Here is a 144,179-nt window from a genome sequence, read left to right on the forward strand (position 1 = left end):
ATGTGTGAAATATCATTGATTGTGAAAAAATTTATGATATTTTGTGCTAGAAATACTGTCACTCATATTCTTAACAACTTAAGAATAAAATTTCTAACAAAATATCAATAAACCTTTTCTATTACACATAAATATTTTATGTAAACGGAAAAATGAAAATGTCTTTTATTAATAAAATATGTACAAGATACATACTAAATGATATGCTCTAGGGTATACTACTAACAAATTATTAATAAAAATTTTTTTATATAAAATTTTTATTAAAATATATAAAATTAAACAAAATTAAGTATTTTTTAAGTAATAATAATTAAATTTAAAATAAATTTAGATAATCAAAAATAAATTTTAATTAAATTCAGAATAAATTTAAATTTTAAAAATATTAATCAGGTTCAGATTCTATAATTACCATTCCTAAATTACAAGTTAAAGTATTTACGTACTTTTGAAGAAAATTTTCTAATACTAACAATTGACAATCAAGTAGCTAACGGTAAAAGTCAAACTCTAAATATGTTATATTTCTTTTATCTTATTATATACAAAACAATTAAAAATATATTAAAAAAAGATAATTATTAAGTTATTAATAATTTATGTTTATGGATGATCTTAATCCAATTAAATATGTATGGCTATCTATATCATATGGGTATTATATAAATATATTAATGAAAGACATGCTTTGAAATCCTCATTAGCACAAAAACAATTGTTCCAAAGGTGACAACATAGCTTTCAACAACAAAAATATTTATAAATTGATTCTTTTTGTCCCATTTTGGTTATAATCCACTGCAAAAATGTTCCCATGTCTTTATCTTTGCCAAAAAGAGAGAAACAAATCATATAAATAAATAAATAAGTACAAGATCCAAACAGAGCACATAGAAATATGCATGTTCCCTACGGTTTGTTTGGGTTATGTTTGGTTGTTAATAAAAAAAAAAAAAAAGAATAATAAATTGGAGAGTTTCAATAAAGGTTATCCGAGCAAAGTTGTATTCCTTAAACCCCGAAACAATCTTCACTGCTACACTCCCTTTGTCACACCAAACTTGAACAACCTTGAGTTGCCACCACGCCAACATCACGTGATTCCTTTTTCCCTCCCGGCAACCCCACGAGAGCCGGTGTTTCCAATTGGTGCCACCCACGTTTGAACATTAGGGTTTGTTTGTCCACCATTTTCTTTAATTACAATTAATTTTCTAATAAATTCCCCTCTTCATTATAATATTGTCATTATTGAATTTCAGTTTACATCATAAAATTATCTTAATTAAATTTTATTTGATTTAATTATTAAATACAATGGATAACTAGTGATTAATTATAGTTGATATAATCTAAGCGTTTGATAAAATATTTTTTAACTATTGTAGTTAATATATATGATATAATTATTAATTTATTATATTATATATATAAAAATTAAGAATATGATATTTAATATATATAAAAGAATGAAAAAGATAACAATTTTAATTATTATTTATATTATTTTTATATTTAATGATTATTTCATATATTTGTAAATAATTTTGTTGGAAATTTACATTAAAAAAATATGATGTAAAATAACAATATTTAAGTGGTTTGATTGAAATGTTAAATTTGCTAATCATTTTAATATTTAAAGTAATTTAATTATTTATATAAATTATAATCAATAATGAATTAATATATAATTTGATATCACTTCCTTTAAATTTAGCAAAATCTTTGATATAAAAATTAATTTAAATACACAAACATTTATAATTAATAAATTAAAAAAAATAATATTATTTAAATATTTAAAAAAATTAGATTAACTTTTCACCTTATGAATAATTATTCTCTTTAAAAGTTAAAACTTTAAAAAGTAACATTTAACTCTTAATTTTTTTAACTTTTTATCAAACACATTTTTAATATAATAAAAAATAATTAAATTATTATGTGATGAATAATATTTTCTCCCTAATTTTCTCTCTCATCAAGAGTCGTGCTTTTTCTTTTCCTTCTATAAAATAAAAAATTTAAAAAAGAAAGAAAGAAAGAAAATCTCCCTTGAGCTGCTGATTGTTGACGTTATTGGTGGCAGTTTCACACCCCATGTTGCCAAGAAGTCAGCAAATGGGAGATGAGGTTTCAACCATTCGAATAGAGAATTTTGTAAATACTTATTTATTAGTTAGTTTGTTGATTATGTAGTTAGCAGCTGAGTTTGTAATTAAAAGAGAAATTAGCTCATTTAATCACGTCGGTGATCATGTATTTCACAAAACTAAAAGAAATTATGGGATGAATTGTCTTGTTTGAAGCCTTTTCTTACTTGTATTTTCATATCCCCTTGCTGAGATAGACACTAATGATAAGTTAAGAAGGGTGGAGAAATAAATTAACTCTAATTGCCTGTTTATTTTACAGAAATTATTTGTTTGAAATATATATATATATATATATATATATATATATATATATATATATATATATATATATTATTCCTTAACATTTGAGATATTTAAGAAATTGGTCAATATAAAATAATTTCTTAATTAAATGAAAAATTAAACAATTTTAAAAAAAAATAAAATTGGCACTTAATTAGATATGAAAAACCACACAAGCACTACATTATTAGATTAGGATCCAAATTTTTGACAATTGAAAAATTATGAAATTTGTGGCATTCAAATTGAAGCTCTAATGGGTTGAGCACACGTGTAATATGGTCCCTAACTCTTAATTAATTGCTTTTATGAAGCATGCTAAGGATATAGCCAAGAGGGAGGGGACCTTTGTATATGAAACATTCTTATTAAGTTGTATTTGTTTTAGTGAATTGATAGTACATAGATAGATAGGGTCAAATTGATGCTTGCTTGTTAATGGTAAAGAATCAAATGAAGATCTAAACCACTTACTTTGAGTGGCTATTCTTTTTGTGCTAGAATGTTTTCAATGGGTCCAAAATCTATAGGAAGGGGAAGCTCTAGTGTGTGTAGGGTATTAAAAGTCCTTGTCTATCTCTCTTACAAATTAAGAGGTCCTCCCTTACAATAGGGTTCATCTTTATTCCCCATCAGAAAATTTTCAAAGATGCTGTTTCCCCAATCAACCAAAAATATCTATGTTTTGATGCGTCAATAACAAATTTTCCTCTTCCAAAAACAATTTTTAAATGCTGACAGAATATTTTGATATCCTAGTATAATCAACTTTGCCTTAATAGTCCATAAAAAGAAATTGTACAACAAATATTAAAATTAACCGTAAAAATTTTACAATAATAATAATTTTATTATCTATAAAATTAATATAAAATAATAATATAAATAATTATTACTTATGATACATAAAAGATATATGACAATAATTATTATTACCATTAAAAATTTTTAGCAATAATTTTTTCTATCAATAGCAATTATTTTTGCCACAATGACTATTTTGTCATAAAATATCTACGATAATAATTTTATAGCAGCAAACATGCTGGTAACATATATATATATATCGAAAGTATTAAAAAATAATATTCTCTTAAAAAATTTAATTTTCCTTAATTTTAAAGATATGAGAATTTTAAAGATATGAGACCTATTTATTTACCGAAAGAAATAAATATTGATTAATAAAAGTGATTACTGATTAAATTAACCATATTGAGTTATTGCTTTACATTGTTTTTATAAATTAACCTATAATACATAAATATTTGATTAATTTTAAATTAAGATAAATAATTTAAATTTATTGATCATTTGAATTCTAGGGATTAGTATGACTCATAAATGGATTTACTTTAAACTTTATTAGTAAAATATAATTCTGAGTAAGGATGAAAATTGGCGACGCACCTAAAAATATTATATTTGGATTCGATTAATACTTTTAATATTTAAATTTATCTCAAATTTATTAAAATTTATTTTAAATTATATGAATTTATTTTAAATTTAATTTTTATTACTTAAAAAAAAATTCAAACTCTTTTAATTTTATATATTTTAATTAATAATCTACGTAAAATAAAATTTTGTTTAATAATTTATATTTTAAAATTTTAATAATTTTATAAAAATTTTAAATTCTATTTATTGAAGGTATAATATATGAAAAACTATAAATATTATTATAAAAATATATTTTACATTAAATTATTTATATAAATGAATTTAATATCAAGTACTTAGGACATAAAATTTGAATATAATCTAGACTCACTAAGAGTATTATTTTCTAAATTTAAACTCACTTTAAATTTGATTATATATTACTTAAATCCATCACATTTAGTTGGATTTGATGCCTAAAATAATTAACATATTGTTATTCCTAATTTTGAAGTAAATGGTAAAAATAATCATTTTCTTATTTACAAATTTTTTAATTTAAATATAAATAGTATATTAAATAATTGTTTAATTGATAATAATAATAATAATAATAATAATAATAATAATAATAATAATAATAATAATAATAATAATAATAATAATAATAATGCATTAGTTTTTAATTTCTCGCCACTCCTCTCTTTTAACGTTTTCTTGAATGTAATAAAAAAAATGAAAATTTCTAAACAATCAAAATTTATTAATCAAACAGAACTTTTAGCTATGACATTAGCAACAGATTTTGATTCTACCAGTAAAATTAGCAATATTTTTTTTTATTAATTTCATTTTTAAATTGTAGAGACGTTTTTCAATTATCAATGAATTTTGAATATATTTCTAAATTTAGTAATGAATTTTTAATTTTTTTATTAAATTATAGAGATTTTTAATTTTTATATTTGTCCTATAAGAGAAGAAACCCAGTTCACTTTCCAACATTGATAAGTGGTGTAGGGTACGCTTGACACTTGGATGAAACTCTACATAACTAGTTACATAAGACAGACAAGAGCTGATCTAAGGACCTTAGTGATGACACAAAAGAGATTGAAAATTTCAAATATCATGGGAGTGAGAAGATTTGAAGTATCATGGGAGTGAAAAGATTTATAGGTATTGACCATTGAGGTCATAGGACAAGTAAAGGTTTCGAATGAGATGTATATGATAGGTGCTACAGGAAAGCATTTTATAGGATACTATAGGGTAAGGAACATAAGTCATGTTTTTAGAAAACAGAGATTATTGAAACAAAGGAATGAGGACTGAAGTCACCAAGAGACACGTTAGGGCGTAATAAAAGTGAGGTAAGTGCCAAAGTTGATTGAAGTTATCAGATATCAAGTTAAGAGTAGTGGAGTTATAATGAGTAATAGAGATGACAAAAAAAAAGGGGGGTAAACGAGTAGTTAGATGTGATGGTTTAGACTCAGAAAGAGGATGGTAGCTGGAATACTACGACAAGGGCAGATAGACATAAAAATTTTTAACCATCCATGCAGATCCAAGGGGGAAAGATATAAAATTTGCAATGGAAAATCGTGTTCTTGAAGGTTTCTCCTATGAAAAGGGTTATGAGATTTGGAAAGAAAAGGCAAATTGGCACTCCGTTATATAGGACCTTTTAAGATCATGGACAAAGTGGGAGCAGTTGCCTATCAGTTAGAGTTGTCACCAAACCTTTCTCATGTCCACCTAGTATTCCATATTTTTATACTTAGAAAGTATGCTCCCGATCCTTCTCATGTGCTGCGACCAGACGCAGTGGAGTTAAATGAGAATTTGATCTTTGAGGAGCAACTAGTAGCCATAGTAGACTATTAGATGAGACAACTTTGGTCAAGGTAAATCCCTATGGTTAGTCTTGTGGAGGAGTTAATCTATGGAGGAATGCACTTGGAAGTTGGTTGCGAACTCCGCAAGTATACGGGTCGTTCAAGTAGTAAAGAAAAGATATCGTCCCACAGAGATTTGTTGTTTGAGTACCAAACAATAAAAGTTATAATTATTTGGGCTATCGATAATTTATGCCCAAAATAGAATAAGAGATGCAGTAATTTAAATTGGAAAATAAGGAAATTATAATGAATTAAGCAATTAAAATTCTAAGCACTATACTAATTTACTAAAATTTCAGCAAGTAACAAAAGATTTAATTAATTAATGGTAAAAATTGATTCCAGAGTTGAGGTTCATGAAGTAAATTTCATTGGGATTTGGATAGGCAAAGTCAAGATTAAGGGAAATACAAGTTTGAAGAAAGTTGATTCTGATTTTCTTTAATTTCTCTTTCAAGCAAATTAAATAGTATTTTAAAGGAAACTAAACCCTATTCTCATGTGATGTTTAATTATCCAAAACCCTTTAAGCATTTTAATCAACTTGAAATTCCTCTTAACCCACTAGTTTATTTCTAACACTAGGTGATTAAGTTCATTATCTTGATTATTTATCATAAATTTTCACCTCTCGGTCCTTCAATCTAAGATTAAGATTAAAGGGTACCAACAATGAGTATGTAAATAAGTACACAAGATAAGAATCAATGCTTATATATACTAAAATCTGGTTAAAACCAGTCCAAATCCACAAATAAAACTCAAATCATTACACCCAACTCTGAAATCTTAAGTATCTACTCACTCATGCTTGTATTTACAAGTAGAAAATATGAAATAGAGCAAGAAAACATAAAAATAAGACTAAAAATAAAAGAACCCAGAAGAAAAAGATCCAAATTTCTGAAAATGAAAGCTGGAAAACGTCATTCTGCAGGTGTTCTTCCTCTAAAAATGGCGTGATTCCCTCTTCCTCTCTCTTTAGATTTTTCTCTCTCTTTCTCCTTATGGTAAAAATGAGAATATGATGCTTTTATATCCCCTCAAGGGTTGCCCTAAAAATAGTCTCTAAAGGGATAAGGACAAAAGGTGTCAAAGGTGTGAAAAGAGAAAATTTTTCCATGTCAGCAAATCTACCAGCGCCATTCCATATGCCTCATGTTGATTTAGGTTGTTTTCCACATATCTCATGTTGATTCAGAGAAGGAGCCTTTAGATTCTGCATGACCAGCTACACGGGGCATGTGGGGGTCCCTGAAAGTCTCGGCGTGTTTTCTCTAAAATCTCTGTTTACACGACCCGCCACACGGGGCATGTGGAGGCCCATGAAACTTTCGGCGTGTTTTGCTCTAAAATCTCTATTTACACGACTTGCCACACGGGGCATGTAGAAGACCATGAAACTTTCGGCGTGTTTTGTTTCGAAATCTCTATTTACACTACTCAGTGTGAATTTACATGCCTCATGTTGATTAATGCTGGGTAACTCTTATCTTCACATGACCTTCAACACGGGGCATGTGGAGGTCCTTGAAAGTCTCGGCTGGTCTTCTCCTTTAAGCAAATTTTTTTCACTTTTCACTCTACTTTAAGCTTCCAAATCACTTTGAATTTCTTCTATATGGACCTTTTTGCCTTTAAACCTTGTTAAAACCTATCAAAAACATTAAAATTCTGAAAATCAAATATAATGAAACTAAAATTAATAAATTAACTAAAATAAGCATTAAAAGCATAAAATTACTAAACTAAAAAGGCAAAATGGATGCAAAACTACCCTAAAATATCTATATAAAATGGGTTTATCAAATTTCTCCAAACTTAAATCTTTGCTTGTCCTCAAGCAAATTAAAAACGATTATATGCAATTGGGGTGCCTATTCTTAAATTCATGAGAATCACTCATTCAAGCTTTCAAACTTACCTCTAGCCACCAATAAACCATACACCCACCTTCAAGATATAAGGAATTAAATTCTCACCAAAGTTATCACCACTTAGCCTTGGGTCAATTATTCATTCCGTCAAACCCCAAACCAATCAATTACATAGAGAAATTATGCTCAAATAGGCTATAGAACAATCCATAAACTAAAGTGTCTCAAATGATGATGGAAATAGTTTAAATGGATGAATAATGTGCCAATCCCATAGGCAAACCAACTAATCCAATCTCCACTAATGTAGCAAAACACAATCAAGAGATCAAAAGGACTTTTAATGATTATAATGGGCCTATGGGGTAATAATGTGGCTAACAAAGAAAAGGCAAAAAGGAAGCAAAATGAGAATAATTAAATTGTTAAAAAGATCAAGATACACTTTTCTTTTATTTTTTTTTATTATATATATATATATATATTTTATAATAATAATAATCAAATGGGAGGAAGAACTTTACAAATAATCACCAATGCTAGCATACATTTTTTTTTTAGGGACTACATAAATAATATTGAATTTTATATTGCGATTGTTCCTTTTTAATCCACCCCCAAACTCATTTCTTTATATACTTGGGTGGTAAATAATTTGTTTTTCGCAACATGATATGATTGCTAGCCAATTTTACGTTATTACTTCTCCCATTTAATTATTATACTTTTTCTCCTCTTTTTATTATTATTATTATTATTTTATATCTATCACTTAAACAAATTATTCTGATAAAGGGTAGGTAAGCGTTTAGGTTTATGGTTAGGTAGATTATGGGTACCAAGGAAATAAGGGGTATAAATGAAGGCTCAAATTGGTTTTAAAGGAAAATTTAAAATGAGGTTGGTTAAGGTTAAATATGTGGGTTTAAAATTCGAAGAATGCCTTAATCATTTCTCTTTTCAAGTGAATGCTAAAATCTCGCCTCGAAAGGTCTAGAAGGCTTGTTCTAGGATTGATGAGACACAATTAGTTATTTCTTACTCTAGAGTTTTCTTTAAGCACTCAAAACTCAATGTAATTAATTGGGTGGCCTTGGCTAAGAAGATATAAACCTAGATAAGAATCTCATAACCTCATATCAATACAGAACTTTCAATCCATCAAACCCATTTAGAGGCAAGCTCAATTTTTTTTTTTAAAATGATTCTCAATCTTCTAAGAATTAGGTAAAAATTTATTTATTTATATTTTTTTTATGTATGCATGATTCCTAAAATGAATGCAAAAATTAAATAAAAAATAAAAATAAAAAATGAAATAAAAACTATACGTAATCTATATGATATCTATATGCAAGTGTATATATTTATATGGTATAGGTGTAAGGTGTATGTGAACTAAGTAACTAAATATAAATGAAATGCAATTTAAGTAATGTAAATAAAAAGGATTAAAAATTTTGCCCTCCCCCAAACTCAAATTAGACAATGTCCTCATTGGCTTAAATGAATGCAAAGATGGATAAATAGTAAATAAACTAATCAACTCATACAATATGTACAATTGAGAATTAAAGCTAAATAAGAACAATTAATTCAAAATTAAGCTCAAAATAATATGAACAATATAGCTTGAAGAAAATATGTGCAAAAGTATCCCAATTATATCAAATTAAATGGAAGTGAGTGAGGTGAAAAAGGGAAAAGTGAATTGGAAAATTTTAGAGTTCAGGTTTTTAGGTGAACATGTGTGCTGATTAAGTAACATGAGGCATGTTGAAGTAAAGGTAAATTGGCATGCCCTGTGTGATTTGGTGTTAGATGAATAACATGAGGCATGTTAGAATAAAAGGGAAAAATGACATGCCCTGTGAGATTTTACATGAAGTGCTACATGAGGCATGTTGGACCCCTTGAAACTCTCGGCAGGTTTTACATTTTCAGCAGTTTAAAGTGTCCAGAACAGGTTCTGGTGGTGACATTACCCCCAGCATACATCATGTTGAACCTAGTGTTAAATGATCTGATGAAAATCCCAAAAATGTGACCCGAAACACACTAAAACCAAACCCAAAACACAATTTGCACAGAAATTTCACTCAAAATTCAATTGAAACCCAATTAATTGCTAAGAACAATTAAAATCTATCAATCCACCAAACACAAACTAAAACATTATTCAAGTAATATTCACATTAACAATTACACCACCAGTAATAACACCCAAATTCAACCCCAAACTCATCATTAGAAATTCATGAACAAGGAATAAAATTCTGCTGCAGACACTGTTCACATGAAAAAATATGCAGCAAACTCAATCTTTAATGCATGCTTGACACTCAAAATAACAAAAATCAATACCTTGACACTTTATATTAAATTTCCACCAAATTAACACTTCAAAACACATATATCAACCAAACTTCCTTATTTCATCAAAGTATATTCAACCTAATAGCAATTTGGTATTAAAAAAAAATACTATTCATAATGAGATAAAAGTGCAGAATACTTCCCAAAACAGCAGTTACCCTTTCTTTTTGCAGCATATTACTAACTGCAAATTATAGCAATCATCCCTTCAAGATTAACAAATTTAAAATAAGCTGAATTGGGCAAACTAACACATATAAATATAGATAAAACACTGAAATAAGCCAAAATTAAATATAAACATGTTAAGCATCATTGCACAATCCTAGAGCAAAATTTAATCCTTATAATCGATTTCTCTCAACTAAATTTTCTGATTTCATTCTAGCTCAAGCAACACATCATCATGGCAAAAAATTTACTGTTTACCAACAAATTAAAAGAAACACAAAAAACTTCTGCTAAATCAGCAACATGGTTTTCTTTGCTGCAATTTCCAAAACATCCAATCATTGCATTTTGCCTATAAATAAAAAATTAGACAAATATCAAAATTTGAGTTATAAGGGATGAAATAAGAAAAAGAAAATTAACAAACTACTAAAAATAAACTTGGGTTGCCTCCCAAGAAGTGCTAATTTAAGGTCATTAGCTTGACTCATTTTCAGTTTATGGTGGTTGGAATTGGAAAGTGTTGCCTCCCTTCTCAACAGGTAATGTAATAAATTTGTACTTCAACTTTTTCCCATTGACTATGAAAGCACCTATTGCTTTGTTTAGAATTCTAACCACACCTTGCAAATTACTCTTACAAACTTGATATGAACCTTTTGCTTTGAGTTGTTTAGATGGAGCCCTAAGTTTTACTCTTGGAGTTTCATTCTTATAAAAAGGAAGTGGCAAAGGAGGCTTTTTCTTTTGCACTGTATGCTAATTACACTGAGAATGAAGAGTAATTTGACTTCCCTCCAACTTAATATCTTCCATTCTAGTATTATTTTCTATAACATCCACCTTATAGCAAGAATTTACCACAGCTGATTCCTTGGAATCTTGGAATAGATTGAATTCTATTTCCTCTTCTCCTACCTTCAACTTTAATTTCCCATTCTTCACATCTATATTAGCTCCTGCAATAGCTAAAAATGGTCTTCCAAGTATAATGGGTGTTCTTACATCCTCCTCCATCTCTAGAACCACAAAATCCACAGGAATAAAAAATTTTCCAACCTTCAATGGCACATTCTCCAAAATTCCCACTAGATATTTAATAGATCTATCAGCTAGTTGCAAAGAAATGGTGGTGGGCTTCAAATCTCCTACCTTCAACTTTTCATAAATGGAGAGTGGCATCAAACTTACACTAGCTCCAAGATCACACAATGCATTTTCAATACTTGTCTCTCCAATGTGACATGAAATAGAGAAACTTCCTGGATCTTTAAGCTTAGGGGGAAGCTTATTCTGCAATATAGCACTGCATTCTTCAGTAAGTGCAACAGTTTCATAATCCTTCAATTTTTTCTTGTTTGACAAGATTTCCTTTAGGAACTTAGCATATGAGGGCATTTGAGAAATTGCATCTGTGAATAGAATATTGATGTATAACTTCTTTAAAACTTTCAAAAATTTCCCAAACTGCTTATCTAGCTTTGCTTTCTGAAACCTTAGAGGATATGGCAATGGTGGCTTGTATGGTGGTGGAGGCACATACTTTTCCTCTTCTTCTTTTTCAACTTCCTTCTTCTTGTTTGCTTCCTCATTAACTTCATCATGATTCGAAGAGAATTCATTCTTGTCTTCATCTTCTTTCTTCTTTTCCTCTTCTACCTCATCTTTCTTTTCTTCTCCCACAATTTTCCCACTCCTTAGGATCACTGCCTTGCAATGTTCTCTAGGATTCTCTGGTTGACTTGGAAGTTTTCCTTATGCTTTGCTGGAAGAGCTTGCTTGTTAAGCTATTTAGTTTTCCAACATCCTGTTATGAGTGGCAAGCTGGTCTATCCTTGAAGTTAATTGTTGAATCATTTCTCCTTGTTTTTGTTGAACAGTTAAGAAATTCTCCATTATAGACTTAAAAATTGAATCTTGGTCTGAAGACTAAACTGGTGGTTGTGGAATAGGTGCATTTTGATTCCTTTGTTGTGGAAATCCAAGTAGTACTCTGTTTTGCTGAAAATTCTGCTGTTGTTGCTGGAAATTAGGAGGTTGTTGATAATTCTGTTGCTGCCCTTGTAGACCTCCCCAAGAAAAGTTAGGATAGTTCTTCCATGCTGGATTATATGTAGCAGAAAAATGATTACCAACTGGTTTCTGATTGTAGTTCCCAACAAATCAACTTGCTGATTTCCAAACTCTTGCCCATAGGAAGGAAAATCATTGATACAATGTATATTTCCCGTACCAACATCTTCTGTATGACTAGATCCTCCAATTGATGAGTCAACCTTCATGCTTAACTTATCCATTTTTCTCATCAAAGCATCAAATTTGGCATTGAACATACTCATGGCATCTAATTCATATACAACAGCTAGTGGCTTTTTCATTTCATTTCTTTCATAGCTCCATTGATAATTGTTGTAAGCAATTTTATCCAATGCTGAATAAGCTTCATCTTCTGACTTTTCCATAAGATCACCTCCTGAGGATGCATCAATTATACTTCTAATTGCTAGAGAAACACTATTATAGAAATGTTGAACTAGCATCCATCTAGGGATTCCATGATGTGGACATCTCCTTTGAAGATCCTTATATCTCTCCTAAGCTTCATAGAGACTCTCATCATCTCTTGGTCTAAAAGAAGTTAATTCATTTCTCAATTTTGCAATCTTGTTAGGAGGAAAGTATTGAGCCAAGAAAGCTTGTGACAACTCATCCCAAGTAGTTATTGAACCCAGAGGTAATGAATGCAACCACTCCCTAGCACAATCCTTCAAAGAAAAAGAAAATAATCTCAGCCGGATGGCATCATCTGACACTCCATTTATCTTCAGCATGTCACTAATTTCAAGAAAATGTGTAAGATGCACATGTGGATTCTCAGTAGGACCTCCCCTAAACTGTGATTGTTGAACCATTTGACAAAGTGAGGGCTTCAACTCAAAGTTGTTTGCTTCCACTCTAGGCCTCATAATACTCGGTCTAAAATCTCCAAAATTAGGAAAAGCATGATCCTTAATTGATCGATTGTTGTTTGCCATAGCTTCTATCACTTGTTGCTCTTGATGTTGCTCTTGCTATCTTTGAATTCTGAGTTCAGCTTTTCTTCTTTTAGATTCTGCTCTTAAAGCTTTTGCTGTCTTTTCAATCTCAGGATCAAAAATTAAATCAATTTCTGCACTTTTTGTTCTTCTCATATAAAAGATATGTACCTAAAAAACCAAAATAAGAAAAATCTCAAAGTAAAATGATAAAGAAGAGAAATTAAAATAAGAAATAAAATGCCCAAATTAACCAAATAATCAATCGTCTAATATCAAACAAAACAAATCCCCGGTAACGGTGCCAAAAACTTGGTTGCGAACTCCGCAAGTATACGGGTCGTTCAAGTAGTAAAGAAAAGATATCGTCCCACAGAGATTTGTTGTTTGAGTACCAAACTATAAAAGTTATGATTATTTGGGCTATCGATAATTTGTGCCAAAAATAGAGTAAGAGATGCAGCAAATTAAATTGAAAAATAAGGAAATTATAATGAATTAAGCAATTAAAATTCTAAGCACTATACTAATTTACTAAAATTTCAGCAAGTAACAAAAGATTTAATTAATTAATGGTAAAAATTGATTCCAGAGTTGAGGTTCATGAAGTAAATTTCATTGGAATTTGGATAGACAAAGCAAAGATTAAGGGAAATACAAGTTTGAAGGAAGTTGATTATGATTTTCTTTAATTTCTCTTTCAAACAAACTAAAGAGTGTTTTAAAGGAAACTAAACCCCATTCTCATGTGATGTTTAATTACTCAAAACCCTTTAAGCATTTTAACCAACTTGAAATTTCTCTTAACCCACTAGTTTATTTCTAACACTAGGTGATTAAGTTCATTATCTTGATTATCTATCATAGATTTTCACCTCTCGGTCCTTCAATCTAAGATTAAGAATAAAACCCAAATGGTACCAACAATAAGTATGTAAATAAGCACACAAGATAAGAATCAATGCTTATATATACTAAAATATGGTTAAAACCAGTCCAAATCCACAAATAAAACTCATATCATTACACCAAACTCTAAAATCTTAAGTATCTACTCACTCATGCTTGTATTTACAAGTAGAAAATATGAAATAGAGCAAGAAAATGTGAAAATAAGACTAAAAATTAAAGAACCCAAAAGAAGAAAATCCAAATCTCTGAAAATGAAAGCTGAAAAACGTCACTCTGCAGGTGTTTTTCCTCCAAAAATGGCGTTATTCCCTCTTCCTCTCTCTTTAGATTTTTCTCTCTCTTTCTCCTTATGGTAAAAATGAGAATATGATGCTTTTATATCCCCTCAAGGGTTGCCCTAAAAATAGTCTCTAAAGGGATAAGGACAAAAGGTGTAAAAGGTGTGAAAAGAGAAAATTTTTTCATGTCAGCAAATCTGCCAGCGCCATCCCACATGCCTCATGTTGATTTAGGCTGTTTTCCACATGCCTCAAGTTGATTCAGAGGAGGAGCCTTTAGATTCTGCATTACCAGCTACACGGGGCATGTGTGAGTCCCTGAAAGTCTCGGCGTGTTTTCTCCAAAATCTCTGTTTACACGACTCGCCACATGGGGCATGTGTGATTCTGCATGACCAGCTACACGGGACATGTGTGAGTCTTTGAAAGTCTCGGCGTATTTTCTCCAAAATCTCTGTTTACACGACCCGCCACACGGGGCATGTGGAGGCCCATGAAACTTTCAGCGTGTTTTACTCCAAAATCTCTATTTACACGACCTGCCACACGGGGCATGTGGAAGCCCATGAAACTTTCAGTGTGTTTTGTTTCGAAGTTTCTATTTACACGACCCAGTGTGAATTTACATGCCTCATATTGATTTCTGCTGGGTAACTCTTATCTTCACATGACCTTCAACACGGGGCATGTGGAGGTCCTTGAAAGTCTCAGCTGGTCTTCTCCTTTAAGCAAATTTTCTTCACTTTTCACTCTACTTTAAGCTTCCAAATCACTTTGAATTTCTTCTATATGGACCTTTTTGCCTTTAAACCTTGTTAAAATCTATCAAAAACATTAAAATTCCGAAAATCAAATATAATGAAACTAAAATTAACAAATTAACTAAAATAAGCATTAAAAGCATAAAATTACTAAACTAAAAAGGTAAAATGGATGCAAAACTACCCTAAAATATCTATATAAAATGGGTTTATCAGAAGTTAGAGCGGGATATGCACAGCAAGTACTCATAAGTTTGATATGCAACTATGTGTCATTGTTCTGCCTTGTGTAAAATTCGAGAATGAATTTTCTATAATGGGGGAAGAATGTAACATCTCTAATTTTCAAATAATTATTATATATATATTTTTATTCTAACCCTGGTATTGTGGACTTCGCGTATATACTTTCATTTCGTGAAAATTCGATCGTCGCCCGAATCTGCAATTTCGGGCCAAGCAGATAAGCTGTTGGAATCATTTCAGAACCGGGTCAATATTATAGGCTACCCCACCATTTTCGGACGTTCTAGATGCGTTCCAGTTGTCAGATTTGGCATAGATAAACTCGAACTCTATATTACTCAATTTTTGCCTTGTACTGAGTTAGAATAAAATTTATAAAATATTCGTGGATGATAAGAAAATTACGATTCCTATTACAATAGCCTTATAATATTGTTAAGGACCGCGGGGCAGATTTATAAAATTTTTAAAGTTAGTTTGGATAGTTTTTGAAAAATATTAGTTTTGAAGACTTATAATTGAGTTGTCTGATGTTGTGATTATTGCTTGGTTTGGAGGGCCCAGGAGAGGCCATATAATGATGATGAGATATGGGTTGAGTTTAGAAGTGTTATTTGAACAATTTTGCAGGTTGGGTAGGTCCTAGGTATAGGGGAGACTCTGCCGAATTTTTAGCACGACTTAGGACATCTTTGGCCTTTTCCAAGCTTGTATCGAGTCAAATATATTAAATAATTGCTATAAAATTGTCAGGTGAGCCGAGAGAGCCTTCCTCCTCTGGCCAGCTGCCGCAGTGACTTCGGTTAAGTCTGTGAGTAAATTATTAATTTTAATTGTAATTTCGATATTATTATATGTTCAAGCATGCTCATGCATCACTTATAAATATGTATCTATGTAGTTAAACACTAGGCATGTTTTATATTGTATTCATAATTATTGAAGTACCATGGATGTTGTTTGTGGTAATTTGAAGCAGTGTGTATGCGTGGCGTGCGTGTGGTATGGTATTGGATATGGACAGGACAGGTAGACACGGCTTGAGAGACACTCGCTGGGACCCGGTCCTTTGGGATAGACACGGCTTGAGAGACACTCGCTGGGACTCCATATTTGGTTTATTAAGCGAAAGTCTGGCTTGAGAGACACTCGCTGGCAGAGGTTGGATTAAGAGGGTTGTATAGGGGATCAGCTCCCATATATGTATTGTTTGACAGTGTTGGGTGTGTGAGTGCTCCAAATTGCATTTTTGCTGTTATGATATGAAAATTATGACGATATTGCATTTCACTCCACAAGGTGCATTAGCTTTAGATAGCTATAGAGATTATGGTTAAAATTGATAATTTACTCTCTGAGTTGAACGCTCACTCATGTTCATATATTTTTTCAGGCTACAGGGGGATTATTTGTTGTGGCTAACCTGCTCTTCTTCTTCGCAGGTCCATTAATAGTATTTAATGTATTTTATACAATTGAGTTAAATTTTAGACTCCGCATGTGTTAGAAGCACTTATTTATTATTTTGGGCATGTATTATAAAAGTTATGTTGGACCTATAAAATTATTAACTGTATACATGATGGGATTGGATGAGGGAGCTGAGCTCCCATTTGAGTTATGACATTTTGATAATGTGGAGGGTAAGTTGAGCTCCCCAATTTATTATATATTGTGTTTACAGGTCGGGCGAGTTAAAAACTCTCCGTTAAATGATCCATTTTATGGCAGGACTCTGTCCAGTTGAATTTTTGAAATTGGGCCCAAATAGGCCTTAGAGTTGAGTTGAGGAATAGTTAGGCTTACTACGGGCCTCGGGGGGTTTATGCTGGCCCAGGTCCTAGTGCCGATCCGGCCTATAGGTTGGGTCATGACAAATCATTTGAATTCTAGGGATTAGTATGACTAATAAATGGATTTACTTTAAATTTTATTAGTAAAATATAATTCTTGAGTAAGGATGAAAATGGGCGACGCACCTAAAAATATTATATTGAATTGGATTAATACTTTTAATATTTAAATCCATCTCAAATTTATTAAAATTTATTTTAAATTATTTAAATTTATTTTAAATTTAATTTTTATTACTTAAAAAAATTCAAAATTTTTTAATTTTATATATTTTAATTAATAATCTACTTAAAATAAAATTTTTGTTTAATAATTTATATTTTAAAAATTTAATAATTCTATAAAAATTTTAAATTCTATTTATTGAAGGTATAATATATGAAAAACTATAAATATTATTATAAAAATATATTTTGCATTAAATCATTTATATAAATGGATTTAAAATCAGTATTTAGGACATAAAATTTGAATATAATCTAGACTCACTAAGAGTATTATTTTTTAAATTTAAACTCACTTTAAATTTGATTATATATTACTTGAATCCATCAAATTTAGTTGAATTTGATGCCTAAAATAATTGACATGTTGTTATTCCTAATTTTGAAGGAAAAGGTAAAAATAATAATTTTTTTATTTATAAATTTTTTAATTTAAATATAAATAGTATATTAAATAATTGTTTAATTGATAATAATAATAATAATAATAATAATAATAATAATAATAATAATAATAATAATAATAATAATAATAATAATAATAATGCATTAGTTTTTAATTTCTCGCCACTCCTCTCTTTTAACGTTTTCTTGAATGTAATAAAAAAAAAAAGAAAATTTCTAAACAATCAAAATTTATTAATGAAACAGAACTTTTAGCTATGACATTAGCAACAGATTTTGATTCTACCCGTAAAATTAGCAATATTTTTTTTATTAATATCATTTTTAAATTGTAGAGAGTTTTTCAATTATCAATAAATTTTGAATATATTTCTAAATTTAGTAATGAATTTTTAATTTTTTATTAAATTATAGAGATTCTTTTAATTATCAATGAAATTAGAATTTATTATTAAATTTAACCATGAATTTTAATTCAGTTAATAAATTAATAATGAATTTTCAATTCTGTTATTAAATTTTTTTACGGAATTTGATTATGTTATTAATCCGTTACTAAATTGTCAATGAAAAAAGCTTTTTTTTTTCTACTTTAAAAGATTTTGCAATTTATTGCTAATTTATATAGAGAAAAAAATATGTTTTTTCTAATTCACATATTAACCTCTTTTCTTTCCCCGTATTACTCATTTTTTTTTTATTACATTCTTTTCTTTAATTTTTTTTTCTTTTTCATTTTTTCCTTTTATATTTTTTTTTAATCTTATCATTTTCTTTTTCATTAATATATATATATTTTTAATTTTTATTCTCTCATTTCACTCTTTTTTTCTTTTTTCTCTTCTTTTCTTTATTTTTTTTTATTTTTTTTCATTAGAATATTTCTTTTTTTATTTTCTTTTTATCTCATTTCACTCTTTCTTATTTTTTTTCTCATATTATTTATTTTTAATTTATTAATAAATAATAATTTTTAGTAATAATTTATTATATTAATAATAATGGAATGACAATACTTTTATTACTTATAAATAATAATTTTTTATTAATTTATTTTTTTATTATTGTTTTAATAATTTTTTAGACTAATGTAATTAAAAATAAATAAATAAAAGACCAAAAAAATCATTAATTCACGTGCAACCCATGTAAGTTTATAAATTAAGGAAGGAAAGAGTCCTGTCCATCTAAAAATCTGCTGTTGCTTCCAAATATGGCAACATAGAGAGAAGTTCAATCTGGCCTTGTTTTGTAATTGGACTTCAATCATCATGTATCAATTATTTAAGAGATCGTTATATATATAATAATTTAATTATAATTATTAATTTTATTGAATATTTTTTTTTTAAGAAAAAAAAATAAAAATCAATCCAAAACTTAATAAGATTAAATATTTTGTTTTATTTATAATATAACAATTAAAAATTTAAATTTTAATAATATTATATTTATAAAAACAAATTAAAATAAAAAATACATAAATTTTAAAATTTCAATAAAGCATATTCTGAAACAGAACTTGTTGGTGGTTTTGCCCTTAAAAAATCTCATTGTCGGATTTGGATTTTACTACACAATTTGCCTTGAAAACAAGCAATCTTAATTAATAATTATGACTATGAGATTGAGACCTTTCATATCATCTTTTATAAAAGTAGTTAAAATTTCATAGACTCGCACTTGCTTTCTCTGTTTTGTTTTGATTCTTGCAATATAAGGAAAATAAAAGCTTAATTTTATCCCACTATTTTTTTTTTTTTGCTGATTTCTAAATAAAAAATATAAAAAGTAAATTTGTGCTTTATTCTTTCAATCTACTCCTTCGATCCATTCACCATCACACGGGGATCCCTTTTTTATTCCTCCATGAAATACAAATTTAATTATGTTGTTTTTTCAAGGGACAGTTATCATCATTGATGCGAGAATGTTAGGTTAGTGTCCGTAAAAATCGCTTTGCTTAAATATGATTAATATTTTTTAATTTTTAACTCATATTAAATTTAATTATTATTATATAAAAAATACTTATATTCATTTAATTTTATATATTTAATAAATAATTTATATTTTAAAATTTAATAATTATATAAAAATATTTAAATTTTATTTATTATTTAAAATATAATATATAAAAGTTTATAAATATTATTATAAAAATTATATATTTTATATTTAATTAATTATTAATAGAAACGTTTTAACTAAATATAAAATTTAAACTTAACTTGACCCGAATTTACGTGAGTATTATTTTTTAAATCTAAATCTGATTATATATTACTTAAACTCATTTTATAAAGGTTCGATTAAATTGTATACCTATAAATAACTGGCTAGTTGTATGTTAACATTTTTTACAAGCAGAGGAGATAAAATTTGATTTAATTCATTTAATTAATTAAAATTTATCCAAGTTAAATTATTTATAATTTATTCAAAACTTAAAATCATCTAAACTTAAAAGAGGATTCAAAAAGTTGATGGTTAGCTTAAATTAATCTGATTAATTTATATTTTAATTTAAAAATTAAATTAATAATTTTTTTAAACATAGCATTTCAATTTAAAGTGACACAATTTATAAATTGACTGAAAATCTTTTTTAATAGTGACTTAATAAATAACATAAATTAACACGTACAACTTAAAAAAGTTCAATTTGAATTCATTTAAAATATAATTCAAAAAAATTCCAACATATTGTCATAAATTTATAAATTGAAGTATTCATATTTTTAGTTTGATTTAATTTAATAGTTAAAATTATATCATTCACTTAGTTGATATAGTAAGCGTGAAATTCTTAATCCCCAATCTCTAAAAAAAAAAAAAAGTAAAAATAATTTCCCACTCAAAAACTTTCTATTCTTGTGGCAACCAAGCTATTAACCATAGACTATACTTTCTAGCCCAAGGATAATTGGCAGTGAATGCCAAATCAACCTAAACCAAATTTAATTACATGGAATGGTCTAACTTTTCTTGGCACAAGCATCAATTAATGCAACAGTTTGGTGATATCTGGCCTAAAGTCAGAGGATGATATAAACCCTGTCTCACGCATTTTGAGAGAAGTAGTTGGGACAGCACAGGGAAGATATGCCCATAAATTAAATATGATAGCTCCAAAGTCGATTCATGGATTTTGCTTGAAAAAAAAAAAAAAAGACTTGTGGGTGTTTTTAAGAGCAGAAGATGAATGAGCTAAAGGCAAGTGGAGCATGTTAATGGCTGTACGTGTCAGAAATGGTCGCAAAGTGTCCACCACATGACAATGGGAAGACCACTGAGGTCTTAATCAGTGGGCCTTTGCCTGTTTGGGGTTTGGTTCGGTCCAAGCAAACTACCCCGGCAGGCTATGCATGCAGGATTTGTTTTGCCTACATGATCTATATGCTTAGCCACATATACAAGCACATACTAAACTTTCCAAAAATTAAAAAAAATAAAAAAAAAATAAAAAAAAATAAAAATACATACTAAGCTATGATCTAAGGTCGACTTCCTTTTTTTTTTTTTTTTTGCCTTCAGATTATGGATATTTTTATATGTATTAAAATTAAATATTGTTTTAGCATAATTTTAAAAAATATATTCTTTAAATAAATTAATTAATATATTTAAAATTACGCATATGACATTTCTTTAAATTTCTTAATATTTTTTATTCTGTGGATCTCTCTTTATTTTGAATTTTATTTTATTCTTTCAATAGTCTTCAAATTTATATATATTTTAAATAAAATTTAGGCATGCAGGTGATTTTCTTTGTTGTAGAGCTTATCTGCATAATTTTGATTGTTTTATTTTCTTAATTGAACAAAATTGCAATAAAAAATGTACATATTTTCTCAAATATTAAGTGTAGCACAGAGACTTGCCATCAAATGGGGCACATTTCTCACCGTTAGGTTAAGTGTAAGTTTTATACTTTGTTATATTAGACTGTCTACTCAATTGAATTATTAAATTATTTTTTATATTATTTTTTTACAAATAATTAATATAATATATTATTTTACATAATTTATTTGTTATTTTCTATAATATTTTATTTTGTAAGAAAATTTATAATTATATATTTTTGTATTAAAGTGCATGCTTGACTTCTTAGCCATATAAGTTTAGGAGTTTTTAATTTTTATTTTTTTAATTATTTGAGAAGGATGAAAATTTTTTTAAAATATTTAGATATTTTAAGAAGATAATTTTCTCAACAAATTAATTAATAAGTTGAAAAATTAAGGTTTTTTTAAAAATTTCTAAATTTATGAGTTTGCTTTCTCAAGATTTTAAAACTATTAAAAATCTCTTTATTATTTTATAAAAATCCTCTCCAACTGAGGCTTATTCATTCAAAATTATTTCATGGGGGAAGGGAAGTCCACACAAAATCATTTCCCCATACAATAGTCAGGTTTAAGCCTCATCACGGGCTTAATGCTCACCCGGCCCGTAACACTTAAGTTGGGGTTGTACATTAAATATTAAATATTTTATAATTTTCATATATATATAATTAATTAAACTACAGTTAAAATTACAAATTAGTCTAAAACTAAATAATTTAGTTTCTAACATTTTAATAGCCTATAAGTTAATTCAAATAGTTAAAATTTCAGTTAAATTACTACTAATTTTTTAAATAAATTATCATTAATTTTAACAAAAAGTATCAAAATATCTTTGATTTTATTCTCAATTTGAAAATAATTTAATTTCTGAGATTTTATTTGATTAATAATTTAGTTCTTAAAGTTTTATTTTATTAACAATTTAATTCATGTATTTTTGAAATGTGAGTCCCATTAATATAAAAAATTTTAAATATATATTTTAATTATTAGAAAAATAGATTAATTACTTTAAAGTATTTAAAAATTTTGATTAATTACAAAATTATCCATATATTTTATAAATTGATATTTAAATATTATAACTATTTACAAATAAGATGTTATAATTTTGTAAAAAATTCTATTTGTCATTATTATTTTAATATTATATAAATAACTATATATACATACACATTATTTTGTTATTTATTGAAAAAGAAAAATAAAATATGAATCTGAATGCAAAATGTTAATAAAATAAAATATAAAGGACTTAATTGCTTTTGAATTGAAAATAGAGTTAAGAGTATTTTAATCATTTTTATTAAATTTAATCAAGAATTAATGATAATTTTAACTGCAATATCTAACTTGTAAGTTTATTAAAACGTCAAGGACTAAATTGTTTGATTTTAAAACTGTTAGAATTAAGTTATAAGTTTAACCAAGTACTATAAAATAGAATCTCAAATACTAAATTACTTTCATTTTAACTCAGTCATTAAATCAAATTGGACTAGGCATTTTCAGATTATTTTAATTAACTTATACAAGTCTTATAAATGTGACAAAATTTACCATTCAAAGCATATAATTAAATATCTTTAAATTAATTAAAAATTTTATATTATTAAAAATGTTAATTGTGCAAGAAGTAATTAATTTAAATAATTAAGAAGAAATTAGAAAAAAAAAACACATTACTGAATGTTAAAACAACCAAAAAGAAAAATTATAATTTGTTTTTTTTATTACACTCTTATCCTAATTTAATAGTATTTTAACTTAATAAATAATATAAAATATTTTCAAATTATATTTTTGATTTTTATTTGCTATTATATTTTCAAATTTCTAATAACATTGGAAACATCTTTATCTATTCATACTTTATTATAATTAAATAATTAAATGATTTTAATTATATATGTATTAATTTAATATTTTTTATATGAACTATTTTTCATGAAATAATAATTAATTTCATTCTATAATTTCCACTAGCGAGGGGTGAGAGTTTAAATAAAATGATGCATGGGGAACGTGGAGTTTGATATCAGAGGATGATTGAAGACGTGAGGTGGAGCGGATGCTTTCACTTTCAAGTAGGAAGATTCGTGGGTGTGATTTTCCTAGAAAAAACAAAATAAAGAGAAACGACCCGAAAGTTGTAACATCATTGTGGAAATTATGCAGAAACGAACGAATAATACTCTTTGGAAAAAAAAAAAAAAAAAAGGCTAGCCAACTTTAAAGTAACTTAGCTCTTCCTTTTGCGTGCAAATTTTTTATATCGTGGATCACATTGATAGGAGGAATCATTGAGTGCACTGATATTTATACACCCTCTTTCACCCTCATATTCACATAATATATGAGATTCACGTTTTAAAATAAAAAAAAAAAACTTTTTATTTTTGTAGATAACACTATTTTTAATAGTGCTCTTATTATATTCTAGAATTTTTTTTATTAATAATACACGTAAAAAATTAAAATTAAGCTAATCTCAGTTGTTAGTTACATGATTTTAAAATTAATAAAATCATTCAATATACATTCTATTATCTATACATTTAAGATTGGTTGTATATATATAATCTTGAAAAAATGTAAATGGAAGGCTCAAACTTGAAATTTCTTTACTCTCTATACTTGTATGGTGTGAAAAAAGCAAACAAGCTACCCCTGATTAACATGTTAATACTAAGCTTCAATTTGTATTCATCAAATTTTTGTTTTGAAATTTCTCTTAATATATTATCAATATTATAAAAATTAATTTAGGGTAAATAAATATTTATAAATGTTCGAATGCTTACTTTACGATTATTTAAAGGCAAACTGTTCAATTTAGCTTTTGTATTGATTGAAAAAGTTTAATTTAGCATATTTTTAATTTTTTTATCAAATTAATTTAGATGTTTCAATTTAAGCTCAATTTAATATAAAAATTAAAATTTATGAGCTAAATTTCTTCATTTCTTGACTTAAATAAAAAAATTAAGAAGTTTAATTTCTTAACTTTGAGATTAAATTTCTTTAATTTTTTATTTAAACTCAAAAATTAAGCAGCTTAATTTTTTAGTTTTTTTTTTAATTTTTGAGATAAATTGAAACTTTTGAATTAAATTAGACAAAACATTAAAAAGAACTAAATTAAACTTTCTCAATAAATACAAGAGTGTAATAATTCATTATTCAAATATTAACGCTCTTTTCTTGTAAATATTTATAGTATAACATTTTCAGTTTCAATTGTTTATAAAATTTAAAGTTGACAATGTATTGGAACATTTTAAAGCATGAGATTTGGTTTGTAAGAACCTTTAATAACTCAAATTACATCAAATAATTATCCCCCATATATATATTTATGTAAGAAATTAATAAATTAAAACAAGGCCTCATTCTTTACAACTTTGCATAAATAAAGGCATATAGCAGTAACACATTATTTATACATTTATACCGCACAATGTTGTTTGGGTAGACAGAAAGAGAAAGAGGAAGAGGAAGAGATTATACGCAGCTTTAATGGATAGAATATCCGTAAAAGCAAAAATCCCACTAAAAATAAAGTGGAATTAAGGATTGTAGTCCACCAAATGTTTGTCATTTTGCAAAGGGAACACAAGAGCACATACACCGAGAGAAGTCGAACAACTTTACATTGTGATAATGGCTGGAAAAAAGCAACCCAATTGTACAAACAGAGAATATATACTGCGCAAGTATTTTCTGCCAAATCTTTGTATTGGGGAAATTCAAATTCATCCCAACTTTAATTCTTATTTATTAGGGTTTACATGACTATTGTAAATTCTTCTTGTTTATATATAGTTGATTTCCTTTTCTTATAATTATATATGTGAGATTGGATTTAATGGAGAACATATCATATATATCTTCAGATTGATGCAAAGGTGGCTTGAAAAAGAGGGAGAAAAGAAGAAGAAGAATTTAATTGGTTGATTTTGGAGAAAATAATATGATTTTAGAGAATGGCATGGTTTTTACATATATAAATGACTGACAAGTGGATTTACATATTTAGGTGCTTCAGATTGATGCAAAGGTGGCTTGAAAAAGAGGGAGAAAAAAGAAGAAGAATTCAATTGACTGATTTTGGAGAAAATAAACTGATTTTAGAGAATGGAATGGTTTTTACATAGATAAATGAATAACAAGGGGATTTATATATTTAGGTGCACAAATGGAATTGAAGGAGTGTTTTGAATGGTTGGTGTGTGTTAGTTTATTTCACCTTGTAATTTAAAAAAAAAAAAAATGATGGCAGATGAGTAGCAAAATGGCTAAGCTTTTTTTTTTTTTTTTTTTAATTTTTTTAAAAATAAAATGGTTAAGCTTTTAAACTAAAAGCCAATTGAAAAAAAAAATATTCAAAGCTTTAGATGTAATCATACATCAAAACTTTTAATTTTGTGTATTATGGTCGAATCTTAATTAGTTATTAAATTTGAGAAAATTAATGACAAATTATAATATAATTCTTAAAATTTCATTTGATTAATCAAATAATTCATTAACTTAAATTTTATATTTAAGTAATTTTATTTATTATATGAAATATAAAATATATTTATTTTTAATTAAAATTTTATATTAAAAAATTATTTTTATTGATTAAAATATATTTTAATATAATAAATAATTCAAAAATTACAATTCCATTTACACACTATTAATAACATTTAATAGATCTTATTATAATTTTTAATAATATATTGCCAATTCTTTAAAATTTCGATAAGTGATTAATTAAAATTATAATAAAAAACTTATAAAATCTCCTTTTTGTTATTTTATTTTTGCCTGCAACTAATATTAATGCAAGGGATGATTTTTTTTTTAGTATCATGAAGAGTTTTAAAGGAAAACAGGACATGAAACTTTATTTAATATAAAAAAAATGATTTTTAATCGATTTTTATAACCGATTAAAATTGATTGTTATTAGCAATTAATTTTGTAATTAATTTGTGATATCAATTTTTTTTAATAAAATAGTTAATTTTTAAAATTTTAATAACCGATTCAAGAATTGATTATTATTAGCAACCGATTTATAATGAGTTGTTGAAATTAATTGCAATTAGCAAACCGATTTATAATTAATTGCTAAATCGGTTGTTAATCAATATTAAAACAAATCTTAAATAAACAATTAGCAATCGATTAAGAAATCGATTGCTAAAATCTGTTACTAATAGTAATTGGTTTTAGAATTAGTTGCTAATAGTAAATGACTTAGGAAATTGATTGCTAAATTAAATAATTATTTTAATTGATTCCAAAGTTAACAATCAATTTGCAAAAATCAATTATTAAAATTTAGCAACTGATTTTTACAATCAATTATAAATTGATTGCTAAATTTTTCCTCCCAAAATTTTCACTCAATTTTTTATTTTATTCTTTATTTTTTTATTTACAACTAATTTATAAATCGATTGCTAATTGCAACCCATTTTTGCAACCAACTAAAATCGATTGCTAATAGCAATTAATTTTGTAACCAATTTTTCCCTCCAAAAAATTTTTGTCCAATTATTTTATTCTTTATTTGCAACCGATTTGCGAATCATTTGCTAACAACAACCGATTTTTACAATTAATTTTGCAACTGATTTTTCCTCTAATTTTTTTTTTAAATATTTTGTTTTGCAACCAATTTACTTATCAATTGCTAACAGTAACCAATTTTTACAACCGATTGTGAATTGATTGCAAAATTTTCACAAAAAATTTTTTGCCCAATTTTTAAAAGAAATTAACAATTGATAATCGATTACTAATTTGTTTATGTAACACCCCACATTTTTAAATTTATTATTTTGTGAGTAAATATTAATATTTTATTTTATTTAAATTTTAGGAAATTATTTGAAATTTTTTAGATTTTAGAAATCGGTTCGATTTTCCGAAAATATAAACTTTGATAATTTTTAAAAATTAATTTAAAGACTACATGCAAAACTAAAAATATATTTGGACTCTACGAATTTTTCTGAGTTTTCTAGAATTTTTTCAGAATTTTTGGGCTTCATTTTCGGTCCCAAGGCAGAGTAAAAAAAAATTCAAAATTTTATATCTTGAATCGGACCGGCCTAATCGAACCGGACCGGTCGAATCGAACCGGCCAACTCCTTTTCTTCTTCCTCCGCGCGCGTCCCCGACCCCTCTTCCTCTCTCTCCCGTTTTCTCTCTCCTCTCTCCTCCTCACGCTGCGCTGTTGCCACCCAGCCCTCCCCACCTCGCCGACGCGCTCCCCCAGCCTTTCCCCACCGCCGGCTAGCCTTTCAGGCAGCCGAAAACGACGCGTGAAGCTCCCCCTGCGCGTGGGTGCCGTTTTGGTTTCCCGGCCAAAATCTGGCCGATCTGGCCGCCGTTTTGGCCGGTTCTTGTGTCAAATATCATATACACCTCGAGAGCTTTCCATAGACACTAAGAACACCAAAATCCATTGAGCGGTTTGCCCAATTTTTGTCTGGGAAGTTTTAGTCTATTTCCTAGATTTCTCACAAACCGTGAACCCCACGAGAAAACCGAGAGTACTATAGCGCTCCACTCGTTGAGAGCTTCGCGGCAATATAAATTTTAAAATTTTTCGACACCGTTTTTCGGTGGGTCCCATGAAATTTCATAGTATTTTTCCGAGCACTAAATGAGCTTAGAAAATTCTTTAAAAATTACATACTAACCCTCGTGTTGTGGGCTTCGTGTAGGTACCTTCAATTCGTAGAAATTCGACAGTTGTCCTAGTCTGTGAATTTTCAACCAGACAGACAAGTTACCGAAAAAGTCTCCGAATTGGGTCAAAATTTTGGCTACCCCACTATTGTCAAATGTTCCGAGCGCATTCCCAAGATCGGAATAGGCATAGGTAAACCCAAACCTTACTTTTTCTTAATTTTCTAGTGCTTGAATGGGATTAAAAATCCATAAAATATTCGTGGTAGCTCAGAAAATTATGATTCTTTTTTCATTAGCTTAGTAATAATGCTAAGGACCACGGGGAAAAGTTTTATAATTTTTAGAACTCATTTGGGTAGTTTTTGCAAAAGAGTTAAATTATGAGGACTAAATTGTAATTTTACATATTGTAATTGATGACTATTTGGATGGGCTCAGGAGGGGCTGTGTGATGTGATTGAGTTGTGGGTATATGGTTTGTAGATATATAAGTGCATTTTAAGCCCTTTTGCAGGTTGGGTTGGTCCTAGGTATAGGGGAGACTCTGCCAGATTTTCGGCATGACTTAGGACATCTTTGATCGTTTTTTTAGTTTGTATTGAGTCAAATGTACTAAATAATTGTAATAAAATTATCAGGTGAGCCGGGACAGCCTTCCTTCTCCGCCCAGCCGCTATAGTGACTTTGGTTGAGTCTGTGAATAAAATATCAATTTTAATTGTAATTTCGATATTATCATATGTTCAAGCATGCCCATGTATTACTTATATATATATATATATATATATATATATATATATATATATATATATATATATATATATATTTATGTAGTTAAACTCTAGGCACGTTTTATGTTGCATTCACAACTGTTAAAGTACCATGAATGTGTTTGTGATAATTTGGAGCAGTGTGCATGCGTTGGCGTGTGTGTGATATAGTGTTGGATATGGACAGGACGGGTAGACGCGGCTTGAGATCTTCACTGGGACCCGGTCCTTCGGGGTAGATACGGCCTGAGTTCTTTGCTGGGACCTCGTATTGGTCTATTAAGCAAAAGTCCGGCTTAAGTTCTTCGCTGGCAGAGGTTGAATTAAGAGGGCTGTGTAGGGGATCATCTCCCATATATGTATAGTTTGACATTATCGAGTGTGTGAGTGCTCCAAATTACCTTTTTGCTGTTATGATGTGAAAATATTGACGATGTTGCATTTCACTCTACAGGGTGCATTAGCTTTAGTTAGTTATAGAGATTATGGTTAAAATTGATATTTTACTCTCTGAGTCAAACGCTCACTCCTGTTCATTATTTTTCCAGGCTACAGGAGGATTATTGTTGTGGTTAACTTGCTTTTCTTCTTTGCAGGTTATCTATTAATGTTTGTATAATTCTGTTAACTCCTAGAATTCTGCATGTGTAAGAAATATTCATTTGAGTTGGGTCTGTAGTATAATTGCCATGTTGGACCTATAAACTTATTATATGCATGTATGTTGGACTGGATGAGGAAGCTGAGCTCCCATTTATTTTTATGACATTTGAGTATGAGGAGGGTGAGCTGAGCTCCCCAATTGATTACATATTGTGTTTACAGGTCGGGTAAGTCAAAAACTCTCCGTTAAAAGGTCCATTTTATGGCCGGACTCTGTTCGGTTGAATTCTTGAAATTGGGCCCAAATGGGCCTTAGAGTTGGGTTGAGAAATAGTTAGACTTACTACAGGCCTCGGGGGCTTTAGGTTGGCCCAGGTCCTAGTGCCGGTCCGGCCCATAGGTTGGGTCGTGATAGTTTATATAAATCACAGCTTATTTTCTTTCTCTACTATTTTTTTTTCTCTCTTTCTTCTCTTTTCTTTCATTTTTTTTATTGTATCTATTTTATTCATCATCTTTTCCTTTTTAACATATTTTCTTCATCATCTCTTTTTTTTCATCTATTTTCTTCATTTTTTTCTAATTTATTTTCTTCATCAACTTTTTCTTCCTTATTTATTTTTTTTTTCATCATTTTTTTCTTTCTCATCTATTTTCTTTACAATCTTTTTTATTTAATTTATTTTTTTGGCACAAAATAAAATTTTGTATAAATATATTTATTTATTAGTAATATTATTTGTAATATTAATTTTTGGTAATTTTTGTTTTTTATATATACATATATATATGGGGTAATTTTTTTAGTAATTTGTCTCATAAATATCTTTTTATATTAATTTTTAGTACTAATTTTTCATTAATAATTTATTACTTTAGTAATTTTTAAAAATTTATTTATTTGAATTTTTATTTATTATTTGAAAATCTATTTTTTTTTTGAATTAGCAACAACATTTTTTATTGTTAAATTAGTTGCAAATAGCAATCGATTTATAAAATAATTGTAAAATTATAAAATTAAAGACAATAAATTTTTTACAATCAATTTTAGTTGCTAAATCGATTGCTACTAGCAACCGATAATTTCTTACCAAAAGTTTTTTTTTTTAATTTTAATTAATTTAGCAACCGATTTAATTGTTAGTTGCTATTTGTAGATAGACTCATTGCAACTGACTGAATCGGTTGCTAATCAATTACTAAATTGATTAATAACTGATTTTAATGGATTAGTAAATGATTCGGTTAGTTACTAATTTAATTTTTTTAGTTTTATTTAAAATTTAACTATTAAATTTTAAAATTTCATTTTTTTTTGTGAAAAATAACTTATTTACAATAAAAATAAAAGAAAATTATTTTTTTCTGCAATTTAGACTATAAAAACTTTATTTTTGTTTATTATTTATTATTAAATTTGAGAAAATATATTAAAGTGATCAATTATGGCGATTCTTATCTAAATGATGATCAATAAATTAATGAATATGTATTTGTTGATGTATTTACGTTTCTTCACTTTTTAATAACTTTGTTAAAATATAAAAAAAAACCTTAAATTTTTTTATTTTAATATCAAAACATTATATTAAAATATATTTTGATATTTTAGATTTTGATATTGGGTAATTAATTGGTTTCTCTTTTATCTAAAATCTAAAACCCACTAGAATATACAATGATTATAACTTTAGGAGTTTCTCCTTCTCCTAGGGTTACTATGATATGTTTATATGGTTTTAGATGGGTATTTATAATGACTTCAATCACCATTATGGAAGGAGATTGTGAAAATGTTACCTCCACTGTGGTTGGACAATATATTTTAGTGATTTTTTAAAGTATTTTTTTATTGTCTTACTCTATTTCTATATTAAATTTTCATTTTATTCGTAGATATTATAATGGTGTTGCTCATTCTATGGCAAAAAAAAAAAAAGTCATGATTATTCTTTTGTTTATAATTTATTGGAGCAATCTAATTATGTAATTTCTTACTTTGGCTCGCTAGAGGTCTAATATATGAATGCAAAATTGTGTTATTCGAGTATAACTAATTCTAATAGCCAACCAATTATTCGAATAATAATGAATATTATTTGTAGTGGTGAAACAACGTGCTAGATTCGATATTTGAATAATGACGAATATTATTCAAAATACAATTACCAACAAGTACCTAACAACTTTTGTTAAAAACAAGACTTACTTTTTAACAATTTCTATTATGAGTTAAATATTAGATCATTAAATTATAAAAATTGATAATATATATATATATATATATATATATATATATATATATATATATATATATATATATATATATATATATATATATATATATATATGTAATACCTTTGTACTATAAAATTTAGAACAATTTAAATCGATAATTAACTCAATAATGTTTATTTTATAGCACAAAAGGTTAAATTTTTAATTTTTAACAATTTTTTATAAGAATTATCGATATATTTATCGATAATTCTTATATAAAAAATCTTGATTTTTAAAGTTTTTAACAATTTTATTTCAAATATTTTTTTAATAAATATACTTTAAATTTTAAATTTTTTATAATTCTACTATACTGTCTTCCCCTGTTAATTTTAATGGTAAAAATGTCTAAAAAAACCCTAAACTTTAAACTTTGATGCAATGTCCTTTAATAATAATAAAAAAATTTAATTAAAGTGCTATTTAATATTAACTTATACAGTAAAATTTTTTTTTTCAAGAATTGTTTTATCGCCCGTTGAAGCATATATTTCTAGGGATTTTCAATTTAGAAATTCAAATGTTCGTGAATTTGGATTCTCAATCCACTTCCCTAATTTGATTTACAAGAAGACCATATAAAAGAAGAATGTTGAAGACCAGGCTGTGGATTGCTAATTGAAGACAAAATTATATCCATATATTTGTACTTCTAAACTTTTGTTTTGTTTATGCTACATATGTTGGCTTTTTTAATGCTTTTTAGAGAAGGTACTCAAATGCCACTTATTACTAATGAGAGGCAACGGCAAGAAGCTTTTGGTGAAATAATGATACTAACATGATTGGATTGGCCCAAGTATATAGATTAGACAATTTAGTGGCTGAAGAGGACGGAATTAAATAAAAAAAAAGCAAATACGCATAAAGAGGTGATTGTAATGCCTAATATAAAACGGTAGGTTTTGGCTTGATCCAAGATCAATTATCTCACTCTGTGGGTGTGCTTTCAATGGGACACCAAGTAGATGCTTGATTTGTACGACCAAATATAATTGAAGTGTAGGAAATGAGGCGCAAGAGAGTGCTAGATACTGCTTTAGATGTGGTAGGGCTCAGCACGAAAGCTGCATATTTTTTAGTGGTGGTATCAGAGTCCTTTCATCATACTTGTACTAGCTAAGTTCTCACAACTTCATGCTACCATATTTTTATGCAACAAGAAGCTACCCATTTCATGATTTCCGCTAAATTCACTTGCATTTAATATCCCCCAAAAGGTTCATATGAGTTTTCATTTTATTATTTCAACTCATCACAAATCAAAATAAAATTCTATGATTTTCAAGTTATGAATACGAATACGAATCCTCTAGTTCCATGCTGAAATCTCCAAGGGAACATGCAAATGAAGATGGATTCTGTGAATGCATGTTCTTTCATAGTATTTGAATTAATACTCATCCTTTTTTCTTGCCTTAAAAGAGATTTTTTGCTATCAGATCACTAAAAGTTAATAATCAAAACCATTGTTCAAACCTCTAGAATTTGCATAGCAAACGGTCAAACAGGTTAAAAAAATTTCTTGGAGCTGTTTGTTGGTTTGGTGAGGCTGAGGTTTTAACTGGAAATGCACACATGCCTTATCGTTTGGATGGGTCATCCCAAGTCCTTACTGGCCTATCGCTATCATGAATCCAATCAAGCTAAGAGGCTGAGTAATGAAAGAACTGAGATTTCCTTTGCTTCATTTTTTTTTACAGCGAGGTCATGCCATGAAAAGCTGAAGCGAAGGCAGAAGAGGGCCCTCGTTTTCAAATCGTTTTGGGATTATAATGGCACTAAGATTGGCTCCCATGCACGAGTTAATGCTATTTACAAAGAGTTCTGCACTACCCACACATGGCAACTCTCCTTTCTATATAAACCTTTCAAATTAACAATTCTTTGTCATACCAATCTTTTTAAAAGATCATACAGAGAGAGAGAGAGAGAGAGAGAGAGAGAGAGAGAGAGAGAAATAGATGGAAAATAAACAAGTGAAGCCACTGATCAAGAAAGGTTTATGGAAACCGGAGGAGGACTTGATCCTCAAGACTTACGTAGAGGCTCATGGAGAAGGCAACTGGACTACTGTGTCTGAAAAATCAGGTATTGGCTGGCTTTGTCTTAGCATCAGAAGTCTGTTTCTCATTAGAATCTTCGTGAATACTTGTATGGTTCTCATTATATGATCGCACCAAAAAGGACTCCTATTTCCAACTTCTAGCTTAAAGAATGTAGATATGCTTATATTTCTAATGGTTATTGCAGGTTTGATGAGGGGTGGGAAGAGTTGCAGACTGAGATGGAAGAATTACTTAAGACCCAATATTAAACGAGGTGGTATGACTCAAGAGGAAGAAGACCTTATCATTAGGATGCATAAGCTTCTTGGCAATCGGTAAGTGCTTCCCTTATTCTAACAATTAACATAGATTCCGCAATATTTTCAACTACTATCACACCTGCATATCCATTATTATTCTTACATGTAGATGGTCACTTATTGCCGGCCGACTGCCTGGTCGAACGGATAATGAGGTGAAAAACTATTGGAATACCCATTTGAACAAGAGATGCCGCACTGGCAAAAGAAGAACCGCTGATCCCAGCAACCACCAGAATGGCAACGATGACAAGTACAAGAACAAGAGCCAACGAGATTCTCAGACCACTTGCAGCACTAGTCAAAAAAGCAACCCAGAAGAATCGGATGGAAAGAAAGAACAGAAAGAAGAGAATACTGTTACCGATACCTGGATGCAGGATGCACAGAGCATGAACTATTACATTGAATCTCCAATGGTGCCACCATGCAGTGATGCATTTTTGTTCAACGAGAAGCCTTTCATTGCTCACTGTGATTCCCTTGTTTTGTTTGAATCATTCGGCTATAATGGTGAGGAGATGTATTCACAGGTGGACCTGCAATCATTCATGCTATAGTTTCTGATATTCTCACACATTACCTTCCTCCATGTCCCGTAGTCAGAGTGAGTTTTCCAAGGCTTCCGTGCAAAAAATGTTGTGTCCAGCCTGCACTGTTGAGGATTGTATTATGATAAAACTACTAGTGCCGTATGTACTAAACAGGAAAAGAATGTGCAATAGCTATCATCATGCTTCTTTCCCCGTCTCTCTTCACAAAAAGAATTAGATTGCTTAATTAGTAAAAAAACAACGCAGATTGAAGTTGAAAATGTCTCCCATTTTGAATTACATTTCTCATCACAAAGAAATAACATTAAAAAAAAAAATACAGGTACATCCCCCAGCTGAATAACAGTGCGAGAAATGGATTTTACCTGCCAATTCCACAGAAACACCCTCAGGATGAAGCTGTAAGTCTGAAAAAAATGGTAATGACGCATCAAGAAAAAAACTTCAATCAAAACCATTACCATTTGACATGGCCAGATACTTGGATACGTGCACTTAAAATTAAAGAAGGCTCCACTGACGTGATCTCACCAGTCATCCCCAAGCTCCTTTCTCTCTCAGTGAAATACAAATGAAAATTGAATAAATCAATTATATGTAGCAGAAGCCCATTGCATCACTACAGCTTGAAGAAACCCGCATCCATAAAACATATACAGATTCCATTTAATGGCAAGACATGGTAACACGAGCCAATCAATGAATATGATTACCAACATTGTATTGAAAGATCAACCAATTATACAAAGCTTGAATGTATCCTTGGAAAATTTAGAAAATAAACATGATAAGTCGTGCCAATAAATGGCATTGCATTTACAATACTTCATCGTGTTGAGACTTGAGAATATAACAAACTATTCTCATTCTCAACAGGTAATGACGGTGGAGTTCCGGGTGGGATAGAAGCTGCACCATTCTCACCAGCAAATATACACAAAGCCTCTGCATCCCTGAGGACTGCATCAAGATCAATATGGCCACTCAGTTCATTGATGAATTTCAAGAGCGTGTCAAAGTCCATCTGCTCTCCCATTATCTCATTGTGATATCGCTTCAAGATTGCAACACATGCATAAAGGTGCATGTGCTCAGACAAATAGTGTGTCCATAATACCTCCCACAGACGCATTAATTTCTCATATTCAAATTCTCTGGAAAACATGATAAAATTTATAGTATCAAATATAAAACTAAAGGAAAATGGTCATTTTTTGCTTCTGTTCACATCAAGCGAAAGGTGTAACAAATTCAATAGAAAAGAAATAACATAAAATTTAGAAGATTATGATGAGCGGTGTAGGTACATCAGAATCAACAAATTGAGAAGTAGAATTTATATTAAATGGCAATTTTTCGGCATCAAAATGGCTACTGAATATTTTGCCTAAAATAATGATAGAATAAAAGGCATTTGTCATAAGTTTCTTCTCCATGATAAAATGAAATGAAGAAGAAAAGGGAATTAGGATTTGACATGACCATGTGATGCAAGACCTTCAACTACTGATTTTAGAAGGAAATTTTGGAAGTAGAATTTACTTTTGAAGTTGGTTTAGCATTCCTAGAACTAGTGCTAGTAGGATTAACAATTATACTATAAATACCTATGACCTCTATGTATTCTAGTAAAGCTTTTATTATTGATAATTGAATTTTGAAAATTAATAGAAAATTGAGAATTGTTTCTCTTCTCCTTTTGAGAAATTGAGAATTGTTTCTCTTCTTCTTTTGAGTGTTCTTTGTGGTTCTACATCACCGTGCTTCAACCAAGTAAATCCAAGATTCTTAGAGAATCTTGGATTTACCTAAAATAATATAAAATTTAGAAGATTAAAATGAGCAGTGTAGGTACATCAGAATCCACAAATTGAGAAGTAGAGTTTATATTAAATGGCAATTTTTGGCATCAAAATGACTGCTGAATATTTTACCTAAAATAATGATAGAATAATAACTTTCTTCATGTTAAAATGAAATGAAGAAGAAAAGGGAATTAGGATTTCTACATTACTGTGTGATGCAAGACCTTCAATTCAACTACTGATTTTAGAAGGAAATTTAGGAAGTAAAATTTACCTGGAAGTTGGTTTAGCATTCCTAATTTGTTTTGGTTTATTATTTTATTGCTTCAGGATTCCTAATACTAGTGCTAGCAGGATTAACAATTATACTATAAATACCTATGTCCTCTAGGTATTCTAGTAGAGCATTTACCATTGACATTTGAATTTTGAAAAATAACAGAAAGTTGAGAATTGTTCCTCTTCTCCTTTTGAGTGTTCTTTGTGGTTTACATCATCGTGCTTCAACCAAATAAATCCAAGATTCTTAGATTGTTTGGCGAGCGTAATGGAATAAATTTCTTATTCATCATTGTGCATTTTGATTCCACTAGATTCCATTTCACTTCATTATGTTGAAGCGAACATTTTACTTCTCTTTCTTTTTTACTTGCATCTCAGAGATCAATGAGAGCAGGAGATAAACCTTATTTCAATTATGGGTATAGCATAATGAAATTTCATATATGGACGTGAAGCAAGGCATATATTTAATGCAGAATGCCTACATTGCTTTTTCATAGTTACTCCCTTTTGAACCTTTCCTGCATGTACTTCTAAAAAATTGAACTCGTGTCAATAATAATAATAATAATAATAATAATATACAAAAAAAAAAAGAGAACCCATAAGATGTCCAGTTATCATAGATCAGAGATTAAAAGTGTACCATTTTATAAGTAATGTCATGAAATTACAGCCTTCTTGTCCAACTTTTTCTCAAGTATCAAGTCATTAATAGATGAGACATCTGAGATATTGTACTGGATTATAATTATTCCCTTCATGATTTGAAGAAAAATATATTCAATTTGTGTTGCAGATGGGTAATCTTATCTTACCATTCACCACTTAATTCTCAGGCCCTCAACTACGTCATTTTTATTCTTCTAATTCAATGATTAAAGAAAGTGTGCAATGATCCTCATCCAGTGAACAATAATAGGAACTTCTTTATCTTACATAATTGTCTAAGATTAAGCTAATTGAACTTATGGCATTTACAGCCCAGTACTTCAAATATCAACTATTGTTTCATATGCAGCATAACATATTTTAACTGGACAGGGAGGGTACTTTAAATAAATCAACGACTGTGAAGTAATATGAATAAACCAGCAATCATACCTTTTAAATTGTATTAGAATCCAGCGGAAACAAAAGAAGTAATTCAAGCAATCATTCTGCTTGAAATAGTTGTGCAATGGACTGTCTAGCAACTCCACCAGCTGCCACGACAATAGCGAAAATTATGACACAGAGTCTCACACTTACCATTCTCATTAAAAACAATTTAATCAACATAGAATTGAGACAACCTCTTACAGGCACAACAAAATAAAAATGATAAGTTACCATCCATAACTGCATTACATTATAAAACAGAGGCAGGTACAAAATCATAATCAATTAAGCCAAAAATACAGCCAAATGATGATAAAAAAAGAAAAAACCCAACTTTTGGCACATTTCAATTTTAGCCAATCTTTTTTATCTTGCCAATTTTACGCTAACCTTTCATGTCAGTAACAATTTCAGCAATTGCACCCAAATTGATCCAAAAAAAAAAAAAAGGAAAGCTATCAAGTCAAATAAAAAGGAGGAGGATGAGATGAGGGAGCTAAATTGCCATTTTGAATTAAAAATTAATATTTTATGGATTTATTAATAAAACAATAACATTTCTTTTGTCAATATGAATTTGATCGCTAAAATTTAGGGTAGAATTAATAAAAATCAAATGTTTGGCTAAAATTGATATTTTGTGAAAGGGTTATGGTTTTATTGGTCATTAAGCCGCCAAAAGCCCTTCTAATTTTTTAAAATAGAGGAGGAGGAGCTAAATTGTCATTTGAATTAAAACTAATATTTATTTGACTTATTAATGAAATAATATATTTTCTTTTGTCAATTTGAAATTGACTGCTAAAACTTAGACACAAAATTAAAATGTTCGGCTAAATTTGATATTTTGTGAAACGGTTATGGTCTTTTGGTCATTAAGCTGCCAAAAGCCCTTCTAATTTTTGAAGGAAAAGAAACAGAATCTAAATATCAAGGTGAAGAATCAGTAAGAGATGAGATATTCATAATATGGCTTTCATAACGTTAAAACACACACACACACACACACATAAATAGACTACCTTAGATAATGCAAAAAGTTGAGAGCGCATGCCACTTTGGTCACGATTGAAGTTGGGTCCAAGACGTTTCATCAAAGCCACAAAACACCAAAATGATTCTGATTCATCCTCCATCACAAACAAAATTGGAGACAACAAATCACTCATACCCTGTGAAACAAGGCCAAAAACATGTAAGCAAGCAAAGGAAGAGAGCAACCAGACTATCTCCCAAACAGGTATGAAATTTAAAAAAAAAAAAAAAATCCACACATGCATTCAGCACATGATATAACAATAATTAAAATGCTAAAACTGTTTACTATCCTCAGAGGGAATATGGGATGGCATTAAAGTGACCGACAGCTAAGACCAAATGAACTTCAACCATGATATGAAAAAATTATTTACTGCTTTCAACATGATACAAGGAGACAAAAGATACTACTGAGAAAATGATCTATAATGCAGAGCAGACAGATTAGACACTACAATATGAAGGGAAAGGACTAAAAAGCTCTAGCAGTTACCATTGCATGAAAATTTTCTAAATGCATTAATATATGGGCCATATGGCCTCTCCTGAGTGTAATTATTGACACTGATCAAAATGCAATGAGTACATCATACAATACTTGCAAGTCTGTAAGAATGAAGTTGCTCTAGCAGTTACCATTGCATGAAAATTTTCTAAATGCATTAATATATGGGCCATATGGCCTCTCCTGAGTGTAATTATTGACATTGATCAAAATGCAATGAGTACATCATACAATACTTGCAAGTCTGTATGAATGAAATTCTGAAAAATAACCATCAAAGCCAAAATAATGAGACTTCAAAATTGTAAAAAGTAAAACAAATGGTATCTATCTCCAATGAAAACACAATAAATGAGAAAAGTAATCACCTGACAGTAGCCGAGATCAAAGTTATAAAAGCAGTATGTCGATAGAATATCACACAAGACATTCAAATTTGGATTGTCATCCCCATCATAGAAAGAAAGTGATCTATCCGTCCTCACCTTGAGACACATAAGAAAATTAACAAAATTAACTCAAAATTGAATTCATAAGTAAAATCAACTAGAATAAATATTTGGAATTTCCAAGTTAACTGCACTAGCTTTTTGCATACCACATCTTTGTCTATAAGGCCTTTCATTTCCCTAAAATTTGGAAATATCTTTGCCTGTTCAGGAGATATACCCTGCTAAAGAGGGGAAAAAAAAAGTAAAATAAGCTTCTTCATTGGAGAAACAAGAATGTCATACCAAAACGCATTTGTCATGCCTGAACAGGATAATGCTATCCCTATGCACTTGTATAAAGTGATGCATTTATCAGATTATATCAATATACTAATCAGCCTAACAAACAAAAGATGCTTAGTATATTGAATATAAAATGTCAATTTGCCTTTAGTACTTGTAGAAGTAATTTACGTGAGAAGTGCACATATAACAAAAAACATTGAATTCAACTTGTAGTTACTTTCCCACTCTTAGCAATAAAGTTTCTATTATAGCCCTCAGATATCTGCATAGGGCTCCAATTATCCTGGATCAGTAATGTTTAATTAAATATATTGCTCTTACTCTTAGTATACAGTTCACTTACGATATTTATATTTGTAGATGGATCATGATGAAGAAAAGCACATTAATAGCAGAGGCAAATTCAAAACACATGAGATGTCTCATGGCATCTGAAATCTCCCCATCCCAGCAAGGAAAGAAGAAAAAGCAACCATTCAAATCTTCAGATACATTAGGCAGTAACATATGAAGGAAGAGATCTATGATTAAATAAACCAAGAATTATACCAAACCTGCCATTTTCTTTTTATGGTTTCGTACTCCAACTTTTTATGGTACCGAAGGCATTCCCTTTCTGCATATGTTGAATCATATGCATGATATCCCAACAGAAGTGCCCAGACCTACAGTCATTATCAAGAGTTTGAAGAATGAGAATGATATTAAGCCAAAAATAGGATCTCTTTTCTTCAAACACCACAAAGTACAAACCTCTCTCCTAAATACGTGCTCAACTCCTCCATAGAATATTCTCTTTCTTAAAGCTTTAGAATCCATAACCCGTCCTTCAGAATCCAAGAAAGTGGCCCACTGCAGATAATAATATTAGAATAATGACGGAAACAACATATAAAGATCCATTACAAAAAAGAAAAATTCCTCCTCCATAGTAAATTGAATAAAAATGTAACACCCCAAAATTTTAAATTTTATTATTTTATGAGCATTTTTGGTATTTTAATTTTATTTAAATTTTAGGAATTTTTTTGAGATTTTTCGGATTTTAAAAATCGGGTTCGATTTTCCGAAAATATAAACTTTGATGATTTTTAAAAATTAATTTAAAGACCACGTGGCAAAACTAAAAATATATTTGGAGTCTACGAATTTTTCTGAGTTTTCTGAAATTTTTTTGAAATTTTTGGACCTCGTTTTCGGTCCCGAGGCAGAGTAAAAATTCAAAATTTTGTATTCCGAATCGAACCGGCCGAATCGAACCGGACCGGATCGGACCGGTCGAATCGGACCGGCTCCTTTTTCTTCTTCTCTTTTCTTCCGCGCGTCCCGACCTCCTCCCCTTCTCTCTCTCTTTTCTCTCTCCTCCCTCCTCCCCTTGCCGCGCCGCCACCTCCCCTGCCTCCCCACCTCGCCGGCGCCCCACTTCAGCCCTCCCCCACGGCCGGCCGCCGCCTGGAACGCCGGAAAACGGCCCCAGAAACAACGCGCAGCGCGCGCGCGACTCCTTGGCTTCCCGGCCAAAATCCGGCCACCAATTGGACCGGGTCTTGTGTCAAAAATCATCTACTCGTCGAGAGCTTTCCATAGACACCAAGAACACCGAAATCCATCGAGCGGTTTGTCCAATTTTTGCCCGGGAAGTTTTAGCCCATTTTGACTTTCGGGCTAGATTTCTCGCAAACCGTGAATCCCACGAGAAAACCGAGAGTACCAGAGCGCTCCACTCGTCGAGAGCTTCGCGGCGAAATAAATTTCGAATTTTTCCGACACCGTTTTTCGGTGGGTCCCATGGAACTTCGCAGTGTCTTTTCGAGCATTAAATGAGCTTAGAAAATTCTGAAAAAATATATGTACTAACCACCGTGTCGTGGGCTTCGTGTAGATATCTTCAATTCGCGGAAATTCGACAGTTGCCCGGGTCTGTGAATTTTCGGCTAGACAGACCCGTTACTGGAAAAGTCTCCGAATTGGACCGAGGTTTTGGCTACCCCCCATTGTCAGACGTCCCGAGCGCGTCCCCGGAGTCAGAATCGGCAAAGGTAAACCCGAACCTTACTTTTTCGTAATTTTCTAGTGCTTAAATAGGATTAAAAATTCATAAAATATTAGTGGTAGCTCAGAAAATTATGATTCTTTTTGCAATAGCCTAGTAATATTGCTAAGGACCGCGGGGAAAAATTTTAGAACTTTTAGAGCTTATTTGGGTAGTTTTTGAAAAAATGATCAATTATAAGGACTAAATTAAAATTTTACATATTGTGATGGATGACTGATTTGATGGGCCCAAGAGGGGCTGTGTGATGTGATTGAGTTGTGGATATATGGGTTGTGAATATAGAAGTGTGTTTTGAGCCCTTTTGCAGGTTGGGTAGGTCCTAGGTATAGGGGAGACTCTGCCGGATTTTCGGCACGACTTAGGACGTACTTGGTCTTTTCTTGATTTGTATTGAGTCATTTGTATTAAATAATTGTAATGTAATTGTCAGGTGAGCCGGGACAGCCTTCTTCCTCCGCCCAGCCGCCACAGTGACCGTTGTCAAGTCTGTGAGTAAAATATTAATTTTAATTATAATTTCACTATTATTATATGTTCAAGCATGCCCATGCATCACTTATATGTATATATCTATGTAGATAAACTTTAGGCACGATTTATATTGCATTCATAACTATGAAAGTGCCATGTATGTTGTTGTGGTAATTTGGAGCAGTGTGATGTGGTGTGGACTATGGATAGGATGGGTAGACACGGCTTGAGATCTTAACTGGGACCCGGTCCTTCGGGGTAGACACGGCTTGAGTTCTTCGCTGGGACCCCGATTTGGTTATTAAGTGGAAGTCCGAGCTGAGTTCTTCGCTGGCACAGTTGGAATTAAGAGAGTTTGTATAGGGGATCAGCTCCCATATATATATGATTGATATTGCTGGGTGTGTGAGTGCTCCAAATTACCTTTTTGATGTTATAATATGAAATTATTGCTGGTGTTGCATTTCACTCTACAGGGTGCATTAGTTTTAGATAGTTATAGAGATTATGGTTAAAATTGATATTTTACTCTCTGAGTCGAACGCTCACTCCTGTTCAATATTTTTTTCAGGCTACAGGAGGATTTTATTGTGGTTAACCTGCTTTTCTCCTTCGCAGGTTGTTTATCAATATTTGTGTAATTTTATTTACTCCTAGAATTTCCGCATGTGTTAGAAGTATTTATTTGATTTTGGTCTGTAATATTATTACCATGTTGGACCTGTAAACGTATAATGATATGCATATTTGATGGACTGGATGAGGGAGCTGAGCTCCTATATGTTTTTATGACGATATGAGTATGTGGAGGGTGAGCTGAGCTCCCCAATTGAGTATTTACTGTGTTTACAGGTCGGGTGAGTCAAAAACTCCCCGTTGAAAGGTCCATTTTATGGCCGGACTCTGTCCGGTTGATTTCTTGAAATTGGGCCCAAAAGGGCCTTAGAGTTGGGGTAAGTGAATAGTTAGGCTTACTACGGGCCTCAGGGGCTTTAGGCTGGCCCAGGTCCTAGTGCCGGTCCGGCCCATAGATTGGGTCGTGACAAATGTGGTATCAGAGCCTAGGCTCCAGATTCATAGGGAAAAATTGTCTAAGTGTTGGGAATAGTCTACTAGGAGTCACATGCGGAAAAATAGGGTCCACATTCGTCTTGCATTGTCATATTTGCTTCTAGTTTCTACTTTATATATTGTGTGTAAATATGAGTCTATAGAGCTGTGTAATGAGTAATTTTGAATTTTGTGGGCTAATGCTGCTGAATTTCAGGAAAATGCGTAGAAGCAGGAGAGCTGCCACTGCAGCAGAACCAGATGTGCCTGACGAGGTGTCAGCACAGGATGAGGCGCCTGCCCCGAGGAGGCGGGGTAGGAGGCCTAGAGCTGTTCAAGTAGAAGAGCAGCTGCCACCAGTTCAGGATCAGTCGTTTATGGCACAGGGTCCCATGGCAGCTACTCTAGCAGGGTTGCAGAGAACCATCGATATGATGGCGCAATATATGGTCCACCCTCCACAGCAGCAGCAGTCCACCGCACCAAGAGGGAAACCTTACAAACAGATAATAAATTTCAAGAAGTTAGTGCCTGGTACTTATGATGTGTCAGATGATGCATATCGGTTTTTAGATTCCTGCAGACAGCGAGAGCAGTGCGATTGGTGATAGAAGACTTATAGAGTGTATGCAGCATGTCATGGGGCCTATGCCCAGACAATGGATGAATAAATACATATTACCTCGGATGGAGGGTTTGTCGTGGACTCAGTTTATGGAATTGTTCATCAACCGGTTTGTACCAGAAAGCTTCAGGGATCAAAAGCAGTGGGCCTTTGAGGCCTTAAGACAGAATGGCAGGTCTGTAGATGAGTATGCTACGGAATTTCTGAAACTGAGCAGGTATGCCCCCACAGCAGTATCTACAGAGACTATGAAGGTGAAAAGATTCCTAAAGGGGCTTGACAGGAGGTATGCAAACCTGGCCATGATGTCTGATCAGTCGTTTGATGTGGTAGTTGATTGAGCCAGACAGATAGAGATTAGCTATGCTGCGGATGACAGCGGAAGAGCAAAGAAAAACAGAGCAGAGGGTTCTTCAGGTGTTCCCCACATGGGTACTACGGATAGTGGTGGCCAAACTACTTACAGAGGAAGAAGCAGGAATAAGAGGAGTGGTTTTAGACACAAATCTCGAGGGTTCAGACCAGGGTAAGGATCCAGCAGTGGTCACGATTCGAATACAGCGATTACGAGTGCAGTTCAGATCCTCCTTGGCACCTTGTGCACAGTGTGGAAGAGGACATTCAGAACCTTGTTTGATGGGTTCAGGAGTATGCTTCAGGTGTGGCCAACCAGGTCACTTTGCTTGGGAATGCCCCGTATTCAGTGAGCCACAGATGGGGTCACAGGGTTCTGTTGCAAATGTTCCTCGCCAGTTGTATCCGGGTGCTTCCAGCATGGCAGGCAGTTAGTTTAGTGGCAAACATTGCCGAGGATAAGGGGGACGTGGATTTAGGGGTAGATCAGGAGGGAGAAGTCAGTATCAAGGTTCTGCCACTCAGGGTAGGGGTCAAGCTTGGGTTTTCACCCTGACCCATCAGGATGCTCAGGCTTCAAATGCAGTTGTGGCAGGTATTTTTCTGGTCTGTTCCTATGAGGCTCGTGTTTTGATAGATCCGGGTGCTACGCACTCATTTGTCTCCTCTGTGTTTGCCATGAGATTGGGTAGAAACCCTACAACTCTAGAATGCCCTTTGTCGGTAGCTACCCCACTTAGTGACACCATAGATGTAGATATGGTTTTTCCGGGTAGCCCAGTAGTAGTGAATGGAAAGATCCTCCCAGCAGACTTGGTTCCTCTACCAGTAATGGATTTTGATGTAATTTTGGGGATGGATTGGTTGGCAACTCATTATGCCACCTTAGACTGCAGGAACAAAAGGTGCATTTCCACATACCTGGTGTGGAAGAGTTTAGCTTTGATGGTGACAGGAGCGTGGCTCCATATAACTTGGTGTCAGCAATTAGTGCTAGAAAAATGTTGAGGCATGGATGCCAAGGGTATTTGGCATTGGTGAGAGATACATCTGTAGAAGGTGTCAACATGGAGAATGTTCCTGTTGTCAGAGAATTTATGGATGTCTTCCCTGAGGAGCTTCCAGGGTTGCCACCAGAAAGGAAAATAGAGTTCTGCATTGATGTTGTTCGGGGTACAACTCCCATATCCATGCCACCCTACAGGATGGCACCAGCAGAATTGAAAGAGTTAAAGGAGCAATTACAGGAGCTTTTGGACAAGGGTTTTATACGTCCGAGCACTTCACCCTGAGGTGCTCCGGTGCTATTTGTAAGAAAGAAAGATGGGTCATTGAGGTTGTGTATTGACTATAGACAGCTGAACAAGGTGACTGTGAAGAACAAGTATCCACTTCCTCGGATCGATGATCTGTTTGATCAGCTCCAAGGAGCTAGATTCTTTTCCAAGATAGACCTGCGATCAGGCTACCATCAATTGAGAATCAGGAATGAGGACGTGTCGAAAATGGCATTCAGAACAAGATATGGTCATTATGAGTTCTTGGTGATGTCTTTTGGACTCACTAATGCACCAGCAGCCTTCATGGACTTGATGAATAGGGTGTTCAAGCCGTTTTTGGACCGTTTTGTCATCGTATTCATAGATGACATTTTGGTATACTCTCGGACCGAGGAAGAACACGTGTGGCACTTGAGGATGGTGTTGTAGACTTTGAGGGAGCAGCAGCTATATGCCAAATTTTCAAAATGTGAATTTTGGCTAGAAAGCATCTCATTCTTGGGACACGTGGTTTCTAGTGATGGTATTCAAGTGGATCCCAAGAAAATTGAAGCTGTAACTGATTGGCTTAGGCCAACAACAGTCACTGAGGTGCGAAGTTTTCTGGGTCTAGCTGGCTACTATAGGCGATTTGTGTAAGATTTTTCCAGGATAGCGGCTCCCTTAACTAAGTTAACCCGAAAGAATGTTCCATTCATTTGGACAGATGACTGTGAGAAGAGTTTCCAGACACTTAAGGAGTGTCTAACCACCGCCCCTGTGTTGACACTACCTATGAGTGGTGAAGGATACACCGTGTACTGTGACGCCTCCAGAGTTGGCTTAGGGTGTGTTTTGATGCAGAATGGAAAAGTAGTGGCTTATGCTTCAAGACAGCTGAAGAGGCATGAACAGAACTACCCCACCCATGATTTGGAAATGGCGGCTGTAGTCTTTGCACTAAAAATCTGGAGACACTACCTGTATGGTGAAGTGTGCGAGATATACACCGACCACAAGAGTTTGAAGTACATCTTCCAACAGAGGGATTTAAACTTGAGACAGAGGAGATGGATGGAGCTTCTGAAAGACTATGATTGCACCATCCAGTACCACCCTGGGAAAGCCAATGTAGTAGCAGATGCTTTGAGCAGAAAATCTTCTGGCAGTTTGGCGCACATTTCAGCAGAGAAGAGACCGTTAATTCAGGAGGTACATGAGTTGATGGATCAAGGTTTAATCCTAGATCTTTCAGATGAGGGGGTATTGCTGGCTCATTTTTCAGTGAGGCCAGACTTGAGAGACAGAGTTAGAGTTTCCCAGCACAGAGACCAACAATTGATGAAGATCATAGAAAGAGTACAGCAAGGTGAAGGTGGTGAGTTTGGATTTGCCAATGATGGCGCCTTAGTGCAAGGTTCTAGGATATGTGTGCCCGATGTGGACAATCTCAGAAATGAAATCATGCGGGAGGCACACTATACATCGCATGCTGTCCACCTGTGCTCCACCAAAATTTACAATGATGTTAATAATAGCTATTGGTGTAATGTCATGAAGAGAGACATAGTAGAGTTTGTGTCCAAGAGTTATACTTGTCAGTAGGTGAAGTTTGAACACGAGACCGTGCAGGGAAGCTGCGCAGAGCTCCTATCCCAGAATGGAAGTGGGAAATGATCACTATGGATTTTGTGACTGGGTTGCCTCGTACCATGCGAGGATATGATTCCATATGGGTAATTGTAGACCGCTTAACCAAATTAGCTCACTTCTTGCCTGTGAAGACTACATATTCTGTGGCACAGTATGCCCGGCTCTACATCCGAGAAATAGTCAGATTGCATGGAGTTCCGGCTTCCATAATATCTGACAGAGGGCCCCAGTTCACTTCTCAATTTTGGAGAAAGTTGCAGGAGGCACTTGACACACAGTTGAACTTCAGTACGGCTTTCCACCCTCAGACAGACGGACAGTCCGAAAGGACAATCCAAACACTGGAAGACATGCTTCGCATGAGTGTCTTGGATTTTGGAGGTCAATGGGATGATCAGCAAGCTTTGGTGGAGTTTGCCTACAACAACAGTTATCACTCCAGCATAGGGATGGCACCCTATGAGGCACTATATGGAAGAAAGTGTAGGTCTCCTCTGTCTTGGACAGAAATGGGGGAAGCGAAGGTGCATGACGTAGATCTAGTGCAGTACACTTCAGAGATAGTTCCTTTAATCAGGGAACGATTGAAAACAGCTTTCAGTAGGCAGAAGAGTTATGCAGACCCCAGACGGAGGAATGTGGAGTTTGCAGTAGGCGATTATGTATTCCTGAAGGTTTCTCCGATGAAGGGAGTGATGAGATTTGGAAAGAAGGGCAAGTTGGCACCTCGGTATATCGGACCTTTTGAGGTTACTGATAGAGTTGGAGCAGTTGCCTACCGGTTGGAGCTACCACCCAACCTTTCTCATGTTCATCCCATATTTCACATCTCCATGCTCGGGAAATACATTCCAGATCCTTCTCATGTACTATAACCAGATGTAATAGAGCTAAAAGAGAACTTGACATTTGAGGAGCAACCTGTAGCCATAATGGACTACCAAGTGAGACAGCTGATATCAAAACAGATCCCTATGGTTAAGGTCTTGTGGAGGAGCCAGTCAGTGGAAGAGTGCACCTGGGAGTCAGAACGGGACATGCGCAGCAAGTACCCTTATCTGTTCAATGTATAATCATGTGCTTTATTCTGCCTTGTGTAAAATTCGAGGACGAATTTTCTGTAAGGGGGGAAGAATGTAACACCCCAAAATTTTAAATTTTATTATTTTATGAGCATTTTTGGTATTTTAATTTTATTTAAATTTTAGAAATTTTTTTGAGATTTTTCGGATTTTAAAAATCGGGTTCGATTTTCCGAAAATATAAACTTTGATGATTTTTAAAAATTAATTTAAAGACCATGTGGCAAAATTAAAAATATATTTAGAGTCTACGAATTTTTCTAAGTTTTCTGGAATTTTTTCGGAATTTTTGGACCTCGTTTTCGGTCCCGAGGCAGAGTAAAAATTTAAAATTTTGTATTCCGAATCGAACCGGCCGAATCGAACCGGACCGGATCGGACCGGCTCCCTTTTCTTTTTGTCTTTTCTTCCGCGCGTCCCGACCTCCTCCCCTTCTCTCTCTCTTTTCTCTCTCCTCCCTCCTCCCCTTGCTGCGCCGCCACCTCCCCTGCCTCCCCACCTCGCCGGCGCCCCACTTCAGCCCTCCCCCACGGCCGGCCGCCGCCTGGAACGCCGGAAAACGGCCCCAGAAACAACGCGCAGCGCGCGCACGACTCCTCGGCTTCCCGGCCAAAATCCGGCCGATCCGGCCACCAATTGGACCGATTCCTATGTCAAAATCATCTACTCGTTGAGAGCTTTCCATAGACACCAAGAACACCGAAATCCATCGAGCGGTTTGTCCAATTTTTGCCCAGGAAGTTTTAGCCCATTTTGACTTTCGGGCTAGATTTCTCGCAAACCGTGAATCCCACGAGAAAACCGAGAGTACCAGAGCGCTCCACTCGTCGAGAGCTTCGCGGCGACATAAATTTCGAATTTTTCCGACACCGTTTTTCGGTGGGTCCCACGGAACTTCGCAGTGTCTTTTCGAGCATTAAATGAGCTTAGAAAATTCTGAAAAATTTATGTACTAACCCCCGTGTCGTGGGCTTCGTGTAGGTATCTTCAATTCGCGGAAATTCGGCTGTTGCGAGTTTGTGAATTTCCGCCGCATGCACTGCTACACGGAAAAGTCTCCGAATTGGACCAAGGTTTTGGCTACCCCCCATTGTCAGACGTCCCGAGCGCGTCACCGGAGTCGGAATCGGCAAAGGTAAACCCGAACCTTACTTTTTCGTAATTTTCTAGTGCTTAAATAGGATTAAAAATTCATAAAATATTCGTGGTAGCTCAGAAAATTATGATTCTTTTTGCAATAGCCTAGTAATATTGCTAAGGACCGCGGGGCAAAATTTTAGAATTTTTAGAGCTTATTTGGGTAGTTTTTGCAAAAATGATCAATTATAAGGACTAAAAATAAATTTTACATATTGTGATGGATGACTGATTTGATGGGCCCATGAGGGGCTGTGTGATGTGATTGAGTTGTGGATATATGGGTTGTGAATATAGAAGTGTGTTTTGAGCCCTTTTGCAGGTTGGGTAGGTCCTAGGTATAGGGGAGACTCTGCCGGATTTTCGGCACGACTTAGGACGTACTTGGTCTTTTCTTGATTTGTATTGAGTCATTTGTATTAAATAATTGTAATGTAATTGTCAGGTGAGCTGGGACAGCCTTCTTCCTCCGCCCAGCCGCCACAGTGACCGTTGTCAAGTCTGTGAGTAAAATATTAATTTTAATTGTAATTTCACTATTATTATATGTTCAAGCATGCCCATGCATCACTTATATGCATATATCTATGTAGATAAACTTTAGGCACGATTTATGTTGCATTCATAACTGTGAAAGTGCCATGTATGTTGTTGTGGTAATTTGGAGCAGTGTGCGTGCGTTGGCGTGCGTGTGATGTGGTGTGGACTATGGATAGGACGGGTAGACACGGCTTGAGATCTTCGCTGGGACCCGGTCCTTCGGGGTAGACACGGCTTGAGTTCTTCGCTGGGACCCCGATTTGGTTATTAAGTGGAAGTCTGAGCTGAGTTCTTCGCTGGCACAGTTGGAATTAAGAGAGCTGTATAGGGGATCAGCTCCCATATATATATGATTGATATTGCTGGGTGCGTGAGTGCTCCAAATTACCTTTTTGATGTTATGATGTGAAATTATTGCTGGTGTTGCATTTCACTCTACAGGGTGCATTAGTTTTAGATAGTTATAGAGATTATGGTTAAAATTGATATTTTACTCTCTGAGTCGAACGCTCACTCCTGTTCAATATTTTTTCAGGCTACAGGAGGATTTTATTGTGGTTAACCTGCTTTTCTCCTTCGCAGGTTGTTTATCAATATTTGTGTAATTTTATTTACTCCTAGAATTTTCGCATGTGTTAGAAGTATTTATTTGATTTTGGTCTGTAATATTATTACCATGTTGGACCTGTAAACGTATAATGATATGCATATTTGACGGACTGGATGAGGGAGCTGAGCTCCCATATGTTTTTTTGATGATATGAGTATGTGGAGGGTGAGCTGAGCTCCCCAATTGAGTATTTACTGTGTTTACAGGTCGGGTGAGTCAAAAACTCCCCGTTGAAAGGTCCATTTTATGGCCGGACTCTGTCCGGTTGATTTCTTGAAATTGGGCCCAAAAGGGCTTTAGAGTTGGGGTAAGTGAATAGTTAGGCTTACTACGGGCCTCGGGGGCTTTAGGCTCGCCCAGGTCCTAGTGCCGGTCCGGCCCATAGATTGGGTCGTGACAAAAAATCTATCATGGAATGGAATATATAAGCAGTTTCTCAGGCAAGTTCTGCAACGCATAAACACAAAAATTGATCTATGATCCTAAGAAGACTCAATAATGGCAATAACCAGAGTTAAGAGCAATCACTGCAGGCTGTAGGCAACAACATGGTGATATGGTGCATATTCCTGATCAAGTTTTACATTTCTAATTGCCTGTGATGTGAAAGCATATCCCATCAAGAGCTGTGTAAGGACCTTGGTGTCAAATCAAAGAAATGATGAAAATAGACCAAGATAAAACCATAAGGACACCTCCTCATTCTCATAACTTGCTCCAAAGAAAATAGAGATTTGTGAAAGAACAATGTTCAACACAATACACCCTTATGAAATCTGCTAGCACATAAATATGCACAACCCCTATGTTTTGCAGAAAACATAGTGAAAAGAACAAGCTGCAAGCATAAGGAACACGTGCATATAATAGCTACATGCATACCCTGAGACTCAACAAAATTAAAATCAATATGGAAGGTGGTGAACACGATCTCAGAACCAGAACAAAATCCATCAGCATAAAGACCCAAATAAACAAGAGCTGCGGTTAGTTCCAGGAAATGACTGAGAAATAAATTAAAAGCCCAAAGCAGAATGACAATGAAGTGCCAGAAATAATATTCTTTCAATAGAACTGACAGTAATTGCGCTGATAAAGCGTTGATATATGCAAGACCCATCATTGAATAGTTGATAGAGAAATTGTCTTTAGGAAAGAGAGCACCTACCTCCTCAGAACCCAGGGGCGGCTGTCGTGCCTTTCCCCATACAAGTGTCAGTTTGTCAAACTGCCAAGAGATCAAGAGGAAGAATCAATTCCACATCCAAAAGAAGAAATAAATGTGTTTATTTATAAACAAAGAAAGGAAGAATTTAAAAGAAGTATGAAAGGATTCAAATTTCAAGAAATATGGTCTAAATTAAATCTTTATTGCCATTATATATAAAATTTTCCAACTAGAAAATATGAAAATTGTATAGCTCACACATTCATATGTGAGACCCAAGATGAAAACAGAGGACTATTTTTGCAAAGAAATGCAGTCATCACGTTCTAATACCCACTCATACAAGCCCCTTTGTTGTTATTTCAACTTGATGTCAAAAAGGTCAAAAGTAAATAATAAGCATCATAACATGATGGACTTACTTGATGATGTTAATTTGATAAACAAGCCCAGATAAAGCAAAATGAAAGACACATATATTTGAAATATTCTACTAAATACCTAATGGACAAAATATGAAAAAGCACCAAATATCAGTTACAAACAGATAACAACATTGGCAAAAGAATAGAAGAACAAGGAAAGAAATGAACAAAGAACTAAAGTAAGCTACAAGGCTCCACTTTATACCTCCTTAAAATTGATCAGCTCAAAGAAGTGCCACATTGGTGCCAGCTTCTTCATCGTCGTCGTGTTTACTAAATAGTTATTTCTGTTTAAAAGGAATGGAGGTCTACATCAGATTGCCCTGGAATAGAAGGTTTTTTCCCCAACTAAAATAACTTAAGTAACCCAAGGTGGACTAAATTTTTTAGCTATACTTCTACTGATAACAAAAAATTGATATCCCTAAGTTATGTGGAAAGAAATTGAAGCAATATCAACCATCCCTGTCAAAGTTTTAAGAATGGATTATGTTACTAATAATCCAAAAGCTGATTTGAAACATTTCAAATGTCATCACAAGACATGAGAAATGCCAGCCATCCCCGTAAGGCTGAAAAGATAAAATGTAAGCTAATTAACAACTTGATTCTAAGAATCTAAAGATTTCCACAAGAAAACCAACTCAACACTAACAGCTTCAAATCTAACATACACTTTTTTGTCAGTTATCAAATTTTATCACAAAAACAAATTAGTGTCCACATTTCTTCCTTGCTAACTGAATAAAAAAATTACCATAGCCCTGAAAGAAATTTTATAATCCCCAAAAGAATCTAAATAAGGGAAAATATCAATATCAGAAATTCTTGAAAGATGGAGGTAAGCCATATGTGTGTGCGTAACAGTTGAATTTACCAGTTTTTTACATGGTCCCACAACTTTTATTTTTTTCCATTCATATTTTTGCAAGTTGACCATTGGATTTACTATATTAGTCATTTAGATCATGCATGCCACATTTCAAGTCCAATCAGTCTGCAAAAATACAAATCACAAAAAAAAATTATGGGACTGCATAACAAACTGTTAAAGTTACATTTGTAGGTTGTTGTATAACAAACTGTTATATAATAATTATAATCTTTAACTATGAATAAAGTCTAACTAAAGATAATTCCAATTTAATTGAGTCAATAAATTTATAAATTATTAAGAAAAATTAAAGAGCATAAGAAATGGTATAGTTTTATCATAAATTATAGTAGAATTATTATGTGTGCCTGTGCGTTTAATATATATATATATAAAGATATTGAAAAACATATGTATAAAATTGGTTATGATTTCTATTCTTCAATTCGGTATGGATTCAATGATAGCCAGAACCGTACCAAACCCGTAAAAAAGTTTCATTGGGCAGGATTCATTTTCCACAATGTCAGTTCTTGTTAGGTTTCAGCTCTTTTCAATTTGGTTTGGGACAATCGGTAACCTTCCACATTTCAGTCATGTGCACATCAAGAGATATGAATCAATTGAAAAGTAACTACATCTGTATCATAAAGCCCATGTATTCTAAATAAGAGTACATTCACTTTTAGAGTAAGATGCACCAAGAAAGATAATTTAATAATTACCAGGATAATTTCCCTAAAATACTTATGAGTGTAAAATTTCCTAAAGATACAAAACGTTACCTCTAGAGGATCTGAGGGTACAAGACTTCCAATAGGAACTTCTCTAGTTCCTTTGGTGTCCTTTGATGGATATCAAGAATGGCTATAGTTTTTCCTCTCAACAGTACCAAATCTGTTGCTTTTATTTTCCAGAATAGTTGTGAAGTTGCTTCTCGAGCAAATTTGGTTACAAGAGAATATTTTTCCAACACTTGGATTGAAGGATCTCGAGCAGTATCATTACTCTTTTGCCTCCGCCTCCTAACATTTTGAGAAATGTTGGAACTTTCATTGTGGGCATCCCCATCAGCCCTCTCATGGTTTTCATAAGATGAAGAATCACCAGCTGAAAAAAATGTAGATGCCCCACTTGCAATAGGAATGACCTCAGCTCCAAAGAGGACAAAGTTCTCTATAGAAAGCAATTAAATCATGAACATAAGAACCAAAACAAGTAAGGTTAAACAAAATAAAAGTTGTTGACTAAACATGATAAGGTCAGCTTTAAATATTGATATTGCTCGCCCCAAAATCCGAATTAAGTAGACTGGATTCATGGATACCAAACCCAAGTTAAACAAACCAAATCCTGGCCTCAATTAGGCTTAGCCATTCGACAGCCCTTTCACCCAGACTTGGCACTTGCCTACATAGCCCGGACTCAGAGGGACACATTGACTCAACCGACAGAGAGTCTTGCGGCTAAAATTCTGAGGCTAAATTCCCGGAGCAAGCGGAACACTTGGGATTGATAACCCATTACCCTAAATAGCGCCATCGGCCATAATGTGACCATATAAAAAAGGTGACTAAAGACTGACAAGGTATGTTTTCAACTCATTATTTGTAATCACTTATCACAAACTCTAAATTGAGTATTGTAGTTGCCATTAGACCACGATCTCACATCCTTTCTGCATGCAGGCGATAGGCTATCCACAATAGGGCTTACTCGAGAATCCACAGCAACATCAGCTGGTGCCTTCTATGGAACAAATACCAGCTAATCCCCTATTAGAACAATTTCTTTCTCTTTTATTTTTTACTTGATTACTTTTGTGTATTTTTGGACTGTAACTCTGATATTCTATTTCTTTTGATTAAAAATGGCCACAAAAACATGCAACAACACTAAAAATGGCCATCACCAATACAACTATGGCTGTCAACACTGACCTAGCTGGCTCCAAAAATCTGCCCACCAACTAGGGGACTCTACCCACGAGAACCCAATCCCCTTCTCAAGAGATGTATCGCAAGATCAAGGAGATGGAAGCGATGCTCGCATCAATGCAAGTGGAGTTTGGGCAAACCAATGGTGTTGCCTCACCCCAGTCCCATCGGTTATTCCAATGGCCTCTAGTGACCCTCCAAAGGAAGCTTGTTTAGGCAACATCAAGGGAAAGGTAAAAAAACCAATCTTATAAATGAGGAGGAAGCCGATTCTGAAGAGACCAACCTAAACTGCAAACTCATTCGAGCTCTGAAAAGGATTCAAAAGAATCAAGAGGACAATGATTTCGGTATTATAGAAGTCTCCCCACTCTTGGAGGACATCCTAGCCAAGGTATTTCCTCCCAAGTTCAAACTTCTAGTCGTGGACAAATATGACAGGACAACTGACCCCATAAGTCATTTGGTGAACTTCCGAACCACCATGTTTTTGTAGTATATCAACAACTATATCCTTTGTCGAGTGTTCCCATCTACGCTGACAGGCTCACCAAGAAATGGTACCAAAGGATCCCTGAAAGAACCATAGAAAGCTTTGAACTACTGGTGAGCTCATTGAAACAAAAATTCATCATTTGCATTTGCATCCCACCAAAGAAATGATACCAACAAATCCTTACAGAAACCGCAAAAAGTTTTGAACAACTAGTGAGCTCATTCAAAGAAATTATCATCTATTGCATCCCACCGAAGAAGTTATCCTAAGATTTGAGGAAGATCCGCCAACAAAAGGGTGAGTCATTAAAAGATTTTATTTCCCATTTTAATACAGAGGCTATACAAGCGGAGAGCTTGAACCATGAGGCTGCTTGCAAGGAGATCAAGAAGGGAACCCGAAATGTCAAATTTATGGACTCTCATAGAAAATCCAACAGCGGACTACCTACAGTTGATGGAACAGGCTCAGAAGTACATTGTGTTGGATGGCGAGCAACAAGCCTTAAGGGACGAGAGAAAGTTCGGGCAAAATAGTGAAAGAAAGCAGGATAGGAAATGTTTTGGTTAGGATAAAAGAATCTATAGCTCAGACCAGGACAATGGAAGAAGCAGGGATTCAAACATTACATACCTCTCAATGAGTTGTGAGCTAAAGTCCTCATTTAGATCTAAAAAAATGACCAACAAATCAAGTGGCTAAGGAAGCTCAACCCTGACAACGCCCACATGAGAGACAAAAGCCAGTACTGCCACTTTAATGATGACCACGGACACAAGACAGACGAGTGCAGGTAGTTGAAAGATGAAATTGAATGGTTAGTTAGGGAAGGATCACTCAGGAAATTTATCAAGGAAAGCTGAGCTGAGACTAAGAAAGCAAGAAGTTTGGGAAACAAACAGCCAAGCAAGAATGATAAGGAAGAACCAGTAGGGGTGATCAATGTGATTGCCCGAAGATTGAGTATCAGCAAGACTGAAAACAAAACGCTTGTAGAAAGCAACCATAAAAGATAGGCCCTCTTGGTTGAAGAGGAGGATCTCTACAAAGACTCTATCACTTTTGGACCAAATGACCAAAAGGTAAATAAACCACATGTTGACCCTTTGGTTGTGAACATTCGATTAAACAGGTATGTGGTGAGGCAAGCACTTATAGACATTGGAAGTTCAGTGAATATCATCACTTTGAAAGTGTTTGAGAAGCTCAAACCTCTGAAGAAGGATCTGACAAAGTTGATGTACCCACTAGTTGGGCTGGGAGAAAAGACAGTAACAGTCTTAGGCACCATGAACTTGATAATAGGCCTAGGAGACGAGCACCGCAAAAGAGCGATCTATGCTGAACTTGTGGTGTTTGACATCCCTTTGTCGTACAAAGCCATCCTCGGCAAACCAATCTTGAACAACGGCATTGTGATCAACATGGAGATCCTCTGCATGAAACTCCAGCCGTTGGCAGCATTGCAATAGTCTGTGGTAGCTAGAAGTCGGCTCAAGAGTGCTACAAACAATTCACTAAGGTAGCAACCAAAGAAATGCTTCCAATAGAACTCCTAGAGAAGCCGAAAGGCCATATATCTCTCAAGCTAGCAAACCCGGTAATAGAAGTAGAATTGACATAATGAAAAAGGGACAATCTTAGCATAGCACCAGTGTTATTAAGGCGAGAGGTAACACCAAGGCGATAAGATACCCTATTGCCTTAGGTGATGGGCAAGAAGCGAGGACATTTTTGAAGTAAGGCGCTATAGCTTAAATTACCTAAATTATATATATACATATATACTTTTTAACATAAAAATGTCATACTATTAACTAGTTTTTTTAAAAAAAAAAAAAAAACCATATTACACAAGACTTTTACAACATTTTATAATGCCTAAAAGGAAGCTGTATACTATCATTGTGTTTACATTCAACATTTCACATCTATGATCTTTGCAGTAAAAGAAATAAAAGAAATAAAAATAGAGACATTATAAAACATGTCACAATACCCATTTCAAAATGAAAAAAATTATTTGCAAACACATTAATTTTTTCTCAAGCACATCATATCACAATACCATTTAACGAAAATCATTTCAAAATCACAATACCCCTTTAACGAAATGCATATCACAATACCCATCTATTACAATCCCACATTGCTAAGGAACAACCTTGATGAGAGGTTAATAAGTTCCTAAGCACCCTTCTCTTGTAAGCTAATTTTCAAGGGTGAGTTTTACCTAAATGGCCTATTCCTCACATGGTTCAAACTCAATGACTTGTGGTGCACAACAGTTCATATCAATTAGTATCAAATCCAACCCCATCTTGTGAGACCTGACACTCGGAGTGGTGGCCTAGACACATTGTGTAAGGATAGATAGTCCAATGTGTAGGGTACTTAACCGTAACCAACATGACCATGACCAATGAGAATGTTGGTTCTCCAAGTATGGGGTATTATTACGATCCTACATCACTAAGGAACAACCTTGGTGAGAGGTTAATAAGTCCCTTAGCACCCTCCCCTTGCAAGCCGGTTTGCAATGGTGAGTTCTACCTAGGTGGCCTATCCTCACGTGGTGCAATCTTAGCGACTCGTAGTGTTCAATAATTCATATCAATTAGTATTAGAGTCAGGCCTATCTTGCAAGACCTAACACTCAAAGTGGTGGCCCATGGAGTGATAGCCCATGGAGTGGTGGCCTAAGCCCATTGTGCAAGGACAGGTGGTCCAATGTGCAGGATGCTAGCCGTGACTAATGTGACCGTGACCAACATGGTCGTGACCAACGAGGACCTTGGTTCTCCTAGCGTGGGGTATTATTACGATCCCACATCGCTAAGAAACAATCTTGGTGAGACGTTAATAAGTCCCTAAGCACCCTCCCCTTGCAAGTTGATTTTCAAGGGTGAGTACTACCTAGGTGACCTATCCTCACATGCTGCAACCTTAGGGACTCATAGTGCTCAACAGTTCATATCGCCATCTAACTAATAATAAAACAATAAATTAAAAAGAACAAATCTAATAAAAAAATTGAAATGAAACAAAATTTTAAAAAAATTATAAGTTCTGCTATAAAAGATGGCATGATGAGAGAATAAGAGAAGAACAGGAAAAAAATGCATGAGAGAAGAGAAGAAAAAAGTTAAAAAGAAAAAAAAAAAGTGTTGTGCTGCTATGGCATGATTGAGAGAAATAGAAAAAGAGAAAGAGAATAGAAGAGAAGAATAGAAGAAGAGGAGAGGAGAAAGAGAGGAAAGAAGAAGAAGAGGAGAGAGAAGAAGAAATCAAGAAATACCTAATTGTGATTTCAAGTCTTCTTTAATGTTGCTGCTAGCATTGTGAGAGAGAGAACATGTTAGGACTCTTAACTATTTGTTGTTTTCAAACAAAAATTAAAAAAAAATTGAAAATTTTCCGTTTAACGCCTCTCGCCTTAGAGCCGTAGGCACTTGCCTTTGGAATGTCGACTAGCTTTAGCCAGGCAGGCACCAAGTTGTCGCCTCACCATTCCTAGAGCCTCGCCTGACGCCTGTCCTCGCCTTTAATAACACTACATAGTACTAGAAGGCTCAGTCCGAGAAGAAGTCATCTAGACACTCAAATATGAGATATCCACCTTTGCATGGCACCCAAAGGAGATGACAGGAGTTAACCCAACAGTCTTAACACATAAATTGAATATGGATCCAGTAGGAAGACCAATCCAACAAAAGAAGAGGATGATCGCCCCAGATAGGTACCAACTAACAATTGGCAAACTTAATAAACTTCTGAACACAAATTTAATCTGAGAGTCCAATACCATATGTGGGTTGCAAATGTGGTACTAGTTAAAAAAGTGAGTGAAAAATGGAGAATGTGCATTGAATTCACTGACTTTAACAACGCATGTCTAAAGGACCACTATCCCCTCCTTAAATTGATAGACTAATCAACTCCATAGTCATTCATGCCGTTTTCTCTTTGGTGGATGTCATTTGCAGATATCACTAAATCATGATAGGCCCAAAGAATAAGGAAAAGACAGCGTCCATCACTAACTAGAGGATCTACTACTACCGAGTGATGCCATTTGGATTGAAGAATGCGAGAGTCATATACCAAAGACTCGTCAACAAAATGTTCAAGGATCTGATAGGGAGGACAGTCGAGGTATATATCGATGATATGATAATGCACTTTCAAAGTCAATGCAGACAAATTCCTCGGGCACATTGTCTCCAAGAGAGGAATTAAAGTTAACTCATAGAAGATCCGAGCTATAATGGAGATATAGCCTCCAAAGAACATTAAAGAAGTCTAGAGGCTATATAAGAAGGTCACAACATTAGGAAGACTCATGTCATGTTTGGCTTGGAAATGCCTCTCTCCAAGAGAGGAATTAAAGCTAACGCGTAAAAGATTCGAGCTATAATGGAGATATAGCCTCCAAAGAACACAGCATTAGGAAGATTCATGTGTTCGGCTTGGAAATGCCTCCCCTTTTACCAAGCACTAAAAGCTAGAAAGCATTTCAAATGGAGGGAGGATTGAAAGGTAGTTTTGATGAATTAAAAAATTTTCTGACTCACCCTCCTTTAGTTGATTTGCCCAAATCAGAAAAATATTATTTTTATATCTTGTGGTAACCAAATAAACAATAAGCTCAATCCAGATCCGAGGAGAGGATGGCAAATAGATGCCAATCTATTACACTAGCCAAGTATTAAAAGCGGCAGAGCTATATTACTCGGTCTTGAAGAAGCTAGTGCTGTCAGTCTTCTCTACAACAACAAAGTTAAGATCATACTCCGAGCCTCACACCATTGAGGTGAAAACCATTTACCCACTTAGGAAAGTTCTTCGCTATCTAGAGACCTTAGGGAGGCCAGCAATCTAGTTTGTTATTTTTCAAAGCAAATGACATATAGTATGTTCCAAGAACATCACTGAAGGCCTCGTCTCTAGTAGATTTCATAGTAGAACTGACTCCCAAACTAGAGGCTGAGTCACAATCAAAGGAAGCTGGAATGCATGAATCAACAAAGCAATGGGAGCAAAAAGGTGCAGAATCGACATTGCTCTAAAAGAACCATATAAGATGAAGCTTAAATATGCAATCAGATTGCCTTTTCAAGCTATAAATAATGTAGCAGAATAAGAGGCCCTCCTAATAGCCCTTCGGATCATTAGAGACTTAAGAACCCCGAATGTTACCATTTCTTATGACTCATAGTTAGTTGTCAACCAATGTCATGTAAACTTTCAAGTGAAGAACTTAAATTTAAGCAAGTATGAGCTGAGGATCTAGAAATACTTGGTTGAAATTCGAGCAAATCAAGGTAAAGCCAAAATACTACAAGTCCCAAAAGGAGAAAACCAAGTGAAGAGGGGACTAGTGATAGAGCTGACCCCAAAATCCGTACTAAGCAGCTGAATTTCAAAATACTTGACCTGAGTTAAACAACCCGAGTCTTGTCTTGATTAGGCTCAACCATTCAACATTCCCTTCACTTGGACTCAGCACTTGCCCACATAGCCTGAACTCAGAGGGATGCTGTAACACCCTCATTGTATCCATTTCGTACATTCTACTGTTCTGGTGACCGGTGTCGGTCAAGACAGCTAGAATGTCTAAAAAAATATTTAAACTAAAGTGAGGAACCATAATTAACTCAAATATTAACAAGAAAAATGTAGAAAAAATTTTAGAAATAAAATACAACCAAGTTAAGTGAGCCGGTGCCCAAGCGATGGGTAACCCAGTGGGAAGTTGCGGTGCTCCCAACTAGGAGCCCTAGACCCTGGAGAAAATTTATAAAATAATTTTTGGGACTCCAGAGAAGAGTCATTGAGGTTTCTATGGCATTAGAATGCCAAGAAAATGCTTAGAAAAATTTTTCAATCGGTACAGACAATTTTAGTTTGTTAAGCCAAACGGAGGGCATTTTGGTCATTTCGTCTTCAGAGATGATTTTTGGCCGACTTGTCTAGTTAAGTAAATAATTATTATGACATAAAATGTGAATAAATATTGCTAAAAATTAAATTGAAAATGAGTAGAGAAGAAAAGAAAAGAAAATGAAAGAAAATATCAATTATGACGTCACATGATGTCACTAAAGCACTCCCACCCAATCACATTGTGACACATGTTCATAAACCACTTAAAAAGCATAAAATGGGCAGAAAAATTGAAGAAACCAATCTGTTTCTTCCCTTTCCCATTTCCAGCCGTGACTCTCTCATCTTCCCTCTCCCTAACCCATTCCTCCATGAAAGCTTAAGGCAAGCTTGAGACAACCCACCAAATCACCTCTAAACCCTAACTTCTCTTAATAAAAAATTGCCCTACTACTAGAGCAAGCCTTGGACATCAATTTGAAGAGGAAAAAGAAAGGTTTTGGCAAGCTTGGGAGTAGCTCCAACAAGGTTAGTGACCAATCTCCTTCCATTCTTGTTTAATTCATGTTTATTAACATGAGATAAATGGAAATTGTAAGAAAAACAAAATAAAACTTATATATATTCACCCCTACAATTTTGGCAGCTTAGGAATGGTTAGGGTTTGATGAATTTACTTGAAGTAAAGTGTTTATAAGCTGCCCATAGCATGAGATGAGTGCTTGAACATGTAAGAGTAAATGAAATGCAAGTGTGATGCATGAATGAACCTTGAAAATGTGGACACTTAAACAACATTAGGGTTTGCTCATGTAATGGTATGTTAACATTGTAATGGTCAATTAGTGACCATTTGAATGTGTGTGAGGAGGAATTGAAGTGAGTAAGGATGTTGGAGTTGAACTTAGGCATGCTGCCCTTGGTGACCTGCAGGACTGGTTGTGAGTCCAGCAGGTTTGGGCAGCTATAAATGGAGTTGTATAGGTTCAATTGGTGCAAGGCCAATTGGACATGAAACTAGACACATAATGGCACAACTTTGGTGAAGAAACCCTGCCCAGAAAACCAAACCAAGTTGACCTAAAAATTACCCTAATCCGGGTGACTTGCATTCTGCCTGGGCAAAATGACCAAATGAATAGTATTTATTCATTTGGTCATAACTCAGTGTAGAAAGGTCCAATTGACCTGAAATTTTACCAGTAGATAGCTGAGACATAGACCTACAACTTTCATGAAGAAACCAAACCCAAATTTTGATCATAACATATTCAAAAACTGACCTGCAGTCAGTGTACAAAACCTGCAGAATTGGTTCTGCCCAGAAAAATCTGGAAAATTGCAATCCTGCCAGTTATGGTGTTTAGGCCATAACTTGAGCTACAAAACTCCAAATAGAGTGATTCAAAAAAAGAAATGTAACTAGACACAATAAGGAACAACTTTCATGAAGACAATTTTGCCAAATTCCGACTGTAAAAATGACCAATGGAACAGTAAACTTAGTGCTTGAAATCTAAAAATTGTGAATAACTAACACTAAAGCTTTGAAATGGAATTGGCAACCAATGCCAACAACTTTGGAATGCAAAATGTGGTATGTTGGTGATATTTGAACTAATATACCTATTATCTATGAAAAAGTCAACATTTTAGTTGACTAATGAAATGAATAGTAACCTTACATATAAAGTACAAATATTCAAGAAATGACTTTGTAATATACCCTAGTAGGCCTAATGTGATTGGTTTGGATAGGTTGGCATGCCAATAGGGTTCTGATAGCAGTACTGCGTATGATGTATGGCTCCATGCCATTCTGTGATGATAGCCTATGGCTATACTAATTATGATGTTATACTTGGCTTTATGCCTTATTGCTTTTATGGTTTTGTTAGCCATTCTATTTGCATACAGGGAGACATATTGTGACTGATGGTGTGATGGCTCGAGGTACCTGATACCCAGTGCTAGTTTATCCGTTTATCCAGTCCGGTCAATTTGTATAGGTTACTTGGGCATGGAAAAGTATAACTGTAATTGAACTGATTATTAAAGAAAATAAGGAAATGAAATATCAAGATAAAGATCAAGAGTGGTTACAATAAAATATAAAGAAGCTCAAAATCATCAAGAAAACAATTAACAAAATGCATGAAGAAGTTAATATCATAAAATGTAATTAGCCTTCGACTAAACAATAAGTTAGTAAATATTCATTTCTTATGAACACAATAACTAGGAAATTTTTACTTTTATTTGCATATTATATTTTCTTATATCATTGGCACCACTAAGCTTTATGCTTAGCGCGTCGCTTTTGCAACGCGTAGGTACTGAAGATTTGGATAGAGAGCCCAATAGACCACAGATTGGGTAAGGCCGTTTACAGTTCTGCTTAGTGTCCGTGTCACCTCACAGGCTACAGTGCATTGGTAGGACACTAGGTCCCATTTTGTATTTTGTAATTTTTGTAAGTTTTGTAATTAAAATCTTATCTTATCGTGTATATTTGAAACAAATGTAATATAATTTTGTATTAATGTAAGTATTTGTAACTTGTGATTATAAAAAACATATGAGAATTTATTTATGATTTGAGCATGATGATGATGTGGAATGAATGAATGACAAATGAAGGAATTGTTAAGAAATTGTTGTAAATTGATGTGATACAAATGGAGTTTGAGAATGATTGAAAATTATTGGAAGTGTTTTTCACAGGTTCCGAAGAACTGTTTTCTCCATTTTTAGCCGGCACTCTGCCGAATTTTCTGAAAAATTTTCGAAATCTTAAATTAATTCATAATTTCAATAAATAAATTAAATGGCATAAATTTCACTTTGTGACTAATAAATGAATAAATAAATAAATTAAGAAAGAGTAAATTGTAATGAAATAAGATATGGTGCTCCGGCACACTGTGTGGCATATCTTGCTCGGCTACACTGTAGAAGGGTAAGGGGTGTCACAGACGCATTGACTCGACTGACTACAAGACTTACGACTAAACTTATGGGGCTAAATCTGTGGAGCGAGCAGAATGCTCGAGATTGATAACCCATTACCCCAAATAGTGCCAACAACTATAATGAGATAGCATTGACAAGGCTTGTTTTCACTATTCATTGTTAATCTCCACTCATTATTTGTAATCTCTTATTACTAACAAACTCTAATTTGAGTGTCAAAGTGGCTATCATTAAACCGCCGATCTTACATCCTTTCTGTGTGTAGGCTACAGGCTATCTAATAGGGTTTACCTTGCCCAAGAATCCATAGCAGCATCAACTATCTAAGCCAATTGTGGGGATTGGCCCTACATACACCCACACATATATAATAATATAAATTAATATGTAATGCAAACATAGTTTTAAAACAATATTTTGCAATTAAAGACTAATACAATGGAACAATTGGTATGGTTATTAGTCATCCAAAGAAAACAAAGAAAGTCAATTATTTCCACACACCTGTACAGGATTTTGGAAATCATTAACAACAAATACATTTGCATCTTCCAATGACCTGTGAATTAATAAACAATTATAAGAAATGGCATCCATAAATGATAAATAAGCACAAGTTGGATGTAAAAATAAACAAATTTACGAACCGTACCTATACTTAATGTATGAAAAAATATTACAAAATACACAATTGGTAATTGAATGAAGTATGAACATTAAAAAGACATTAAGCATGATTTAGCATCATATTTGATAGATACATTATGAACTGAAGTAACATTAATATGATGCAACACCTTTGTGAATCACCATTCTTCCTCTTTTGATTAATTAATAAAATATTAAAGGGGAAAACTGTGAAAATACAAGAATGCTCAAAGGAACAAGCACAAATATGAATTAAAAAATGATTCTTGGTCCCAAAATTAGGAGTACCTAAAAGCCTAAAGAGAAAGAGAGAGAAAAAACAAAAGGAACTTGAACAAACCGTCAAGGAGAAAGGTGAGTGCAAAAATAGTAGCTTCATCCTCTGTGTGGAAAGTTTAAATCCTTAAATATGTGAATATCGCTATTTTACCCAATACTCCACACAAGAAGTAGTGGTACTGTACTTCATATTACCCCTTTGCCGTAAGGGTCTTGCGGTCGCTAGATGATTCTCATCGAAGCGAAAAAGTGAGGAGTTGCCACTTTAATTTTAAGAGAAATTAAAGAAAATCATTTATTAAAAAAAAATTATGAAACCACTTCTAAAACAGAGATGCTAAGTTCAGGGTCTGTATACATGTGGGGAAGGTGTTAGACACCCCACATCATCCTTCAACAAGGGCAAGTAGATTTAACAATGTGCTCTTTGTAATTTAAGATCGATAATTTTGGAGTTAAAATTACAATGTTGGTTCATGTTATCTATTAAAGAAACATTTGATATTTCACTATTCCGAGGTATCCCAAGAACATAAGTAAATGAGATGGCCCTAAAGTGAGTTGAGGTCGTATTTGTTATGTATTTATTAAATTCCTCCCTCCCCGAATTAGGACTCTAATTCCGGAGAGGTATTATTTGACCCATAGAGGTTCACAAGGAGTAAGGAGGACTTTCGGCTCACACATTGTGTACCTCATCATTAACATTCAAATAACTGAGGGTGCGGTGTGTGTAATGGATATATAAGAACCGATATGGGTATGAAATTTTCATTCCTTTCAATTAGGACTCTAATTCAAAAGGGATGCGTTAATTGAAACCTAAAGAGTTCCCTTTATTAATGAGGACTCTCATTTAAAGAAGGAAAGTCTCATCATCGGCATAATTATCCATAAAACCTTTACCCATATTGTTTCACGTTAAGCTTTTTAGTGTTTTACAACAATGGTATTTTATTTAACTAAGCCGAACTGAAGTGATATAAGCGTTTGGCTCCCAAGGACTCTCCATTGGGTCCAAAATATAAAGTTCAGGATTCTTGAAAGGACTCTCCCATGAACCGATCACTGAAATGTGTGCTAAATTTTGTTTGTAGAATTCTATAAAAATAAATGCCTGGGTTTTCAAGGGGAAGGTTCTCTCCCGATCTCCCCTATTTAATACCGAATAACTTATAAAATGTAAAACTACGGGAATTCAAGGAAATGACTCTCTTTTGATCTCCCTAACTTGATAAAGAATGCGATGATAAATTACGTGCTATTTCTCGATCTCTTTATTACTATCCGAGCTCTTTTCTTGGTTTCCGATCTCGTATCTTATTGTCCGAACTCTTCTCTTTTACTCGTCTTCCAACCTCTTCTTAATTACCCGAACCTTCTACGTCTACCCGAACTACATCTATCCTCCCTTATTATTTCCCCTCCTTAATCGGATGCGAACTCTCCCTATCATGATTCATTATTTACCTAACTTTCGTCTGAACTCTTTACTCTTTTTTCAAAATTCCAGTAATATGTATATCCTCCAAACTCTTATTCTTACATTAATAAAAATCTCGAGATGATGCGCTCGTTATAGTAGCATGCCAAAGGTAGTATTTGTGAGGCGAGTCAATCTGAAACTAATCTATCTGTAGGTTCAGTATGAATTGGTATCCTAAAAGTTCTTACGTCATAAAGATAGCTTAGTTACATTCAATTAGGAAGATCAGTCAAAATATTTACCTGTGGAGAGTTGATAGGATGATAGGAAAACAGGTACCGATGTCTCACGTAAAGTTGGAACCGCTAAGGTTAAAACAACCAAAAGTGCCATTTGAGATGCTCGAAGCGACAGCAATGAAAACCCTAACGATAAACCAAGATTGGACCAACGTGCTACTGCATGAATCTACTGAAGAGTGGAATCAAAAATTCAGGTAATAAGACCCTCTAGAAAACTTGTTTCTAAAGTACCTTAGAGACCAAGAACCTTAGAGTAATGGCACAAAAGCTAGAGAGCAATGTAGTAATAAGACCCTTTAGAAAACTTGTTTCTAAAGTACGTTAAAGACCAAGAACTTCAGAGTAATGGCACAGAAGCTAGAGAGCAATGTAATAATCAGACCCTTTAGAAAACTTGTTTCTAAGTACGTTAAAGACCAAGAACTTCAGAGTAATGGCACAGAAGCTAGAGAGCAATACACAAGGTTAGAGACTCCCCACCACAGACTAGTGATTTTTTTTTCGACCCTTTCTACATGTAGCATGTAGGTATTTATAAGAAATGTGGTCTTAAAATGAAGGGTCAGGATTTTATTATGAAGAGATGAAGAGTCTGGATTAAAAAGGACATGATCCGATGTCTTGGAATTAAAGAGAATCAAAATTGAAGGTTGGGATTTAGTTCAGAATTTCTGTCATTTCTTCTCCAATCCAATGGTTAGGGGTTTTGCTTTACGGAATGGATCCAAAGGCTGGGAATGAAAAGTGTCGAATCAGTTATTTACTTTTAATCTGAAGGTCCAAAACCCATCCTTACAAGTGAGATCAACAGTGTGAATTGAGGCGTACTGGGATGCTTTAACCGTTTCAGATCCAATGGTTCGGGTTTGTCCTTACAAATGGGATGGATGGTGGAGATTGGATCGTACCCCAAATGCTTTAACTAACCCAGATCTGACGCAGGGGGGGGGGGGGGGGGGAGAAGGGGAAGGGGGATTAATCTTACGGATTAAGGGTCATGACTAAAGGTAACTTTTGAACTCCTACTTCCCCAAATCTTTCGATCTCTATTGGTCATTTCTCAGTCTACCCAATCTCTCATTATGGTCGGCAGCTCTGAGACTTCCTATTCTGAACTCTTAACTCAACTCTTTCTATATTCGATCTCTTCTCGCTTCCTGACCTCTTTCCTATCTCTTCTCCGTATCTAGCCTATGTCGATGAACCTCGAATAACGGTGAAGTATTAAATTCTCCACTTACTGATGAGCCACTTCGAGTTCTGCAATCATTAAATGCCAAGGCCTATATATATGAGGGAGTGAACTCCGTCACTCTCACATTTCCACACCTCCTTCTCTGGTTTGTTTGCGGCATGTTCTTCCCCATGCCTTGCCTTTCTGGCACTAATTTTCAACATGGCGGCTATTTTGATCTTTTTCCTATAAATATCTTTGCCTTTCAACTGAAAATGGATGACATCGACAATCAAAGAATTATGAGAATGTCGTCTAATGATGGTGAGGGAACCAGACTAAACGACCAATCAGGGTCCAAAATGACTACCGTGCCGATCTCTAATCAGGTTTTCGATCTGAGCCTCAAACCAATCTCCGGGAAGGGGACTGCTAATTTCAATCTTGTTATCGGTGATTGCCTCTTGAAGTTCATTTGACTCCTAAACATCTCAACGGTCCTGATTAAGGCTCGGTTCTGGTTGATGACATCAACGATGACAACGAGCTTTCAGTATTCTTTACCATAGTTGACAAGAGCTACCTTCCCGATCTCCACGTATCTCTTAGACGGCATCTTGAGATCGGGGGGGTGTCGAATTGCAAACACAAGACGGGTAGAATGTAGGGTAGAGTAGGTAGGAATATTTATAATTATTGATCTGGAGAAATCGCCCAATGATGTAATCTGATCTTTTGAAAATGAAGTGGATCTTTATTTAAGATTGACTTTATTTTACTTATTCTGTTTTTATTTTATTTTACTTTTATTGTTCGCATTGCATTGATCGTCTTTCCGATCTCTTTTAACTAATTACTTTGTCCAATCTGATCCCTAATCGAACCCTTATTCAACCGATCTCTTCCGTCTGAATCCTATTATTATTCGATCTATGGTCAATCCCCATAACTTACCTTGCTTGTCCGATCTCCTCCCCCCCTTCTCGAATTTTCTCTTGATGCAGAATTGGAATGACTAGGTTTCTCGCTTACGGACGCGTCACCTGGGGATTTGCGAACATTTAATGCTCGAACAAGTATAAATAGGAGAGGGGGGGTAGTCATTCGCACACTTTGCTTTCTCAATTTCTCCAAGCAACTCGACGCTCTCTCTCGATCTCTAAATTTTTTGGTGCCGATTTACACTATGGTAAGAGTTTAATCTTTTTCAGGTCAAATTTAACTTTATTTCTCAAAAATGAGCGGTACCGAAGGTCAGAGAGTTGCAAGCCCTCCCTCCGTTCACTTTTCGTGGACCTCCAAGGAAAGTGATGCGACCGGGCCAAGTAGGCAATTTGAAACTACTACAGCTATCATTCCGATCACTAATCAGCCCGCCAGACCAAAGCAAGTACAAGCTCTGGCCACAAGGAAAGAGAATCTATTGGTGGACGAACTCCCATCGGTCCTTGAGATAGCCGATCTCCAATCCATTAACCAAGAATACAATCTCCTGCCTGACTCTTTCGAGCTTATTAGTTGTCATGGGGCTCTCCGAGCAGACCACTTCTTTGATAAAAGAGATATGATCATGGTGTACAAAAAACAACTGAAGGCCAGGCTACGGTTCCCCTTGGATCAATTTTATAGAGACATTATGAAATATCACCTAGTCTGCGTAGCTCAAGTGCATCCGAACTCTTAGCGAACTCTGGCGGCCTTCAGAGGTCTTTGCCGAGCTAAAGGACTTGAGCCCACAGTGAAGGTCTTCGCTGAACTACACAGACTTGCTCGACACAAAGATGACGAATACTGGTTTTTTCAAGCAAAGCGGAACTGTGGGCCCTTCACCGATCTTGCTTGCTCGCTAGCTAAAGAATTGGAAATATTGGTTTTTTATTCTTAGAAGTAAAGATCCTGAGGGTTTTGTGGGCGTTCCGCACAGTTGGAATTATTTGGTCCCCAAACCAGAAAAGAAGATCACTTTGAATGAGGTCGAGGATGCCATGGTAAAGGAATTGAAAAACCAGGCGATCACTCACAAATATTCATGTTCGGATGTGATTATGGCTGAATTAAAATAGCGGATGATGATCGTTGTAGAAAGAGATGATTCTCCTTTAATTTCAATTAATCTGTACATGGGTATATATATATAATTGATTCCTATAATTGCGTTCTACTAATTAGGAAGAAATCTTAAGTAAGAAATCCTAAATAGGAATACAGAATACAGAATATACAAAGAAATAATATAGTGATTGACTTTCCATAACACTCCCCCTCAAGTTGGAGTATAGATGTTAATCATGCCCAACTTGTTACAAATGTAGTCAATCCTAACTCCATTCAGAGCTTTTGTGAAAATATCTCGTAACTGCTCTCCAGTTTTGATGTGTTCTGTTGAGATGATCTGTTGTTGAATCTTTTCACGAACAAAGTGACAATCAATCTCAATATGTTTGGTCCGCTCATGAAACACCGGATTAGAAGCAATATGGAGAGCAGCTTGATTATCACACCACAATTTTGCAGGCAGGGAGGTCTTAAAACCTGTTTCATCTAGTAATTGAAGTATCCACATTACCTCACATACTGATTGTGCCATGGCTCTGTATTCGGATTCAGCACTAGATCGAGAAACCACACTCTGCTTTTTGCTTCTCCAAGACAACAAATTTCCTCCAACAAAAACGCAATATCCAGTAGTTGATCTCCCGTCAACCTTAGATCCAGCCCAATCGACATCTGAAAAACATTCAACATTCAAATGCCCATGATTACCATATAATAAACCTCTTCCTGGAGCGCCCTTCAGATAACACAAGATTTGTCCCAAAGCTTCCCAATGAGCAACAGTTGGGGAAGACATAAACTGACTTACCACACTAACGGCATAAGCAATGTCAGGACGAATGACCGTAAGGTAGTTCAATTTTTCTACCAATCTCCTGTATCTCTCTGGATCTTCAAACAACTCACTATCCCCTGCTAACAGTTGTAAATTTGGAGTCATTAGTGCACTACAAGGCTTAACACCTAATTTTCCTGTCTCTGTCAATAAATCGAGGACATATTTTCTTTGAGACAAGAAAATACCCTTCTTACTTTTCATAATTTCAATACCTAAGAAATACTTTAACAATCCCAAGTCTTTGGCCTAAAACTGGGTTTGGAGGAAGGTTTTAAGAGATGAAATACCTGCAGAGTCACTTCCAGTGATGACAATGTCATCCACGTAGACTACCAGGAGAATTAGACCAACCTCAGATTGCCTATAAAATACTGAGTGATCACACTTACTCTTTTGCATACCAAATTCCTGTACTGCTTCACTGAATCTCCCAAACCAAGCCCTAGGACTTTGTTTCAAGCCGTAAAGAGACTTCCGAAGCCTACAAACTTTACCCAACTCTCCCTAAGCAACAAACCCAGGTGGTTGCTCCATATACACCTCCTCCTGAAGATCACCATGAAGGAAAGCATTCTTGATATCCAATTGTTGTGGGGGCCAATCATATGTAGCTGCTAAAGAGATAAACAAGCGAACAAAAGTAAGTTTAGCTACAGGAGAAAAGTGTCAGAGTAATCAACCCCATATGTCTGAGCATATCCTTTTGCTACAAGGCGTGCTTTTAACCTAGCCACAGAACCATCAGGATTTACCTTTACTGTAAACACCCATTTGCAACCAATAGCTTTCTTACCAGTGGGCAAAGGCAACAGTTCCCATGTATCATTAGCATCTAAAGCCTCCATTTCCTCTTTCATAGCAGCACACCAGCCAGGATGAGACAGTGCCTCACCAACAGTATTAGGGATAGGAACAGAGTCTAAAAAAGTAACAAAACACCGAGAACAAGAAGACAATTGATTATAAGAAACAAAAGAAGAGATAGGGTAAGTACATGAACGTTTACCTTTACGAAGAGCAATGAGTAAGTCTAGATCAGAATCATAATCAGTATGAGGTACAGGATCTCCCAACGAAGTAGCTGGTGGAGGATCTGAGTCAGGAATCTCCAATCTCCTGGAATAAACATGAACAATGGGAGGTCGAGTAGGTCTAGAGACAGAAGGAACAGGCTGTTGGAGAGAACTAGACATTGGTTGGACAGTATATATTAAGAGATCATCCTCCTCCCCCTGACTTTCATACATAGATGATTGAGGAAAAAATAGAGTGGACTCAAAAAATGTGACATCTGCAGAAACAATATCACGATTAAGAGTAGGAGAAAAATAGCGGTACCCTTTTTGCAGCCGGGAGTATCCAAGGAAGACACATTTGAGAGACTTTGAATCCAATTTAGTAACCTATGGACGAACATCACGCACAAAACAGGTACAACAAAAAAAACGGGGTTCAACAAGGAATAAAGATTTTGTAAGAAACAAAGCAGTATAAGGAATATCCCCATTAAGGACAGTAGACAGCATACGATTGATAAAAAAATATGCCGTAAAAGCTGCATCCGCCCAAAAGTGATTAGAAACTTTCATCTGAAAAAGAAGAGCACGAGTTACCTCAAGAAGATGCTGATTTTTTCTTTCGGCCACCCCGTTTTGGGATTTTGTGTATCCACACAGGAAGACTGATGAAGAATACCATTTTGTGTCATGTAAGACTGAAATTGTGCTAAAAAGTATTCTTTGGCATTTTCACTTCTTAATATGCGCACAGAAATATTAAATTGAGTTTTGATTTCATTATAAAAGGCACAAAAGATAAAAACAACTTAGAAAAATTCTTCATTAAATATAACCAGGTAACACGAGAGTAATCATCAACAAAAGTAACAAAATAACGAAATCCAATTTTAGAAGTAACAGAACAAGGACCCCAAACATCAGAATGAACTAACTCAAAAGGGGATGAAGCCCGTTTATTGACTCTAGACACAGAAGGCAAACGATGATGTTTTGCAAACTAACACGACTCAAATTCTAGTACTGACAAAGACTGAAACTGAGGACACAGCTTCTTCATGGTAGACAAAGAAGCATGGCCCAATCTATAATGAGCTTCAAGAGGTATTAAGGTGCTGGAGCAAACAAGCGACCGTGGTACATGATTTTCCAAAATGTAGAGACCACCTGACTCACGTCCTCTACCAATAATCTACTTCGTCGTAAGATCCTGAAACAAGCACTGATCAGGAAAAAAGGAAACAGAACAATTTAAGGTACGAGTAAGTTTACTAACAGAAAGTAGATTAAAAGAGAATTTTGGTAGACACAAAACAGATGACAAAGAAATTGACGAAGTCGGGTTCGCAGTTCTAGAACCCATGACATAAAAAGTAGAACTATCAGCTAAAGTAACAGTAGAGGAAGTGAGATTAGACTGAAAAGCAAATAAAAAACTAGAATTACCTGTCATGTGATCTGTCGCACCAGAATCAATAACCCATTTGGATGAGGAAGACACAAGGCATGTAGTGGATTTACCTAACTCAGCGATCGCAGTGACAGGGGAACTGGTAGGCTTTAGAGATGTCTGATACTGGGAAAACTGTGCAAAATCCTCTGCAGATACCAAAATAGTTTTCTAAGAGGAAGATACTGTAGAATCCTCTGCTGTCATATTTGCTATATGTGATCGCTGATTTTTCCTCTGAAGTTGCGGACAATTATATTTTGTATGGCCAGGCTCATGGTAATAATAACAAATGCCTCCTCTTGAGTCCTGATTAGAACGAGCCTCTCCATTACGCTGATGACTTCTATTGCCTGTAATTCCTCCTCTACTTCCTCTTCTATTACCCTGTTGTCCATTCAGATTACAGCTAATAAGAGCACTACTGGCAGACTGTGAAGATTGGGTACTCTCTGTACGAAGGACCCGTGTGAACGTTTCATGCAAAGAGGAAATCTCAGAACTAGAGAGAATCTAAGATTTAGCAGTCTCATACTCTGAAGGAACGCCTGCAAGAAAACTCATAACAGCCAGTTGCTCCCGTTGGGCCTGCTGAACTTTCACATCAGGACTAAAAGGCAACAATACATTAAGTTTCTCATATACCCATTTAAAATTCATAAAATAAGCCGTGAGAGACTTATCCTCTTTCTCAGCACGGTAGAATGCCTTATAAACATCATAAATACGGGAGATATTCCCTTTACCAGAATACAAAAAATCTAAGTAATCCATCAATTCCTTAACAAATTCACAGTGATTAATTAAACTAATTACCTCACTGTGAATCAAATTTCGAAGCTGCAAAAATAACCGAGCATCCTCTCTTAGCCAAGTTTGTCGTGTATCATCTGTAGGTGGATCTTTAGTAAGGTGATCATCCTTATCAATGCTATGCAAATAGACCATAACAGTCTTACTCCACTCCAGGTAATTCGAACCATTAAGTTTGTGTTCCGTGATCTTAGTCATCACCGGAATCACATTAGAAATAACATTCTTATTGTCTGTCATTTGTTGAGACAAAGAAAACTAACCGAAACGCTAATCCAAAGTGCTTACAGCAGCAAAATAACCCAAAATCATAAATCAAGCAAATACCGAAATAGGATCTGAGAGCCAAACCTTAGAAGTCCTTTAATGGTGTACTGGATCAGGCAACAGCACACAGTGGTGGAATGAGGGGATTGAGGCGACGCCGGCGATGTTGATCGGAGTCGAAACAGCCGGTCGGCGGCCAAGGTGTTTCCTGAGCTAGGTGGTGAGAATAAATAGTCACCCTAGATAGATGACCTGCTCTGATACCATGTAGAAAGAGAAGATTCTCCTTTAATTTCAATTAATCTGTACATGGGTATATATATACAATTGATTCCTATAATTGCGTTCTACTAATTAGGAAGAAATCCTAAATAAGAAATCCTAAATAGGAATACAGAATACAGAATATACAGAGAAATAATATAGTGATTGACTTTCTATAACAAGCGTGATCGCCCACGAAAACATCTAACTGCAACTCTCTGACCTCGGCCCCGGGATCGGTAAAACCTTAATCTTAAATCTTCTAGTCTTAGCGAACTCACTAACTTGTTTTATGTGCAAGTATAGCGGGAGGCGAAACCGCAAAGGAAAGTGTAGAAAACGGAGAATTTGAAAAATTTTCTTTTATATTTCTTCATACTAAAATGATTTACAAGCATTCTAATTTATATACAAAAGCTAGGACTAATTAGGAAACCAATAATAGCCAATAAATACAATGATTCCTGATTATATTCTAATTTATAGCTAATTTACACTGATTAAGGGATTTACACTAATTGAGGGATTCTAACACTCCCCCTCAAGTTGGGCATGCAAGTTGGTTCATGTATGTTGCACATGCCCAACTTGCAAACTAGGGTATGAAACCCCTTACAACTTAATCCCTTAGTGAACACATCAGCTAACTGGTCTTTTGACCCTACATAAGAGATACTTAAGGAACCATTAACAACTTTTTCTTTTATAAAGTGTCTGTCAATCTCTATATGCTTGATCCAATCATGCTGAAATGAATTGTGAACTATACTGATGGTAGCTTTGTTATCACAGAATAGGGACAAACCACTAGTTTCCAGCAATTTTAATTCTTCCATCAACTTTCGTAACCATAATAGTTCACAAATACCTTGAGCCATTACTCTTAACTCAGTCTTTGCACTGGATCTAGCTGTCACATTTTGCTTCTTGCTTCTCCAAGTGACTAGATTACTACCAACAAAAGTACAGTAACCAGATATCGATCTCCTATCATCAAGAGATCCACCCCAATCTTTATCTGTAAAGGCTTTAATCTGAAGATGGCCATGCTTTGAGAAAAGAAGTCCTTTCCCAGGTGCAGATTTTAAGTATCGCAAGATGCGGAAAATAGCCTCCAAATGAGGTTCACGAGGATCATGCATATACTGACTCACTAGACCCACTGCATATGCTATATCTGGTCTGGTATGCGAAAGGTAAATCAGTCTACCAACCAATCTCTGATATCTCCCAATATCCACGAATTCCCCAACTCTAACTTGCAATTTGTGATTTGCCTCAATGGGAGACTCTGCTGGTTTACAACCTAGCATTCCTGTTTTCTCCAACAGATCTAGTATGTACTTCCTTTGAAAAATAAATATTCTTTTATCTGATCTGGCAACCTCTATTCCAAGAAAGTACTTTAGCCTTCTCAAATCTTTGATTTCAAACTCCTATGCTAGTTGTTCCTTTAGATGAATCATTTCTTCCCTATCATCACCAGTTACCACAATATCATCCACATAGACAATGAGCATAGTGATCTTACCTCTATAGTATTTTATAAACAAGGTGTGATTAGCATTGCTTTGGCAGTATCCAAAAGAAACCATAGCTTTACTAAACCTGTCAAACAATGCCCTATGTGACTATTTTAAACCATACAGTGCTTTCTTCAATCTTAAACTTTTCCTTTGGTCTTCCCATTCTCAAACCCTGGAGGGATTTCCATATATACTTCTTCTAAATCACCATGTAGAAAAGTATTTTTTTACATCAAATTGCTGCAAATCCCACTCAAAATTTATTGCACATGATAGTAAAATTCTGATGATATTCATTTTAGCAACAGGAGCAAACGTTTCCTGGTAATCTACCCCATACGTCTGTGTGAAGCCTTTTGTTACCAATCTAGCCTTATACCTTTCAATTGAACCATCTGCTCTATGTTTCACGGTGAACACCCACTTGCATCCAACTAGTTTTTTTCCCCATTGGAAGAGTAACAAGTTCCCATATCTCATTCTTTGCTAGAGCTTTCATCTCATCCACCATGGCTGCCTTCCATTTTGGATTAAGACATGCTTTCTTCCAATCCTGTGGGATAGAAACATAGGAAACAGACAATAGAAATGCTATATAGGATGGAGACAAAGAATCATAGGAAATGAAGTTAGAGATGGGATGTTTAGTACAAGTTCTAACACCTTTTCTGAGAGCAATAGGAATATCAAGATCATGATTAGAAGAAGGAAGAGTAGACTGAGAATTAAAATTAGACTCTTCAGGAACCAAAGGAGACTCATCACATACCTCAGGATGTTCAGGAATTGAATCCAGAGATTCTGGTTGATCAGCAGTCTCCTGCTCGATGGCTATATCTGTCTTGTTCCGCCGAGTATAAATTCTCAAATCTGGTCCATTCAGTCTCCCTCGAGATTTAGGTGACTCCCCCTGAGTATCATTATTAGGTATAGACTTTAGACCTAGATTTTCCCTTTGAAGTTGAAAGTTGGGAGAGCACAAAGAAGAAGAGAAAGACACCTCTTCTTCCTTCCTATGCTCCCTCTGAAGAGGTGGATGGAAATAAGATTCAGATTCCCTAAAGGTAATATCCATGCTTACAAAATATTTCCGTGTAGGAGGGTGGTAACACCTATACCCCTTCTGAGTACTAGATAACCAATAAAGAATCACTTAAGGGCTCGAGGTTCTAACTTCCCCCTATTAGGCTGATGAACAAAGCAAACACAAACAAAGACCTTTGGAGGAACAATATATGAATTTTTACCTTGCAAAACCTCTAAAGGACTCTTAAACTCCAAAGTTCGGAGTGGCATCCTGTTAATAAGATATGCAGCAGAAAGAATTGCATCCCCCCAGTAAGGTTTGGGAATATTCATTGTAAACATAAAAGACCTAGCAACTTCAAGCAAATGTCTATTTTTTCTCTTAGACACTCCATTTTGAGCACTAGCGTTAACACAACTAGTCTGATGCAAAATTCCATATAACTTCAAATATTTTTGAAAAACTCCATTCATATACTCTGTGCCATTATCAGTTCTCAGTGTTTTAAAATGAGCATCAAACTGGGTGCTAATCATTTTGTGAAACTGCTGAAAACATGAAAATACTTCATTTTTCCCTTTCATCAAATATACTCAAGTTAACCTACTGCAATAATAAAAAAAGGTCACAAACCATCTATAACCTGATAAAGACACAGTTTGAGTAGGCCTCCACACATCAGAATGGATAGTCATAAAAGGAACTGAAGCCTTATTATTTATTGCAGGATAAGATTGTTTAGTATGTTTGGCAAACTCACAAGCATCACATACTAACAATTCAGTTTTGCATTGCTTAAACAAAAGAGGATAAAGTTTCTCTAAAACAGTAAATGAAGGGCGTCCAAGTCTCCTATGCCACTGAATAATTTCTTCCTCAACACCCATAGACTGTCCCAACATGGCCTGATCAACACAATCATTCAATACATATAGCCCATCTTGCAGTCTACCACTGCCAATCGTTCTCCCTGTTATCAACTCCTGAAACACACAGTGAGTAGGAAAAAATTCAATTTTGCAGTTAAGAGCTTTTGTGATAGAACTGACAGACAAAAAGTTAATAGGAAAGCTAGGCACATGTAAGACAGAACTAAGACTTATAGTAGGAGTGCATTTAACAGAACTTGTTCTAGAAACATTAGATAATGATCCATCCGTAATGCAGACTTTTTCTTTGCCTAAACATGGAAAATAGGATATGAATTTATTCGAAGAGCCTGTCATATATTTGTTTGCTCTATAATCTATAACCCAAAATGAATTATTATGATTGACAAGAAAAATATTACCTGAGTTGACGAAGTTAGAAGAGGCAACTGTAGTGGATTGTGATTCAAGCTATGATAGGAATAGTCTCATACTCTCAGAGTTTGTACCTCTTTATTGGAAAACATCCAAGTGATAGCAGTATCTTCAGAAATACTCACAGCCTCAGATACATTTGACTGTGATCTAACAGAGCCCATCCTTTTTCCTCCACGCCTTTTAGTTGGGCAGCCGTGCAGCTTCCAACATTGTTCTTTAGTGTGCCGAGATTTCCCACAGTAGTCACAATGCAAGTGATCCTTATCTGATGGACCATATGACTGTTCTCGTAAGGAGTTAGCAGCCAGTCCAGCCTTATTAACAGTTGTAGAATTGATCATGACACTCCTTCTGCTCTCCTCCTGCTGAACATAAGAGTATGTCTGCCTTAAGGTGGGCAAAGGATCCTTACCAAGTACTTGGACCCAAATCTGACCATACTCCACATTTAGCCCGGCAAGAAAATCATACATGCGCTCCTTCTCAATCAACTTCTGGAACTTAATTGCATCAGCCAGACATAAAGCCTGAAAGTCTTGATAGAAATCCAACTGTTGCCATAGACCACTCAGTTCCGCATAATACTGAGCGATAGTCAACTCACCTTATTTCATTTCATGAACCTTGTTCCTAAGCTCATAAACTTGTGCATCATTCCCAACTTGAGAATAAGTCTGAGAAATAGCACTCCAAATGGTAGCGGCATTGTCCACCAGTAAATACCCATGAGCTATATGAGGTTGTATAGAATTGATAAGCCATGACATAACAAGAGAGTTCTCCGACTCTCACTGGCTGTAGATAGAACTAGTATTTTCTGGCTTTTTTCTATCTCCAGTGATATACCCCTGCAGTCCTCTAGCATGAATGAACAGTAGACAAGATCTAGACCATGTCAAATAATTACTTCCATCCAACTTTACAGGACTAATTTGTAAAGAGGGATTATCACCAACAAATTCAGCCTTTGTTTCAGAGGCTTTCTTCTTTTCATCATTCATTTTTCAATTAAAAAAATAGGTACTGAGATAGAAAGAAAGAAACTGGGTAATGGAAGGTACCCAAAAAAATAAATGTGCAAACCAGGTGTGGAAACACGTTGGTCAGAGGCACGCCGAACAGGGAAGGTCGTCGGCAAGAGGCACGGTCAGAGAAATCACCAAAAAAAAAAGGGTGCAAGCGCCGGTGCGTGAAGAATGATGCGAGACTTCTGGAGGTGCGTGAGCTCATGCGCTTCATTGGACGGAGGCGAGACTCTGGGCGTAGGCCGATCTGCTGGTGTTCTTCCTCCTCAAGTGGGTGGTGACAATCACCTCTCTGCCTAGAATGACATAGAAGCTTGACCCAAAAAAAATTACCCAGAACTACACTGTTCACGTCAATAAATTTTGGCGCTGCTCTGATACCATGTAGAAAACAGAGAATTTGAAAATTTTTCTTTTATATTTCTTCATACTAAAATGATTTACAAGCATTCTAATTTATATACAAAGGCTAGGACTAACTAGGAAACTAATAATAACCAATAAATACAATGATTCCTAATTATATTCTAATTTACAGCTAATTTACACTGATTAAGGGATTTACACTAATTGAAGGATTCTAACAGAAAGCCATAAGCGAAAGAGGGAGCTAGCCCGAAAAGTGTTAGAGATGAAGGAGGCTGTTGCCGCTGCCCAAGCGCAGAGACCAGCTTTGGTGGAAGTGCCGAGCTCTCCATTCCGACCACAAGAACAGCCGGCCTCGGAAGTAGAGGTCATCCCTTCGGAGCTTCCTGCTCGATCAGCTGAACCTCCTCCTCCACCTCCTGCATCTTTGAGTGTAGAGGGCGGTTCTTCTGGACCAACCATCCCAGTCGGTCGATCACTCTCCCGAGGTGCTCAGGTTCTGCTTCAATCATTGGAGAGGAACCGCTCGGTCGATTTAGTGAAAGTCTTGGGCGCTTCGATCTGTTTTTTCGAAGATCGGACTCGGATGGGCCAGAAGAGGATCGAAGATCTTTTTACCTAGACGATGAGCTTGGGCTTAGAAGCGGTCACGAACCAACAGATGATCAGGGAAAAGCCTCATCTCTTAAGGAGGGAGATCCTCAAGGCGGTTCAGGATGCAGCGACTGCAACTACCCAACTTTCTGCTGCTAATGATCAAATCATTGACTTAGAGGGCCAAGTGAGATCTTATGAGGAGAGAACGACTCAGCTGGAGAGGGAACTTGAAGATGCCCGAGCCTGCCGAGCTGCTGATCTGGCTCGATTCTCTAGATAGATAAGGGCCAAGGAGGGCGAAACTCTGGTGAAGGAAGCTGGTGCTTATGTGAACGCTCACAGCGATCTCCTAGCCGAGCTGGTGAATACTGAATAGAATTGACTCCTAATCAATTGGATAAAGTTGAACATAGAACCTGAGATCAGTTATCAATCATAAAACATAAGACCACTTAAAGAGATCGGAAAATCATTGCACACGAACATGAGATAGGATGACCTTGTGACCAAATATCGATCAAAACTTTTAAACACTTGAAGAGTGATTTGTAAAATTGTAAGGATTTGAAAAATGGCTTGAGATCAGGTCATAGTTGAAATAACTTATTAGGATCGGGACAAGTATTTAGAGATCGGATGAAACATTAACTTTGTTAAGAAATGTTTGAACAAATCGAGCAAGATACTTGGTCACAAAACTAAATCGTAATTTGGAATTTTGAAGTGTTTGAACACAACGAGATTGGAAAACAACAAAACGTAAAATTAGATGGTCCGAAGATTGGATATCAATCTGAACAGGTCAAACAAAGACAAAGAAATCGGAAAATAATCTAACCTGAGCGTGCATGAGGTCGAATAATTTGTTATTTATCTGGGAGATAACTTGGATTATTACCAGTTCAGAGAAAATGACCTGTGGTCAGGTAATCAGTTGAGATCGGATAACATTAAGATGGGAGATCCATTCGAGAAAATATTTGAAATTAAATTACAACTTTAAAAGAAAACTGCATATTAATTTTACAAGTTATGCATTTGAGGGTCGATCAAATTATGGTGTCTACACCCTTTATGCTTACCAACTCAAACCTCACTTTCCAAAAAGCATGCATTTGAACAAAATTGCGTCAAACACCATAAATGACAACTTTTGCAACTTGGCATTGGGGAAATTCCACCACTTGTGCTAATCCCAATTCCAATTGGGGAATTTTTCACAAGGGAATGTCAAAAAAAAATCTCCCCTATCCACCAAAAAAGAAAAAGAAGGCCATCATGCAAGTAAATACAATGTTAAATTATCATGTTGGCTTTGCTCTAAAGTTTAATTACTAACAGATATTCAGTTACTTTTCTTTTATCCATACGTGCTTAGTTTGCACACCCAAGCATGAAAAAACTACCAACCTACGTAATGAGGTTAAAGGCCATAGGTCAAACACGAAAAGGCTTTCCATCGCCTGAGAATGACCATCAATTCCACATACTTCACAAGCAATGCCCTAATAAAAAAATTTAAAAAAAAAAAAAGAAAAAAAGCAAATGACAGTGGAAAAATCAAGAAGGCCAAACAAGACAACAATAATCAATGTAAAAATCAAGATTCTCTTCAATGTTTAAAAAGTTATCCGTGCATAGCATATGTCAATTGGAAGTTCAATCTGCTAGAGATAGTCTTTTAAATATATAAATATTTGCCGATTTACCATCTATATATTGAGAGAGAGAGTTAATATAAGAAAAAATGCATGCTAAAACAGTAACCAACCTCACAATAAAAACATGTTGCTTCATTGTAGCAAGGAACTCTTTGACTCCTCCATTGTAGAAGTAAAAAGGAGGAAATGCAAGTCCTGCAAAATGCCTCCTTTCTTAAAATTTAGAGAAGTAGACAATAATTAATAGATTAGTTATTAAACCCTAAAACATCTAACTAGAAATAAAAGAATAGATAACTGACCAAATAACCCACAATAAATTTAAGAAGACAATGGAGATAAAAATTGATTTTGCATCATTAATTCAAAAGTAGCAGTACTTTAACTACTTAAAAATGCATGGAAGAAATACACAATTGGAACCAGAAAATTTAGAATAAGGGCATTAAATAGTTAAATTCTTAACTGGTCGTTTATAAGAAAATATCATTTTGCATGAACAAACAAGATAGTCATTTTCTGAAAAGGTGACATGAAGGTGCATACATTAGATCTCTAAAATTTGTTTCCCTACCATTAGGCACGCGACTGATACGTTGTGATAAAATTCCAGAAAAATTTTGTATTTGGCAAGGAAAAGTAATTACACATTAAGTGCTGACATTTGGGTGTTAATTCCGGGATCATACCAATAAATCTCATTTCTTTCATGTCTGTTAAAGATTTAGTAATGAGTTCCATAATTTTCAGTAATTTCAATCTCGAGATGAAACATCATTAAGTGAGAAAATCAGCAAAAAGATAAATCTCAGAATGATTTCCCTTATTAGACACATTTCAGTTAGAACTCCACCTATGTGAGTTTCGCAAAGCATAGCCGGTCCCAAGCCTGGTAAAGGAGAAGGGTTATGATAGATTACCAATCAGCATAAAACTCATTTAATTCTCATGAGTTGTAAACACATTTCAGTTAGCAATGGTAATTACTGTTGTCTTCTTTAGTTATATCAACCAACCAAGTAAATTGATCGCATATTCAAAACCTAAATAATAGGCTAAAGGAATTAGCCTTATCATAGCTCCAGAAATTATTAAAAGAATTACTAAACAATATTGCATTAGCTAAAAGAATTAGCACGTTATACCTGATGACAAAACAACAATTATGTACTGCCACCCAAGAGTTGGAGTGTGTCGACGAATGGAACGAACGTCAGTAAAAGGCACAGCCCTTATGGTGTAAAGACTCCTATCTAAACACAGAAACCACTAGGCAATCAATTCAGCGACCAAATCAGTGGCATAAATTAGTTAACCAAACAGAAATTCAGGGCTAGCAACCTTTCTCAGACAATCTTGCATTCGTGGCTTGCCCTTTGTATGGAATCCATGTCTACCATAGCCATTTATAAAAAAAATAAAAATTAAAAAAAAGAGCTCCAAAGTCAAAAGTGTATAAGCAAAAACAAAATATATAAATCTAAAATTCGAGAGATTACCATAAAGAGAGAGGCGCCTTGCTTAATAAGCTTCAATCTTCCACTAATTCTCTCAGACGCGAACTGAGTTGGATGAATTGTCACATTATCCTTCAAATACACAACTTCAGCGCCTTCTGGTTCGCTAGACGAGCTATGTTTGCTGCTATCGCTCCTCATCATAAGACTCGCTGATCCCTACCAAAGTGGTCAGAGTCAGAAAATCCTAAACTCAAACTCACGAGACCAATTTTCGAAATTTCGAATCGCACATTTGCTCGAATAAAATGTAAATTCGGATTTGAAGATGATTAGGTAGTTGTGTGCGATCGACTTGATTGATTGAGTGACTGCTTGCTTACTTGCTGGATAGAAGCAGCGTAATCTGCGTCGTCAGACAAATCGTGGAGCTCTGTTTCTTGCGTGGGTTATGAATTTTGTTGCTTTGCTTGCAGAAAAGAGAGGGAGACGAGTGACTATGCATAGCCAAGAAGGAAGAAGGAAAGGAGGGGGCTGGGGTACCGAGCGATGGAATAACGGAGGGCCCCGCGTAAATGGATTGCCTCCTAAAATGCTATGCTATGAGCAGTTTCAAGGTCCAGTCAGCCAATAGCTGATGGTCTCTCCCGCCTTTAATATTTAACTTGAATTAAAGGCGAATTTGGTGTCAATATTTATTTACATAGAAAATATTTTTTGTGATTAAAACACTAAATTTAGCAAATTGAATTAATTTGATATAAAAATGAAAAGTGTGTTACATGCATCTCTGATTAAATTGACATTTTACAATTAGGGTTTTAGAATTTATAAAAGCTGGAATTTAATTATTTTTTCCTTATTTTTAATAAATATCAATAATTTTAATACCAATATTTTTCTTTCATAAAAATAGTTTCTAAAAAATCTTTAAAAAATAAGAGCTTAATTATTACTTTTATAAAATATTAAAAATTAAAATAATATCAAAAATATTTTCTTTCATAAAAATATTTTTCAAAAAATTCTTAAAAAAGGCTTAATTATTACTTTTATAAAATATTAAAAATTAAAATATAGTTTAGCATTTCAATATACTAATCCTCACACGTCTTTATTATGTCGTGTGTTTAGTTTTCAAATTTGTATTAAATTAAATCAATTTGATAAATTCAATGTCAATTTCATAATAAGAGTTATTATTTTAATATATATATATATATCATTTTTTATAAAAATATAAAAATTTAATATTTAATATTAATGTATTTAAAAATATTAATTAAGAATATAAAAAATTAAATAGATATATTATTAAACAATAATATATTAAGAATGTTAATGTTGACATTTTGCGTTAAATTAAGTTTTATTGATATAATAAATTCAAATATTTATATTTTATGCCACAATCTAATTTTACGGCCGGACCGACACTAAAATTTGGGCTAACATAAAACTCTCGAGACCCATAGTGAGTATCACTATTCCCAAATCCATAATCAGGACCAAAATCAAGCCCAATATATAAACAAAATAAAGTAAAATATTATAAATTTATTTAGGACAACCTAACCTGATAACTATCAGAAAAATTAAAACTATGAGAGCTCAGCTCAACCCTGATACCCATCATACACAAACCACTTAATCTTTATTAATTAACATGATACATAAATACATTGATGTCACACCGAAGTTCTAGCAGTTAAATAAATAAATAACTATAAAAACTACTAATTAAGAAACACCACAATCTGATAAGAAAAATGCAGGTTAGACCCGAAAATAAACTTACCTTCTTGTAACCTAAAAAAAATATTTGAATAAAAATTAGTTTTCGACTCAAAGAGTTTAGACATTGATTATAGATGTAATTTTTATAATTACCTATAACTAGTGCAATCCTACCATTAAATGCATATCTAACATATAAAACAAGTAATTCACCTAATATTTTCATGAGAATCTAATTTGGAGCTACTCACGCACCCAATGTATCACATTAATACATAAATATGGGAGTTGATCCCCTATACAGCTCTCTCAATCCAGATCCTACCAACTAGCTCAACTCAAGCTGGACTTTCGCTTAAATCCAAGTGCAAGGGCCAGCGAGATCAACTCAAAGCCGTACTTTACCCTAACTTTCCATATCTATAAGGACCAGGTTCCAACAAAATAAGCTCAAGCTGTGACTAGCCTGTCCAATCTATATTCATATATGTGATATATAAATAAAGATGACAGCTCCAAATCATCATATATGAGATCAACTCAAAGCCGTACTTTACCCTAACTTTCCATATGTATAAGGACTGGGTTCCAATAAGACAAGCTCAAGCCGTGACTAGCCTGTCTAATCTATATTCATATATGTGATATATAAATAATATACCCAGCTCCAAATCATCCTAAAGATGACAATTACAAACAAGTAACAACAATTAAATATGCAACAATCAAAATGGCCTGAATAATTTAACTATTTATGTATATAATTAAATATTCATAAAATGCATGGGCATGTGAGATACATAATTAATATTAAAATTACACAAATAATCAATATCTAACTCACAAATTGGTCTACCCAATTGTAGTTGGTCTGGCTAGAGAAAATAAAGACTAGTCAGCACCGATAGAATTAACTAATTAATTGAATTAAAGAAGCAAGAATAATTCCTAAAATCTTCCTGAAATTTCAGCAGAGTCTCTCCTACAACTATACCTAACCCTCTTGCAAGAAATGCAACAAAAGTAATACACAAGGCTTCAAGTCCACAATAATAATTATAATGTCCATTTGGGACCTACAAGAAACCTAATCTAGGTCCAAACATCAAAATTCCAACTTAGATCCCTAACTCCACTACAGTTCAAATAATTATTTCGAGCACTTCAAAAAAATATAAAAATATTTCTGGAAGTTCTCTACATTGTCCTTGTACTAATTAGAGTAATTTTACTTAATTTCACTAAGCCAAAAATAATTTACAGATTAATTAGTTAGCTTAATCCTAGGTAAAAATCACACAGATTAAGTTAGGGACTGCTTTTGCAAATTCTGCTATCTTAAATGCGTCTAAAATGTCTAAAAATGCTGAAAACAACTATAACCACAACCACCTTCCTAGACAGCACATCAAGCACCTAGCCCAGCCTGAAAACTCAGTCTGAGCACTGATGAGCTGTCGCCAATCCGATCACACCTAAACAAAACTCATAAATTGTTAATAATTATCCTATAATTATATTTAATTTACGGGCATCGAAAAAGCTTGAAAAGCTCACCAAGCATTTTGGACCGTCCGATAATTGCCTTTTTCAAATGATATCCAATCAGAGAGGGGTTAGTCTATAATTGCCTTTTTCAAATGATATCCAATCAGAGTGGGGTTGGTCTATCCCGAAGGTTTTGTCACCTTGAGTCCATCAATGGTCTCGTATCATCGATCCAATGGTTGAATTGACCGGAAACTCACTGAAAAGTGGTGAAACCCAAGAGTTTCTCTCTCCTTGGATCTCTCTCTTCTAACGTCGGTTTGGGGCATGGCTAGTTAGGAAATGAAGCCCATGAGGTGTTAAGGCATTTGCTAAATTTCCCTCACCGAAATGCTTTCAGAGGTGGCCTGAATCGTGGCCTGAAACTCACGTGTTTAACACATGTTCTCCATTTTCTTCAGAATCGCTGCCATTCAATGCCAGGGGAGGGTTGCACCTATAGGGTGGACGTGGTCCTTGCCGATTGCTGGCCGTAGCTCTTCGTTATCGGAAACTCACCTGAACTTTTCTAGCTTATTCACCTAGGTCATTTTTCTCTCTTCAAATAGGTTCAAACTACTTTTATTATATTTAATTTAAATAAAACTTTGGTAATAATAATAATAATAATAATAATAATAATAATAATACTATAAAGAAATTTAATTATTTTTACATATAATATGATTTAAGCTTAAACAACTCTAATTGAATTTAATAATGTTGACCCCATGAGCTCAAAGGAGCATAATTTTTTATGATAACAAAACTCGACTAGAATCAAACTAATCTTATTTTAAGTGTTGTACTTCTTTAAGGATAAAGAAAAAGATTCATGTAGTTGATGATGAACTTGTGTTTTAAAGAAAGGTTGACATCCTAAGATAACACAAGATGAATCAAAGACAAAGAAGAAAGAAAAAGTTACCTTTCAAGCTGTATTGAATATCAAAATTGAAGGTACATCTAGTTTAGGAATAGTTTAAGGAATTTAGAAATTTGTGTAAAAAGATTTGAGGAGTAGAAGCCAATGATACTTATTTTTAACCCCTCAAATTTTTTATTCTAAGTTTTCAAAACTTGTTTTTGAATTATCAATGGCCTAAAAGTATTTTATTATAATTTGGTGTAAAGTTTTAAAGTCTTCAAAGTTATGCAAAAAAGCTTTCCAGGTATGCTAACTAGTTCTCGTATGCTAACTGTCTCAACTCTATACAACATTGTAGAAAACGACAAAATAACAGCTATTTTCTTGAAATTTGAAATTATAACATTCAAATGAGTTCTCAAACGGTCAGAAATGATCCAAAGCTATAAATACACTTACTTTTGGCCATTTTGCACTTAATAAAAGTCTCTCTACTGTTCCTAACCTTTTAAGATCATTAAAGTTTTCATTCAAAGTGCTCAAATTATTTTTATTGCTCATCATTGGCTTACCTACTCATCTCTTTTTTATAGATTCTATTGTATTGAGTGAGACTGAGTTTTAAACACCTTCTTAGCATTTATGAGAGGTCATACAAGCACCTATTGAAGCTTGATTGTGAAAAGTGTTTAGGATAACACTTGGTAGAAGTGTGAAGCTACTTGTAAAAGCTTTGGTGTGAAGATTTGTAAAGGGTTTTTGTCTCTTGCCTTTAAAAGAGAAGATTAGTAGAGTGAAGACTCAAAGTGAGATCTTTGAGAGAGTGAATATAGGTTAGTTAGGCCGAACCACTATAAAAAGTCAGTGTTCAATTCTCTTAACCCTTACTCTTTAAATTTATGCATATTTATTTCTAGTTGAATTATTTTTATTAAGTTGAAAATTGATACTGTTTACTGTCAACACTGCTGCAAACTAAAAAAATTCTGTTTACTATTAAATCTGCTGATATATGATATAATTTGCTTACTGCTATATCTGCTGTCAATTGATATATTTTGTTTACTACTATATTTGCTGTGTTGTGATTTTATTCAGATTACTAAAATTTTTACTGAGTGCAAATATATTTTGTTAGATCAGTATACTGCATGTTTTTAAGCCAACTTTGTATCAACTAATTATTTGAGCAGTATCATACATATTTCACAGTAGAAAAACTAGGTTGAACTAAGCTATAATTTTTCAAAGGTTTTGAACAAGAATCGAAAAATTGTTTTAAGTCTAATTCACCCCCCTCTTGGACATATTTTGGGACATCAATTTGGTATCAGAGCTTGTCTCTCTTGCTTGAGGATTAAACACCTTAGAGTGATCCATACACATGGCTGGTTCATCCAGTAATTCTATTGGTATACCTGCTCCCTTAGTAGAAGGTTATTCAATTACTAAACCACCACTTTTTAATGGTGTCGACACCATATTTTGGCCGATCTCCAAAATCAATAGACTTTGAAATTGATCCCCAGCACCAAGTCTCCTTGCCAGTCAATCACATTTCTGATCTCTCTTCAAAGAAATCAAACCAATACCAAGTCTCCATATCGTTCAAATCCTCACCGATCTCTCAAACCAATTATCAAGTCTCCTGGCCAGTCAATCACATTTCCGATCTCTCGTCAAACGAAATCCAACCGACATTAAGTCTTTGTGCCATCCAGTCTTATTTTCGACCTCCATTTTATAAATATTGTAGATAATCGTTCAATAAAGTTAAGGTTTCAATCCGGCTTAAAGGTGCTTCTAATCTTAAATGTTCAAATCAGGTTTCCGATTTTAATGATCTTAAGTTCTGCTCGGTGTTTGCTCTCGGCTTAGGCCGATCTCATGCTTATAATGTTTTTCCGACCTCTCATACATAGATTAATAATCGTTTTCAAGTTTGGTGTTCTAATGTGTTCAAACAATCAGGCGCTTATACAACTTAGATACTTTCTGATCTCATCGAGTCATTGAACAAAAGAAAGAACTTCATTTCATCTCAAAGTAAAAAATACAAGTCATTCGGCTGGAGGATCACCCCCAGCCTGTTCTACATTTCGCTCACCCTCTCTATCTCCTTCGGCCTCCTCTTTGCTCTCCTCTTCGTCTTGGGGAGCCAGGTCCACCATCCAGGAAAAGTCCTCCTCAGGATAACGCTTCTTGAGCTTGGCCAAAAGGTCTCCGTGGGCGTTCACATAAGCACTGGCCTCCCTCGTCACTGCCTATTCTTATTTCGCTCTAAGTTCTTTAGTGAGGCGAGCGACATCAGCAGCTCGGAGTGCCCGAGCTTCTTCAAAAGCATGAGCCTGCTCGGCCAATTTGTCCTCATAGAATTTCATCCGCCCCTCGATTTCAGCTATATATTCCCTGGCGAATGAAAGTTGAGCTCGTGCAGAAGCCGCTTCCTAACCTACCTTCTGGATCTTCTGCCTCAAATGATGAGCCTTTTTCCTAATGATATACTGGTTCACTAAGCTCTCCACGCTCAAGCTCATCGTATGGGTCAGGAGATCATCGATGTTGCCCTGGGTCAGCCGATCCCGATCCTCCTGGAGACATATGGAAGCTCCCAGAACCTTTGCCAAACCCAGATTCCCCCAAACAGATCGGTTCTTCTCTAGGGAGTGAATCAGGACCTGAGCGCCACGAGAGAGGGTCCTCGAAGTGGGTTGGGAAGGACCCCCTTCCACACTCGAAGCAACTGGTGGAGGTGGTGACAGCTCTTCATATTGAGGAGGAGACCGAATCACTTCTATTTCAGGGATCGGGGATCTCGAGGGTTGGGACGATCCTCCCTACATCTCTCTTAAATCATGCCTCGGCGTCTCTGAAGCCTCGGCGCGTTTCATCTCCCGCACTTTCCTGGAGACCTCTCTTTTCCGCTTTCGACTCTCTTTGGAAGCCTTGCTGCTTGCCATACCTGCGCAAAGAAAAAGTCAGTGAGTTCGCTAAGGCGCAGAGATCAGAGATATAGAAAGTACCAAGGCCGAGGTCAGAGAGCTGAAGCCCGTGTTCTTCGCCGGTAACCAGCTACATCATCCAATGATGCAGTTCGGCCGTCACCGCATCTAAATAGGAGAACTTCTGATTGGCCGCCTGATCCTTTAGCTCCATTACCATTGCGCCCTCTTCCCTACTCAGGGCGATGTGCTTCGGAAGTGACGGGCCCAGATGCAGCCAGCTATGTGGGAAACCCTCAAAATCGTTCAGAATCTTGCTCCTCAGAATAAAGAAGCGATTCTTCCAATTCTTCAGTGAGGAAGGCAGATCAGTAAAGAGCCCGCAATGCGGTTTCACCTGAAAGAACCAGTACTCATCGTTCTTTCGACGAGTTAGCCTATGTAGCTCAGTGAACACCTTCACTGTAGGACTGAGTCCCTTAGCTCGGCAGAGGCCTCTGAAGGCTACCAAGATCCGCCATGAGTTCGAATGTACTTGAGCTATACATGCTTGGTGGAATTTCAGAACTTCCTTGAAGAAGTCATCAAGAGGGAACCGCAGCCCGACTTTTAATTGCTCTTCGTATATCATGATCATATCATTTTCTTCGAAGAAATGATCGGCTCGGAGATTGCCGTGGCATTTGATAAGCTCGTATAAGTCAGTCCGAAGGTTGTATTCTTGGCTAATCGTCTGCAGATCGGTTTCTTGAAGGATTGACGGCAACTCATCCACGGGAAGGCCTTCTCTCCCTGAGGAATGCGTTCATCTTGAGGGTGCTGCTTGACCACGGGCTAAAACGGAGGTCGTAGGAGGTTCAGATCGCCCGCTTGGTCCGACCACTTCAACTTCATCTGATGACCACGAGACATGAACGGAAGGGGGGCTCGCCGCTCTCTGACCCTCGGCGCCGCTCATTTTCAAAGAAAAGAGAAAATTTAACTAAAAGAAAGATCAAAACCCTTACCGGAGTGTGATCGGTGTCAGAAGAACTTGAAAAAATAAGAGAATTTTATAATCGCTCGCGAGATGCAGAAAATGACATAACGGAGCAACTGGCTGACCCATCCCTTATTTATACCCGTCTAAGCATTTAATGCTCACAGTGTCCCAAGCGGCGCATCGGTTAGCGGGATTCGCCAACTTTTCTGACACATCACAAGAACATTCCAGAAACTCCATAAATAAATAAGGGGAGATCGGCTGGTTAAAGATCGGCAGATTAAGGTATATGTTTAGAATTACAGATCGGCTAAGGGCTATTCAATTAGGAATCGGATCGGATAAACACATTAGAGATCGGAAAATAACCAATGCAATGATAATAAAATGATAATTGTCAAAATAAGATTTCATTTCCAAAAGGTCAGATTACATCATTTGAGCGATCTCAAGAGATCGGATTACATTAAAGGTCAAATTACATCATTTGGGCGATCTCTAGAGGTCGGATTACATTAAAGGTCAGATTACATCATTTGGACGATCTCTAGAGATCAGCAGTACATCCTACCTAGTAAAGACCTATGTCAAAGCCTAGTCTCGTAGCTGAATCAAAAGATGTGTTTGATCAGGAAACTAGCCATCGACTTCGAATAGATGTATAGCTCAGATGGGTGACTATGACTCTCATGGTGATAGGAGAGGTCATCGTCAATGTTATCGCTCGGAACCAAGCCGCGGTCGGGACACCCGATGTGGTGAGGAGCTAAGTGAACTTTAAGGGGCAGTCACCGATGTTAAGCAGGTAATTAGCAGTCTTCTCGCCCGAAATCGGCTCACCGATTATATCGGTAGATCGACTCAAGATCAGCACGATTGATGTTCTCGATCTGGATCGGTGAATTATTCTGGTTCCCTCACTGTCATCAGATGAGGTTACCATGATTTTCTGATCACCGGGGTCGTAAATTTTCAGTCGGGGAGCAAAGAAAGTAGTCGAAAAAAGATCAAAAGCAATCACCGTGGCCATAATGTTATCGGAAAACTAGAACAGAAAAAGAGAGAAATGGAAATAGGAAGGAATGAAATGTGGGAGAAATCTCTCATTGAAGGTATATATATAGGGAGGGTCTGAGCATTTATTACTAGTGGAAATCGAAGCGGATGCCTAAGTAACCGAAGTAATAAATGCTTTGACTAAATCAGCCCAGATAGAGAAAAAGGTGCTGGAATAAGAGAGATCGGGAGAGGGGCCCGACATGAGAGATCGGAAAAGGTCGTGATGGAAAGATCGGAAGGAGTGGGAGATCGGAAAGCAAGGAGAGCATGAGACAACTTTCAATAACTATCATCATAATCAAAGCCGAGGTAGTTAAAGCGTTGCAGACGAGATCAAATCTCCACTGCATGCCTCATTTACAGAATCGCCCACATTACTGACAAGTGCCAGGACATGTCATGACAGTCCTGTACATCTCGATCTCCACCGTTGATCTTACTTGTAAGGACTAGTCCGGAGCCCTTGGATCAAAGAGAAGACGACAAGACCGGCGCTTTTTATTCCCAGCCTTCGGATCTCCCTTGACAAAAAGATTTTGAATCGTTGGATGAGAAAAGAGAAAGGACAAATACTCTGAATAAGATCTCAGCCGTCCATTTTGATTCTCTTCAATTCTCAGGCATCAGATCATGTCCTTTAAAATCCAAACCTTCCATCTCCCTCAGAGAAAATCCTGACCCTTCATTAGGAGCACCCGTTCCTTATAAATACCTGCATGCAATACTGTTGAAAAAAGGAGGACGGAGAACAAAAAAAGGGGTGGTGATTATAGTGGAAAGGCTCTGAAACTTAATTCAGTCTTGCTACTCTGCTATTTTTAAGCTTTCAAAATAGAAAAACTTCAGAAACTAGTTTTTTAAAGTATTTCCATTGAAGGAGTGTTGAATACTGAAACTCTTCATTTTCAGTTTGTTCATTACTCAGTGATACCATCTCTCAGTTTCAATTTTATCTTCATCATATCTATATCCACTTTTTATTTTTCAAGCTCCATCTTATTCCAACCCAGTTACTGTTACTTCGGTTCAACTGCATTCTAACTTGGTATTCTTCATTTCAAGGCCAGCATTAGTCCCCAGTCTAATAGACGTAGCTCTACAATATTTGTGAGTCCATAGTTAGCTCAATAGATTCAACTCCCCACAGGTGAACGTCTGAACCGTTGTTTTATCAAGCTTTTTTTATTTTTCTTTGTTTTCATGCTCGTAATTTTCGTCAAGCTCATGTCATGCTAAAGAGTTCCATATTCTCTTGAGTTTACCTTTTTGTTCATTAGTTCATATTATTTATTTTTATCCTTTATTAACTTCAAATGAAGGTGTTTTGGTTACGGGTAACGTGTAGGTAGTTTGATAAAATGTCGGTAGCTGTATCTTAACACGAGAGTTTCTTTAAAATAATAAAAGTTTGGATAATAAATCGGAGGAAAATTGTGAATTCGAACCACTAGGCTAGCTCAGAAGATAACTGGGTATAGTGGGGGATCGGAGTAAGATCGGATCCCAGACTAGCAAACGAAAGAGATCGGATATTGCCTGTCGAAAGGTACTGGTAAGGCGATCACATAGGAGATCAGTGAAAATTCAGTCTGGTATCCCCGACCTAGTTATAAGGTACCAATGAGTTAAGAGAAGCCTTACTCGTGTTCTCAACATCTTCGGATGCCAGAACCCTTAGTCTAAGGTCCTTGCAATATACGACCGTAATTAAATCTCAAGAGGTCGGGGGAGAGTTCTTACCCGATCCTCATCCAAACAAAAAAAACAGGAGATTGAAGGAGAGTTCTTATCCGAGATCCTTTATTAAAACTCTAAAATTGCATAATAAAAGAGGTCAGAGGAGAGTTCTTCTCCGATTCTCAATCAAAAATTTCAATGAATATTAAAGAGATCGAAGGAGAGTTCTTATCCGATTCTCAATCAAATTATAAATAATTAAAGAGATCGGAGGAGAGTTCTTATCCGATTCTCAACCAAAATTTTAATAAATATGTGGAGATCGGAGGAGAGTTCTTATCCGAGATCCCTTACTCAAACTTTAAACAGATCACCCCTAGAGATCAGGAGAGGTTTTACCCGGACTCTCTTAAAATTCAAACAATACAATATGCAAAGTAATCCCTTAAACCAAAAACCGCTGCGCAACACCAATTCACTAATGGTCGTCTCATGTACTTATGTATCTGGGTAACCTGAAATAGTGAAAAATCAAATATTCCCTTTTATCAAAGGGATTGACATCATCATTCTAACCCCCTAACTTCCGATTTTAACTTATAAAGAGCATAATATTAAATCTGTTTACCCTCATGAAGGGACGAGGCGGGGTGCCTAACACCTTCCCTGCTCGTATATAGACCCCGAACCTAGAATCTCTGTTTTCGAAGTGGTTTCTTTTTAATATATTTTCGCGAATGGTTTTCTTTAATTTCCCTCAAAATTAAAGTGGTGACTCCTCACTCTTTCTCACTTCGGTGAGTGTTCGTCTAGGCGACCGCAAAACACCTTGCGACAAATGGCACAAATTACTCTTTTTGAAAAACTAGAATGAGAAACTTTATACAATCTGTTGATATTGATGCTTGGAGAATAACTAAAGATGGTCCTTATATTCCTTATAAGACTAGTGAAGGAACTATGCAAATTCCTAAAGCTAAAGTTGAATTTGATGACAATGATTGGAAGAAAATTTCTACAAATGCCAAAGCTATTAACATTCTTCATTGTGCTCTTGATATTAATGAGTATAATCGTATTTCAGGTTGTCAAACTGCAAAAGAAATATGGAACAAACTAGAAGTCACATATAAAGGAACCGATATAGTGAAAGAATCAAAGGCAAACCTCCTCATCCGTGATCATTAGTTATTTGAGATGAAACCTGGTGAAACTATTGCTGAAATGAGTACCAGATTCACAGATATTGTTAATCTTCTTAAGGCTCTTGGAAAGAAATTTAAGGAACAAGAACTTGTAAAGAAAATTTTGAGATCTCTTCCAAAGTTATGGGAAGCAAAGACCACTGTTATTCAAGACACCAAGGGTTTCAGAAAATAAACTTATGATGAGCTAATTGGTTCTCTCATTGCACATGAGATGATCTACAAGAAAGATGAAAATGAAGGTGATCATAAGAAAAAAAAAGGTACAGCCTTCATATCCGAAAAGGTTGATGAGAAAAAAAAAAGTGTTGCTTTTAAAGCTAGTTTAAGTGATGATTCAAGTGATTCAAGTGATGATGATGAAGATATGGCTATGATATTCAAGAGGTTCAAAAAGACATTTAGAAAAGGTGGAAGCAAATACAAGAAGTTCATAAAGAAATATGCTCCAAAAACTCTAAATCACTCAAGTGAAATTGTTTGTTATGAGTGTAACAAATCAGGCCACATCAAGCCGAAGTGTACTACATTGAAGAAGAAAAACAAGTTTAGAAAGGATAAAAGTAAAAAGGCAATAGTGACAATATAGAGTGATTGTGACTCTTCATCAAATAATGACACAAGTGACAAAGATGTTGCAAACACTTGTATGATGCCAATTGAAGAAAAAAGTGAAAGCTCACACATTAAAGATAGTGATAATGAGGTAAATCTTGAACCTTCTAATGTTGATGAGTTAGAACTTGCATTTGTAAAGACATATGACAAATATAGATCTTTTAAAAAGAAATGCAAAATTTTGATACATGAAAATTGTGCTTTAAGATAAGAAAATATTTCTTTAAGTATTATTTTAAAGGAAAATGAATTTTACAAATCTCAAATAAAGTTGTTTAAAGAAGTTAATGATGAGCTTCAAAGATTAAAAGAAGTTTGTGAATAACTTCTTGAGAAAAACAGAATTCTTGAAGTAAAAGTTGAATCTTTGATAAGAGATTTAACTAAATTTATGAAAGGAAAATAAACACTTGATGTACTTCTTAGGAATCAAAGATCCACAAATGAAAATTTTGGAATTGGTTATGATGGATTTATGAAATATGGAAACTACAAACATTATTTTGTTAAAGCTTCATCTTCCTCTCAATCAAATATTACATGCTTTTATTGCAATCATAAAGGTCATATGATTAATGCTTGTCCTATTAGGAAAGGAACCTTTAAGGCAAAGAAAGTGTGGGTGCCCAAAGGAACTCTACCTAATATTACTAACATACAAGGACCCAAAGTTGCTTGGATACCGAAGGACAGTTAACTGATTTCAGGTCTGTCTAAGGAGTATGCTGGAAACAGAACACTAGTACATAGATAGTGGCTGCTCTAGGCACATGACAGGAAATAAAGCCAAATTCTCCTCTCTTACTTTGAAAGAAGAAGGTTATGTCAAATTTTGTGATAAAAGTAAAGCTAAAATCATTGGATGTGGAACTATTGGTAAAAATCCTTGCATTGAGAATGTTGCATTAATACAATGTTTGAAATATAATCTTTTAAGTGTTAGTCAACTTTGTGATAATGGTTTTAAAGTCATTTTTACTGCTATACACTATGAGATTCATGAAAATAATATTATGTTTGCTGGTGTTATAATAGATAATATTTACCTACTTGATTTAACAAGTCTTGAAGAAAATTGTGAAACATGCTTTATGACTCTTGATGATAGTGCATGGTTGTGGCATAGCAAATTAGGACATGCTAACATGAGCACACTCACTAAACTTTCTAAAAGAAATCTTGTTAGAGGCCTTCCAAAGTTAAGTTTTGAAAAGAATTTCAATGTATAGCATGTGCACTTGGTAAGCATAAAAAATCATCTTTTCAATCAAAAAAATGTTGTAACTACGTATAGACCATTGGAGTTATTGCATCTTAATCTTTTTAGTCCAATCACACCTAGAAGTCTAGGAGAGAAGGCATACACATTTGTAATTGTTGATTATTTTTCAAAATTCACGTGGACTTTCTTTCTTGCTCATAAAGATGAAACCTGTGATGTATTTGAATCTTTTTGCAAAAGAATTCAAAGTGAAAAAGGCTATTGTATTACATTTTTTAGGAGTGATCATGGAAAAGAATTTGAAAATAGTTTGTTTAAAAATTTTTGTTCTCAAAATGGTATTTATCATACTTTTTCAGCTCCTAGAACTCCATAACAAAATGGAGTTGTTGAAAGAAAAAATAGATCTTTATAAGAAATGGCAAGAACAATGCTGAATGAAAATAGTTTACCAAAATATTTCTGGGCAGAAGCTGTAAACATAGCTTGCTATATTCTGAACAGAGTTTCCATTAGAGCTATTTTAAAGAAAACTCCTTATGAACTTTGGAAAGGAAGAAAACCTAATATTGCATATTTTCATGTTTTTAGTTGCAAATGTTACATTTTGAATAACAAAGACAGTAATCTCAAGAAATTTGATGCTAAATCTTGTAAAGGAATATTTCTTGGTTATTCAACAAATAACAAATCATATATAATTTTCAATAGAAAAACCTTGACCATGGAAGAATCAATGCATATACTTTTTGATGATGCTAACAATTTCTTGCAAATGAAAGATTCTTGTGATGATGAAAATGAGCATATTCTAAATTACAAGAATTCAAATAAAGATGAGCTTAATCCAAAACAACTGGTAGAGGATAATCAAAATGACAAAGAAAAAAAACTTCCTTATTCCACAAATGTTGAAATTCAAGAAGACTCCTAACCAAATATGGAAGAACTACAAATTGAGGAACCTCAACATCAAGACATTTCACAAGAATGGAGGTACCATAGAAATTATTCCAAAGATGACATTCTTGATAGTCCATCACAAAGAATGATAACAATAGCTCAACTTAGAAGATATATTAGTAATGTTGCTTTTGTCTCTCAATTTGAACCCAAAACATATAATGATGCTCAAAATGATGAAAATTGACTTCTTGCTATGCAAGAGGAACTAAATCAATTTAAAAGAAATAAAGTGTGGATAACTAGTTCCTAAACTTAAAAAGCATTCTATTATTGGAACTAAATGGGTATTTAGAAATAAGATGGATGAAAAAGGGCATGTAATTAGAAATAAAACTAGACTAGTAGCTCAAGGATATAACCAAGAGGAAGGTATTGATTTTGATGAAACCTTTGCTCTGGTTAATAGAATTGAAGCTATTAGAATGTTATGTGCATTTGCATGTTTTAAGAATTTCATGCTTTATCAAATGGATGTTAAAAGTGCATTCTTAAATGGATATATTGATGATGAAGTTTATGTGGCTCAACTTCCTGGTTTTGAAGACCCTCATTTTCCAAATCATGTTTACAAGCTTACTAAAGCTCTCTATGGTTTAAAGCAAGCTCCTAGAGCATGCTATGGGAGACTTAGTAAATTTTTGCTTCAAAATGATTTTAAAAGAGAAAAAGTAGATACTACTATTTTCATTAAGAAACTAGGAAAAGACATGCTCATTGTGCAAATTTAAGTAGATGATATCATTTTTGGTGCTACTAACCATTCTCTTTGTAAGAAATTCTCCAACATGATGAAAAGTGAATTTGAAATGAGTATGATGGGTGAACTTACTTTCTTCCTTGGATTGCAAATCAAACAAATCAAAGATGGAATTTTTATAAATCAGTCCAAGTACATAAGGGATATGCTAAAGAAATTCAAAATGAAAGACATGAAAAGTATTGGAACTCCCATGAGCTCAACAATCAAATTAGAGAAAGATGAAAAAGGTAATGAGATAGATAATAAACTCTATAGAGGTATGATTGGTTCTTTACTCTACTTGACAGCATCTAGACCAGACATTCATTTTAGTGTATGTTTATGTGCAAAATTTCAATCATGTCCAAAAGAATCTCATATTGTAGCTGTTAAAAGAATTTTTAAGTACCTCAATGGCACACATAACATTGGCTTGTGGTATCCAAAATGTGAATCATTTGATCTTATTAGTTATGGTGATTCAGATTTTGCTGGTAGTAGATTGGACAGAAAAAGTACTTTAGGAACTTGTCAATTTCTAGGCCATGCATTAGTTTCATGGCACAGTAAAAAGAAAACTTCTATTGCACTTTCTACAGCATGAGCTGAATATATTACAGCTGGAAGTTGTGCTGCACAAATTTTATGGATGAAGCAACAGCTTGAAGATTTTGAAATTAGGTTTGATCACATTCCCATAAAATGTGATAACACTAGTGCTATAAACTTGTCAAAAAATCCTGTCCAACACTCTAGAAGCAAGTATATTGAAATTAGACATCATTTTATTAGGGACCATGTTCAAAATGGTGATATTCAAATTGAATTTGTCCATTCTGAAAAATAACTTGCTGACATTTTTATAAAGCCACTTAATGAGGAAGCTTTTTGCAAAATAAGAAGAGAACTTAGTATGACTGATGCTCTTGCTTGATATTTGATGCATATTCATGTTCCTATATGAAAATGAAGTGATATATGTTGATTTGTGGTGTTGATAATGTATTCTGAAATTTCTGGTGCAATTTTGAAAATTTCTGGGTCTGATCTGACGTGAACAGTATTTTGCAGAATTTGATCACAGTGGCATACTAATCTATTTACTAATTTTCTTGTTTGCTAAGTGCTTTACCACTGCTCCTAATTTTTCATTGGCAAATTGATAGTCAAGTCTGATTGTACTAAAATTCTAAGATTATTTTTCTTTTCTGAGCGCCTGTTCTGTATTTTTAAAAGGCATATTACTTAAATACCCCTTTTGTTTAAAACTATATTTCATTATGTGTTTAAAGGGAAAAATAGACTTTTCATATATTAATGAACATAATTTCTGGCGCGGGACTCAAAAATTTACAGAACCATCACTCGTTTCTGATTCTCCACTGATACACAATATCAATCTCTTTGCAAAACTTCCATTTCTGTCTTTTCAAGTTTAAATTTCAAATTTTATTTCTCTTCCGATGCGTTTCTTCCCAAAACCTGATCAAAATCAAACCAGTTTTTTAACCCGTTTCACTCATAACTCTCTCAACCATCATCACTCTTCACTTTCTTTAAAATTTTTGAAACCTATTTGCTCTGTAACGAAACGCTCATCTCACTTTCTTCAAAAACAAAAAATCCTTAAAATTCTTCTTACTGATTCCTTGATATCTCTGTCTCTCTCTACCGAAGGAAATCACTCAAGATTAGTTCTTTTTGGGTTAAGTTTTGCGACGCATTCTCTCTCTCTCTCTGGGTTAAGTTTTCACTGACTTTCGTCCGCTCTACAAGTATCAGGTATTTTTTTTTTGTGACATTGTTATGTTATTTATCTTTTTATATACATCTTCATTTTTTCTTGAAATTAGTTGATGGGTTTTCTTATTTTGAGCATTTTCACAATAACAAAATGCATTATATGTCAAAATTATAAATTTGTTGTTGATATTCACAAACCCTGATATTTCTTACTGTTTGTTCCTAAAATTTTGAATAATACATGACATTGCTTCGAAAATTTACTGTTGTTCCTCTAATGGTTATACATTGGCTGCTCACATTGTTTATTTTGTGAACCTAGCATTATTTATCCCTACTACCAACTCTTTCTGATTTGGTCATGGCTCGGTCAAAAGCAAAAAGAAAGGAAAAGGTTACCACACCCTCATCATCTTCAGATTCTGCCAATGCTAGTGTCCCTTCATCACCTCCTTCTACACAGAAAGAAGCTCCTCTAGTCATTGGAAAAACAAAAGAAAAGTCCAAGAAGAGGACTAGTGAGCCTATCTAGGAGAAAGGTTCTAAGAAGAAAAAGACTTCAAAAGCTCCAATTGTGCTTATGGAAAGGATCATTCATAAACCAAGGTACATCTACTGGCCTGCTTTTAATGAAGTCTCTATTTCTTTACAGTCTTTATTTGAATACCAAAAATGGGACAAATTATGCTCTAATACAGAGGGAATATATGAGGATTTAGTTCAAGAATTCTATAGAAATTTGAGAGTTGATGATGCTGAAAGTGATGAATCTTTTAAGGTTAAAATGAATGGAAAAGTTTATGAGGTGATAGTAGAAAGGTTAGCCAGAGCTCTAAACATCCCAAACAGTGGAAATAGAATCTATTCTCATAGAGAAGTCTTTGCTGTTGGAGGGTATAATAAGAGAGATTTTGAATCTGAAGTCTTTAAAGGAGAAGTGAAAGATAAAACCAACATCACCCATGCTCACCAACACATCAAAATCCTTCACAACTTCATCATTTATATATTGAATCCTATAACTAGTAGTCCAAACTATTTAAGCACACTTGATCTCTGCAAAATATGGCATATTGTGAACGAAATTGAGTTTAATCTTGCCTATTTTATGCTGAAACAAATCATAAAATGGAAACCACCTTACAAACTACCCTATGCTCATCTTCTTAATGGCCTATTTAGAGACTTTGGGATATCCCTGGAAAATGAGAAACTTAGAAAAAATATGATCCCAATTACAAGTCTGCAGAAAGATGATGATGGCAGAAAACTAAGGTTTGAACAAGGTGTTGGTTCTAAGGGTAGTGCAAGTGGTGCTTTTGATGTTGAAGGAATTCTGGAAAAAGTGAATAATTTAAGGCAGTTTGTTGAGATTGAATTTGGAGAAATACAAAAATTTAGATCTTTTCAAGATGTTCTTATGAATGCACTTGATTCCTAGATTGATGGAACTTTGATGATGATGTATAAAATTGTGGATGAGTTAACCAAAATCAAAGTTCATCTGGGTCTTTTAAGCACTGAAGCTGGAGAAACAAGTAAGGTTGCTGCCACTGGTTCTGCTCCACAAAAAGAAACAGAAGAAGAGGAAGAAGAGGAAGAAGAAGAAGAAACTGAAAAAGAGGAAGAAGAATCAGATGATGAAGATTCTAGCAATGATAGTGATGGAAAAGGCAGAAGCAAAAAAGGAAATAAAGATGACATGAGTGACTTCGCTTACGGCAGAACCACGCACTCGCTCCTCGCACCTGCTAAAGGAAAAGCAAAATCAGCTAAAGAGGAATAAAGAAGTAAGCAGAAAGAAGAAACTGATAAACCATCTGGTAAAAAGGCTAAAACTGGTAAAAAGCCTACTGCAGAATCTGGTATTGCTGTTGCATCTAAGTTAGCTTCTGGCCCTATTGTCCCTTTAACACCTGGAACTGCAATGGCTACTGAAATCCTTCAAACTTTGAGTGATAAACCTGTCAAGCCAAAAAGGGTGAAGATGGCTGCTCCGAGACAAATCAAAAAAAGCTCTAGGCTGAAGGGATAGATCACCTTACTGGATGTTTACTGATTTTATTTTGCCTGACAGTTTGTCTCTTAGTTTGCTACTCTGTTTGCTGTTTTTAGCTTTCTAGACATTAATTAGTTTGCTATATTATCTACTATTCACTGCACTTAAACTGATCTTTGGTTTATACATATGTGCATATTTTCTTCCATATTCTTTTGATGCTGACAAAAAGGGGGAGAAGTGAATGATTGACATTATTGATATAGCTTGAGATAATATGTTGTTGATATAGCTTGTAAAATATCTTGTGCATATTTAGTTATTATTTTAGTCTTACTTGCTTAAAACTCCTTGTGATTAAAAATGCTTATGAATATTTCATTGGAATTATTAAGGGGGAGTTATTTGTTAATATATGTTGATATAGGTATATACATAAGGGGAGTTATTCCCACATATACATTCATACACATACTCACACTTGTCAATTCTTACATGATGATTCAATTGAGTTTTTTCATCATAAAAAAGGGAGAGATTGTTGACCCCATGAGCTCAAAGGAGCATAGATTTTGATGATAAAACTTTTTTTTAAGTGTTGTGCTTCTTTAAGGTTAAAGAAAAAGATTCATGGAGTTGATGATGAAATTGTGTTTTAAAGAAAGGTTGATATCCTAAGAAAACACAAGATGAATCAAAGACAAAGAAAAAAGAAAAGGTTACCTTCTAAGCTGCATTGAAGATCAAAATTGAAGGTACATATAGTTTAAGGAATTTAGGAATTTGTGTAAAAAGATTTGAGGAGAAGAAGCCAATGATACTTATTTTTAACCCCTTAAATTTTTTATTCTAAGTTTTCAAAACTTGTTTTTGAATCATCAATGGTCTAAAAGTATTTTATTATAATTTGGTATAAAGTTTTAAAATCTTCAAAGTTATGCAGAAAAGCTTTCCTGGTATGCTAACTAGTTTGCTAGTGGTTCTGGTATGCTAACTGTCTCAACTCTGCACAACATCGCAGAAAATGATAAAATAACAGCTATTTTCTTGAAATTTGAAATTATAACGTTTAAATGAGTTCTCAAATGATCAGAAATGATCTAAAACTATAAATACGCTTACTCTTTGTTATTTTGCACTTAATGAATGTCTCTTTACTATTCCTAACATTTTAATATCATTAAAGCTTTTATTCAACGTGCTCAAATTATTTTTATTACTCATCATTGGCTTACCTACTTATCTTCTTTATAGATTCTGTTGTATTGAGTGAGATTGAGTTTTAAATACCTTCTTAGTATTTATGAGAGGTCATACAAGCACCTATTGAAGCTTGATTGTGAAAAATATTTGGGATAACACTTGGTAGAAGTGTAAAGCTACTTGTAAAAGTTTTGGTGAGAAGATTTATAAAGGGCTTTTGTTTATTGCCTTTAAAAGAGAAGATTCGTGGAATGAAGACTTAAAGTGGGATATTTGAGAGAGTGAATGTAAGCTAGTTAGGCCGAACCACTATAAAAATTTAGTATTCAATTCTCTCAACCTTTACTCTTTAAATTTATGCATATTTATTTTTAGTTGAATTATTTTTATTAAGTTGAGAATTAATACTATTTATTGTCAACACTGCTGCAAACTGAAAAATTCTGTTTACTATTAAATTTGTTGATATCTGATATAATTTGCCTACTGCTATATCTGCTATCAATTGATATATTCTGTTTACTGTTCTGTTTGTTGTGCTGTGATTTTATTCAGATTACTGAAATTTTTACTGAGTACAAATATATTCTGTCAGATCAGTATACTACGTGTTTTTAAGCTAATTTTATATCAACTAATTATTTGAGGAGTATCACACACATTTCACAGTTAAAAAAATAGGTTGAACTAAAATATAATTTTTCAAAGATTTTAAGTAAGAACTAAAAATTTATTTTAAGTCCAATTCACCTCTCCCTTAAACATATTTTAGGACATCAAATAATAACGATAATACAAATAATAATTTAAAATAATAATAGTAATAATAATACCTATAAAATAATATTCATAAAATTAAACAAATATATTATTATGAAAATGCTAATTTAACAAAATAAATAAAATAAAAATAAATTAATAGTCTAACTAAAAATATTTTATATAAAAAAAACAAATTATTATATTTTAAGTTCATTTTATTTAAATTTTTAATTTTAAACAATTAAACTAAAATTTTCACAATTAAAAGAAATTTATTAAAATACAAAAAAACGATTTTAAAATTGTTTTAATCCACCTCATCACTGAATTAAAACCATTGTTAAAACGATTCAAAACTTTAAAAATTAGAATTCCTAAACAATCCTTAAATAATCTTCTCGGCCGCCTCCAACAACTAGTTTGATGAACCCAACGGCTGCCATCATTGCCTCCCATTGGTTCTGATTCAATTAGTAGTTAAGAAAAGAACAATAAGTCTTCCTCGTGCCGTAACCAGCTCTGCAGGCGGGGACCTGGGGCCGTTGCAGGGGACCTGGGGCCGTTGCAGGGGTGGTTACTACTAGTGTGTTCTTAGCCATTTTTGCCGGTGTCCTTTTATGGGTGTTCTCTAGAAGGTACAAGCATGTGAAAACAGTCTTTTGCGCTGGAGGTTATCAAAAGGCAAAATATTCAATTTAGTCATATATTTATTAAAAAGTTTAATTTAATTTTTTTTAATTTTTTATTTAAATTAATTTATAAATTTTAATTTTAATTTAATTTAGTTTAAAAATTAAAATTTATGAGTTAAACATCTTAATTTTTTGTTGTAAATAAAAAAAATTAAAAAGTTCAATTTCTTAATTTTGTGATTAAACTTTTTTAATTTTTTGATTTAAGCTTAAAAATTAAGAAATTAAATTTCTTGATTTTTTAAATTTTTAGGCTAAATTAAATTTAAATTGAAAATTTTAAGCTCAATTAAATATAAACTTAAAATGTAAATAAATTAAATTTTTTTAATAAATATAAGAGTGTAATTAAATTTTAATCCGTTGTCAAAATGCCAAAGGAATTTAGCTACAAAGATAAGCCATGAGATGCTTTGATACAAATCTATATATATAAAGTAAAAAGATATTTTCAAGGAAATGATACGTGACACTTTTTTTGAAAAATTTGTTGCATGTTACATTCCATATATATTCTTATTTATACTAATTATTATTTATTTTTTTATTTATCTTTTAATCTTCTTTATACCAATTATTATTTATTTTTTATTTCTTTTTTAATTATCATTATTATTCACAATATTACTTTAATGTTTATGATTTAAATTATTATTTTCTTTAAATTTTAATTTTTAAAATTTAAGACTTTTTGCAATTAAATGTAATATTTAAAAATTATTTATATTATTTTATAAATACTAATTATTATTTTTTTTATTCCTCTTTTAATTATCACTATCATTTACAATAGTACTTTAATATTTATTATTTAAATTATTATTTTCTTTAAAATTTAATTTTTAAAAAATTAAGACATTTTATGATTAAATATAATATTTAAAAATTATTTATATTATTTTTTCATAAATTCATTTATGTAAAAATATTATTTACCACATGTTACTCTTAATAATAATAATAATAATAATAATAATAATAATAATAATAATAATAATAATAATAATAAGTTATTGATGGTCATTAATTTAAAGAAAATTGACTATTAATTTGTGATCTCATAATAATCATAAATATCATCATTTATACTAATTATTATTTATTTTTTTATTTTTATTTTGATTATCATTATTATTTATAATACTATCTTAACCTTTATAATTTAAATTATTATTTTCTTTAAAATTTACTTTTTACAAATCAAGATATTTTGTAATTAAATATAACATTTATGAATTATTTATATTATTTTATAAATACTAATTATTATTTATTTTTTTATTTCTCTTTTAATTATCATTGATATTTATAATACTATCTTAACATTAATGATTAAATTATTATTTTCTGTAAAATTTAATTTTTAAAAAATTAAGATCTTTTATGATTAAATGTAATATTTATATAACAACCTGATTATATATATATATATATATATATATATATATAGAAAATATTTTAAAATTTTAATTATAATATAATACTATTTTATTTAAGGTACTAAATTAGTATTTTCATAATAATGATATTTATTTTATAAATGTTATTTTTATATGTATTATTACTACAATAATTTTAAGTTGTTATTTTTAATATTGTCTTTATCCAAAATAAATTAAAGTTAATTTATTACATTAAAATAAAAATAATTAAGTTTCTTTAGGGTATATTTAATTTCATTACAAAAGTTTTATTAAATTTAATCATAATAAAAGAATTTTGGACCTAATTGTAAACCTCCAGAAAGTTGGGGGACTTATTTGTAATTAAAAGTAAAAAAAAAAACAAACTTCAAAACAAAAACAAACCCCCCCCCCCCCTCGTCGTTTTCCTCTAGTCGCCCCACCCCTCTCCCCCATTTCTTCTCCTCCGATCAATCTGCGGTGCCAGTGAGGCTCCTTAGCCGTCCTAGACACACCGGCCGACCCTTGGTAGCCGTGGAAGCCGGCAGAAAGGCACCAGCAGCTGTGGAGAGAGAGAGAGAGAGAGAGAGAGAGTGATGCTCTCCGGTCGTTTTAGTGCTGAGACGCCTGTAAGCGGTGGCAGCGTGGCTCAGGCGTCCCTTTGGGACCTCCTTCTCCCGTGATAATGGAGCTTTTCCAGCGAGTCAAAGAGAGAGAAAGAGGAGAGAGAAAATTTGGGCAGTAGACTTTTCGATAAGTTTTCGGGCGATCAGACCGTCGGATTGGAAATTCGAGACCACCGATGGACTCAGGGCGATGAAATATTCAAGACGGGACCAGCTCCGCTCCGATCAGACACTGTTTGAAATAAGCGATCATCGAACGATCCAGATCGCTTGATGAGAATTTTGAGCTTTTTCGATTCCCAAAAATCCAAAATAGTTTTATGATAATTATTAACAATTTTTGGATGTAATTTAGGTGCAATCGGATCGATAGTAGCTCATTAGCGCAGGGACTGCATTTTCGGCCAGATTCAACTGTCCGGCGGCCTGTCACAGAACGTGGTCGATATTATAGTCAATCCTAATATTTTCAGAGGTTTTGGACGCTTTCCAGGTATCAGATTTAGCATAGGTAAACCTGAACTCTAAGTTACACAATTTTTGCCTCATACTGAGTTTAGAATAAAATTAATAAAATATTCGTGGATGATTAAAAAATTATAATTCCTTTTTTAATAGCCTTATATCATTATTGAAGATCGTGGGGCAAGTTTATAAAATTTTTAAAGTTAGTTTGGATAATTTTTGAAAAATATTAGTTTTAAGCCTTATAATTGAATTGTCTGGTTTGGAGGGCCCAGGAGGGGCCATATGATATTGATGAGATATGGGTTGAGTTTTGAAGTGTTATTTGTGTCATTTTGCAGGTTAGGTAGGTCCTAGGTATAGGGAAAATGATGCACTTGAATTGTATAGATGTTTTTTAAGCACAATTCTATACTATCTCATAGCATTTAGGTAAGTAATCTCATGCATAGTAGTTGATTTCATTAGTTTTTGTAATTTCTATTATCAAGCCCTTAATTCCATGTTTTCTGCATCATTTCAGGTGTTTAGGGGAAACTCCAGAGTATAGGAGTGCAAAAGGGAAGCTTGGAGAAGTCAAAAGACTTAGAATTTCTACTGATACAAAGTACACGGGTCGTGTAAGCCAAGCCTCAGACCCGTATAAGTCTTTGCTAGACGAAAGCCAGAGAGCCAATGGAGAAACAAAAGTATACGGGTCGTATAATTGGACCCGTGTAATCTGCAGGAACCAGTATAAGTTTCTGCCGAGCACAAGCTTGAAGAACTTTCTGAGAACAAAAGTACACGGCCCGTGTAGCCAGCGCAGACCCATGCAAGTCTCTGTGCCAACGCAAGACTCCGCAATTCCACTCCAGTAAGTTACATGGCCCTGGGCCGTGTAGTGACACAAGGGCCGAGTACCTTGCGGCAGCCAGTTTTCAAACCCGAATTCCCCCTCTTGTTTACAGATTCAAAATCAGACTCCTAAGGCTTTTGGGACTCAAAATGACCTAACCCTAGAACAGCTATTATAAATAGAAAATGAAAACATCCAAAAGAGAAGAGGATCCTTTGACAGCACTTTTAAGAGTTTTAGAGAGACTCGCACTCTCTCCAGCCATCTCGAGGAGAAGAATATCAGTATCAATAGGAGTTTTCCAGCTGAAGTTCCACAAGATCAAAGCTGCAAACTCTTTTTGATTCCTTCATTCCATCTCCTTAAATGGATTCTTATTGTTTTATTTCTTCTATATGATTTCTTTTTACTGTCTTTATCTTTTTATCATGATGTTTGCTGAACTCATGAGTGAGTAGTTTTTTATATTCTGGAATTGGGAGAGTAATGCTTGTAATCGTTGTTATGGATAAACATTAAGTTTTATTTATTAGATTTGAGATTTGTTCCTTGATTTAATTTCTTGTGATCTTAATGCATGCTATGTGCTGGTACCCACTTAGTATTGATTGTAGATATTAATTGAAGGACTAAAAAGTAAAGATTAATATTAGAAAATCAAGAACTTGAACCTAGGAATTCTGACATAGACATAGGTTGATACCTCTGTGGAACTTCAAAATTAGTCAAAGATCTTAAGGGATTTTAATTAATTTGATCGCCACGAAAGTCGGGTTTAAGTTAATTAGAATACACCCTAGGTGCCTTGAGAGAGGACTTAGGATACCTTAGGACTGATTTCCATCAAGGTAAACGATTCTCAAAACGAGTAAATAAATAAGATAACCTCCATAGCAAGATTCGGGTGTAAAATCTTAATTCCGGAATTGTTCCAAAATAGATTACTTCATTTTAAGTTTATCATTTTAGTGTTTAAAATAGACAACTTCGATTCCTTCATTATTCGATAGCCTAAATAGTCAAAATTACTGTGTAGATTGGTACTTACTAATCAAGTTCCTCATGGGAATGATACTTTACTCATCACTTTATTACTTGTTAGCGATCCGTGCACTTGCAGTGGTTATAAAACCAACAAATAAGTTTTTGGTGCCGTTGCCGGGGAACATTGGCTTTAGTAATATCGAGTGATAGGTAATTTAGCTGATTTAGGCAATTATATTTATTTTCTAATTTTGTTTGATTTGTTTTATTCCTTTTCTTTTCTCTCAGGTGCTCGATCTGGTATATGACCAGAACAAGGCCAGAAGAAGAAATTTTGGACTGTGATCGGGAGATAGACAGAACTCTGAGAGCCATCAGGAGAGAAAGGAAAAATCAAGAGCACGACCAAGAAGATCTTGAAATTCCAACCATGGCCGATAATAATGACAGATGAAGACTCTTGAGAGACTAGGGAGCTCTATCTGTCCAAGGATTTCAGCCCAGTGTCACTAGACCCACAGTGGAAGCCAACAACTTTGAATTAAAACCAACATGGCTTCAAATGATTCAACAAACCCAGTTTGTGGGTTCACCAACAGAAGATCCACATTATCACCTCTAGTGTTTTCTTGCCCTTTGTGACACATTTAAGATGAATGGAGTGTCTGATCAAGCCATAAGACTCAGAGCATTTCCATTCTCCCTTCGAGACAAAGCAAGGAAGTGGTTACTTTCTCAACCAGCTAGAACGTTCACCACTTGGGAAAACCTCTCACAAGCTTTTCTAGCAAGGTATTTTCCACCTGTAAAGACTGCAAAATTGAGACTTGAGCTCAACACCTTCAGACAAAAGGAAGGTGAATCACTCTATGATGCATGGGCAAGATATAAAGACCTGCAGAGGGAATGTCTACAGCATGACATAGAGGATTGGCTACTAGTGCAAAATTTCTATAATGGGTTACTACCCTCTACAAGGAGCATAGTTGATTCAGCTGCAGAAGCTGACTTAATGGAGAAAACAGTGATACAAGTACTTGAACTTTTAGAGAGGGTTGCATACCATAATTATGAGTGGTCAAATAAAAGAGGAAATTCAAAGAGAACAGCAAGAGTCCAGGAAGTGGACGCCCTAAGCATGATAAATGCTCAATTTGATCAGCTCACAAGGAGGCTTGATAAAATGCAAGGAAATGCAGTAGGGATGAATAGTTAACATGAGGACAGCTATGGAGGAGGATATTTAGAATATAACAGCTTTAATGAACCCTCTACAGAACAGATGAACTATGTGAATAATGGAGGAAACTTCAACAAAAAAACAGCCCAACAATCTATATTCAAACACTTATAACCCTGGATGGAGGAACCACCCAAATTTCTCATGGTCCAATTAACAGAACTAGCCAATAAACAAGAAACAGGGGTACAAACCACTAGCACCCCCTGGATTTCAGAATAGAGGCCAAAACTTTGCACAGCCACCACCGTCTCCTCTGCCTCAGCAACCTGAACCGAAGATGACCATGGAATCTATGATGGAAGGGCTCCTAGCAGCTCAACAACAACAGAATGAATTGATTAAATAGTTGACTTCCAGAATGGACCAACTTGCTACCCATAATAAGGTGCTGGAGAATCAAATTGCTCAGCAAGCAAGTTCTTCAAGTAAGGTTGCTGGTAAACTGCCTAGTCAACCAGAGATGAACCCAAGGGAGCATTGTAAGGCAGTTACATTGAGGAGTGGAAAAACTCTAGTACAATCAGAGAAAGAACCAACAGATGAGACCTTAGGAAAATCTAAAAGCCAAGCAGAGAAAAAGGAGGGAGAAGCCAAGAAAGATCAGGAAGAGGAAGCAGGGAAGAAAAAGAATTTACCAGACCCATATCAGGCTCCCCTACCTTTTCCTCACAGATTTCAAAAAGCCAAATTGGACAAGCAGTTTGGGAAGGTTTTAGAAGTTTTACAGAAACTTTATATCAACATCCTCTTCACTGAAGCATTCTCTCGGATGCCATCCTATGCCAAATTTCTTAAGGAACTTCTGTCAAAGAAAAGAAAGCTAGAAGACTATGGGACAGTAGCTCTAACAGAGGAATGCAGTGTCATACTACAAAACAAACTGCCTCCAAAGTTGAAAGATCCAGGAAGCTTCTCCATACCCTGCCTCATTGACAACAAGAAAATAGACAAGGCTCTCTGCGATCTTGGGGCAAGCGTGAGCTTAATACCCTTATCGATATGCAAAATGCTGGAGATCGAAGAACTGAGGCCCACGACAATTTCATTGCAATTAGCTGATCGATCGGTTAAGTATCCAGTGGGCATACTTGAGAACATCCCTATCAAAGTGGGCAAATTCTTCATTCTAGTAGACTTTGTTGTCCTTGAAAAGGAAGAAGATGTTTAGATCCCTATAATCTTGGGGAGACCATTCTTGGCAATTGCCGGAGCCATCATAGACGTCAAAAATAGATGACTAACCCTCAAGGTAGGAGAAGAAGAAGTGGAATTCAACTTGTTCGACACAATGAAACGCAAATAAAAACCTAATCAATGCTTCAAGGTTAACATAATTGACAAACAAGTTGAAGAGGAATTTCATAAGATACATCCTAAAGATCCTCTTGAAGCATGTATTATGCACAGCCACACAGTGACTGATGAAAACACAGAAATTGCAGCCTGTGTACAATAGTTAGCAGCTCATCCACCCCTACCACCCCTAGCTAAAGCCTCCGAGATGGAGGAATTAAAGGAGGAACAACCCAAGATTAAGCTCCAGGAAAACACTAAATAGGTAGAGCTTAAACCTCTCCCGTCCTCGCTAAGGTACGCATTTCTGGACTCAAACTCTAAATATCTTGTTATAATTAATGCTAGCCTGTCTAAGTTAGAAGAGAACTTAGGATCCATAACAAGGCCATAGGGTATAAAATAGAAGACCTGAATGGAATCAACCCCTCGATTTGCATGCATAGGATACCCATGGAAGAAAATAGTAAACCCACTATCGAGCACCAAAGAAGACTTAACCCAAACATGAAAGAAGTAGTCAAGAAAGAAATTTTAAAACTATTAGATGTAGGTATCATATACCCAATTTCTGATAGTAAATGGGTTAGTCCAGTACATGTAGTTCCTAAGAAGGGTGGGACAACTGTTATCCAAAATACAAACAATGAGCTAATCCCTACTAGGGTAGTCACTGGTTGGCGAATGTGCATAGATTATAGGAACTTGAATAGTGCTACCAGAAAAGACCATTTTCCTCTCCCTTTCATCTACTAAATGTTAAAAAGGTTAGCAAAGCACTCTTATTTCTGTTATCTAGATGGGTATTCGGGATTCTTCCAAATTCCCATTCACCCAGAAGACCAAGAAAAGACCACATTCACTTGCCCTTATGGAACATTTGCATATAGAAGAATGCCTTTTAGTCTTTGTAATGCCCCTGCTACCTTTCAAAGATGTATGATGGCTATTTTTTCTGATGATATTAAAAATATCATGGAAGTTTTTATGGATGATTTTTCTGTCTATGAAACTACTTTTGATGATTGCTTAGCTAATTTATCTAAGGTATTGCAAAGATGTGAAGAATCAAACCTAGTCCTAAATTGGGAAAAATGCCACTTCATGGTAAGGGAAGGTATAGTTCTAGGACATTTGATATCAGAAAGAGGAATTGAGGTTGATAAGGCAAAAATTGAGATCATTAAAAACATGCCACCACCAATATCAGTTAAGGGAGTGCAAAGCTTTTTGGGACATGCAGGGTTCTACAGAAGATTCATTAAAGATTTTTCAAAAATGGCTAAGCCACTTACCAACATGTTAAGCCAAGATGTTCCCTTTTATTTTGATGAAAATTGCCTTATTTCTTTTAACAGGATCAAAGAAGCCCTGATCTCAGCACCAATAATGCAACCACCAAATTGGGAGCTACTATTCGAGGTGATGTGCAATGCGAGTGACTTTGCAGTTGGAGCGGTGCTCAGGCAAAGAAAAGATAAAAAGCTCCATGCCATTTATTATGCTAGCAAAACACTCGATGACGCGTAAATCAATTATGCTACCACAGAGAAGGAATTCCTAGTAGTAGTGTTTGCAATGGACAAATTCAGATCTTACTTAATTGGGTTAAAAGTCATTGTATTCACAGATCATGCTGCAATCTGGTGCCTTTTGAACAAGAAGGAAGCGAAACCAAGGCTGATTCGATGGATTCTGCTCTTGTAAGAATTTGACCTTGAAATCAAGGATAAAAAGGGATCCGAAAATGTAGTGGCTGACCATATTTTCAGGCTGAAATTGGAGTACACAGGAGACTTCGAGGATTTGCTAATTGATGACTCATTTCCTGATGAGCAATTACTTGCATTCTCCAAGGCTCCATGGTATGTTGACTTTATTAATTTTCTTGTGTGCAGGGTATTGCCTCCAAACATAACTTATTAGTAAAGGAAGAAATTCCAACATGATGTGAGATATTACATATAGGACGAACCTCTATTGTACAAGAGATGTAATGATGGGCTGATAAGAAGATGCATACCAGAGGAAGATATAGAAAGTATCCTTCATCACTGCCATTCATCACTATATGGAGGACATTTTGGCACCTCAAAAATAGTAGCCAAGATCTTGCAAGCAGGATTTTACTGGCCACATTTATTTAAAGATGTGAGATCCTTTGTCCTAGCTTGTGATCAATGCCAAATAACAAGTAACACTTTAAGTAGGAATGAAATGCCACTACATGGTATACTTGAGGTATAATTATTTGATGTATGGGGGATAGACTTCATGGGCCCATTCCCCTCTCCCCATGGAAACAAGTATATTCTGGTTGGTGTTGATTATGTGTCAAAATGGGTAGAAGCAATAGCCACACCAACCAACGATGTTAGAGTGATCACAAAGTTCCTTAAGAAGAATATCTTCACAAGATTTGGCACACCTTGAGCAATAATCAGCGATAGAGGAAGTCACTTCTGTAACCAACAATTTGAAACACTAATGAAAAAGTATGGAGTGACTCACAAGGTGGCCACACCTTATCATCCTCAAACCAGCGGCCAAGTAGAAATCTCAAATAGGGAACTGAAGCGGATTTTAGAGAAAACTGTAAACAAATCCAGGAAGGACTGGTGCATGAAGTTAGATGATGCACTGTGGGTATACTGTACTACATATAAAACCCCAATTAGCACAACACCCTTTCGACTGATTTATGGAAAATCATGCCATCTCCCTGTTGAACTTGAGCATAAAGCTTACTGGGCAATTCAGATCCTAAACTTTGACCTAAAGCTGCTGGTGAAAAAAGACTTCTACAACTGAATGAGTTGAAAGAAATCCGACAGGATGCATACGAAAATTCCAAAATCTTCAAGGATAAAACCAAAAGATAGCATGACAGGCGCATAGCAAGGAAAGAAATAAAAGAATGAGATTGTAACACCCTCCCGGTAACCACTCCGTACATTCTACTGTTCCGGTGACCGGTGTCGGTCCGGACAGCTAGAATGTCCGGAAAAATATTTAAACTAAAGTCAGGAACCATAATTAACTCAAATATTAATAAGAAAAATTTAGTAAAAATTTTAGAAATAAAATACAACCAAGTTAAACGAGCCGGTGCCCAAGCGATGGGTAACCGGAGGGAAGTTGCGGTTCTCGCAACGAGGAGCCCTACACCCGGGGGAAAAATTATAAAATAATTTTTGGGACTCCAGAGAAGGGTAATTGAGGTTCCCATGGCATTAGAATGCCAAGAAAATACCTAGAAAAATTTTTCAATCGGTACAGACAATTTTCACCCCTTAAGCCAAACGGAGGGCATTTTGGTCATTTCGCCTTCCGAGGTGATTTTTGGCCGACTTGTCCAGTTGAGTAAATAATTAATATAACATAAAATATGAAGAAATATTACTAAAAATAAAATTTGAAATGAGTAGTGGAGAAAAAAGAAGAAAAATAAAAAAAAAATGCTATTTATGACATCAAAGTGATGTCATTTAAAATGTTCAACCAATCACAATTAACCTACCATTTGACTAACTATTAAAAGTGATAAGAGAAGACTAAATTAACAAATTGCAGCAGCCATTCTCCCTTTCAAGAAAGACCAGCCGAAACTTCCTCAACCCTTCCTCCATTGATGTTCAATTCAAGCTTCAAATTCCATACTTCCTCACCCTAAAACCCTAGAAACTCTTCACTAAAATTTGCCCTAGCACCTTGCTAAAGCCTTTGGCAGCCAAGAAGGAGAAGGAAATTGGAGTTTAGGGCTTTGGAAATTCTGCCCAAACAAGGTTAGTGCACATGTATACTCAAATCACCTTTATTCCATGTTAAAGCCTTAAAGTGAGCAAGAATTGGTAACTTAAGTGAATGAAATCTATACTTATGCATGCCTTCAATTTCGGCAGCCCTAAGAAGAAACAATAAGGGAGTGTTTTGATGGTTTTAATGGACTTAGCATGAATTGGAAATTATGTTTAAGCTATATATCTATATATATGTTGAACTAGTGTGTTAAATTGAGGTTTATGGGTAAATTGATTTGGACTTTAGGGTTTGGAAAGGTGAAAATGTGACTTGGCTTAGGAAATTGTTAGGGCACATTGTAATGGTCAATTAGTGACCATTTTAGATGTGTTGACCATAAATGGGACAGAAAAATGAGATTGCAAAGTGAGGATTGCAGGCTGCCTAGGACAGCAGCATAGGGACTGAAAATTCAGTCCCTTTGCACTGCCATAACTTGGGCAGTGGTAGTCCAATTGGTGTTTGGCCAATTGGACATGAAACTAGGCTTATAATGGCACATTTTTGCTGAAGAAACCATGCCCAAAAGACCAAAGCAAAAGGGTCAAAACTCAGCCACAATCCGGATGCCCTGCACTGAATTCTGCAGAATTTGCCAAATGAACAGTAACTGTTCATTTGGCCATAACTCACTGTAGATTTGGTCAATTGGCCTGAAATTTTTACAGCAACAAGTTAAGACATAGAAAAACAACTTTCATGAAGGAACCTACCCCAAATTATGGCCAGAACCCATTCAACCAAGTGATTCAAGTTACTGTTTATGCACTGTAGATATGGTAAATTTATGCAGAATGCATATCCGGACAGCTTGGGTTTTTGAGCCATATCTGGAGCTACAAAACTCCAAATGGAGTGATTCAAAAAAGGAAATTAAACTAGACAAAATAAGGAACAACTTTCATGTTTTACATTTCTTCAAATTCCAACAGTAACAGTGTCCAATGGAACAGTAAAGTTGACTCACCAAAACTGAAATTTTCTGCTTGTGTGGGTTACACTTTGAAATGGTATTAACACTTAATGCCAACAAGTTTTAAACACCAAATGTGGTATGTTGGGAGTGCCAAAGGCAATGTACACATTTTTATTCCAAAAGTCAACATTTTTGTTGACCAATGATGAATAGTGACACCAAAAAAGTTGAAATTCACAAATTGACAAATTTAAGAGTTTCAAATGCCCTAGTATACCTAACAAGATTGGTTTTGATAGTTTGGCATGCCAATAGGGTTCAGTTAGCGATCGCACATGAAAAAATGCCATTCGTGATTTCATGGCTTTTAGCCATTCGACTTTGCATTGAGACTTGGCCTTGTGCCCGATATTATTCTGACTTGTTAGTTGTTCCGTTGCACAGGAGATGCATATGTGACCGATGGTGTGGCCCGAGGTACTAGGTACCCAGTGCGGTTACCCGTTATCGATCCGATCGTCTAGTGTAGGTTACTTGGGGCAACCAAATGAATAAAAGTGAACAACGCTAATGAAACAATGAATATATCAATACCAAACAAAGAAAGCATACACATTCTCTACACATTTATTTTCTTGCTATTTTCTTTTATTTTATTATTGCACCACTAAGCATTATTGCTTAGCGCGTTGCTTTTGCCACGCGTAGGTACCGAGATCGATCGTGAGCCCGTAGACCTCGGTGAGTGAGTCCATCCGCGATTCTGCTCAGTGTCCGTGTCACCTCGTCACCTGCAGTGCATTGGTAGGACACTAGATGTCATTTTGTCATTTTGTAATTAACTTTTTATTTTCTCATATGTATTTGGGATTTATGTAATGTATTTTGAGGGTCATGTAAATAATAAAGATTTATGGTCATGTATGGTATTAATTTGAGTATTTAATGGTTGTTTATATATGAGAACCCTGAGAAAGGGATGTTTTGAGAAATGAAAAGGTTGTTGAGACCTGAAATTGACAAATTATTGAGATATTGATATTGAGTTTTATTGATGATATTGGAGTTGAGAATGAATGAAATTGTATATTGGAAGTGTATTTAACAGGTTCCGAAGAACTGTTTTCTCCATTTTTAGCCGGTACTCCGCCGGATTTTCCTTAAAATCTTCGGAACCTCAAATGAATAATACTTTTGATAAATAGTTAAAATAAATCATATTTCATAAATTAACTTCAAAAGCATGACACAAATTAAGTAAGGTATATTAGAGGGTGCCAGTACACCGTGTGGCATTACTTACTCGGGTGTACTGTACACGGGTAAGGGGTGTCACATTTAGTGGTATCAGAGCACGGTTTAGGCGTTTCTGGGCCTAAATTGAGTCCATACCATGCATTGCATTTGTAAGAGTCGAGGTGACACTAACGCAGATCTGTTTATCCTTCTTATTTTGAATAGGATATGGACCCTTCATCTCAGAGAGCCGTTGAGGAGGAAGTGGAGAGTCATGCTCCACTGCGGCAGGCTGGGGCATGAGAGAATGCGCTCACGACTCAAGCGAGCTGCTCGGCCTCCAGGCCATGTTCCAACAAATGGCCGACTTTTTAGACAAATGGCCGGGTAATGCCAAGACCACCACCACCACCACGGCTCCACAGTAAATCACACTGGAAAGACTAAGGAAGTTTGGAGTCGTGGACTTCTATGGTAAGAGAGAAGATGACTCATTGCGTAGAATTGGTTGAGCAGAACAAGCGAGTCTTGAAACAACTCCACCGCACCCGAGCAAAATCTAGAAGTCGCTATCTCTTTACCGCAAGACGATGCATATGAGTGGTGGGACACTGTGTCAGTGAAGTGCAAGTCAGAATTTGGGATTTCTTTCTCTGAGTTCAAGAAGAAGTATGTGGGTACTGTATATCTGGAAGAGAGAAGAAGAGAATTTATTAACCTGAGGCAGAGACAATTGTCCGTGGCTGAATATGAGAAGGAATTTGTCCGATTGAGCCGATATGGAAGGGAGATAGTCCCAAATGAAGCTGAAAGATGCAAGAGATTTGAAGAGGGACTAAATGACAACATCAAGATTCAGCTCACTGCCTTGGGAATCACAGAATTTACCAAGTTAGTGGAAGCTGCAATAAAGGTGGAAAAAGTAAGAATTAGTGAGTGGACTAGAAGAGAGAGACAGCAGAAGAGGGGACCGGGTCAGTCTAGTTCAGCTCCTGCATCAGGGAAGAAGTTCAAGGGTCCTCCTGCACAGAGTTTGGGTCAGCCACAGGCCGTGGTCGGCCTCAGGCCTGTGCCACGCTCACCCCTAGGAGAGGTCAGTCCACACCATCAGTGGGCAGCTCTCCAGGGATAGGGTTCAGGGGACCAGCCCCAACATCTTCTGCATGTCCACACTGCCTTAAATGGCACAAGGGGGAGTGTTGGAGAGTAACTGGTGCCTGTTTGAGATGTGGGTCAACAGAGCATCAGTTAAGGAACTGTCCACGCAGAACTACTACAGCTGCTCCAACACAAGCAGAAAGACCTGCTCCTGCACCACAGAGAGGTAGAAAATCTAGCAGATCTGACGCAGTGGGACCATCACAGAGGCCTACATCTGAGCCAGCAGAGAGGCCAGATAACAGACCACCTGCCAGAAATTATGCCTTGAGAGCTCAGGAGGAGCAAGATGCCCCGGACGTCATCAGGGGTACGTTCTCCCTCTACAATACTCCTGTGCATGCATTGGTGGATCCAGGATCCACACATTCCTACATTTGCATCAACTTACCCGTAGAAAGGGGGATACTAGTAGGGGAGAGTGACCAAGACATTCTGGTCACTAATCCATTGGGCCACAGTGTGGTAGTGAACAAAGTGTACAAGGGTTGCCCGTTAAGGATTCAGGGGTATGAATTCTTGGCAGACTTGATCGAGTTACCTTTCCATGAGTTTGACGTGATTTTGGGAATGGATTGGTTGTCACGTCATCAGGCAATAGTTGATTGCAAATTGAAGAGAATTTCTTTGAAAACTCCTGAGGGTAATGAAATTACAGTTGTGGGGGAAAGGACAGATTTCTTGTCCAATGTCATCTCAGCCACAGTTGCAAGAAGAATGATGAGAAAAGGCTGTGAAGCCTACCTAGCACATGTGGTGGATACTAGGCAGGCTAAGCCAAACCTGAGTGATATACCCACAGTGAGAGACTTCCCAGAGGTATTTCCTGAAGAATTGCCTGGTTTGCCACCAGAAAGAGAAGTTGAATTTGCTATTGAGACGCCGCTGCACAAAGACCCATTTCCATTGCTCCTTATAGGATGGCACCTACTGAATTGAGGGAGTTGAAAACTCAATTGCAAGAGTTGCTGGATAAGGGGTTCATACGCCCCAGTGTGTCACCATGGGGAGCTTCAGTGCTGTTTGTAAAGAAGAAGGATGGGAATTTGAGGCTATGTATTGATTACCGGCAGTTGAATAAAGTGACTGTGAAGAACAAATATCCGTTGCCTAGAATTAATGATCTGTTTGATCAGTTGAAGGGAGCAGGAGTATTTTCTAAGATTGATCTCAGATCAGGGTATCATCAGTTGAGGGTGAAGGATGCAGATGTGCCAAAGACTGCATTCAGGACCCGATATGGGCATTATGAGTTTCTAGTGATGCCCTTTGGCCTAACAAATGCACCAGCGGCATTTATGGACCTTATGAACCGTATCTTCCATCCATACCTAGATCGGTTCGTAGTGGTCTTTATTGACGATATTTTGGTGTATTCCAAGACCAGTGAAGAACATGATGAGCATTTGAGGATTGTTCTGCAAACCCTGAGAGAAAAGAAATTGTATGCTAAGTTGTCCAAGTGTGACTTTTAGCTGAATGAAATTGCATTCCTTGGACACATAGTGTCAGCCGATGGGATTAGGGTGGATCCCAAGAAAATAGAAGCAGTGATGGAATGGAAGCCTCCCAGGAACACAACTGAGGTCAGAAGCTTCTTGGGGCTAGCGGGGTATTACAGAAGATTTGTGAAGGGATTTTCCCTAATAGCTGCTCCAATGACCAAGTTGTTACAAAAGAATGTCAGATTTGACTGGAACGACAAATGTCAGACCAGTTTTGAGACGTTGAAGGCTATGTTGACAAAGGCACCAGTGTTAACACAGCCAGTGTCCGGAAAGGACTTTGTGGTCTATAGTGATGCCTCACATAATGGGCTAGGGTGTGTATTGATGCAAGAGGGGAAAGTGATCGCCTATGCCTCCAGGCAGTTGAGGCCACATGAACAGAACTACCCTACCCATGATCTAGAGCTTGCAGCAATTATCTTCACACTGAAGATATGGAGGCATTACTTGTATGGTGAAAAGTGCTACATTTACACAGACCACAAAAGCCTGAAATATTTGCCAACCCAGAAGGAGCTCAACCTTAGACAGAGGCGATGGATTGAGTTCCTAAAGGATTATGACTGTGTAATTGACTACCATCCTGGGAAGGCAAATGTAGTTGCTGATGCTTTGAGCAGAAAGTCCATCATAGCTTTGAGATCATTGAATGCCCGTCTAACCTTGATTCGAGATGGAGCTATTTTGGCCGAAGGTAAGGCCAAACTCGCACAGCAGATACTAGATGGGCAAAAGGCGGATGAAAAGTTAATGGCTATTATGAGCAAGATCTCGAGGGAAAAGCAACCGACTATGGGGTGAAAGTCGATGGGTGTCTATACTACAAAGAAAGACTGTGTACGGATGATGTGGAATTGAAAGCCAATATTCTAAAAGAGGCACACACTAGTGTATATGCTATGCACCCAGGAAGTACAAAGATGTATCATGATCTGAAGCTTCAGTATTGGTGGCCTGGTATGAAGAAAGACATAGCTGACTATGTGACTAAATGTTTGACATGTCAGCAAGTCAAGGCAGAACATCAAGTCCCATCGGGTTTGCTACAGCCTATACGCATACCTGAATGGAAATGGGATCGGGTCACCATGGATTTTGTAAGTGGTCTACCTCTCACCCGGAAGAAACATGATGCAGCATGGGTGATAGTTGATAGATTGACAAAGTCAGCACACTTTCTGCCAGTTAGGACTGACTACTCACTAGAGAGATTAGCAGAATTGTATATCAGTGAGATAGTTAGACTGCATGGAATTCCACTTTCCATCATATCTGATCGAGACCCAAGGTTTACATCGAGATTTTGGAAGAAGTTGCATGAATCCTTGGGTACACAACTCCATTTCAAAGATGACTTTCCATCCTCGACGGATGGGCAATGAAAGAGTAATCCAGGTAAACAATTGAAACCAATGAAATTGATACAAATATTGAATTGAAATGATAACAATAACGTGAAATACTTGTCAGGTCCTTGAGGATATGCTGAGGAGTTGTGTCATTGAGTTTGAGGGAAGCTGGGATAGATACCTCCCACTGGCAGAATTTGCATACAACAATAGCTACCAAGCTAGTATTCAAATGGCCCCGTATGAAGCACTGTATGGGAGAAAATGTAGAACTCCAGTGTGCTGGACTGAATTGGGCGAAGACAAACTGGTAGGGCCAGACCTGGTGAAACAGGCTGAGGAGAAGGTGAAATCAATCAAAGCCAACTTGAAGGTTGCCTCGCATGCATGTAAATCTTATGCCGACCTGAAGAGAAAAGAAATAGAATATGTGGTTGGCGACAAAGTGTTCCTCAAGGTGTCACCGTGGAAGAAAGTGTTGAGGTTTGGAAGAAAAGGTAAGTTGAGCCCTAGGTTTATTGGCCCATATGAAGTTATTGAACGTGTGGGACCAGTAGCCTACAGGCTAGCTTTACCACCAGAGCTGGACAAGATCCATAATGTGTTCCACGTGTCCATGCTCAGAAGATACCGCTCAGATCCTTCACATGTCATCTCCAGGGAAGAAATTGAAATACAACCGGATTTGACATATGAAGAAGAACCTCTACGGATCTTGGCTCGGGAAGTGAAAGAGTTGAGAAACAAGCAAATTCCATTGGTGAAAGTGCTTTGGAGGCACCACAACACCGAGGAGGCAACTTGGGAAAATGAAGAGTTGATGAGGCAACAGTTCCCTCAACTGTTTGCATCAGGTAAATTTCGAGGACGAAATTTAAATTAGAGGAGAAGAGTTGTAACACCCTCCCAGAACCACTCAGACATTCTCACTGCTCGGTGACCAGATGTCGGTCCTGACAACTAGAATGTCCTGGAAAATATTTAAACTAAAGTCAGAACCATAATTAACTCAAATATTAATAAGAAAAATTTAGTAAAAATTTTAGAAATAAAAAAAAACCAAGTTAAACGCAGCCTGCCCAAGCGATGGGTAATCAGGAGGGAAGTTGCGGTTCTCGCAACGAGGAGCCCTAGACCCAGGGGAAAAATTATAAAATAATTTTTGGGACTCCAGAGAAGGGTAATTGAGGTTCCCATGGCATTAGAATGCCAAGAAAATACCTAGAAAAATTTTTCAATCGGTACAGACAATTTTGACCCGTTAAGCCAAACGGAGGGCATTTTGGTCATTTCGTCTTTCGAGGTGATTTTTGGCCGACTTGTCTAGTTGAGTAAATAATTAATATAACGTAAAATATGAAGAAATATTACTAAAAATGAAATTTGAAATGAGTAGTGGAGAAAAGAGAAGAAAAATAAAAAAAAAAATGCTATTTATGACATCAAAGTGATGTCATTTAAAATGTTCAACCAATCACAATTAACCTACCATTTGACTAACTATTAAAAGTGATAAGAGAAGACTAAATTAACAAATTGCAGCAGCCATTCTCCCTTTCAAGAAAGACCAGCCGAAACTTCCTCAACCCTTCCTCCATTGATGTTCAATTCAAGCTTCAAATTCTATACTTCCTCACCCTAAAACCCTAGAAACTCTTCACTAAAATTTGCCCTAGCACCTTGCTAAAGCCTTTGGCAGCCAAGAAGGAGAAGGAAATTGGAGTTTAGGGCTTTGGAAATTCTGCCCAAACAAGGTTAGTGCACATGTATACTCAAATCACCTTTATTCCATGTTAAAGCCTTAAAGTGAGCAAGAATTGGTAACTTAAGTGAATGAAATCTATACTTATGCATGCCTTCAATTTCGGCAGCCCTAAGAAGAAACAATAAGGGAGTGTTTTGATGGTTTTAATGGACTTAGCATGAATTGAAAATTATGTTTAAGCTATATATCTATATATATGTTGAACTAGTGTGTTAAATTGAGGTTTATGGGTAAATTGATTTGGACCTTAGGGTTTGGAAAGGTGAAAATGTGACTTGGCTTAGGAAATTGTTAGGGCACATTGTAATGGTCAATTAGTGACCATTTTAGATGTGTTGACCATAAATGGGACAGAAAAATGAGATTGCAAAGTGAGGATTGCAGGCTGCCTAGGACAGCAGCATAGGGACTGAAAATTCAGTCCCTTTGCACTGCCATAACTTGGGCAGTGGTAGTCCAATTGGTGTTTGGCCAATTGGACATGAAACTAGGCTTATAATGGCACATTTTTGCTGAAGAAACCATGCCCAAAAGACCAAAGCAAAAGGGTCAAAACTCAGCCACAATCCGGATGCCCTGCACTGAATTCTGCAGAATTGGCCAAATGAACAGTAACTGTTCATTTGGCCATAACTCACTGTAGATTTGGTCAATTAGCCTGAAATTTTTACAGCAACAAGTTAAGACATATACAAACAACTTTCATGAAGGAACCTACCCCAAATTATGGCCAGAACCCATTCAACCAAGTGATTCAAGTTACTGTTCATGCACTGTAGATATGGTAAATTTCTGTAGAATGCATGTTCGGACAGCTTGGGTTTTTGAGCCATATCTGGAGCTAAAAAACTCCAAATGGAGTGATTCAAAAAAGGAAATTCAACTAGACAAAATAAGGAACAACTTTCATGTTTTACATTTCTTCAAATTCCAACAGTAACAGTGTCCAATGGAACAGTAAAGTTGACTCACCAAAACTGAAATTTTCTGCTTGTGTGGGTTACACTTTGAAATGGTATTAACACTTAATGCCAACAAGTTTTAAACACCAAATGTGGTATGTTGGGAGTGCCAAAGGCAATGTACACATTTTTATTCCAAAAGTCAACATTTTTGTTGACCAATGATGAATAGTGACACCAAAAAAGTTGAAATTCACAAATTGACAAATTTAAGAGTTTCAAATGCCCTAGTATACCTAACAAGATTGGTTTGGATAGTTTGGCATGCCAATAGGATTCAGTTAGCAGTACTGCACATGGCAAAAATGCCATTCTGTGATTTCATGGCTTTTAGCCATTCGACTTTGCATTGAGACTTGGCCTTGTGCTCGATATTATTTACATTTGTTAGCCGCTCATGCACACCGGGAGATGCATATGTGACCGATGGTGTGACGGCCCGAGGTACTAGGTACCCAGTGCCAGTTTACCCGTTATCCAGTCCAGTCGTCTAGTGTAGGTTACTTGGGGCAACCAAATGAATAAAAGTGAACAACGCTAATGAAACAATGAATATATCAATACCAAACAAAGAAAGCATACACATTCTCTACACATTTATTTTCTTGCTATTTTCTTTTATTTTATTATTGCACCACTAAGCATTATTGCTTAGCGCGTTGCTTTTGCCACGCGTAGGTACTGGAGATCCTGATCGTGAGTCCAGTAGACCTCAGACTGGGTGAGTCCATCCGGCAGTTCTGCTCAGTGTCCGTGTCACCTCGTCACCTGCAGTGCATTGGTAGGACACTAGATGTCATTTTGTCATTTTGTAATTAACTTTTTATTTTCTCATATGTATTTGGGATTTATGTAATGTATTTTGAGGTTCATGTAAATAATAAAGATTTATGGTCATGTATGGTATTAATTTGAGTATTTAATGGTTGTTTATATATGAGAACCCTGAGAAAGGGATGTTTTGAGAAATGAAAAGGTTGTTGAGACCTGAAATTGACAAATTATTGAGATATTGATATTGAGTTTTATTGATGATATTGGAGTTGAGAATGAATGAAATTGTATATTGGAAGTGTTTTTAACAGGTTCCGAAGAACTGTTTTCTCCATTTTTAGCCGGTACTCCGCCGGATTTTCCTTAAAATCTTCGGAACCTCAAATGAATAATACTTTTGATAAATAGTTAAAATAAATCATATTTCATAAATTAACTTCAAAAGCATGACACAAATTAAGTAAGGTATATTAGAGGGTGCCAGTACACCGTGTGGCATTACTTACTCGGGTATACTGTACACGGGTAAGGGGTGTCACAGAGATCTTGTCCTGTTATTCAACTCTAGATTGAAACTCTTTCCAGGGAAGCTGAAATCAAGATGGTCTGGACCTTTTAAGGCCACTCAAGTCTTTCCACATGGAGCAGTAGAAGTATGGAGCGAAACCTCAGGAGCATTTAAGGTCAATGGCTAGAGGCTGAAACCTTACTTTCAGGGAGAACCCATAGAAATGGGAGTCAATTACACACTCGACCATCCTACTGACAGACCATAAACAAGCAAAGTCTAGCTAAAAACTATAAACAAGTGCTTTTTGGGAGGTAACCCAAAATTTTTATGAACTTTTCTTCTTTTCCTTTTTCATATTGATTTTTATTTCATACTCATTAGTATTTCATTTTGTAGGACCTTATGGAAAAAGAAAAAAATAATGAGAGTGGAGAACAAGGGAGGAGAGGAATCACCAAGTCAGAACCACAAAAGAGAAGATAGAACAAAACTGGGAAAGTAGTTATATTGCTAATCTTTGCATCCATTTCATGTGTTGTGATAATAAAAATTTCATTCGGGAAAAAAATTTGGAAAATCAGAAAGTACACGGGTCGTGTACTGGTTTCACACGCCCCGTGTAACTTTCTGAAAGTTCATAAATTTCTTGTAATGTTGCTAGCAGAATAGCTTGAAGACAGAAAGTTACACGGGTCCTCTTTGTACTTGACACGGGCAGTGTAACACGTCCAGCAAAGCAACTCGAGAGTTAGTAAGTTACGTAGGTCCCAGAGCTTCATTACACGGGACATGTACTACGATAGAATTTGAAATTTTTGAGTAGAAATTTACACGGCCCTACATGTCAGGACCCGTGTAGTGATACACGACATCATGTTGTAGACACGACTCCTGGGGTGTGAAACGCAAGAAACGAAGAGTCCTAATGGCTCTTTAAATGTACCCCTCGCATTAAACCAGTTCATAAAGGCAAAACCCTTCATCTCCTCCCCTCCTAGTCTATAAAAACCCCTCAAATCTCTTCTCCCTTCACTAAACCCTACTCTTCTCCTTCCTAAAAACTCATCAATGGCTCCTATAAAGAGATCTGTGTGAAGAATGGTCTCTTCCTCAAGGCACGAAGGGGAATCCTCACCTTCTCCCTCTTAGCCGACACCCCAACACCCAAGAATAAGGGTAGCCTCTCCTTAACCCTCTCAACCAGCCCATCCTCCACAGTGACACCAACCACAAGCTGCTCCCCAACCAGAAATCTCCGTTCCTTGGGGATTCTGTGATGATACCCACAAGGCAATGTGCACCCGGCTTTACACTCGAAAAATAAGCTTCACAGAATACATAGATTTTGCACTGTTGGAGAAAATCGGGCTGTAGACTAAGATCAACAGGCTACTCGATAGCATCGGGTGGACAAGGTTTGCCCAACTCTAGTTCCCAGCATACCGGGACACCACATTGGAGTTTTTGGGCAGTTTTAAGGCCACCTTATGGCCTACCGATAGGGAAGACAGAGGCAGAATTGAATTTTGCCTCCTGGGTGTCGATCGGGTAATGAACATAGATGAGTTCAACGCCATCTTCGGCTTTGACAGCACCAGCCACCAAGAGATCTCTAGGAACCGCATGTTCTATAACAACATCAACTTCTGGAGTTCCATTGCCCCGAACATGGAGCCGTATAACTCCAGCAAGTCCAAATCTACGAGCATCACAAGTCCAGCCCTATGCTACATGCATCGGTTCATAACCCACACCATCATGGGCCATGGTGACAGCCTTGGCGTGATAAACGCAAACGAGTTATTCTTCTTGTGGTGTATGGTCACCGAGCAGTGCTGCAGCATCGACTTCTTTTTGTGCAACCACCTCTGCCGCCTCTGTCATCAGCCTACAGGGCACATCGTGCTTGGTGGCCTTGTCACAACCATCGCGCTCCACTTCGGATTCATTCCAGGACATCACAGGTTGCGCTCTGTCACTAGAACATCAAGAATAGATCAAACCATTTGCATATCCATGGGGATATGTAAGAAGGTGGGCAACACCTGCTACCTGCTGGATGCCAAAGGAAATGTCATCCCTAGGAGAGAAGAAGCACAAGAAGGACCTGGTGATACTTCGCAGCCACAGGCAGAAACTCAAGAGCCCATGTTTCAAGAGTCCCCCATTCGAGTGCCTCCATACACACCACCACCTACAGACCCGGTACTCACATACCTACAGTGCATGGAGACCACAATCAACAATAAGATGAGAGCAATCGAGGACAGCCTCCAGGAATCCCACAACAAGTTAGACATGCTAATGGAGAGGGTCGATAAAGAGGAGCCAGCATCACCATCATCACCATCAGAGACCTTTTAGACCTAGGATTATAGGATAGGTTCTTTATTGTAAAATCTTGAATACCTTAGTCCTAGATTGCAATCATAGGTCTCTTTTATTTGCTTTATGCCCAAGCTTTTTAGTGCTTAATAAATAATATGCTTTCTTATAATTTGTGTGCTTTTTCTCTAATTTTGCATATTATGTTAACATTGAGGACAATGTCCGGTTTGAGTTTTGGGGGGGTACAAGTGCAGTGCATATCATTACATATATATTATTACATTGTTTAAATTCAGCTATAATATTCTTGTGAATCAAAATTCCAGAAACTAGAAAAATATTGAAAATTTTTTAAAATTTTGAACTTTGAATTGTGAAACTTAGAACTATAACCAATTTCTAGTAAGCTAATAATTACACTCCATGGGATAGAAGAATAAACATACCTGGATAGGCAAAAAGGGATTCTAACATGTTGTCTGTGAAAAACCTAATCTCTTTAGTAGAACTAGACTAGTTAAACCCCTTCATAGCCATTAATCTGCCACATTGAACTTGTGAAATTAGGAGAAAATTTTTTGAAATACAAGCAAACCTAAGAATGCTTCAGCAGCTCTAGAACATATCTCTTGGACCTATCAAGGCGAAATCCTAGCATATGCTTGATGAAGAAATGATTAAGGCATTCTTTGCTATAGCCACCCCAAGCCTTAGCCACCCCTAATTAAAATGTATATCCCTTGTAGCCAACTTGAAGCCTATATTTATCCCTTAGATTTTCCTTGCTTACCCATATTATTTACCTAGCACCTAGCCTAAACACATACCTACCCTTTTGAGGAAGCTAAATGCATAAGTAAAAAGTATATTAAAGTGCAAAAAGAAAATGGAGAGAGGATGAAGAACTTGAGAAAGAGTGCAAATGTGAAATTGAAACCAAAGAAAAGTTTGCCTTCCTAACCCAACAAAAGCAATGAGTTTAGGGGGAGAAGACAAAAGGGACTTAAATAAATAAAAAAAAAAAAAGAAGAGAAAAAGGAAGTTTCAAGAATCATGGAAGCATGCTTGGCAATATAAAAACTAAAAGCCCTTCCTCTCCATACAAAATCAGTAGAATAAACTTAGCATACTTGATATTTTATGCATACATGCTATCTTTATATTTGCATTCCCTATAAACCTTTCATTGGCATCCAAGTCATTATCCCTTTAGCCCCATTACAACCATTTTAAAGACCTTTTGATCCTTTAAAAAGTGTATGCTATATTAGTGGAGATAGAAAATTGAGATATGCCTATGGAGTTGGAATTGAATTACTTCATCATAATTACTCACAAAAGAGGCAAATTTAGGGGGAGTAAATTTTTCTCAAGTTTACCCTAATAAAACAGGTTATTTATGACTTATTAATGGCCTTGCAAAGAGGAATAATTAGTTGAAGCACCAAAAAAGAGGTGAAGTTCTGAACAGGCAGCTATTAGAACCCTTATGGCTTGAAAGAGGGTAATTGGTATGAAGGTTGGAGGAGTTCAATTTTGTGCTTATTAAATTATTGGTTATATTCCTAAGTATCCCCTGAAATTATTTTAAAACAGAATTTTGTTTTGCTTGAGGATAAACAAAAGTTTAAGTTTGGGAGTATTTGATGCACTTGAATTGTATAGATGCTTTTTAAGCACAATTGTATACTATCTCATAGCATTTAGATAAGTAATCTCATACATAGTAGTCGATTTCATTAGTTTTTGTAATTTCTATTATTAAGCCCTTAATTCCATGTTTTCTGCATCATTTCAGGTGTTTGGGTGAAGCCCCAGAGTATAGGAGTGCAAAAGGGAAGCTTAGAGAAGTCAAAAGACTCAGAATTTCTGCTGATACAAAGTACATGGGCTGTGTAAGCCAAGCCCTAGACCCATGTAAGTCTCTGCTAGACGAAAGCCAGAGAACCAATGGAGAAACAAAAGTACACGGGTCATGTAATTGGACCCGTGTAATCTGCAGGGACCCGTGTAAGTCTCTACCGGGCACAAGCTTGAAGAACTTTCTGAGAACAAAAGTACACAACCAGTGTAACCAGGTTCGTGTAGCCAGCGCAGACTCGTGCAAGTCTCTGTGCCAACGCAAGACTCTGCAATTCCACTCTAGTAAGTTACACGGCCCTAGGTCATGTAGCGACACATGGGCCATGTACCTTGCGGCAGCCAGTTTTCAAACCCGAATTCCCCCTTTTGTTTACAGATTCAAATCAGACTCCTAAGGCTTTTGGGACTCAAAATGACCTAACCCTAGAACAGCTATTATAACATCTAAAAGAGAAGAGGATCCTTTGACAACACTTTTAGGAGTTTTAGAGAGACTTGCACTCTCTCCAGCCGTCTTGAGGAGAAGAATATCAGTATCAAGGGGAGTTTTCTAGCCGAAGTTCCACAAGATCAAAGCTGCAAACTCTTTTCGGTTCCTTCATTCCATCTCTTTAAACGGATTCTTATTATTTTATTTCTTCTATATGATTTCTTTTCATCGTCTTTATCTTTTTATCATGATGTTTGCTGAACTCATGAGTGAGTAGTTTTTTATATTCTGGAATTGGGAGAGTAATGCTTGTAATCGTTATTATGGATAAACATTAAGTTTTATTTATTGGATTTGAGATTTGTTCCTTGATTTAATTTCTTGAGATCTTAATGCATGCTATGTGCTGGTACCCACTTAGTATTGATTGTAGATATTAATTGAAGGACTGAAAGGTGAAGATTAATATTAGAAAATCAAGAACTTGAACCTAGGAATTTTGACCTAGACATAGGCTGATACCTCTATGAAACTTCAAAATTAGTCAAAGACCTTAAAGGATATTAATTAATTTGATCGCCATGAAAGTCGGGTTTAAGTTAATTAGAATACACACTAGGTATCTTGAGAGATGACTTAAGATACCTTAGGACTGATTTCCATCAAGGTAAATGATTCTCAAAACCAGTAAATAAATAAGATAACCTTTATAGCAAGATTCAGGTGTGAAATCTTAATTTCGGAATTGTTCCAAAATAGATTATTTCATTTTAAGTTTATCGTTTTAGTGTTTAAAATAGACAACTTCCATTCCTTCATTGTTCGATAGCCCAAATAGTCAAAATTACTGTGTAGATTGGTATTTACTGATTAAGTTCCTCGTGGGAACGATACTTTACTCATCACTTTATTACTTGTTAGCAATCTGTGCACTTACGGTGGTTGTAAAACTAGCAAATAGGAAACTTTGTCGGATTTTCAGCATGAATTAAGCCGTCTGTAGTCGCTTTAGAGTTTTATTTTGAATTAGTACTAATAAATTTATAATATAATTATTTAGGTGATCAAGGTCAGCTATTTTTCTCCACCCAGCAGCCACAATAGTTCTCGATGTACAGTGAGTAGATATTTATTTTATTTATAATTTCAATATTATTATATTTTCTGGCATGCTCATGCATCACTTATACTTATATTTATGTAGTTAAATATTAGGCATTCCTTGCTTTGCATTTATACTTGATGATATTACTTTGGTTGCTGTGTTTTGATAATCTGGAGCTATGTATGTGAGTTAGTATGTATGTGGAGTATATGGATATGGGTAGGACCGGTAGACGCGGCTGGAGCTTGACTCATTAGAACCCAATCCTTATTATGGATAAGTCAGGGTAGGCACGGCTTTGAGTTGATCTCGTTGGCCCCTGCATATGAATTATTAAGCGAAAGTCCGGCTCGAGTTGATCTCATTGGCAGGTCTTGGATTAAGAGAGCTAGGTAAGGGGATCAGCTCCCCATATATGTGTGCGTGAGTATGGACTTGACACGGGTGCATGAGTGCTCCAGAATATCTTTGATGTGACTTAATATGATTTGTTTAACTTGTATGAAAATGATGCATTTTCATTTTTAAGGATGCATTAGAATTAGATAATTATAAAAATTGTATATGAAATAAATATCTTGCTCTATGAGTCGAATGCTCACTTCTGTTCATCCTATTTTTCAGGTTACAAGATGAGTTCTTTTTCAGAGTAACCTGCTTTCGTTCTCGTAGGTTTAACATCAGTTATTTAATTGTTTTATTATTTTCTAAATTTGAAATTTAGAACTTTGCATGTGTTAGCAGTAGTATGAACCCTGTTAGGAATTATATAACTTTAAATTATTGAGATTAATAAATAAAGATTTGCATGATATTTAAACAATTTAAAAATGATGGTATCAGGGTGAGCGAAGCTCTCCTGAATTTAGTTTTTGATGGTTATCGGGTTGGATTGACCTGAATAAAAATATTTTATTTTATTTTATTTACATGTTGGATCTCAATTTTGGACATCGAATATGGATTTGAGAATAGTAAAGCTTACTACGAGTCTCGTGGATTTTATGCTGGCTCAAGTCCTAGTATCGGTCCGGTCCATGGGATCGGGTCGTGACAATTTAAAATTTATTTATATTATTTTTTTATGAATTCATCTATATAAAAACATTATTTGCTGGATGTTACCCTCAATAATAATAATAATAGTAGTAGTAGTTTATAATAATAATAATAATAATAATAATAATAATAATAATAATAATAATAAAATGTCATTAATGGCTATTAGTTTAAAAAAATTGACCATTAATTTGTGATCTCATAATAATCATAAATATTATCATTTATACTAACTATTTTTTATTTTTTATTTTTTTAATTATTATTATTATTTATAATACTACCTTAACTTTTATAATTTAAATTATTATTTTCTTAAAAATTTATTTTTTACAAATCAAGATATTTTGTAATTAAATATAATATTTAAAAATTATTTATATTATTTTATAAATACTAATTATTATTTATTTTTTTATTTTTCTTTTAATTATCATTGAAATTTATAATACTACCTAAACATTATTGATTAAATTATTATTTTCTATAAAATTTAATTTTTAAAAAATTAAGATCTTTTATGATTAAATGTAATATTTATATAACAACCCGATTATATATATATATATAGAAAATATTTTAAAATTTTAATTATAATATAATACTATTTTATTTAAGGTACTAAATTAGTATTTTCATAATAATGATATTTATTTTATGAATGTTATTTTTACATGTATTATTACTACAATAATTTTAAGTTGTTATTTTTAATATTGTCTTTATCCAAAATAAATTAAAGTTAATTTATTACATTAAAATAAAAATAATTAAGTTTCTTTAGGGTATATTTAATTTCATTACTAAAGTTTTATTAAATTTAATCATAATAAAAGAATTTTGGACCTAATTGTAAACCTCCAAAAAGTTGGGGGACTTATTTGTAATTAAAAGTAAAAAAAAAAAAAACAAACTTCAAAACAGAAACACCCCCCCCCCCTCGTCATTTTCCTCTCGTCGCCCCACCCCTCTCCCCCATTTATTCTCCTCCGATCAACCTATGGTGCCGGCGACGCTCCTTAGCCGTCCTAGACACACCAGCCGACCCTTGGAAGCCATGGAAGGTGGCAGAAAGGCACCAGCAGTTGTGGAGAGAGAAGAGAGAGAGAGAGAGAGAGATAAAGAGAGTGATGCTCTCCGGTCGTTTTTGGTGCCGATACACCTGCAAGCGATGGCAACGTGGCTCAGGCGTCCCTTCGGGACCTCTTTCACCAGTGATAATGGAGCTTTTCTGGCGAGTCGAAGAGAGAGAAAGAGGACAGAGAAAATTTAGGCAGTGAACTTTCCAGCAAGTTTTTGGCCGATCAGATCGTCGGATTGGAAATCCGAGACCACTGATGGACTCAAGGTGATGAAATCTTCGAGACGAGACCGACCCCACTCCGATCGGACACCATTTGAAATAAGCGATTATCGAACAGTCCAGATCGCTTGGTGAGAATTTTGAGCTTTTTCAATTTCCAAAAATCAAAAAATAGTTTTATGATAATTATTAACAATTTTTTGGTGTAATTTAGGTACGATCGGATCGATGGTAGCTCATGAAGGAGCGAAAGTATGAAAATTATTAGATTAGAACATTGAATTCAAAAATTTTCTTCTAGGGTCTCATGCATCATACAAAATTCATTATGTACCTAATTGATTTCAATGTTCAATTGCATATTAAAACACTTTTAATATGTATTAGGATCTACATTTGCCATTTAGGATTTTAGAATTAACAAATTAATTCATTAGAACCCTAGATTGATACAAGAATATGTGCACTAACCTTTTGATGCACTGTAAATGTGATTGGTACCTTTGTGAAGCACCTAGGACCCCAAATGTTTTCCCTCTAGCTTGGCCACACCAAGATCACCAATGGGCAACCCCTAAACTAGCTTCTCAAGCCTTACCAACCAATTAGAAATTAGGGATTTGCCTTTAGAGAGGTTGTAGATGTGTATAGGACACTAGAAACAATTTCTAATGATTTTAATTCAAAGAAACTGGGATCATGCTCTTTGAATTAATGAGAGAATATGAAGAAAGGAGAAAAGCATAGAGGTGGCGGCACACTTGAGAGAAAATAAGAAGAGTGGCTTTTATTTTTCTTTCTTTTCCCTTTTATAATTAGGTCATCACTTAAAACCCTTGCCACATATCATCACCTGATTGCATCTTAATTTTAATTAACCTAATCACATTAAGCCAAGTGCCAAAACTAGATTTAATCTTGACTTTGATCACCTTGCATGATAGGAAGACAAATGGCAAACTTATATGGTGCCATATATCACTATCTCATAGTGCCACATGTCACCCTGTGAAATGACCAAATTACCCTTATGTCTTAATTTTGAGTTCTCAACCCAAAATAATTATTTCTCCTCTTCTAATCAATTTACATCAAATATAAATTAATTAATTAATTAATCTCTATTAATTAATTTCTCATAATTAAATTCATATTTAAACACTTTAAAAATAAATTTAACTTGTACTATACATACAATAACCTAGATTTTGTTTTAAGCCATGCTAGGGACTTTGCAATCTTATTGCAAACCAAACCTATTTAATTAATCAATTAAATCATATTTAACTTGGTGATTACTTGTGTATGTGTGTGACTTACTAGGCTCATTACTAATTGGCAATGAGATATGATATCAACTCTTAATATCATCAGAAATCTTTCTTACCATAAATGATTTCTCTAAATCATTTTAGGTATCTCATAGACCATGGTTGACACCTAGCATAACATGCCATGGCTACCAAATCAGTAACAAGGAATACCTTAAATGAACCTATAATCATATGTTACCATGCACTAGAATCTCTCTATTACAAAATCCTAATTCGAGCTGGAGTCATGATTTATGTCAAACTCCATTTGCTATGAATATTATGTTCTCTTTCAATTCCAGTTCTTGATTAAAAAGATTTTCTCATCAGAAACTTTTTTCTGATTAAATTTGTCTGTCCCAGATAGGAACTTGAAATATCAAGAACAATTAAATAAACATAGGATTTTATCCCTATTTACTTAGGGTAATAGATTCCATCTTAATCAACACCTATCTCCATATATAACTGGTAGGAGCCAACACATGCTCATATACCCATACACAGTACAAGTATCAAACTCAAACCACCTATATACAAGATAACTGTGCTATCTCAGGTCTAAAGATTATATGTACTAATATGATTTATGACAATGCATTGACAAGAGTAAATTCCATGTGATTGTCATAAGTGTCACTGGTTCGGCCTACTTATCATGCATAAGTGCTTATCATGTTTGTTATATGGCATGAGACTCACTATTCCAACTTATTTACATCTCATACAAATAGCTTGGGAACAAACATGATTACAATCTTTCTAGATAAGTCATGTCCTGTGTGAAGTATCCTCGATTGTGAACCAATTTATAATACTTTATGCTAGAAATACTGTCACTCATATTCTTAACAACTGAAGAATAGAATTTCTAACAAAATATCAATGGACCTTTTCTATTACACATAAATACATTATGTAAACGAAAAAGTGAAATTGTCTTTTATTAATAAAATATATACTAGATACATACTAAATGATATGCTCTAGGGCATACTACTAATAATCTCCCACTAGCACTAGAGCCATTCATTACAGTATCTCAGACTCATCTTCTCAAGATGTCGGTCTAACTGAGCTTGTGACATAGCCTTAGTGAATGGATCAGCAGGATTTTCAGTTGATGCTATTTTTTGCAAGGTTACATCGCCTTGCCCAACTATCTCTCTAATAATATGGTAGCGCCTTTCTATGTGTTTGGATTTCTAGTGAGACCGGGGTTCCTGATATCCAAATAGCCTCTTTTGCAGCATCTGATGCAGCAATATACTCAGCCTCTGTGGTGGAATCAGCAGTCGTACACTGTTTGGAACTCTTCCAACTGACTGCACCTCCAGTACAAATGAACACAAACCCAGAGGTAGACTTTCTATCATCGTTATCTGATTGGAAATCATAATCAGTATAATCATCCAATTGCAAGTCACCACCCTTATAAATCAAGAATAAATCCATAGTTCTTCTCAAATACTTAAGGATGTTCTTGGCAGCTATCCAGTGTTCCAAACCTGGATTGGATTGAAACCTGCTAGTCAAACTGACAGCATATGCGATATCCGACCTAGTACACATCATTACATACATCAAACTTCTAATAGCCGAAGCATATAGCATCCTAGCCATTTTATCTCTTTCTTCAGGTGTCTTTGGAGACATCTCTTTAGAAAGGCGGATACCATGTCTCACTGGTAACAATCCTCTCTTGGAATCAAGCATGTTAAACCTCTTTAAAACCTTTTCCAAGTATAGACTTTGGGATAAACCAATTATTCTTTTTGCTCTATCTCTATAGATGCGAATCCCTAGAATATAGGTTGCCTCCCTTAAGTCTTTCATGGAGAATGTATTTGACAACTATACATTGACAGTTGTCAACATACCAATGTCATTACCCATCAACAAAATATCATCCACATATAAGACAAGGAAAATAATAGTACTATCACTAACCTTCTTATATACACATGATTCATCCACATTTTTTATAAAACCAAATGACTTAATGGCTTCATGAAAACGGATGTTCCAACTCCTTGAAGCTTGTTTTAACCCATAAATGGATCACTTTAGCTTGCACACTTTTGAACCATCTTGAAATTCAAAACCCCTAGGTTGTTCCATGAAAATGTTTTCTTCAATGTATCCATTGAGAAAAGCTGGTTTGACATCCATCTGCCAAATCTCATAATCATAGTATGCAGCTATTGCTAATAGAATCCTAATTGATTTAAGCATGACAACAGGCAAAAAAGTCTCCTCATAGTCGATTTCTTGCCTTTAGCGAAACCCTTTAGCTACTTGCCTTGCTTTTTAGGTCTCTACCTTTCTATTAGAACCAATTTTCTTCTTAAAAACCCATTTATTCCTTATAGGTATGTCAACACCATATTTTGGCTGGTCACCGAAGTCAAGGGACTTTAAAATTGACTCCCAGCCGACGTCCTTCGATCACAAATGACTTTTCCGAACACATCGATTGATCGATCATGAAATAAACTGATCCCACACTTAGTTAATTCTTTTCTGATCTCTTATCAGAGGGGTTCAAATCAATGACAGGACTCTGATTCACTCAGTCTAGCTTTCGATCTCTCTTTACAAATATTGTGGAAAGTTATTTAGCTAATGCTAGTATCGGGTTCCTCACTTGTGTGTCCTAGATATTTCTTAAAATAAAGTTAAAGGTTTCTTTCCGATCTACTGACGATCCCGATCTTAAGAATTCAAATTAAGTCTTTCCAATATTCTAAAGATTTACCCGGTGTTTGGTCATGGCTAAGCCCGGTCTCAGGCTTACAATATTTTCCAATCTCTTATACTTAGGTTAATGGTGGCTTTCAGGTTTGATGTCCAATACGTTCAAACAATTAAGCACTCATACAATTTACACGCTTTCTGATCTCATCAAGAATTTGAACAGAAAAAGGACTTCAATTCATTTCAAAATAAAATTTACAAGTCATTCGATTGGAGGGTCTCCCCCAGCCTGTTCTCTAAGTACATTATCATTTCTCTCATTCTCTCTCTCTCCCTTTCGCTCCTAGTCGCTTTCATCTTCAGCCTCTAGGGCGAGCTCATTCATCTAGGAGAAGCCCTCTTCAGGATACCGCTTCCTCAGCTCGGCCAGAAGGTTATTATGGGCATTCACATAAGCCCCGGCCTCCTTTGCGGTGCTCTCCGCTTCCTTAGCTTGGAGTTCCTCATCCTTGGCTCGGAGTTCTTCCTCCTTCACTCGAAGGTCTTTAGCATAATGAGCGAGATCGATAGACCGACTAGCTCGGGAATCTTCAAGTTCTCGCTCCATCTCCGCTATCCTCTCCTCATAATGCCTCATCCGATCTTCCATTCTGGCGATGTAGTCGTTAGCAGAGGAGAGCTGAGCTTGTGCAGCTGAGGCATCTTGGACCACCTTAAGGATCTCCTTCTTTAAGGCGTGGGCTTTCTCTCTGAGTACGTGATGATTTGCAATGGCCTCTAAGCATAAGCTCATTGTTTGAGCTAAGATATCGTCCATGCTCTCCTCTGCCAACCAGTTCTGATCTTCTTGGAAGCAGATGGAAGCTCCCATGACTTTGGCCAGGCCGGGATTCTCCCTTGTAGAGCGATTCCTTTCCAGCAATTAGATCAGAAGTTGAGCACCCTGGGAAAGTCTCCTAACCATAGGATCGGAAGATTACCCTTCCACATTGGAAGAGATCGGAGGAGGCGGGGGAGGCGGAAGCTCGATTTGCTATGGAGCAGGAGCGACGACCTTTGCCTCAGGGATCGGTTGCTCCTGAGATCAGGGAGGAGAGCTCAGCACCTCTATTAATTCACGACGAGGGGTTTGAGCATCAGCAATGGTGGCCCCTTCATCACCCTCACTTTTCTGGAGACCTCCCTCTTTCGCTTGCGACTCTCTTTGGAAGCATCGCTGCCTGCCATACCTGCACAAAGAAGAAGTCAGTGAGTTCACTAAGATTCAGAGACCAGAGATATGGGTAGTACCAGGGCTGAGGTCAGAGAGCTGAAGCTCGTATTCTTCGTCAGTGATCAGTCGTATCATCCAATACTTCAATTCGGCCATCACCGCGTCTAAGCAAGAGAATTTCTGGGTGGACGCCTGAGATTTTAACTCTTTCACCACAGCGTCTTCATCCTTATTTAAGGCGATCTTCTTTGGGATCGGAGTGACCAGGTGTTGCTAACTCCGTGGGATACCCTCAAAGCCGTTCCGAATCTTGATCCTCAAAATAAAGAACCGGTTCTTCCAATTCTTCAACAAAGAAGGGAGATTGGTAAAGAGGGAGCAGTTTGGCTTAGCCTGAAAGAACCAGAACATATCATCCTTCCTTTGGGCGAGCCTATATAGTTCGGCAAAGACTTTAGCCATGGGTTCCAATCCCTTAGCTCGGCAGAGGCCCCGAAAAGCTATTAGAGTCCACCAGGAGTTTAGATGCACTTGAGCTACCGAGACGTGGTGGAATTTTAGGATGGCCTTATAAAATTCATGCAAAGGAAAATGGAGCCTGGCTTTCAGCTGCTCTTCATACACCATGATGAGATCGCTCTCATTGAAGAAGTGATTGGCCCGACGATCACCGTGGCATTTGATCAGTTCAAAGGAGTCGATCCGCAAATTGAACTCCTGACTTATAGATTGAAGATCAGTTTCTCTCAAAATCAAAGGCAACTCAACCACTGGCAAGTTTTCTCTTCTAGAAGATGCCCCTCACCTCAGACTGGCAGCTGAACCAGTAACCGGAATGAGGGCCATGCTGGTTTGACCACCTACTCTAATTACATCGCCCTCTTTCGAGGTCCACGAAACATGGATAGAAGGCGGGCTCGCAGCCCTCTGACCCTCGGCGCCATTCATTTTCAAGAAAAAAAAAAGAAGTTTAACTAAGAAAAGAATCAAAATCCTTACCGGAATGTGATCGGTGCCGGAAATACTTGAAGAAACGAGAGAATGCTGAGATTGCTAGCAAAGTTCTAAAAATGACATAAGGGAGCAACTGATTGACTCTCCCCCTATTTATACCCATGTGAGCATTTAATGCTCACAAAGTCCCAAGCGGCGCATCGGTTAGCGGAATCGGCTTGCTTTCCTGACACATCACAGGAAGGTTCCAGAAACACAATAATAAAATCGAACAAATGAGAATGGTTAGCTAGGGTTATCAGATTGGGCAAACTTTCAAAGAAACGGATCGACTAATGACGATTTAGTTAGAGATCAGATCGGATATGCACAGTAGAGATCGGAAAATAACTAATGCAATAATTAAATAATAACCTTCAAATAAAATTTCATTTCATTTCCAAAATGTCGGATTACATCATTTGGGCGATCTCAAGAGATCAGATTACATCATTAAGGGGATCTTTAAAGATCATATTACATCATTTGGGTGATCTCTAAGGATTAATACTACAGTAAGGGCCTATGTCAAAGCCTAGTCTTGTGGCTAAATCAAAAGATGTGTTTGATCAGAAAATCAGCCACAAGTATCGGATAGATGTACAGCTCAGATAGGGTGACTATGACTCTCATTATGGTGAGCGGAGTCATCGTTGATGTCATCGACCAGAACCGAGCTGCAGTCGGGACGCCCGATATGGTAAGGAGCCAAATGAACTTCAAGAGGCGGTCACTGACATTAAGATTGAAATTAGCAGTCCTCTTGCCCGAGATTGATTCACTGATTATATCGGTAGACCGATTCGAGATCGGCACAATCGTCACTTTCGATCTTGATCAGTAAATTAGTTCGGTTCCCTCACTGTCATTAGATGTTGTCCTCATGGTTCTCCGATCTCCGGGGTCATAAATTTTCAGGCGATGGGCAAAGAAAACAGACGGAAAAAGATCAAAAGCAATCACCATAATCAGAAATATTACTGAAAAAACTAGAATTATAGAAATGGAGAAACTGAAGGAGGAAAAGTGAAGTGTGGAGGGGATTTCTCGTTGGTGTATATATATAGGGCTTGAGCATTTATTGCATGTAGAAATCAAAGTAGATGCATCGGTAATAGAAGAATTAATGGCGTTGACCAAGGCAAGTAGATAAGGAAGAAAGATCTAGAATGGGAGAGATCAGGGAATGAGAAGGGACCTGATACTAGAGGGATTGGAAAAGAAGAGGGTCATAATAGGGAGATCAGAAGAAATAGAGATCAGAAAGCATGGATGGATTAAAATAACTTCCAATCTACTATCTTCATAATCAGAGTCGAGTTAGTTAAATCATTGTAGGCAGATCAAATCTTCACCACATGCTTCAGTTGCAGAAACGCCTACCTAGCTGACAGATGCTAAAACAATTATGGCAGCTTTGTATACCTTGATCTCCACCATTGATCATACTTGTAAGGACAAACCCAGAGCCTTTGGATCAAAAAGTAGACGACAGGATTGGCGCTTTTCATTCCCAGCCCTCGGATCCATCTTGCAAGGCAAGACCCTGAGTCGTTGGATTAAGAGAAGAAAGGACGAATGTTCTGAATGAAATCTCAACCCTCCATTTTGATTCTCTTTAATTCTCAGACGTCGGATTGTGTCCTTTTGAATCTAAACCCTCTGTCTCCCATGATGAGATCCTGACCCTTCATAAGGAGCACCCGTTCTCTATAAATACCTGCATGCAATACTGTAGAAGGGACGGACAAAAAAAGTGGTGATTATAGTGGAAAGGCTCTGAAATTTGATTCAGTCTTGCTACTTTGCGATTCTAAGCTTTCATAGAATCGAGAAACTTCAGAAACCAGTTTTCTTAAGTATCTTCATTGAAGGAGTTTTGGACCCTGAAATTCTTCATTTTCAGTGTCGGTTCATTACTCTGCGAGACCATTTTTTTTTTGTTCAGTTTCGTCTTCATCGCCCAAACATATTATTCTCCAAGCTTGACTTCATTCTAACCCAGTTACCGTCGCTTCGACTCAACTGCATTCCGACCTAGTTCTCGTTACTTCAAAGTAAGTGTTAGTCCTTCGACCGTCAGCTTTTAACTCTATAACATTTGTGGTTTCAGAGCTAATTCAATAGCCTCAACCTCCCATAGGTAAGCGTCTAGACTGTCAATTTGCCGAATGCTCGTGTTTTATTTTATCTGTTCTTGTTCTTGAAAATTTTATTATGTTCAGTCACACTAAAATCCCAATGTAGATTTTTCAGGTCCATAGTTATTTCCCGAGTCTTCTTCTATTCATTCGTAAACTCTATTTATCTCTTCTTAGTTTTCATTTCTTTCGAAAATAGATGTTCTGGTTGTGGACAACCCATAGGTAATTAAAAAAAATATTGGTAGAAGTATCTTAATGTGAAAGTTTACAAACCAATAAAAATAACAAAAGGCTGAATAGTAGATCAGAGAAATAAGTTGTGGGGTTAGGCTACGAAACAAGCCCAGAAGATAACATAATAGAACGGAAGTCGAGATGAAATCAAG

General features: G+C 35.2%; 3 protein-coding genes and 1 non-coding gene across 6 annotated transcripts; 2 read left to right on the forward strand and 2 right to left on the reverse strand.

Moving 5' to 3' along the window:
- Nucleotides 1-10,917: 10,917 nt before the first annotated feature.
- Nucleotides 10,918-11,780, reverse strand: LOC131175259 (uncharacterized). The gene is made up of 3 exons (XM_058138968.1): nucleotides 11,702-11,780; nucleotides 11,311-11,570; nucleotides 10,918-11,175 (listed from the first exon to the last, which is right to left on the reverse strand). The coding sequence occupies exons 1-3, from the start codon at nucleotides 11,778-11,780 to the stop codon at nucleotides 10,918-10,920; spliced, it is 597 nt and encodes a 198-aa protein (XP_057994951.1).
- Nucleotides 11,781-12,708: 928 nt separating this feature from the next.
- On the forward strand, nucleotides 12,709-12,815 carry LOC131175773 (small nucleolar RNA R71). The gene has a single exon (XR_009145963.1). It is a non-coding gene; the product is annotated as a small nucleolar RNA R71 (small nucleolar RNA).
- A 20,923-nt stretch (nucleotides 12,816-33,738) lies between these two features.
- On the forward strand, nucleotides 33,739-35,270 carry LOC110648258 (transcription factor MYB82). The gene is made up of 3 exons (XM_021802431.2): nucleotides 33,739-34,179; nucleotides 34,342-34,471; nucleotides 34,566-35,270. The coding sequence occupies exons 1-3, from the start codon at nucleotides 34,053-34,055 to the stop codon at nucleotides 35,014-35,016; spliced, it is 708 nt and encodes a 235-aa protein (XP_021658123.2). The 5' UTR covers nucleotides 33,739-34,052; the 3' UTR covers nucleotides 35,017-35,270.
- Nucleotides 35,271-35,708: 438 nt separating this feature from the next.
- Nucleotides 35,709-85,235, reverse strand: LOC110648260 (uncharacterized). 3 transcript variants are annotated; one of them, XM_058139065.1, is made up of 14 exons: nucleotides 84,866-85,235; nucleotides 84,615-84,791; nucleotides 84,457-84,508; nucleotides 84,261-84,368; nucleotides 83,226-83,310; nucleotides 65,579-65,633; nucleotides 52,484-52,543; nucleotides 41,232-41,330; nucleotides 41,033-41,143; nucleotides 40,340-40,411; nucleotides 40,110-40,226; nucleotides 39,221-39,370; nucleotides 38,202-38,302; nucleotides 35,709-36,164 (listed from the first exon to the last, which is right to left on the reverse strand). In XM_058139065.1, the coding sequence occupies exons 2-14, from the start codon at nucleotides 84,774-84,776 to the stop codon at nucleotides 35,837-35,839; spliced, it is 1,500 nt and encodes a 499-aa protein (XP_057995048.1). In that variant the 5' UTR covers nucleotides 84,777-84,791; nucleotides 84,866-85,235; the 3' UTR covers nucleotides 35,709-35,836. The 3 variants fall into 3 exon arrangements, with proteins under 3 accessions (XP_057995048.1, XP_057995047.1, XP_057995049.1); XM_058139064.1 differs by having other exon boundaries at nucleotides 40,340-40,414; nucleotides 83,226-83,328; nucleotides 84,615-85,235; XM_058139066.1 differs by lacking the exon at nucleotides 35,709-36,164 and adding an exon at nucleotides 37,241-37,630 and having other exon boundaries at nucleotides 40,340-40,414; nucleotides 83,226-83,328; nucleotides 84,615-85,235.
- Between the last annotated feature and the right edge of the window lie 58,944 nt (nucleotides 85,236-144,179).

Source organism: Hevea brasiliensis, chromosome 17, assembly GCF_030052815.1.
Source record: "Hevea brasiliensis isolate MT/VB/25A 57/8 chromosome 17, ASM3005281v1, whole genome shotgun sequence".
Taxonomy (NCBI): domain Eukaryota; kingdom Viridiplantae; phylum Streptophyta; class Magnoliopsida; order Malpighiales; family Euphorbiaceae; genus Hevea; species Hevea brasiliensis.

What these genes read in the sequence shown, in the direction of transcription:
- LOC131175259 (XM_058138968.1), bottom strand. Translation starts at nt 11,780, where the DNA reads ATGAATTCTCTTCGAATCATGATGAAGTTAATGAGGAAGCAAACAAGA. An exon ending in GAAAAAGAAGAAGAGGAAAA is followed by an intron (nt 11,571 to 11,701) that starts GTATGTGCCTCC and finishes TTCTATTCACAG; the next exon opens with ATGCAATTTCTCAAATGCCC. An exon ending in CCATTTATGAAAAGTTGAAG is followed by an intron (nt 11,176 to 11,310) that starts GTAGGAGATTTG and finishes GTGGTTCTAGAG; the next exon opens with ATGGAGGAGGATGTAAGAAC.
- LOC110648258 (XM_021802431.2), top strand. Translation starts at nt 34,053, where the DNA reads ATGGAAAATAAACAAGTGAAGCCACTGATCAAGAAAGGTTTATGGAAA. An exon ending in TACTGTGTCTGAAAAATCAG is followed by an intron (nt 34,180 to 34,341) that starts GTATTGGCTGGC and finishes TGGTTATTGCAG; the next exon opens with GTTTGATGAGGGGTGGGAAG. An exon ending in CATAAGCTTCTTGGCAATCG is followed by an intron (nt 34,472 to 34,565) that starts GTAAGTGCTTCC and finishes TCTTACATGTAG; the next exon opens with ATGGTCACTTATTGCCGGCC.
- LOC110648260 (XM_058139064.1), bottom strand. Translation starts at nt 84,776, where the DNA reads ATGATGAGGAGCGATAGCAGCAAACATAGCTCGTCTAGCGAACCAGAA. An exon ending in TGCAAGATTGTCTGAGAAAG is followed by an intron (nt 84,369 to 84,456) that starts GTTGCTAGCCCT and finishes TTCTGTGTTTAG; the next exon opens with ATAGGAGTCTTTACACCATA. An exon ending in CAACATGTTTTTATTGTGAG is followed by an intron (nt 65,634 to 83,225) that starts GTTGGTTACTGT and finishes ATTAATTCACAG; the next exon opens with GTCATTGGAAGATGCAAATG.